Genomic DNA, 144,179 nt, shown 5'->3' with positions numbered 1-144,179 from the left:
TTCTCATTTAAGTTGCATGGCCACAAATTGGATACAAGTCCGATGTCGGTCCAGAGTCCATACTCTATCACTCTTTATAAACAGTCCATTACTTACTGGCTAAGGGTTTAAGATTTTTGTTTTCTAATAGTGCCACAAAGTAGAGGGAGTTTTGAACATAATGCATTTGAATACATTCGTCTTGAGACAGATATGCTAAAATTTATTTTATTGAAAAATACTGGATTATATTAACAATTTTAAAATGTTATTTTATTTAGTGTTGTTTGAATAGTTCCAAATGTTTTATTAGTTTTTTTTGTTATATTAACATGTGCAGTTGGTTTCTATGGTGTATTGGTGTAAAAACCTGAGGGCAAATTTAGAATTATAATTATTAATTAGAATTCAACATCTTTTATTCAACATGTCTTTACATGTTGCTTGGAATTTGTATTACTGCCAAGCATCATGGTTTCTCACCATGTAAAAAGCAGCAAATTATCTGCAGGCTTCACCCAGCCAATGTTCATCTACCTTTTGAGTGCCATTGTGTTTCATCATATTACCACAGTCTATAGGTGCTGGTTAGTTTGGGACCAGACGGAAATAGTGAATAATATCCAAGTCATATTCATTTTGAATTTATAACGAAGTTCTAACATTGCAGTGATGAATATGAACTTAAAAGCCGTCATTGCATATTATGGCCCTGTTTAATTCTTCAACAAAAGGCTAATTGTTCCTGTTGTATATCATTTGCCTGCATGCGGTATGTCATCTTGCAGTGCAGTCACACCTCAGACTTTGCTACCATGGCAACAGTGTGTAGCTTCTTGAAATGTAGTACATGACTTTCATAGTCCTGCCTGATGGTTGACACTGACACTTAGACACTGAAAATTTGGGAATTTGCATTAAATGACACCATTAGTGTTTGCTAACATTTTGTCTTTATTTTTGCATGTAATGAATGCAGTGATGAACAATTTTATCAATGGCTTAATATAGAATATTGTACAATGTCCATGTGATAGCAGGATAAAGCATTTTGGAGTTTAGTGTATAGTGCATATGCACATGTTGCAAATGATGGTGTGCTCTACTAGAGTGGCACGTGAATATACGTTGTGAAGGCTAAATAGTGGTTTTTAACTTTTTGATTTTATTAAAGCTCTTATGAATTTAACCCATCTGTCAGATGATAAAAAGGTGACAAATCATGGTTATTGTAATACATGTACTTTTACTGAAGAAGGAATTTACATGTAAACAAAGCTTGGATTTTGTTTAGATCTAGTGCTTTGTTGAAGGTTGCAATGGTGCAAGAGTCTAAAAGCTGATACTGCATTACCTAGGGTGCCGATGATTGATTAGATGATGGATTAGATAATTATCTTCTGTTTTAAAACTATTAGTCAGTTTTGGTATTCTTACCATGATTACTTGTGAAGTTTGGGGAATTTGCTTCAGAATTTATAGACAAGTTTTAAATTCTTTAAAAACCAGGCTGTGGCCATTTTAGAATGGCATTTTATTTACATATCAAAGAATTAAGTCCCTTTTTAAAAAGCTGTTTTGTAATGAATGCAGTTATCAATTCTGATATGATTAAAGTAGTAGTTATCATGGGTGTTTACTCTTCAAATTTAAAAAAAACTCAGGTTGCGCCTTGTACTCTTCAATTACAAAGATAAGATTGCCTTTGCCTTATAGTTAAACCCCAATGGGTTCTCAAAGAAATGGCACCTATCCTTACGGCATGAGACAGCAGAAAACTACTCATTTATTTAGTCATGTTTTGTGTCCTGAATAATGGGGCTAAAATTGATGAAACATCATGTCGAATACCAAACCCAATGATCTAAGCAATCAATTAATTATAAACCTTTGCTAAATCAGGGCTAGTTAGATAAAATGATCTATTCCTTTTTCCTTGTTCTCTTTCTTATATTTTGCTATCTAGAATAAGATTGTTTCGAAGGATTCCGACATTGCAACATCTGTGAACCTTCTTTTTAGATGTCATTGGGTTTGACTGGATTTTTGTGAAATTGATGAAGTGGGGAAAGTCTTGCTTTTTCTCATACTAGCAACACTGCTGAAAATTGTGATGACCAGCACACCTATATAAACTCGTTGGACATTCTGTTCTGAAATCATGGGCATTATGTGGCTGTAACAGCCTCCACTCGCTGGAAAGGCTTTCCACAAGATTTTGGAGTATGTTTGTGAAATGTTTTGAGTAAACGAGCAATTGTTGGGTTGGACCCTGATGCTGAACAACAAGGCCTAGATCGTAATAGATGTTTCACCACATCCCAGAGATGTTCAGTAGGGTTGAGGTTGGGTATCTGTGCAGGCTACTTGAGTTCATTCATACAGTATTTGTCAAACCATGTCTTTATGGACCTCGCTTTGCACACATGATGAAGGGTTGGAGCACAAAGGACCCATTGAAGGGGTGAAGCACAGGTGTGTTCTCACTGAAGGGGAAGGTAGTCTGTTGACAGAGACCACCACCCCCTGAAGGAGAGAGGGTGATGTGACGGGGATCGTCACTTCAGGCAGGTGAAACAGGTGCTTTGGTCTGGTGATCAGGGCACATGTTTATCGCCTGTAGGATCAGGGTTTCAGACCTGGGTGGGGTTGCAGGGTGGGAAAGCATTTATGCAGAAGCCTAGATAAATTGTAAGCATCAGGAGAGGATTACAGTGCTGTTCACCCATGGCAAAGAATTTGTGAGTTCTGCTTGGCAGATTAAGATGATGATTTTTTTTTTTCCTTCCCCCCCTTCCCTAGAGATACTTGGATCATCCAATTATCCAAGTATGGCCAGAGCAGGTATCAAATTCCTCTGTTAAGGGGCCATGATGGTGCTGCCCACTATGAAATTTAGCTCCTTGGTAGTGAAATTATAAACCTATAGCCTAAAAATCTAGAATTCGACTCATGAGAATAGTCCAGTGTTTTCGCTCTCCAACATTTCTTTATAATGAGCTCCCATGAGTTTTTCATGATGTGTTAGCATAGTTAGCTGCAAGGAAGTTTGATGCAGTTTGAACCAGCATTACATATATTTCTCTGAAGATGGGTCACCCAACGAAATACTTTGTTTAGCTCTCTTAAACGCGTTAGATTTAGCTACTTGCTTTGTCACTCACAGTTCAATGCATTATAGAAATCACTTTACATATTCTACCTGTCCAAGAGGAATGTGGCTAATTCCGAGTCCAACTTCATCCCCTTCATGTGTGATAATTCTTTCCATTTTGATCGAGCACTTGGCGCATGCGCGCATACACACACACACAGACACACACACACATGTGTGAAATATTCATTTATTTATTATTGAGATTCTGTTTTGGAATTTTTCAAACAGGCTTTCTGAAGCACCTAATGCACATGTGCCAGTGCCATTGCTAAGATAAGAATAATAATTTTTTGTGTTCTACCTGTTTTACAGTGCATTTGAATTGGTAAGAAAAAGTGGAAAATCGACTAATAGACCTTTTTAAGTGGCCCACGGATTTTTTTTCTCAGAGTAATTGTTCCCTCCTGTGATCCAAAATGGCCGTTAATGGTTGTCACTATTAAGGAAACAGAGCTATGATCAATACTGAAGTTTTATAATGGCCCTGCATGTTTCACTCGTTCTTTGATTAAATGGTACGTTTGGCCCAGGTAGAAATATGAATCCCTCGCACCCATTCACACCCCAGCAAGCAAGCAAGCAAGCAAGCAAGCAAACAAATAGATAAATAAAATTTTGTTCCCTCTGTTTACTTACCTAAACCCTATCAATAACACATTCTTTCTCTAGAATTGTTTCTATGTACGCCCCAGTAGAGTCCACTCTCCTCCACGTTTTTCAGCTCTTCTATTTCATCTGCCCTTTCTCTCTCTTGTTCCTTCTCTCTCCCTCATTCAGTGTGACCAAGACCAGTGCATTCAGAGCACCAAATTCGTTTTGCAGGCTGCTGCCACTCCCTTGCTGCAAAGTGAGCCCACAGCCGTGGCAGCCGAGTCCTCTGTCCCAGGCCGGACCACACTGGGAGGTCCCTGCACGTTGCTTCCTCTAGGCCAACCCACTCCACCAACCTCCACACCCAACTTGAGCTGTGAGCCAGAGATGCTGAGCCAGCCCGCACCAGAAGCCCACCATCATTTCCTCACACCCGAGGAGGCCCCCTCACCCCCCGGCATGCTGCCCTGTGGTAGCCCCCTGGGCCAGAGCCACACCATGCCTTTCTACAACCCTGCCAGCCAGGACTCGCTGCATGAGGACTCAGTAAGAGGCCTGGTCAAGCTAAGCTCAGTTTGAATGGACTCATGAGCTTTTATCATCGTCCGTCCCTCATTCATCCCTTTAATCTGTGCCAAGACCCTGGCAGCTCCTCACCATACCAACCTCCTCTCAGTGATATGGAAATCTTCAAATCTTGGGTCACAGGCCTCAGATTAGGGCCAGAACTGAATCCCATCCAGACTGCAATCTGTCCAACCTCTTAGTCACCAGGGAGCTGCCAAACTCAAAGAAAATCTCTTTGCTCCTCTTGTCTGGATGCACAACCTAATGCTCTGAATGCTGGGTAGCTATCAAAATAAAGGGCTGTTACCAGCCTGTGTGCATCTTCCCAATTAAGAGATGGTGTTACAGTTCCTCCTGAAAAGCTGCTTTACATGTGGATTGGTCTTTGTTTTGGTTTCATTTTTTCTTTTTTGTAAATTGGATGCCTGGTGATTTGAGAATGGACAGTATTTTGACTTTCATATTGATTGATTTTTAAAAAAAAAATTTTTTCTGACAGTTGATAATCTGAGTTACTGTCATCATGTTGCATATCAGTTATTTTTTACATAAAGAAAGGAATATGGTTTTGTGTTGTGCCATATTGTTTTTTCCTCATTAAATTAGTATATTTACTGTGGATATTAATAAATTCCCAGAGTTTTTATGGGATTCTGGAACAGATGTTCATGCAGCATGTTCATGCAAATCCATGGATTAAATCACTTTGGTGTCGTATGCTGCAAAGTTATCTCCTCCTGGCATAACTGCGGTGTTATCTTGTAATTATTACCTATGGTTGTTATCCACCAACAAGACCTATAATACTGTGTCATGAAAAGATTCACTGCCCAATAAAAACTCAAATTCACACAAGCACTAGTGGCTAGCACTTGTATACATGGGGATCTTTCGGGATTTGATTGACTACACTGAAACAAGTGGTTGCGTTCATTCACTTTGGCATTTTAGTTATTTACTTTGCAAAAATCAGATCTTAAAGTAAGTGTTCAATAATGTGTCCATATGCCAGAACGTCTTTTTGAAATGACAGAATGTTTGTGGGGATTGTAGTTGAAATCATCAATTTTAATATTTTCATCCAGATAAGATTAATTATATAGACATTACTGGTATGTTATTCACTTATGAAGAACAATGTTTGAAATTCTAGAATCAATAGGTTACACTTAAAAATATTCCCTTTTTCTGTAAATGATTTAAAGGCACATCAAGTAATTGAATGGTTATTTAATGATTCTTCCCCCTCCCATAGATATCTACCACCATCTGGTGGCAGTATGGATGTGGTGCATACGAAACAAGGTCATTGTATCTAAATGTGTTGATCCAGCATAGAGGCATATTTGGTAAAACTGCAGTCTTCATGATTCGGAACACCTATGTGCAATAAACTTGAACTGGTGGTCAGTGTTTTGACCAATTAAACAGGTCTTACAGGCAACCTAGAAATCATCTTAACCCTATATTATCTTTTAATGTGGAAGTGTGGTAGTTTCTGAATGATGGAAGTAATGTTATCTTATGAAGTCTAGGTCTATTTTGGCCCTGACAGGAAAACAGAATCGGAATGAAGATGTGGATAAACTGCACAATGGTTCAGAATTTGGTAAGCCTTTTAAATAATAATACATTTCATTAAAAAAGCCCACATTGATTACATGCTTTATGTATAAAGAACATTACATAACAGTAACACTAACAGTCCATTTGCACCCTTTCAGCTGTATTTCCATATATAGTTCAGCAGTACCATTTCCACCAAAAAGAAATGCTTTTTTTTTAACAACTTGGGAATCACAACAAATATTGGTCATCCATATAAAAAATGTTGACTAGCTCAGGTTTTCATACTGCCTAACATATTTTTATTTTACTGTACCTAGTTGTAAAAAGTGCTTTTATTTGTAGCAAATCCAGGTGTTATTTTAAATTACTACAGTTTCTGTAAATCTACAGGTTCTGTAAATGCTTACTACTTAATTCTCCCCGCAACACCACCATTCTTACATATAAGGCAGGAAAGGTACTTTTCTGCAAACACTATGTAGTGAAGTACATACTGTTGCAACATTACTATTGTCTCATTTTTATAAACTCAGCCCTTTTTCCCCATTAGCTATATAAAGGAAATATGGGCACTACTTGTCTAGGATATAGATGTATTATTACAGTTATTAAACAAGGAAGGCTGAAGTCAGAATGTTCCGTTGGTGGTTACACAATCACCATAGTTTAATGTCCTGTAATTCCAGGTCTCCCATGACCTCCAGCTGGTTAATAGATGTCAGATCCTGCACTCTGTGCCTATAGTCTAGCAGATGGGCTCCATTTACAGCGATTTTAAACTGATGAGATTGACACAGGATGATTATCTGAGGGGACAGAAAGTAGCATTTGTATCAATACATCACTGATGTCAGCCCAATCCAGAGGAACAGCCTCTCTTTAAGCAAAACAATGTGCCTGCATGCATTCACAGCTGTGTGTGTAAATGTTATTACACCCGCCATGGGAAAGTCTGCCAGAATGAGTTCCCAAGGTCCCATCTCCAGTGAGAAGTAAATGTCTAATACTTAGTCACAACAAATTAACCATGGCTCATTTTATTTCTTTGTGCTTGTTCCTCGTCTTTGCAAGTTTCACTAGTTGATGCAGCAGTGTGGACTTGTATTGTGGAATAAGGAAAAAGTGAATTCTTTGGAATGACCTGGATTTCTGCATTGATTATTAATAAAAATGTGATCTGGTCAAAGTCACAATTATAGACAAGTGCAATCTAACTAAACTATGAAAACTAAACTAATATTACACTGAGTTGTACTGTTGATGATTTTTTTTTTTTTTTTTTTTTTTTTTTTTTTTTTTTAAAACTGAGCACATGGTGTAAACATCCAGGTAATTCCAAAGGGTTCACTTACTTTTTCTTGCAACTATAGCTTGGGCTACACTTGTTTCCTTCAAGACATAAGCTTTTTCTTTATGAACAACCTTTAAACAGAGGTAGATGGGGACATCAAATTGACCTAAGTGAGCCCACAACAGATTTAACCACATGACATGGATAACCATGCTGAACAGATGCTGAACAGTACAGCATGCCTGCGAATGAGACAAATGAAATCATGCAGTTTCTACCCTTTTACAGTTGTATTCCTCCCTGCTCCTAACCACATGCAAGACTGTCACAGCTGCTCGTTTGCCCTGACTGTGGGACCAGCCTATGTACCGCAATACATTAGAACTGTACTTCACATGTGGCTTGACGCTTGGAAGACACACGCGAGTTGCCCCATTGTTGAACTCTATAAGACAACCGTACCTCAAAGTATTTCCCAGACGCAAAGGGGAAGCACGGAAGCTCCAGCTCCTCTGGACCCCATGACTGGCTCAAGAAAGAGTTGCGGATGATCACGCCTGACTTGATCCGTGCGTTGAGGTGCAGGGCAATGTTTTCTGACTGGCTGCATCTCAGGTTTACTGTGAAACTAGGAGGAAAAAAGTGAACCTTCCCTAATGATATGAATTTCGTATTCAGTATTTAAAGCAACATGCGACCTTACTGTATTAACTTACCTGTGAGGAAATAAGCTTACATGACCCTTGATTGTGATGTGCTGTCCAGGACTGACTCCTTTAAGTATACTGCCTTTGTAGGGTATACTCTTGGGATGGGTAGGGATAAAAGCATGTAAAATGGTAGTCATTCTGGGCTCTGAAGAAAAATTCATTTAGATAGCATTAGTAGGCTATAATACTTAAGGGTGAAAACTTACCAAATCGCCTGATTCTGAAAATATTGCCTGTGAAGAGATTGTGGCATTTTATAGGTAACTTCCCAACTGACCCTTACCTTAAAATCAATAACTGACCAGCAAAAAGGAATAAAGCTTACTGAGTTAGGGACATAGCCGATGGCATGTATTTGGACTTTTCCTGATATGGAGAATGTGTTGACTCTCTCTAGAGGGATTCTGTGTTTATACTCCAGTACATGTGCACCATTTACTGCCACCTGGAGGAGCAACAGAACAATGTCTAGGAATCGAGTCACACAGTTTAAGATTTTACTAGCATTGAATGATTTTTAGATTAATATTTCTGATAAGCATTTTGACTAGGAAACTTTAGGAAAGTAGAAAACAGTATCATTGTAACATCGCAAAAACAGGATCAGATTCACCATCAGCATGATCATATGTATAAAACCGCATCCAACGCAGAGACATTTTGTGACTACAGGCCCAAACACATGCTGGATCATGTTAAACCCCAGTTATGTCTAAGCTTTACTGATGTCTTCTATAATAACATCAGACACCTTTACCAAGAACCTGGGGCCGTTACTCTTACCTTGAAGATGTTTTCCTGGACTAGTATGATCGTCTCAAATGATGCTCCTTGTTTGAAGGGCATCTCCTCAAGCTTTTCCTCTTTACCCCAGCTCCCTCGCTGTAATGAGTTGCAAATGATGCACGGAGAGGTCCTGAAGCGGGGGTTAAAGTGAAATGCCACGTCGGCCCGTGGCTTTGTGCTGCTGCCACAGGTGAGGTCAAACTGGAACCTGTGAAAGGAAACCGATTAACGCACTGACAGGCCTGCTCAATTATACTGCTGCATGCTATGGACAAAAATGTGTTAGTTTATATGGCTACATGTTGCATTTGTAATAAGCCGGCATATTAAATCACTACAGCTAACCTTTGAATTATATTTTCCCCAAATGTATTTACATTTGTTGGAATGTAAATACATTTGGTGAAAATGTAGGAGTTTGGGTTTACAGCCCAAAATGCAAAGGTGTGTGTTTTGTAAAGGGCATATGGAATCCCACAGCAATATCAATATTTGTAAAGGCCAAGAAAGAGGTGATCAACAAACAGTATATCGTGTAGTCTACAGCATTACTAACTACAGTCATTTGATTACTGTGCACAAGCTATGATGGTTTCTATTGAAAATGCGTTAGAAATTCAACTTAAACGTAATGATTGTGGTACCTGTCGGACTCATTGAGAACACAGCCCTGAATAACAACCATCTCTCCCGGATGAAGCCCCCCTGGTATCATTCCCGTGAATGGAACTTCCTGTAATGGATGATAAACCATTGGATTTTCATGTTAGCGATGTGGCCTAAATAACAGCGCAGTACGGAATACCTGTAACAAACCTTCTATCGGTAGCCTAACGTGGTATATTTTAACCCGACTGTTCGCGATGTGGTTACCTTAAATTCGTAAGTAGTAGTCTTCGTTCAAGCAACATTCGTTATTATAAATATTACACGGAGCACATGGGAAACGCTTAACAGAATCCCGCAGGACGTTCATCTGATTTAACTTGAACGGATGCCTATAGTATAGTGTAGAAAGAGCTGGAATGCAGGTTGTGAAGGGACCAACACTCGGCGATTACTTACCGGATTAAAAATCGTCTGTTTCGCATTTGCTACGGACATTGGAAACCCTGGATAATGCGTAACGGAGAAGTTGGTTTGTCGATGTGCAATGTTTACAAATATTTGGCCTGCGCAGAACGCTTATTTTTTTCCCATTGGATAGTAATCGCCACCCGCCTTTAAAACGAGTGACGCGCCAGTGGGTGTTGAATGAATGAGATCGGATTATAGGACAATATATGGCACCTTTGCTGCAGTTGCTCTTTCTACGACTCCATTCCAATCCGAACACTCAGCATAGGCGGTTCGTGTATGCATGGTAGGTATGAAATAAATATGATAACTCCCATTTCACTTGTAGATTTATATGCATAGCACTGAATGTTCAAACGCACCTTGAGGTCAAAAGTACTACAGAATCTTACCGTGTTTTATTGCAATGGTGAAAATAAAAGATAGCCAATCATAAGGGTATTTAACTTCTATATTCTAGGAAACCAAATGAAACACTGACACAAATATCAACACAGCAATTTTTATTTACTGTAATGCTTTGTAAAATAAGACTTTCAACAAAATCTATTCTTTACAAGTAATCTGGATACAATACTCAAATTTTGTCACAAAAAAAATCACAATTTATTTATTTTTTTTACAGAAAGCAGACTTTAAGTAGTCTTTAAGATCATCATTTGTCAAAAGCGCTGTTCATTACTTTTACTGAAACGCCCCTAGTCTACCCACTACAATCCATAAATGCTCGCCAAAGCCGGACAGTAAATTAGTATTATTATCTTTGACAGGTACATCAAAGGCTGAATTTATCCCAGTATCCCCTTACCCTCCCTCTAGCCCCTCATCAATCTCTCACAAATACAATAAAATGAATTTTTGCATTATGCCCTTTCATACATTTCTCCATCTACGGTCTGTCCAATAGATGGAGACTCTTAGTGGTGTGCTTTCAGTTCTCGTAAGACAAAAGATTGTATTGTATTATTGTTTACTTGTATTATTATTACTGTGCATTCATATGCACTGTTGATGCAGACAGAGACGTTCCGGCAGTGCGAAGGATTTTTTTATGGTTTCAACTTATACCAATAAAGCAGAAGCTGGACAAAAATAAATGCGAGCTAGTTAAATTCACAAATCAATGGTCACACTAAGTAGGGAACGTTTAACCAGCTTTATCCCTTCTAACCATTTCAACTTAAGGCATGTGGTTGTGGATTAAAAGACAGCAGAGCACATTTGTGCACGCTAAATAGGCTCAGCATAGTTTGGTGAAGTCCTTGCCCAAACACACCTGATTCAGCCTGTGCTTGAGCACACAGAGCACCAAACTGATTTGCTTGATTCCAAGCAAGACTAAAGACTGTAATAGTGAATCGCAAAACAGTACAAATCAATTAAAGCTTTATATTCCATGTACAGTTATGTATGTTTCCTGCTATATCTTTTAATAATTGCCACCAAGTGACAAAATAAAACATCACTCTTTTTGGTGAAAATTTGAGAGTCCTTAACGAAGAGTAATATTTAGAGGAACAAATCAACATAGGAACATGACTTCTCTGATGAACACTTGGCAAATAAAGTCCTGACACTGAATAGGTTCAGAAAATTGTTCTATAAAATTTTGAGCAGCAGGAATTTGCTGCATCTTCTGCTATGGCTTGATTTTGCTGCAAGGCTTTGGAAGCAGAAGCTGCAGTATGGAAGCAGCAAATGAAAGAGCAAAGTACCAGAGAAATAAGACAAAGCAAAGCAAAGAAAAAAGTGTTATTTGGATTGTAAATATTACTTTAAGCAGTCTTTTTAATGACATGGATAAAGTAACGAGGAACGTCTTCCTGCCCAGATGTATAATGCTTAAAATCTCCAAAAACGTGCTGCTCACATTTTCCAAAGAATGCTCCCTTCAGAAGCTCCTTGAAGCTCTGCAGCCGGTGAGGATAATACGACAAGCGGAATTTACTACAAAGCAAACACAGGGGGGTAGATGAGGAATCAACACCTGTGAATCACACAAGACTGCCACATAAATGACAAATCACATGCTAAGCAATCAGCCTCTAGCAGCCTAAGATGAAATAGTAACGTAATAAAAATTGTGAAAATATATCATGGATGAAAGAAAACCAACAGTAGCAAACCCAGCCATACGTTGGCTAGGCATTTATTCTTCATATTCACATCAATATTGTAATTTCATAAGATGTTCTTGTAATCTTTGCTTTATTGAAAGTTTTCTGCGTTTTATCTCCTTCCTGTCTGAATACAGCACCTTGTCTCGGGTGGGGTTTGTACACCCTGAGGGATCTCCAGGGAGTAGTCAAGCGTGACCATATGGGGCTTATTGTTGACCCAAAGCACTGATGTGGAGATGTCTTGTTTCAAGTCACTCTGCAATACAGACACCAGTCAGATGTCTCAAACAGGAACAGCGTGTATTATTATCTACATTACATACTAATGCTATTTAGCTGGATTCCACAAGTAAAAGTACTAAAGTTGTCTGTTAGCTTTTGGTAATTTCAGATTCCAGTAAAAATACAAGACATGGGATTGACATGCCAATCTTTGACAAACGACTGCCTATTTTGTAATCATCATCTCTGTGCACTTATTATTTTTCTTGTACATATTACTGTCATTTTTTTCAATGTTATCTATATGGAAATATACACTGTTAATGTGCACACCTGTTGAAATTCAGATTTATATATAGATCTCTTGCTCATTTAGCAACCTGACATACTTTGCTGGAATGTCTTTCACTTTGGGTGACTTTATGGCAAGTTATTGTACAAATCTTTCATGAACTTTGCACTTTGTTGTTCTGTCCAAACAAACTGACTGGACAAACATTTTCCATTTGGAAAACATTTAAACATCTCGGCAAAAACAAAATTTAGCTCTAGGAAATACCAAAAAATATATAATTTTTTGTATAATGCCTCTTTTTATATTTTTCCATGTACAATCTGTCCAACAGATGGAGACTGAGAACTTTATTTGATTCTCTATGCCATAATATGCTCAAACCTGTCATAATCTTACAACTTCATAGAATGTTTTCTGTTTAGCTTCTGCACATTTAAACGAATGAACACTGTCAAAAGAAGTAAATAGTCTGTTATTAGTTCACCAGTTATCTTAGACATGTGTGGCTGCTTCTTTGTTGACAAAACATTAGAAAAATCTCTGTGCACTTATTACTTACTTGTTCTTATTACAACCACTTTGTTCAGTGTTATCTATTGTAATGCGGAGTGATCACAAGGCGGATGCGTATGCTGAGCAGAGCGAGACTTATTAGGGGAAAATCCAAAATTGGGGTCATTAGAACAGTCCAGGGTCAAATTACCAACACGAAGAGTTCTAGGATACATGATAAACAAAAAAAACAAACACACGAAAACAGAAAAGGGAAACAGGATACAGCGAATAACACAACTGACACGAGCAGAGACTTGGACTAACCGAGGCTTGGATAACAACTACGAATAGCAAACATGACAGAGACCACAAGACTGAACAAACACAGGGTGTATATACATGTAATGAGAATTAAACAAGAGGCAGGTGTTACAGATGTTACAGCGAAAAACAAAACAAGGACCGTAACAGAACAGCTAAAATGAAACAATGACACGACAGAGGGAAACCATGGAGACAGGACACTAGCAGGGGCCAATCGTGACATCTATTAGGAAATATGCAGTTAATGCGGAAACCTGATAATATATTGCTGTTGTAGCAGCAATTGGCTATTTGTCTATCTGCTTGCCTGCTGTTGCTATGGCAGCAATGAAAATAGGACATTTAAGGAGAACAATCTTATCTACATTCTCACAACTTTACACTCCAGTAGAATGAATGTTTTATGGTTTAAACATCTATTTTTATTATTTACTGTAAAACAGGAAGTACATTGTTAACCTCAGCTGATAGTCTGTTGTTATAAGGTTACGAAAACTAGAAAGCTTGAAAGGAAAAAAAAAACCTCTAGAAACTATTAATGCAACCGGGCATGCAGTTCAGATACTTCCGTGGTCACTTGCTCAACTTTATGAAGCTGATTCCCTCAAACAGAAAGCTGTTATTACTTATGTAGCATTTGTGTGCACTGTATTTTTGGGAGCAAATAACCATGAATTCACATCAGCAGGATGTCATGAATGCACTGAAAGTGGAGATGACCACAGGTGAGAAAACAAAAAATCTGAATCATGGATTACTATGTAAGAGAGGTGTCCTTGTTACTTATTTACTCTGTTATTTATATTACTATGTACTGTTAACTTTATGAACATTGCGAGTAAGCTTTTGACAAAATAGTGGTACTTTAAAAGTGTTACTTTTTTTAGAAAAATAAACATTTACCCTACCTGATAATAAATGTTCTTCCCTTGGGGAGCAAGGCCAGTCTCCAGCATGTAGTCATAGTTACGGTGATCAATAATCATGATTCCGCCAGGCTTCACCATGCTGGCAATGTTCTGGAGAGCCAGCTTCTGATCACTCTGGTCTCCTATGAGATAATTACTCAGTCAAGCAACTGAACTGAACTGAAACATTAATGAGCTGAATATTCTTACCTTTAAAGTCTGGTAAATGAGCGAATGAGTTTCCTAGACAGATAACTGCATCAAATCCGTCTCCCTGCTTTTGAATATCGTCTGGTAGAGTAAGCCAGTTAGCCTCTTCAATTACTGCAAGGAAAAGATTACAGCAGTGTACTTGGGGACCCTGAGGCAGTGTTTGCAATACTCTGTTCTTTTGCCACCAGGAGCCCTTTTCTAATTATTTTAAGTGGGAGCAACCCATTTTGCTCTCTGTTTTTGTGCTCAGCTTATGTCATACACATTTGTTTTGTTTGTTTGTATGCGTTGACCAATCGGGTCAGGGTATTGATCTGTTATAATCATGACTCCACAAATCAGATTGTGCACATGCTGGAGGCATGTCCCCACAAGTTATCTCTATTGAATTTTAGAGCCTCTTCGTACCCCATTGGTCAAAAGCTGGCTCCTTCCTCCTTTCCCATCTCTCTTTGAGAGCATACTTCAGCATCTTGTCACTGGCATCCACACTAACAACCTTGAAACCTTCCTCCAGCAACATAATAGAATCCACTCTGGAAAGAAAAAAAAAAAAAAGTCACGGGTAAACAACACCATAATCCATGTGATTTCCCAAAGTCACGGGTCAATTCACATCTGACATTTCAAACCACTGCCCTATAGAGACAAGGAAGACATGCCTCATGAATCTTTTCTATACTAGCACTCAGATCTTCCACTGCCTGTCTGTACATCGGTTGCTGTCTTCAAAAACAGAGTGAAGCCCAGCCTCCAAGATGCCCTTGACCCCTACCCACTTCAATGCTCTTGATAAATCCTACACATTTTAACGTATACATAGATAGAAAAACCTGCATTTCCAAAAACTGACTGACCTGAAAAATTAACAAAGTGGACAATATATTGTTTAACACAGTTAATCAGTTGAACCCTAAACTTTACACTAATAACAATTGTGATTAACAGATAATGATATAGATTCCGCATAGAAAGCTACAGGAAGTGATGAATACAGATTTCAGTTTCAGCACCTTTAAATGATGATGATGGTGTTGTGATGCACTCAACCTTTAAACATGCTTAGGTAAGCCTGATGATAAATTATCATTTGGTACCCAAAACCTTATGCAACAAATGGATCTGGCTTTATGCAACAAAAAAAACAAACAAAAAAAACAAAACAGATTTTGTAGTATCCACATGAGTGAAGAGTGTAACTAAGTGACTGGATTCATGGATTTTCATGGATTATGCTGAATGTGCATTCTGTGAGTCATAAAACAACTCCGTTATGCAAGTGAACTGGAATTCAAGGCTATTATTAGGTTAGGTTAGTGTGTCTGTGTTTGGTAGAGGGGGTGTAACCTTTGGGGTTGGGCAAAAGAAAGCCTTTAGTAGATGTATAACACTACTGCAGCGCTGCCGTCTCTCCTTACACCTACTGTTCCATTTTACCAGGCAAGAGAAAGCATATACCTTCCCTAGATAAAACTAGGTCTAAGATAGGTCCGTTATACCAGTAGGGGCTTTTTGATTTTCAAAACCTTCCTGCTTCACTCTTTTATTTTTCGTTCAGTCAGTGAAGAACCACTGAAAGAAACTAGGACAGGCAGACTGATCTTTCCCCAGCTAAACATTTCTAGTGCTGGGTGAATAATCCCATCTTTGCCAAGACACAGAAAATGGGACAGCTAATGTGTAACCTTGGAGCTGTTCTCTGTAGCCTGAATAGCCACTTTAATAGAAACACCTTCACTTAAAGTCTATATCCCATCTGTTGCCATGCACTATGTGTATTATGCATCCTGTAGTCCATCAGTCAGTTTGACTGCTGCTGCTGACTAGATTGTTTTGGGTGGTGGTACACGCACAACCCAGAGTGACAGTGACACATGTTAAAAACCTCAGCAGTACTGCTACTCAAACACAACCCTACACAGGAACCTTACACAGGATGATACGAAGTGATGGCAAAGGATTTTTTTGTAGTTGGTGTCAAAACATGCATTGGATGCAAATTAATAAATAAAGAGTGTATTCTCAGAAAGATGGATGCCATAAGTCCAAGGTGAGAATTGTTCAATAACGATGTCTTAATTTTCTTCCTATTGGATAGTCATGATTCAGTAAAGTGATAAATCCCAGAACTTTCCTCAGAATCAGGCATTTTGTCCTATGCAAAATAAATACCCGTTTCTTGTGTGTTTTATATAGTGAATCCAAATGTTTCTAGGATGAATCCATCACCCTTATGTTTTGTTGTGTTGCAGTATACTTACATATGTATAGTTTAGAAAGTGGAGCAAACTATTGCTGGACACTGAAGAGGGATGTTCCTAAAATTAAATATAAGCTAAAATCATACACCTGTACATTTTATGAGTACATTTGTACATATCTGGTGTTTAATAACAGCCTTATTTATGAATAATGTGAAGTTTTAAGTTTAATTGTTTTGGCACTTGGCAACCAACAAATATTTTCAGCAAAAAAAGCAGCTCAAATAGTACCTTAGATATTTAATGGTTGTAGGATCACTGACGGGCAGTGTTAAGACTTCTGACAGGAAATAACTCATGCTTGTTAATTGAGTACCCTGATTTCAACAGTCAAATCCTACTGCTTTTACTTTATGACTCACTCTACCCTTTTTTAAACATGTAGTTCATGTGTACTTGCCAACCTGATTGCTGTATCCATCCATTCATCCACCTATCTATGTGCCTATATAATTTGTGGGTAAAATAAATGAACAGGGAGTTCTCTTAATTCTGTTTACTCAGAGATGGCCAAATGTTTCGTTACTGCCATGCAGATTTTTAACTGACGCTGGGTGTTGTCACCTAAAAAATATTAATTTAACTGATTAACCCTTTTAAAGATTACAGCAGCCCTTAACAGGGCATCACAGTCATCACAGAGTATAAAACAGCAGGTAAACCAAAATTACTGGGCTGTACTACATTATCTGGCTATACTTATTGAGTAGGAAGGGACTCTTGTCATCAGCATGGCCTTAACTGTCATTGTCAGTAAATCATTCATTCTAGCTTGTCATTTCCATCAAATGTCTACGTTAAGATCAAGGGTCTGTGTGACGCAACACCTTCCTACAAAACACGTCTAAATGCAGAATCAACGGCAGCTGCGTTTCAAAATAACTTATCAAACACATCCGTGTAGTTAAATGGACTTCGACTTCAACTTCCAGATAAACAGTTAAACAAAACCGAAGTGCGTTTCGTCTCCGTGAGCATGCGCCATACCCTGTGCCGCAGGCTACATCCAGGACCCTTTGACAACCGTGCTGCTTCAGCAAAGACACCACCCAACTTTTGTATTCCTCCGTCCTACTCCTTGTGTCTCCAATGTAAAGTTGCCACACTTTTGCTGCTTTACCGTCGGCGTACTGGTCAGGAAGACCGACTGCAGCGACGCCGAGAGAACGCGTACGGTAAACGCTGTCGACCATTCTGCACAAGCAAGTGCTTTTCGAGTCTTACTGAACAAAGGTGTGGCTACGGCTGGCGTGGCACTGATGTACGAACTGGTGTACGCGACTAGTTTGTGTCCGAGGAATTTTGGTTGCACGTATCTGTTGTCCTTTGTTGTATTTATACTTGCGAACGCAACATCGAAACGAAAACTTTCAACCAATCAAATGCGACTGTTCCATCACGCCTACGTTTTTACCGGTCAATGCCAAATGGGGGGGACGTTTACCGAGGGCGCGCGTGTCGAAGTAACCAGTCTTCCTCTGCGTTTCGTCATATTTCTTTTGGAAGCAGCACGATTGGTGCCACGCGCACTGTGCCGGTAAAAGAACGGATTTCGCTGTCACAAATGAATTTTAAATAAATTATGCATGTGCATTTTTACACTACCAACAGCGCAGTCACATTAATGAAACCTGTAGAACTCTTTATTTATTTATTTATTTTTGGAGGTGTTGGCCTGCATGGTTGGCTGAGTCAAAGTGACTTGGCAAGTTTCATTCTGACTAGAATAATAAATGGTAAACTCTATTTCCAGCACATGGTAGTGCTGTTGGCATGGGCATGCTACTTCATATTAAATTTCAATAAGTTTTCTCTCAAGTCCTGAGCAGAAACAATATAATGATGGATTTTTTTAACCTTAGTTTAAAGACCTTATCGCACCTTATCTAAAAGTACTGTGTTGATGTTTTGTCCACTTTTCTTTGGAAATCTGCACATGCACAGACATACAAAAACAGTGCTTTGTCCTTGACTCTCGATCCTCCCCAGTAATCTTTTTAATCATTCAGTGCTGCTCAACCCATAATCTCCATATGACCTCACTAACCCCAGCAGGAGCAGAATTTTTCTGACACAAAATCTTCCAAAAAATGTAAAAGAAAAAAGTGATGGGATTGCAGAACACTAAAACTACACCTCTTGCTTTGAAACTGGTGCCTTTGAGTTCAAACCTTTTTATAAAACAGAGATTATATAACAGATAAATCAGACCTCTGTCCTAAAATATCTCCTGTGCCCAAAATGTGTTATATTATGAACTCCTGGCATGAACTCCTTTTCAACCGCATTTATATAAGTTAAAGCTCCTGATTTAAGGGTTTTCCATCTGCCAGTTTTGCACACTGCATGAATGACAAATAAAATAAATAGATAGATAAATAAATAAATTAATTAATAGATGCCCTGATGACAATCTAGTCTGTTGGTAATGGCAATGCCCCACCTCATTCTACATACAAAGGGAAAACCAAACATTTCATTTGTACTTCACAGCTTCCAATATTTAGCCACGTCTTACAAGTCATGGGAAATTTGTTTATGATTTGTTTAGGAAGCTGCTCCTGACTTTGGGGGGGTGGGGGTGGGGGGGTGTCAGGTGTTGAGCTGTCCTCATGCTAGCCTAGACAGCAGCTGTATGATACTGCTTCTGACCTTGTGGGGGTTGGGATGTTCTCCATTCTAGCTTAGACAGCAGCTGGCTCCAGGCGGAGCACTCCCAGACAGGTCAGATAGTGTTAACCTTCATCCTCCTTTCCTAACCAGAGTAGTGTCAGTTGATGTGTTTATGTATTCAGTGGCGATTCTAGTCTGTTGTGGCCCTTGGCAAAAATTCACAGGGCTACCTTAAGGAATTCAGGCCTCACACTGTCAATGCAAACTTTGCACATTGCCACTGCTGTAGGTTAATGTTTGTTAGCCCTCGGGGGCCCCCTCACTCGCCTGAGGCCCCAAGGAGTTGCCTGCTTTGCCCGTTGGCAAGCAGTGCCTCTATGTATTGTGAGGGTGGAAAAGTGTTAAGTCTTATCTCTCAACTAAGCTAAAATATGACAACACATTCAAAGGCAAGCATGGTTTTCTAATCTTGGTGTGTCAATGAAAAACACATTCTGAGTGAAGATTTAAAAATGGTGGTATTTTTTATGCTTGAAGACCTGGCAACCATTATTTGATTAAACTTTGAAACAAGGAAGAGGTGTTTGCACATCTAAAATGATAAACTTGGCAAATTAACTTGTATATCGATAATTGAAACTTTTTTCAGTATAAACCCTGAAAATTTTCATTAGTAGAATATCTTGACGCTGTCATTTGGGAATGCAACTTTTGTTGAAAAAGATTAATGAGAAGGTCATAGAGGTTGTGTTTGTTCTGCATGTTCAGACTACTACATAAAGGCTGAAAACTAAAGGTAAGGTTATCTGTACACTGCTCATTTGTGTTGTGCATGATTTCTTGATCATAAAAGGAAATTGCTAAAAAAAAAAAATCTGAATTTTTCAGTAAGCCACATAATAGTTGCTACTTTGAAATGCAAAACAAAAGTCTTGTGTTTCCGATCATGTTCACATCTCACTAGAGAAGAGTGAAGCTTCTAAATTCTTATTGGATTTTGCAACTGAAGATCAGATGAACATAGATTATTGAACACTGACTGCAATTGGAAAATCTAAGAAACATTTGGTGTTTGAGATATTATTTTACCTTATATCCAAATGCAGTGAATGCATTTAAATATCGATGTCTACAATGACATGTTTAGTGTATATGCATTTTATTTATGCCTACTAGCATCCAAGGGTAGATGCCAGTGTTACTAGCAAAGTGTAAAATAAATAGCATAAAAGGCAGGAAATGTAACATCTAGTTAAAATAATCTACAGATTTATTATGTCTTATTATACTAGTCTTTTTAACAAACAACGGTGGTATATCTTTATTGAACAACTGGTTTAACAACCAAGCTCACGTGTAGAATAATACTCTATGATAATGACATCTTAAGATAGGAGGGTAATTTAATTATAAGATAGGAGTGTTCCAACCAGACAGGTCCTACTAAATTCACAAAGTTCAGTTTTTACAATTGTATTTGGGAGCCTGATATTTTATATTTGAATCTGAATTCATATCCTCTAGATGAAAAACTGTAAAAAATAAAATAAAATTAAAAAAGCATATGATTTATTTACATGTTTTGTCAGTGTTAATTTAGCCATTTTTAAAATTAATTCATTCACTGATTCATTTATTCATTAAATATTCCATTTTCAGTATTGCTGCTACAAACTTCAACATTTCCCAGAAGTTCTATGAATGACCTCAAGATGGCAATATACCACAGTGGAAACATCTCACATTAGAACTTGAGATCTTGTTATTAGATTACCTGTTCTCATTTCAGTGTCCATGCACTGGGGCCAAACAAAGTGCCTCATCCTCCTATGATCTTCAGAGAGTAACACAATTTGGAGATTAAATATTTTAACTCTCAAAGGCCCCTTCCTTTTCACAGTTTCCATAATTCCCACAATAATCCTAACTGAATATGTAATGTTAGACTATATTTAGATCACTCTGTTCACTCTGAAGGGATATATTCACATAGTCCACACAACATTCTAACATTCAGATGATCCTATACGCTGCATTAATGCTCGAAACACCTCCAGTCTCAAATGTGCCTGGATTCTCGGATGCCACATTCACTCTTTCCCTGTAACCATCTCCACTGCGTACTCCTCTGTGTACAAATGTACAACGCTAACATTTGCACATAATTGTGTCCTATACAATTGAACAACATGAACAAAAGGTTCTTTCACTTTTTTAAACATCAGTTACTATGTTTACTTTGTCTTAGCTGTGATAGGAGTGAAAGGTCAAAAGTCAGATGAACTCTATGTCCTTCCACCTCACACAATGCCCATATGCCATGAGAGTTACCGCTTCTACCATTGTTCTGGCCTCCCTCGTAAACATTGCCGTGGCCAGATGCCAGCACTCCCAACCAGGGGTGTCCAACAGTTTCTGCTCTGGGATGCCAGCCTCTCCGAACTCAGGAAACAATTAGTGTCACAGAGGGACTTGCTGGTCGAGCCCAGCACATGCTCTCCTGTGATGTAGAGGGAAGAGGGAAGTAGTGATGTGGAAGACTCGGCTGTGTTCCCCTCTTCCCGTCTCACTGTGTGGGGAAGGATGCTTGGGGCCAGGTGGCATCTCCATGTGCCAAGGTGGATGTTTTTAAACGTTGCCTTGTAGAGAGACTAAAGTAATACCCTCAGAGTTAAAAAAAACAAAACACAAAAACAAAACCTAACTTCCAATTGAGGTGCTCTGCTTTGTGCCTGTTTGCTTGCTAATGCATATGATGGAAGGCTGAGTCCTTGGTGTATTGCAGTTGTATGGTACAGTACAAGTGCCTGCATGCAGCATTTAGGTTGACTTTGCACTGCAAAGTATAAGGACAACCTTCACTTTGTTTGACACTGGAGATAAAAGATTGTTGTGCAAATGCAGGTGAGATTCAAATGTTCTATTAGTCACCATGTAAAGCAGCAGCATTCAGCAGCTATGTCTGGGTCACATAAATCTGTAAGTATTCATGCTTCTATTGAAATTCTCAAGGAACCCTGTTTAATTTAGATTTACAAATATGCAGTTTATTTATACATTAAGTGATGCATGTGGTATAATCGAATCTCTACTTGATAAAGAATCACTGAGTTGTTCATTGTAATCATTCCACCCCTTTTTTCCTTCAGATATCTACCATCAAGCAGTTCTGAGGATGCACTGCTAATAATGGACAGAATGTAATAAGTAAGCTATAACAAGTCAGAAAATTACCACAAAATAATTCATTTCATTTCAGGTTACAAGGGGTTTGGAGTTGCAAGGTCTCTTCTTCTCTGAAGCATTCACTTTTAACAAAGGATCGGAAATTGTGCTGTGGATCAAAACACTGTTGAGTGTGAGCAGACCTTTTCTTCGTATCATAGACCGTGTCCAACAACTTATGAAATTATGTAAGAGCGGGGAAAAAAGTATTGATGTGTGAGGTAGCTCATAAAGACTAACTCTCCAAAGGCCTGGTTTAAAAACCTTTGATTATTGAAGCCTAAGACTGAAACAAGGTCTGCAGGTTCAATTTTGTGTAGGTCTTTTTTGGTTATTTCTTTGGAAGATGTACTTATGCCTACAGGCAGGATGACTAGGATTTCACAGTGGCCATACAACGCCATTTTGATCAGATCAGTCATGAGGTCATTTATGTGCTCAATTAAAACAGTAGTTCTTGGAATCCCACTAAGGGGTTGGGCAATCGTGGTTTTATGTAGCCTGTATTGTGTGCCATATGTGAATATGATATGCATATGAATGAGGGTCTCATGTGCACACAAATATGAGAAAGTTTGACTTTTCCAGTGTCTACATGTACTTCAACAAATTCTCCCCTTTCAGTATAAATTGGACAGCTCTAATCTTGAATAAAGATTACATAAGCTTTATCCTCACCAATCACACAGTTGATGACTTATGCTTTTTGCATCTTTTAAACTACAACTAATTTTCTGCTTGAATGATCTCTTTGAGACTGAGCAATGTAGAGAGCATAAGAAAACCTGTGAATGAAACCTAACCTGCAAGAGATGATTAGGTTTGTAAATAATGAGCCTAATGCTCATTAGAATATTAGGAACACGCCCAGACTCAAGATGGCTCTGATTAACAAATACATCTGGTATTTATTTGTTTTTTTCTTTTCTTTTTTTTTAACACATTTTTTTTTAAATAGATTTTTTTAAAACAATGATGTTACTCTTGATGGGAAATTCATTAGAGGAACAATTCTCACTTATTTTCTGTAGCTTTACCCTCACTGCATGTAGATGGGGGAAACTGTTAGTTCCAGTCTGAGGACCAGCTGGTTGTGTCAGCATTTCTGCTTCTGAAGCAGCTTCTGCAATCCACAGCTTTTTTGCCTATTCTTTAAGAGTGATATACACACCACGCCCAAATTCAGTGTTACAGAGAGGTAATGAAATATGAATATATTACTTCCATTTATAATACTTCCATTTCCAAAGAAGAATGCCACTCTAGTGTTAAGCAAAACTTTTGATTCCATGATCAACTTTTAAAATGGACGTTATGGCATATACCATAGCTGTATAAAAGGGCAAACTATAAACATCCACTCTCTATGTAGTGAGCTACCTCATATCTCACACATCAACATCCCACATTTACATACATAGGTTGTTTGACCCAGCCCAGGGTATGAAGAAAAGGTCTGTAAGCACTCAACAATGTTTAGATCCAGATAGCTCAGAGAGGAAGAGTTTAATTACCTGTTAATTCCAGATCCTTAGTTAAAACAAAACACCAGAGAACCACACACAACTCCAAAACCATCTCTTAAATACATCTTTTGTCGTGCATTTGCCCACTTAATTGATCATTTGTATTGTTGTCACTTGCAGTGCTTTGGAAAAATAGTATTGCTTTTTATACTCCATTGTGATTTTGTATCCATCTAAATATATTACTTTATTTTTATTTGAACATGAACCACAAAAAACATCACTTCTCTGACCTTTTGCCACAGTTGCAGGTCTGAAGAGCTGTATCATAAACTTGCTTCTTTGTAAAGGGAGTGTTAGTTTTTAATTGTGGAAAGCATGGTGAACAGACCTTGTAAATATCATGTGACACCTTTCCGCCTTTGCCCATGAAAAGGTGAGTTATTCAACGCTGACGCAAGGGCCCGGGAAAGTGCAGGCAGGGGCCAGCACCAAGTTTTCAGTTGAGCACATTCAGACAATGTGCCTAGTCAGCCTACAGGCCTCACACTGTACTGCTGGTATGCAGGCTCTAATCTCAGTCCTGCCGGTGGGACAGGATCCAGTCAATTTAGTGATAAATGTTTGAGGCTCAAAAATACTTCTGTGCCACCTGTGGATTGTAGTGGTAGAGCTCCAAATCAGGGTCGAGTGGGTAAAGAGGTACATTAATGCAGTTATCCACATTTTTGGAGTATCTGAATAGACATTTCTTTACTCCCAGTTTGCAATATTTCCCTTCTGTGAAAGTTATGGTTCCTTTTATATTTTATTAAATACAGATTTTTCAACCTGGAATACATGCTATATGTGTCACAGGACCCATTCTGTATTCCAATGTCACAGAAAAGTGAAACCATGCTCTCCTGTTCTACCGGTCCACAACCATGTAGGTAACAAAAATGTGAAAAGATGACAGGTTTACTGCACCATTGTGTACCTGAAACTACTGGTAATTATAGATGAGAAAAACAGGCTGAATAAATAAATTACAAGAGCACTTCTGGCTTTTAAAACTTTCTTTAAACGATTGTTTATTGTTGTCAAACAAAAAAATAAACGCACTTAAAAAAATCACCTGCAACAAGATCACCAAATCCAATAGTTGTCAAAGTGACGAAGGAAAAGTATAAACCCTCTATGTAGGTCCAACCTTCCTGAGACATGAAAACGAATGGGGGAATAACCAAATGAACTAGTACACCCCACAGTAGAAAGATTGCTGTACAGGTGAACTGTGCCTTCCGCTGGTGGGTGGGAGAGCTTGAGATACAAATTAAAATGGGGTTCAAGTAAACCTTTTTGCAAAAATAAGACACTGATGTAACTTTTAAACTAGGTCTTGATGTTTCAAATCAATCTGCCAACATACAGATTTAAAGTTGTTTTTTTTAACCAATATATTAAAAAGTAATACTTCATAAAATCAGTATAGGAAGTGGCTGCTGCTCATCAGTGACAGACCCCTTTTGGTAAGATATTGTCCAAGATGTTTTGCTCTTCCACCAAAAATTTCCCAAGTTCACTGATCCACGTCAGGCAAAGTGGTACACCAAACAGTCCATAAAAAATGCAAAAAACCCTTCCTGATGATGTCTTGGGAGCAATATTGCCATAACCTAATGAAAGAAATAGAAATCACGGACAATTAATCGCTCCAAGCTACTAAAGGCACGGCGTCCATAATCTGATTTCTTTGTTTTCAGTCAATTTAGTGATAAATGTTTGAGGCTCAAAAATACTTCTGTGCCACCTGTGGTAGAGCTCTGTGCCACCTGTGGTAGTGGTAGAGCTCCAAATCAGGGTCGAGTGGGTAAAGAGGTACATTAATGCAGTTATCCACATTTTTGGAGTATCTGAATAGACATTTCTTTACTCCCAGTTTGCAATATTTCCCTTCTGTGAAAGTTATGGTTCCTTTTATATTTTATTAAATACAGATTTTTCAACCTGGAATACATGCTATATGTGTCACAGGACCCATTCTGTATGCCAATGTCACAGAAAAGTGAAACCATGCTCTCCTGTTCTACCGGTCCACAACCATGTAGGTAACAAAAATGTGACAAGATGACAGGTTTACTGCACCGTTGTGTACCTGAAACTACTGGTAATTATAGATGAGGGAGGCTTTTTCATTTGTGTTTTTTTCTCAAGGTAAACGTTGCAATTATTGTTTCATTTTGAATTTTAAGTAACACTGACCAAATAGAATTTTGTCATATCTTTATTTTAACGTGAAAATGACATTTTATATACATTTTACCATAAAAACTCATCATTTTAAAATATTCTGGAGTGTGCTTGAAATGGCCAACATATTACAAACAGGATAAGAACAACCAGAAATGTTCGATTGTTTACATTTCCTTCACAACTCACAGCAGTACCTTAGCCACAAAAACAATGCAAAGCCCAGCAGCGTCTTTACAAAATGATCCGGATTAGGGATACAAACAAATAATCCTATTAAGTCAAACTGCATCTGACTTCTCACTCTTTGTGTGGTGACTGACAGTTCAAATGTTAAATCAAAGGTAAAACTAACAGTAATTTATCCTTGAGAGTTACAAGGATGTAATCTGAATCATTTCCATTTATGTTGTCTAAAAAACCCTTAAGCTATCATTTATCCCAATCAGATTAGGGTAATGGAAAGCTCACAGAGAAAGTGATACAATTATAAGACAGTGCTAAAGGCACTTGGAAAGAGTCTCTGAATGCCAACATGTTGCAAACAGCACTCTAACACTTTGGGAAGACAAACTACATAATGGACATAAAGTAAGGCAAATGTGTCATATCACTGAGTATGGGATATTAATGTGGCAGTTCTCATTTGGCATGCTTTATTCTGCTGAAGTGCTGGAAAGGTTCTGGTCTGTGATTTAGAGGATTAAAATATATTTTGCACATTTCAACAAAACCAAAAATGTCTACAAAATGTGCAACAACAACCAAAAAAAAAAAAACTAACCAACCAATCAATCATGAACTGACCTCTGTAAAATTCCTGTCTGAGACCTGACATCAAGGAAGCATGTGTTAACCCTGGTCTGTTTATGGCTACTCATGTCACTTAGAGCACAAAAAGTAAACAGAGGCTGCAAGGCTGTGTCCTGACTAGTGGGGCCTACTTTTGGGCAGTTGTCCAGTGTTTACATGCCAAAAACACTGGCTCTTGAGCAAGACAGCGTCTTCATCGACTCTCTGGGTGACCAGTCATTTGGCAACTTTAAATGGTTCTATTTTTGTTCAGGATGTTTTCAAGCACTTCAAGGAACAATTACACTTGACACAATTAGAAAGTCAAAAGAAAGTTAATATTACACAATCCAAAAAGCAAAGGCGGGATCTCAATAGGTGTAGACAAATGCGCATTTCCTGAGTTCTCTTGGAATGACACTGGATTTTAGGTGAATGGATTTAATTTCAATTCAATTTCCATGGATAACAGATTGTTACAGGGCTTTGGCATACAAACTTCATTCCATTTTTAGGAGGTGAATAACTGTGTCCTGATTTTATCACAGTACAATACCCTGACAGAAATTTTACGATTGTTCCATAAGATTAGAAAGCATAAAGAAATCTACAGTAAGATAGAGAATTAGAATGCAGGAGATTTGCAGATGTGCAGAGTGCAATTAATCCAATACAGGAAACTCACTCAGGAAGCTGTTTTCCATACACAGGGGCTGCCCAGTGTCTTGACGCAAGAGGCTAGTGTGAGAACAAACACAAAAAACATGCGCACACAGAGGGAATTTCAAGGAGGATATGCACATTTTGTCTCACGCATACTAGGAGGTGCAGGATCAAGAGTGGAATGAGTCAAAAATATTACACTTTTAAGTGCTTCTAAATTTAAGACTGCAAAGAGATAAAAAAGTTATCTTCAAAAACTGGGCAACAACTGGCAGCATTTAATGCCACAATATTTTAATACATAATAGGAAATATTTGTTGAGAGAACAAAATATAATGCTGAAATATCCCTTGTATCAAAAATATTTCACTTTGAACTTAAATCAGATTTTGGTTCTTGTAGGTCAACATGTAAGACACATGTCTAGATTAAGAAAGCAAATATTTTCCCCATCTATTAAAAACAAATATCAATTTAATGTAGAATAAGGCAACATTTCGCAAAACCTTTATTAAATCCCAAGTCTTGCACTGGAAGACCTTACCAAGACCTTATATACCAAAAACATGATGCAGTGGATGGAGGACACTTAACCAATTTGAGTGTTAAACCATCCATCAAGTATTTTATGGCTCAGATTCTATCAGAGCAGTGCAAGGTGCTGTCTACAATAGGACTACTTACTGAGTGCACCAGTAAGATCTGCTTTATACAGTGATTTAGTAATTAAAGTTGTTCATAGTGGCTACTTGAAAAGGTTTTAGATGTGGCTGACCTTGCATACCATAGAGAAAGCATGTGGAGTCTTGGCCTTCATACTGTCCATGCTGTTGTGTGATAATGGGTGGTAGTGGTGGTGATGAATTAGGGAGATTAGGTAGGGGGAGATGGGTAATGCCCATATAAATGGTTAAAACCATTTATGCAGATAGAACTTTTGCATTCATTATGTCAAAAACACCAATGTGGTGAATAAATCTGAGAACCAGGAGTAATTCTCAACAGAATCACCTATCCTTATTTCTCACATAATATAAATCAGGTTGCAGTGGACCATGGACCCATTACAACTGATTCTGCAGTACATATTTTGCAGGCTGTTTGAATTTCATTTGATCTAATAAATATAACCCAAAAATTAGAAATAAACCACCTACAAAACCTACATATCTTAGCAACTGTCAAGAAGTCTTAGAAAGAAGACTTCTGAAAAAAATCCTATTTCTACTGGTCCATAGAGTCTTTACAAGTGTATTGAACTGTTGACTTCATTTTGGTCATGTCATTTGGGGTAGTTTGGAGTATGGCAGCTGTTGTTCCAACATTTTTGCTTGGCATAATACTGACTAAAATGCATTTCACAGATTCTGGGTGTTGTCTTCCTTGGAGTACTCCTCTACCAGCTGCTCATAGGAGTGACGGTGTTCTGACCTGTCTGTGAACACTGATCCCTCTGATTCAGAAGACTGCTCCTCCTTGGAATCAGTTTCTGATTCACCATTTTCATCTGACGTTGAGAGCTTGGGCTTGGCAACTTCATCCTCCCCTTCTAAATTGTTGTTTAGCAGGTTTTCCTCATCAATGAAGGTGATGTTGGCATTTGGAAAGATAAGGGGTTGATACTCTTTGGAGTCCCACATGTGATGGCTACTGCTGCAGCCTCCAGGCTCAAGGATTCCCTGCTCCTCATCTGCTTCTTTATCCAACTGATTTTCATACATCCTCTCCAGATCAGCATCGAGGTCGCCATCACCCTGCATCTCATTGAGGAGAGGCCCCCCCTCTTGCCCAAGCAGGTAGCTCTTGGACTTGGAGAAGGCCACAGTGACTCGATCGCTGAAGCTGTAACGGCGCTTGTGCCGAGGCGAGCGCTCTAGGTTGAGGATCGCATTTCCGTTAACAGTGGCAGCGTCGCTGCAGCTCTTGGAGCGGTTGTTACTGGCAACCCTAGTGGCACATGGACCATCACCTTCCTTCTTGGCACCGATCTGTTTGATGAGGTCATTGTAGCCCTCCTGCCTCTTGGAAAGAAAGCTGAAGATGTTGACATCATTTGTGGCAGACGGCAGGGGCAGGGTTTTGTGCCTATCTTTGCAGTTCTGTAGCTCGTCCAGTGACAGCTTTCGACGTTTTCTCCGTTTCTTCAGAGCCTTGTGGGCCTCAATGACCATACGCACTTTCCAATTGAAAAACAGGGATAGCCAGGCCAAGCCAAGGTATATCCACACCTCCACAAAGTAGCGGTAGAGCGTAGGGTAGTCTGCATTTGGGTCAACACCTAGAAACATAGATGTAAAGAGTGTGTCAAAAGAGCTACAGTGGAGTTTCATAATCCACTCTTCAGGGGCCCTTAGGCAGTCCACATTTTTGCTTTCTGCCAGCTCCCAGCACAAGTGTGCCAGGTATTCAGTGTTTGTGGTTGCTTGGTTCAGGTATGTTGAACCATCTAAGGGACCCAGAGTGCTGAAAAACTTTAGGATATGTCAATACTAGAAACAAGCGTTAATGTATGGGCTTATCATGCCAAACGACAGGTGCATAAGCATATAATTCTTTAAAAGATTTGACTGAGTAAATTGGAACCTTTGTATTCATGCAAAGATTAGTACAGTAACTTTAATCTTATGTAAACACCAAGAAGCATTACATAAAATAAGTCCATTTTCTTTCTCAGAATAAGAAGTGTGCAAACCTATTGAAAATGCTATAGAAAAAAAAAACAGGCTGAATAAATAAATTACAAGAGCAGTTCTGGCTTTTAAAACTTTCTTTAAACGATTGTTTATTGTTGTCAAACAAACAAAATAAACACACTTAAAAAAATCACCTGCAACAAGATCACCAAATCCAATAGTTGTCAAAGTGACGAAGGAAAAGTATAAACCCTCTATGTAGGTCCAACCTTCCTGAGACATGAAAACGAATGGGGGAATAACCAAATGAACTAGTACACCCCACAGTAGAAAGATTGCTGTACAGGTGAACTGTGCCTTCCGCTGGTGGGTGGGAGAGATTGAGATACAAATTAAAATGGGGTTCAAGTAAACCTTTTTGCAAAAATAAGACACTGACGTAACTTTTAAACTAGGTCTTGATGTTTCAAATCAATCTGCCAACATACAGATTTAAAGTTGTTTTTTTTTTTAACCAATATATTAAAAAGTAATACTTCATAAAATCAGTATAGGAAGTGGCTGCTGCTTACCAGTGACAGACCCCTTTTGGTAAGATATTGTCCAAGATGTTTTGCTCTTCCACCAAAAAATTTCCCAAGTTCACTGATCCACGTCAGGCAAAGTGGTACACCGAACAGTCCATAAAAAATGCAAAAAACCCTTCCTGATGATGTCTTGGGAGCAATATTGCCATAACCTAATGAAAGAAATAGAAAGCATGGACAGTTAATTGCTCCAAGCTACTAAAGCCACGGCGTCCATAATCTGATTTCTTTGTTTTTGCAATAGTTTGCTGTCTGCTGTCTCGATGGTCTCTGCTGATCCTGTCTTATAGAAACAATAATCGCTTTTTAGCTTCATGTTTCATTTTCACGCAGACATTCATCTTATCAGAGAAGAATACTTATTCACATGCTAGAGATGCTCACAAAATGGCAAGCAATACAACTGAGAGTGTGACCTGCTGACATGAACTTTTAAACAGGTCATTAACAAATGATTACCAAACAGAATCTTTAGTTCTTCAGGGAATAAATAAAGCCAACTACTTCCTGAGCTCTTTGATTAGTTAAGATAATCAGTCTCCACTGTTTACTCCCAAACAATAAACAGATTTGTCTGATTCGCACTGTGAAAGCAAGGAGCCGGGCTTTTACCTATGGTTGTAATAACGGTAGCAGCAAAAATGACAGCATTTGGCCAGTTCCAGTTGTTAAAGGTTTTGTTTCCTGTAATGGTGACACCTTGTCCTGCAGCCTCAGACACCACCTAAAAAAGGATAAAAAGTTGATTTTTCTCTTTAAAAAGTGATTTTAAGAGATACATCACAGACACGCGCGCGCGCACACACACACACACACACTTTTGAGACGAGAAATCAGGATTTTGTTGTGTCTCAGGCCAGAACCTCTACCACATCCTTCCTGTGCGCCACTGACCTTATCAGCATGTCCCTGATGAGGACTGCATTGCCAAACAGCCCACTCAGGGACATGAGTGGACCATCCCTCACCTGAAGGGCTTTTGGCAACCACTCTGAGCCCAGAGCACGCAAAGCCATCACAGAGATGCGCCAGAGTGGACCTTAATGTGTCCCTGAACAGCTATTCTGCACTTGTGTAATCAGAGATGAAAGGAACAGCTGGGCTTTGCTCATGGCAATGATTCAAAGCTCCTTCCATCTTAAGAAAATAAACACATCATTTAGAGCAGCTGACTATTTTTATTTCAAATGGACAAATATAGACTATGAAAAAGTTTTGATCAACTTAAATGCAACTCTGTACATGATGTGTATACTGTATAATGACAGTAAATTCACAACATGCAATAACAGAAGAGAGGTGGGATTTTTAAGAAATCCCATAGATCTGATGCCGCTTGATCTTCTAGTACTTTGTCTTGTTTATGTCAGGTGAAAGAATATTACTTAAAGAGCATAACACTAAAATTCAGAGGAGGAGCAGAGATATTTGGCTCTGGTGTCTGCAAAAATAACTGGCGAATTAAAATCAGAGTAAAGACAGTGGGAATAAAAAACGTCACAAAAATTCTTAAGAAATATCTGATGCATAATTTTGGAGTTCCTCTGTAATAAGGTCCTGCAAAATAATCTGTTTCTACCGAAGCTCTTAAACATATAATCAATCGCAGCTTTGAAGTACAATATTTTTCTCTCCTAAATGGCAACTATTTCTGCTTAAAACTACAACAGATTAAAGTGTAAAGAGGTAATGCACTGTCTGCCACAAAATCAAAAACATTCCATCAGTTGATCATTTTGCAGGAAGGCAGCACAATTTCTTAGGCCTAGTAAATCAACAGCTGCATCCTCTGTCAGCGTCAGCATACTGACTGATGAGTTATGACATGCTGTCCCTGGTCTCCCCATTAAAGACCTTTGCTACGTCAAGGGTCTTTGAAGCCTACTGTTTATTCCATCTGCAAAAGTCATTAGCATCAGACAGCAAGCTTTTACAAGGGTCAGCATTTGGTGTGGTGAGGGAACATTTGAAAGATAACTCATTCTGAATTAAAACTCTAAAAAAGAGAAACAGTTACAAGTCTAGAAAAAGTGAGTTCATAGAAAGAAAAAGTAAAGTTCCATTTGATTAGGCCATGCTGGAAACCAAAAGCACATTTGATAGACTTAAAATTATAGGACTGTTTCCTCCTTCTGAGAATGAATAAGTAAAGCGTATCAGGAGGTTTTGCAATCTAATCTGGTACTGCCACATTCTGCTAATTTCACACCATCTGTGACTCAAGAGTCATAGCTAAACTTACAGAAGCGAGTACAAATTGAAAGGGAATAGAACTGTATGCAAGATTTGGTCACAATGCACATGTGCAAATCCAAATCACCTTGAACTAACCACACTGCTCATTGAATCCATCCAAAGATCATGCCAAAAATGTGCTTAGGTTTGTGTGCTCTAAGAGCAGCTACATGGAAAGCTAGTAAGTTTTGGCTACTCAGATTGCTTATCTAAACCTTTGTCATGTGAAATTATGTCTTGGTTTAGTATAGTAATAATTTACCTTCATTACTTGAGCTAAAAGATGCATGCAGAGGATTTATTTTTAAAACACTTCAGCTTAAACTGTCTTTGCAACAATAACTATCACTAAAGTAGCTTCAGTGGGTAAGTCTGGCAGAACTTAGCACAAATTCCAAGATTTATTACAGTAGCACAATATCTTGCCATGCAATAATGTCATCACCTTAACCTTTAATAGTCTAATTACTGAATCTCAACAAATAACTAAAATATTTATTTATATCAGTTACAATCATAACACAATTTAAGGTCATATTAAATTATATTTAATTACATTACATGTATAACAGTATTATGGCTTACACAATAGCATTTGCTCAGAAAGTGGGCCATTTATCAATCAACTGACAAAATTGAAGATGCTCAAAACAATGTACTACATCCTCACACACACAGTCTGTGGAGGGTCATCAGCAGGTCCCCTTTGGCTCATCTGGGTTCATAGAGTGTCTAATTATGCTATGTGTAAAAGGTGATTGTGAGATCAACAGGAACAGACATGCTCTGATAGGATGTGAATGATGAAAAGGATTCTTGTGATGAATTTTAGGGAGTTCTCAAATGAGATGACCAGATCGTGGTGTGGGAAGGTATCAACAGGACCAAGCGACAGCTCTGTCTTACTGGGATTCAGTTATAGATGATGGGCAGTCATCATGTCCTGATTCATATATATTCATATATATAAAACTCATTTAGCACATTAATTCTGGGGAGGGGGGAACTTTTGCTTTAATTTTAAATGAACTTTTTAGCTTGCTTTTTTTTTTAACTATTCTGATGTTTTGATATTTGTTTCACAATTCAAAATGTCAAAATCAATTTGGAAATTCAGATATAAACCTTTTCAAAGTTTTCTGCTATCAAAAGCTATTGATTGCAACCACTAAATATTGTATATGTCAGCTATCTTTATAAGTCCCCGAATGGCTCTCTGGAATATCCAACATTCCATAACTTTTCAGTAATACATTATTTTAATAAATAAATCAAATAAATAGATGCCTAAATGTCTGATGAGCAGAGAAATAAAATATTGGCAATGCTTAATCTGCCCACAATAGCGAAAACTGAACAGTATAATGTAATGGAGGGAGATCACTATGCCTCCACAGCTTTCCAAAGCCTCCAATGCCACAAAAATCAGATGCGCTCTTGCACATTGGCTGCATGCAATGCATGCAACAGGCAGTGTCATAGAGCTGGACGGGGCCCAGAACCAGCCTCCTCCTACTCAGAACCAGCCTCCTCCTACTCAGAACCAGCCTCCTCCTACTCAGAACCAGCCTCCTCCTACTCAGAACCAGCCTCCTCCTCCTCCTGCTCCTGCTCCTCCACATCCACCCTGAGATATAACGCACAGTCCAAGGCAGCCTTTCTTCAGAATGGGAAGTTCAATGGCCCAAGAGAAGAGTAATGATTTAGTCTAACTTGGTATCATGACAAACAGTATGGCCTTAGACACTGTTTGGTCTGTGAAAGGTCATGGCAATGTGAATGGTAAAGCTAACACTGTGCAAAGCCAATCAGTTCTCAGTGTCTCAAGGCTGGCTGCATGAAAAATAAAAAGAGAGAGACACTATTAGTTGTTGAGTTGTGACTGGACACAGTATAAAACTTCAAGTGAATGAAATGAAAATCTACAGATCCTTGACACAGGGAAGAACGTGACCCCACAACATTATTTTAAATGAGTAGCTTAATGTACAACTCGCTGTGGAGTACAATAGATTTGTAGTTCTTTCCTTCAAAACATAGCCTTCCATGAAGTTAGTCCTGATCTTCACCAGCATTTGAAAAGCCAAAGCAAACTTGCAAAGAGAGAAGTGCACATTCACAGGCAAGCTGTAAGCCCGGTGCAGCCCTGATAAACAGTATGTGGCAAAACCACAATGACAAACTCCAACTGTTATCAGCCAGCTGACTCTTTGGCAGAGGGATCTATACTGCGGGTAGTTTTCCATTACTGAGTATGGGGAGAGCATAAGGTGTCTAGATGCTTAGACCTGCTGTCAAATAATAGATCCAGTTTCAATAGTTACAATTAACCAACACATTTCAACTGCAGAAAGAACAACAGGGAATCCCACCTCAACGAGCCAGGCCTTAACATTGTTTAATTGATAGTCATGTGATGACTTCTGTGTTGTATTGGGGTCTGTAAGTGTAAAGCTAATTTGACACAGACTAAAGATAGACATTGTTTTTCACATTTCTGATTTGATCACAAATGAAGTTGTAAACACATACATAAATCCTACAAGGACTTCTTTTTCATCTGTGCCTTCTCACTCTTGCACTCACACACTCACACTCACTTAAAGCATAGCGTTTCTCTACCATCATGGTTCATGGTTGGATGCTATCCTGCCATTATGGATGTGAGAACTAGAGCCTCTGACTCAGCCAAAAAAAAAGCTGACAATGCAAAAGCACCCTTCAACTTTTCAGAAAGGAAACCATCAAAATCATACGATCTGCCAAGTTTGCTTAATGCAGACTCAGATTTCAAGCACATTACTAATATTAATCAAATGACAATTACTAAGACATATAATTAAAATTTCTCATAATGAGATTTACCCAAAGTTACTATAACCAAAATTACTTTCATCACTCTGAGCTGCTAGACTTTATTGCAGACTACCCACCTCTCAAGCAGTGGGCATAAAAGAGATAAGCTCAAGATAAAGTTCAAGGTCTTGATTATGAAAACTGGAAATATATTGGTTAGCAGCAGCTTCTGGCATACATAAAAATTTAAGACGACCAACCAACTGCCCTGGGCAATATAGAAATGCATTCCAACTAACACCTTGCTTTGTTTCTAGGGATATCATTCAACTACATCATGTTTGTGGTTTACAGTGCTAAGGAGTGGTGATGCACATTCTGAGTCACCAAGATCTCATCCAAGGAGATTAGTGCAAAGGGCTACTTCAATACTCGTAATGACCACACAAACATGTTGTGAAGGAAAGCCATCAAGTGAGCAAGAGCACAATACAAAGGTTACCTGAACAGTAAGAACCGTGCCAATTACAAAATTACTGGAACTGGTTACAAAGGTTACAAAAACTGTTTCAGTCAATCAGGTTCACTGCTTATGTCCTCATAAAGGGCATCATAGCTATGCAAAGTTAATACTCGACAAGTTTCAAAGACAGGAATTCAGACATGTAGAGCATCCATGGCTAGATAACTAGCTAACCTAGCTAATCTATAACTACAGTCTGTAGGTATGTCCTAACCTTCCAGACTACTGAAAATTCAGACTGGTTTATGTGAAGTCGGTCCACTCTACCATGGATACCATGCCATGCACAGTGGGGTGGTGTTGTTGACACCAGCGTAGAGGCTTCCACCATAGCTCATTTCGAGTTATGCTTGGGCTGCTTGAGGATGCAGTGTATATTAGTCCATGGCAGAAAAGTGATAGTAAGCATTTTCTTTTTTCCATTTCAGTGAAGACAAGGTGCATTGTCAGCTGCACACACCACAGGGCTATCTTGATAAGATATGGGCCACTAGTGCCCATTCATGGGCAGTGAGTTTTTGTCCTTTTTAAATTCTACTTCTAATGGGTCACAAACGGAATGACCTCTTTCTGTGTGACTGCACATTCTTGTATGAGAAGTGCAGTATTCCAAAACATGAGTAATTTGTTAGATTTACAATAATAATTTGCCCCTGAAGGCAGTGCAGTGTTGCCATCAGGTTAATTATTTACTCACCATTTCCATGGAGACCAGGTGTTAATGTTACTGAATTAATGTAAAACAATGCCCAGCCTACAGTGGAATTAGGTCTCACTTCAGCAAAGCAGTGTCAACTATAAAGAGCCACAATAAATATGAGTCAGAGTTTTAAAAAGGAGTGAACTAACAAAAGCCAAAGCTGGGTACTTCATAAATCATAAAGCCACAAACATTATCAGAAACTGTCAGAAACCTGAAAAAAAAATTAAACTGGATCTGTATTCATGTAGGAATTCAGTTAAAAAAAACAGTCTACAATCATTTTTGCCATTTTGTAATAACCACACGGTTAATATTCTTTGTGACAAATAGTCTTTTTTGGGGAAGTGCTGCTTTTGGTAAAAGTTTGTTTTTATGCTGTCCTGATTTTTTAAGACTCTTAGCCCAAGCCTCTTGCAGTGAGCACACAAAGCCCAAACTCAAGCCCTCAACCCAAGGCCTCTCCAGGCCCCCTGGCCCACTCCCCTCCTCACGCCCAGCGTTCACTTCCAAGCCAAATCCAGCAGCAATGAACTGCAACGGAAGAGAATAAAGAAACATGAGGGGGGAGGGGAATTGGCCGCTGCTTTGAGTATTAACCCCACCCCATGCCGTTGGTTACTCTGGGGGAGAGCTTCATTCACAGGAGTGTGGGGCTTCATGAATTATGCACATGCTCCTGGGGGTGAGGGGGAGCTAAGAGGGGAAGGCAGTGCCCTTCAGTCATCTCTGTTTAAAAATATTTAGATACGTTTGATAATGGTTATCATTATATTGCAAAAACGTACAGTGAAAAGCAGTTGTCTCCTTTGGTGTAGAACTGCCACATTCATTTGAGTGTGTACCTCTGATACAGGAAATCCTACCCTCTCAAAAATAAAGACCAAAAGAATGAAGGGTTTCAAGTGTAGAGAATGGGGATAATTCCAAATCAAAGTCAAATCAACTGAACAGAGGATATCCTACCAGCTACTACCATTTAGCTCTCAGAACCCCGGCATTTATTTGAACATGATCTGATCAGGTACTGTATAATTTTTAGGAAAACATTAAATAGCTCTGAACCAAGTCCATTGTAAAACAAACAATTTTCATTGTTTTCAGTTGTTAGTTACAGGACCAGACAATGTAAAACAATGGTAATTCTTAGTGATATGACAGAGAAACCTGAAGTACTTGAAATATTTATCTGTTTTATAGAGTTTCAGCAAAGTTTCAGTCAAAGGTACTGTTCAAGCACTTTTGTGAGAGGGTGAAACTGCTTTGTGTGCTTAGTGTTTTTAAATCTGTCTATATATATATCCTCATTCAAGCAGATCTATCAGATAGTTAATCAGTTATAATTTTACAATGCACATCTTGAGGCATTCAATCGATAACCAAAGGAGCAAACCACAGGGAATGGAAGAGCAAGCGCAAACAATACAACTATTCAAGTCTTATGGGGGACAGTAACCCATTATGACACTGAGCCCACAGCATAAGGCAAAAAAAACCCCACAAGGAGTCTATGCAGAACACATGCACTGCATTACATTACAATGGTATGTGCAATTCTACTAATCTCATAAAACATAGATGCAGGTCTAGAGCTGTACTTGTGGTAGTTCCAAGTCTCCAGTAGCTATTTAGTGGTATAAGTCGTTAAATTGTTGAAAAACATATTTAGAATAATTTGCAGGTGTGAAAATAACAGCTTTTCTTAGGGTTCCTTGCTGGCATCAATACGTGTTTACAATGTTTCTTGTTTTGATAACATAATGGTTTTGGATACCTGTGCCAATTACAAAACATACCAACACACCTGTTCAAAACATCTGTTAGGAGGTGCTACTCACTGGCAGTCTAACTATTGGAGGTGTGTTTTAGTGAAGACAAATAGGAATAAGGGCTCCAAGTGTCATCTCTTAACACTGAATCAACCATTCTGACAATCAGCTACGTTCATTTTTTGCTTCATAGGTGCCTCTGATGCAGTGGATTTTTGTTAAATGTAGAACTTTTACATTAACGTGCTGAAAATTCTGCCTGCTCACATCAAGTCATGTCCAATACCAAAAAAGCTCAGTCCTCTTCAAGCGTTTACAGATGTGACATCACACCGTGTGACGAAAACATATAATTGGAACACTTCATAGAGTTGCTTTCAACGACAAAGCCTAACTGAAGTGGTTAGCCCTACCTCCAAGATCTTGTCCAAGTCATCTTTTTTAAGGCACGGGTAGTCTTTCAATATTCTCTCCTTCTTATCATTATATTCATTCACTGCCAACTTCCAATTCGGTTCCTCAAGCACTTGGAATATTGCTGCCCCAATGGACAGGTAGAAAATAATAGCCGAAGTCAGTAGGGGACCCTTATCCACCATAATTAAGCGCAGTGCCTCGGAAACACGGGAAAGCAACCCTCACTTCTTTCAGTTTTTAAAGTACGCGCTGGTCCATTCATCAGTTGCTTTATTGCCCGCCAAATACCTTTTCTTCCCCAAAGATTCTTGGAATATTTTCGGATTCGTTTTATATCGACACACGCCCCAGACAGGTTCCTAAAACTGGATGTCAGAGCCAATACATTTTCCGTAAACGCAGATTCAGAACAAACAACCCTCTGAAGTTTTCGCAGTTTAAAGTAATTCCTCAAGTCTCTCGGATAACTCTTTGCCCACGTGCGTGACTGGTATGCCAGCGCCTCGCGTGCGCTTCTGGTTAAAGTAGCACCTTCCCAAGCCCGCGAGGGCGTGGAATCAGCCCGAGATCCGCCCATGAGCTTTGTCGTCTCGCGCCTTCAATCCGTCACTCTCCTGCAACAGCGAAGAGTCGACTTGCAGGTGCACTCTGCGTCAGGCGTCATTGAATTGTTTGCGCCTGATTAGTCCGGTGTCGTACGATGTGGGTGTTTCACTGTGCTTTTTAATTTTTCACAACGGTTCTAAACTGTAATCTCCTTAGCGTTTAGGAAATTGGGAACGAGAGGAAATGCGTGAACATTTTCCTACGAGGAAAATAGGTTATGTTTTCAATATTATGAGAATAGTATATCTTGTTTTCAGAAACAGAGAACAAACACCGTCAACGATGTAAAAAAGGAAAAAGAGCACAATTTCTTAAACAGCCTTTCTATCTTAACGATGAATCTATCCAGACACTGGTTGTTCATTTGTTTGAGCAGGAACTGATAACTGATGTTACTTTATTCATCTGCGCCTATGAACAAAAGCATGAACGCTGACTGGATGCAGGTGGTTCTTGCCACTCACTTACATAGGAAGCAGCAATGAATAGACTTAGAGCCTTGAATGGGTGGAGTGTGTGTGGTTAAGGGTTAGGGTTTAGAGTTACCGCTAGGGTTAGGTGTAGGCTTATCATTTTGCTGTAGTAATATGCAACTCAGAGGAAATTTCCCACAAAGACAGTAATACAATAATGTGTGTGCACACTCTTAATTCCCTTTTATCTTCAAACAGTACCAGTGTGTGCCAGCTTTGGTGTTCAGGAAACTATAATATAATATAATACATATGGTACAATAATATACTATGGTACTATAATAACAGATATTCCTGTAATTTGTCATTTTAAACCCACTGATTAGACTTGCAAGACACATGTCTCAGCATGTCTGAACTTACACAAAAGCATGGGTGTGTCAAAATTAACATTTTCATTTTTCATACCATTCTCCCTAAGCACATTTGCCTAACTAGTTACCTTGCTAAATGCGGAAACATTGTGAAGTGTGAGTCATGAAAACATCACAGTTCTTTCACATTCCTGAAAGTTTTTAAACTCAGACAATGCATTTCTTGTTTTCTTTTGCTTGGTCCAAATCACTAAGAACAGTGCTCTCTTTTTAGGATACCTCTCACTAACATTCTGTAGTCTGTAATCCATTCAGATAATAGTACTTGGACTTTTGGCACCTTACCAGCTGAACCGACAGCTGGTTCAGACCAAGCATCATGACAGGGAAAGCCTGTCATCATTAGGTATGCTGACAGTTTAGTTTAGACAGTTTAACTTTTGCATTGTACTTATTGTGTGCATGAGTGTAAAATGGCACACATAAGTGAGAAAGAAGGGGCCCCTAAGCCATGACACTAGCCCTAGACAGTGCAGTTAGTTCACTTCATGCCTTTGCTAACAGTAGGACTGGAAAGCCCAGATCTTCAGTGCCTGCAAATCCACTGGTGTGCAAGGAGCAGCGAGCCCTACACACTTCTTACTTTCCCCACTCTGGATGTGAGGCCCCTGAGTGCTCTGCCTTGTAGAGGTAAATTACCAGACAGCCACCATGGATGGCTATTAAGAGGGGGAAAAAATAGAAAAGACAGAACCAAGGTCCCAGAGGCCTTCATTATCTCTCGCAAAGTCTACATTAGTGTGTTCTGTCACATTTTGTAACTGCAGTCATTCATGTTGGCTATCATAAACCGTGCTTGGCTGCTGGAGAGCTTGCCATACATCATATTTCAGCTGTTTTTCCTTAACAAATACTTTTTTCATCAGCATTTCTCCTTACTCATGTGGTAGTAGGGTAAACTTCCAAATAATTATATGAAATTCAATTGTAATTAAATTGGAAATGATCAGATTTGCAAGCAGGTTTGACTAGGAAGACAGTTCTATTCAGATTGCTGCCAGTGGGTTAAGCATACAACCAGCTAACTGGAGAACAGGCTAGGGTTAGGGTGAGGGTTACAGTTAGGGTTAGACTTAGGGTTATCAGTGAGCCAAATATTAGACTGTTAAACATTCAATAGATTAGTGAATCAACCTTTCTCTTGCAATTCCACAAAGTTACATATTTTTAAATTTTCAAAACATATCTACTGACATTGCATTCCCATAACCAACCTGCAAATATCATTGGAACATGTTATAAAAGCGATTATTTGATAAATTAATGAACAAAGGAACCTTTAAAATATTACATTGGAAGATGCCTGGTTTAGACTTGGTATAGAAATCAGAATCAGAATCAGGCTTTATTGGCCAAGTATGGTCACACATATAAGGAATTTGTTCTTGGTTATAATAGCTCACCCTGCACAAGTTGCTTGTACGCAGTAAAACAAGAGACATTTCCACCACACTCACAACACACACGTACACTCACACACATACACACACAGGCATACTTGTAAACATTACATGTGCATCAATTGTTTAGAGTGCTGAGTTCAGAGGTTGGGGGATGCAGCTGTAGAATGAAAAGTAAAATAAATAAAATGTGGGGGGTTTATATGCATATATCAAATACTCCAATTATGGGAGTGTGTACCTCTCGAAGCAAAACATTGTACCCTCTCAACTAATGACCAAAGGAAATGTGTGCTCACATGAAGAAAAATTTGTATCATTACATATCAAATCAGCTACAGAGAGGAAGCTTCAACGCTGGATATCTTGGAGTCCATGCAATATTCAAAATTGTACCAAAGGTCTGTCTGCCTACCATAAATCAATTAAAACTAAAAATGCAATAATTTCAATATTTTCACCACAAGTTTAACTATTCCCTATATAGTATATATGACTTGAACATATAGAATTGTATTTATTTATTATATTTTAATGTCATTATTTATTATAAATAATGTATATATATATATATATATATATATATATAATTATTTATCTATTAACACTATTTATTTATGAATATTGGTATCATTTTCTTGTAGAATCCCTTTCCAGTAATGATCCCTGCCTTCACATCACTTTCCAAATCTATTAATTATAGCTCATCAGATCCAATGTTTTCTGTGCCTTACAGAACAGCATCCTAAGGGGGAGAAAGCTATGTAATATCAATCAGCACAGTTATTTTCATTGAGGTACTCTTTGATTGCCTAGACCCTATCTTGATTCCCAGAAATGTTTCAGAGAAAAGAAAGGTGTGCATGTTTGTACTGTTTGTACAATACAGGTTGTATATGAGATTTGGTCACACTTATGTTTCTTTGAATTAATTACTTGATTTGCCTGAAGTACACTGAACTGAACACGGCCTTTGTTTTTATGAAGATAAGGACATCGTATAATAATGTAATTAAAACAAATTTAAAGCATAATTTAAAAATTAGAGTTTAATTAGCTGTCACAACTGGGTTGCTTTTAAATAAAAAACTAAACTAAATCATGATACATAGATATCTTGAGAAATATAATCACATTTAACTGGTAATTAATTAATCACCAATTCATAGTTTTGTTTTGTTTTTCAGTTGATACATTTTAATCCGGGAAATTTTAATCCAGGAAATCACCAATATACGATGATCTAAGATGTGTGAAAGCCTTTGACTGAAAGGGTGCTGAGATAGGCTTTGTTATCTGCTACTGCACAGATGCCGAATGAGGTTTTACTGAAGACTTTCCCATGGAAACCTATACTGAGAATCTCTCTCATTAAGAGGGGAGTGTACTGGGCTTCACTGACACAAAAAACCACAGTAACCCACACCGGTTTAAACTGTGTATTCACTGTGAAGAAAGAGAGAGAGTGAGTGTGTGTGTGAGGGAGGGAGGGAGGGGAGAAGCCAGTGAGAAAGGAGAGTGAATGATTGAGTTCACAGTGTCCTTGATTGTTAAAGATCTTCTTTAACTGTTGCCCTCACTAAAAATCATGAATTTTACATTCACAAAGAAGGTGGCACACACTCTTTGGACATAGCCTGTGTTCCTGCTAAAAACTAGCAATGCACATGAACCTGTGAGGGAAAAGCCAGTGTAGTCAAACCACGTGAAACTATAATCAAAGTAATTTAATCAAAGGACATGTATTTCATTTCCATTTTTATGGTACATTCTTTTTTCCAGTTTAATATCCAGTAAGATTTATGGCAGAACTACTGAATGATTGTATTCTGGCTGAGTAACTTTGAGTGTTGCATAAGTTGCTGGACATTTGTGGGCATGTTGTTACTGGGACTGTCTGCATGCTTTATGTGATAGTATTCCTAAGCAACAGGGCTTTTTATGTTTCACTGTGAGCTCCTATCAGCCAAAGCAGCCACTTTAGCACATTATTATCTCTTATACCATCACTCAAATAAAAGATGACCTTTTGACCTTATGCCACATTAGCATTTCTACTGGTTTCAACAAGAAGGGTCAAGCTCAGGTTGACCAAAGTGGAAAGAAGAAGAAGAAGAAGAAGAAGAAGAAGAAGAAGAAGAAGAAGAAGAAGAAGAAGAAGAAGAAGAAGAAAACAATGTTCAAATATTTTATGAAGCTTTCGTAGCCTGTAGCAGCCTTATTGTTTGGATGTTTAAAAATGATATCATCATGATAAATGAATTACTACAAGACATTTGTCAATATACTGTCTGTTTCAAAAGATTTCTGTCCCCCTGAGTCCCACTCTTCTCCCAGTATCTACTCAGTATGGCCAGGATTAAGAAGAGAAGGGGGAGAGAGAGGCTGTTTTCTTTGCTGTGTTTTACACACATGAGCGCTTGAGGGAACCATGCAAGTTGAGACACGTGCATACGCTAATATATCCAGTTATCAAACGATTGGAAATCACATTGGAAATCCTCTTCCCATTTGGGATGCACCAATGCAAAACAGACAGCTATGGAATATTTTATACGATTACTATTCACAAGTGGCAAACTGACTCAAGGAACAAAACATAAGCTGTCTAACTATAGCTGTTCTCTTTGAGGCATGCCTTGCTTAAGGCATCCATGTAGCTAAGTGCAGCTTCCATAAACATGTATAGGCCACTCGATAAAGTCATTTATGATCATAATTTATATGAGGAATAGAATTAAAACTAGGATGAATGCTTATTTTCAAGGTAAACAGTAAGGTAATGTAAAGCAATATGTAGTAGTGAAATATTCCTTTTTTTACATTTATCTAGATTGTGTAGCAGTTATTAAGTACTTTTTTTTTTTAAATGTTAACTTATTATTCTGCTAACCCAGTTTAGCTAGTTACAACCAGTAGGTGTAGTTACAGGCAGGGTTGTAAAGTAATGAGTTACAAATACTCCATATCCATAAACTTATTTATTTATTTTTTTACAGTAATAGCCCTTTTAAAATCAGTTTGGAATTTATTTGAATACATCTTAAGTAAAATAATGTTATTTTTACAGAGGAACATTACTTCTAATAATGTTACTTCTACATTTTTTTCAGCTAGTCAGCAACAATTTTTAACACATTTTTTGTTTGATAAGAGTTACAGCAATTAAAGTGTTAGGAATGTTCCTGTACCTTAAGAATGGTTTTTAAAAGTCAAATACATGAGCTAGTACATTTTTTCAGAGAGGTACTTTTTTTTACTCATACTTAAGCAAATATTAGTGGAGGTGCCTTGTACACTTTTTTTCGAAGTAACAGTGCTTCTACTTGAGTTGGCCCTTGCAATACCTTTTTCTCACGCGATTACAGGTCATCCTGACTTTGCGAGTAATCTAAATGCATTGTGATAAGTGACTAAAATTGAAAGTTAGTTACACAAAGGCACAATGCTGATGCGGCATTGTTTTCACTTCTCTACATACTGAGTTCACTGGCACAGGGTTCAACTCTGCCAGCTGTGCATGTTGTGACGCTTACACTCTTGCCTCACTTGTTCTGTCACGCACGACATTAGTCTCATAAATATGACAGAGGTCACCTTACCACCAATCAGAGGGAGCTTTTGACCTACCTATCCCCCAACCACAAAACTGATTACTGACCCAGTTCAGAATGCTGTGATAATAATATCATATTCATTTATTTTCCCTTCGACCTTGCATAAATGTTCTGGCATGCATTTCAAGCACTTGTACCCTCTGAGTCACTATGTAAATAAAATGATTCAGTGCACAAACATTTAAAAAAGAGAGTTGATTTATTTCGTGCCTGCAGAGACTAATCATGATCTGTCCAAACATTCAGATTTTTTTTTTTTTTTTTTTTTTTTTTGTGGATAGGTGTTCGGGGGTTGTTGTGTAAGTATACAGAGTAAATTCCTTCAAATGTATTTATTTATTTGCATTTTTTTTTTTTTGGGGGGGGGGGAGAGGTGTTTATTGTCACATTGTAACATTATTTCCAGGAGGCCTGCTGATGTTGTCCTCCCTTCTACTAGCAATGTTCTGCAGTTCTATATAAATGATTATGGTCTACTATGTACAATATTACAATTGTAATTCTAATATTTATACATATGTTTATAAAATATTTAAAAATATGTCTTGTATAAATATTACAACCTGTCATTGATTTTCTGTGCATTTCATCACAAGACATTAAAACATGTGCACATGATCATATTAGTCTCCTGATATTCACTGTTGCCATTTTTATAACTATTTGTTGGTTAAAATAACATACATTAATCTGAGAATTTACAAATATCTTACATTTACAACCTTAAAACTAACATCAATACATGTTTAATTCTTGATATTAAAAAACCTCACAAATGATTGAAATATGGAAGAAAAAAAGGAGCTGAACTAAGCTGGCAGGGCATTCCAGAGACCTGTTTGCACATGCAAATTTTTACAAGGTTGAATCTATGTACATCCTGCCAATTTTCTCTTAGGGAGACTGTGCCAGTAAGAGCCAGGTTGAGTCTGTCTGGGTGAGCAGCACAAGAGAGAGTAAAGTATCTATATAGTAAAACTGAATGTATTCCAGCATTTTACTGAGCACCAGACTTTGTGTCACATGTCTCGGAACAGTGAGAATAGGCTAAGTTCAGAGCAAATGTGAGAAAACACAGAAGAACTCTTATTTAAGAGTTTAATTTCATTATAGCACACTCAAATCTCTCTCTCTCTCTTTTCCCCTCATTCTCCCTCTCACACACACACTTGTTGCTCACGGTAAGAGGTCTGGAAGCTGTGTCTTATGACACAAATTACCAGTGAGCTAAACAGACAGTCTTTTTCCTCCTGAACATTTTACTGCTGAAATAGGGCACGGTAGACGGTATTTCATTCATCTTTCATTATAAAGCTATAGACAAACTTTGTGACATTTGTGGCCAGGTTTTAAACTAAAACTGAGATGACTGTGACCTCTTGGCTCATGGATTTTGTTACATTGGGTTATTCTATCTACTAGCAAATAACAATTAGCAAAAGAACAATTCATAAAAATATAATAAAATTTTTGTTCTATTTGGGCTACTTAAATGTAAACAGATATGCAGGTATTCAAATATGAAAAATGTCCAATATGTCCTCCTCTGATAAACAGTACAGTTTGAACCTCAGTCAAGACTTTTAATGGGATATCAAGTAGAATAAGGGCCAAATGTCAATCTCAGTTGTTTAGCCCATTGTCTGACACATTTCCCAGGAGCATCAGTAGCATGGGTTTGGTACCTGAAAGCCTGACCAGTGTAAGCCGCAGACTTGCCTGAGGAGGGAGCAGATTTGTAATAGAGTCAGTCATCCACTCCACCTCCCCTAAAGGGGCTGAGAATGGTTTTTAGAGAGGGATCATACCCACAATTTTCACACTACACATATGGTGTCCCTCTGTTCAAGCAGGTTCTTTTGCCTGTTGGCAGGACACAGAAAACTCTCTCTCTCTCTCTCTCTCGCTCTCTCTCTCTCACGCACACACACACACACACACACACGCACGCACACACACACAAACACAGATACAGAGAGAAAATAATATTTTTCTGCACTTCTAGCTTATAAGCAACAATATGTGGAAAGCTTTTGTGGATTTATTACAAAAAAACATAGATTGCCTTACATACTCACATACACAGAGATGTAGAGAGTAAGAAACAGATAGACAAACACAGAGATAGAGAAACAGTCTAGTTTGGAACAATGTTTTCTCATTGGTTAAGGAAAGGGTAAGTACATGTGAAAGGTAAACACAGTTAGGACTGACCCACACAGGAGTATCATATGATAGTTTAAAGTGTGTAAGTGTGTGTTCATGCGTGTGTGTGTGTGAGAGAAGAGAGAGAAGCCCAATCATAGTAAAAGAAAGATTTGATGAATTTCAGTTCATAAGATTGATTCTAGAACAGACTCTATAAAACTGCAAATGCAATATATCACTTTGTTACTTCATAAATATATAGGATTAAGAATGTTGTTTAATTTTGATATCAAAACTATGCTATGAGATGAACTTTAATGAACCTACACCAGGGTCAGTACCACAACCCACTATAGTGATGTCATAATGTTGAAGCTACAGTGCCACCATGTTGCTCTACCTGTATAAATAACCATAGATAATACAAGAATAACAACAGTAATAAACATTGGCTCTGTTTAAAATAGCCTACTACGCTGTAATATTTTCAAATGTTTGAAATTCTCTGTGATGAATCATGTTAAATCTTGTATTGCAAGTACCTCTGCTACAAGTAGAAGCAGCAGCGATGAACAACCATGTGAGAATGTGAGAGAAAACACTGGCAGACTGACCTTCACCATTGCTATTTATGTACACAATAACTCTGATTACATGCATCTTATGTGTATGACTTACAAAATGCTGAAATTAATAGCTGGATAGTAATGCTTTAAAACTGTGGATCTTAAATTTGTCAGTACCATTTGGGAAAGCATGTGTTGTGTGTGTGTGTGTGTGTGTGTGTGTGTGTGTGAAAGAGAGAGAGAGAGAGAGAGAGAGAGAGAGAGAGAGAGAGAGAGAGAGCAATGCTCTCAATGAAAAGATTCGTTGTTGTTTAAGAAAGATCAAATGAGAGAAAGATCATTTCCCTGTGCTATTTGGCCTCTTCAGTGCACTGTCCTCTTGTGAACTGTCACTGTGTACTGTTCTCATTGTGTGTATAAGCATACAAAATTCAACAGTAAGCCACACTCCCTTCAAACAAATATGTGAGAGTCAGGATGTAGCCTCCTAGCTCCTGTCCTTTATTGACCTATGCATTCATGCACCAAATGATTGGGAAGGAAACTATAAGGAAAATAAGAATTTTAAAAAATACAATATAAATAACACCAATAGAGCTAAAGCATGTTCATTAATTTGAATCAGTACAAGCTGACTGAAGAATACTATTGAGTACAAAAGTCTACTGCTTATGAAACCTTTGTGCTACCCACTTAACATTACATTGTAAAAATAAATATTTCAAGGCTATGCATACTGCAAATTACAAGTGATAAAAATATAAAAGGTATATATATAAAAGGTTTTACTCCTTATATAGTTTAACATGAGTAGAGACAAAAAAATATATAGGCTTAGCATTTTAACACAAATAAGATTAAAGTATTAACTACATAACAAACATAAACTAAAAAATGAATCTAGGATCTGTACAATATCCTTAATCACTTACAGATGATGTTTTCGATGGCATAAACAATACGATTGCAGGAGATTGATTTTTACGTATGAAAGTGTGGGTGCTGGATTATTGAACTGAACTACTTCCTGCTTTGCAAAAGCTGCCAAACTAAAAGTCCTCAGCAGGGGTACTATTTTTCATAAACTAAGGAGAGAACACTCCCCACCTGGTATCTGTGAAGATGCCATGTTCAATTATACTGAGATTAATGTTCAGTCCTCCCTTCTCATGTGGTGGATGACCTCAGATACAGGTCCAAAGAACTTCTTGCATGTACCTCTTTTGGTTACCTTAAATTCGACCTTTCCATGTTGGCTTGGGAAGGCCCTGTTGACTAATGGCATTGGCCAGTCATTTCTTGCTGTTTGGTCATCTTTCATCAGCACAAGGTCCCCTACTTCAATGTTTGGTATTGGCACCAGCCATTTACGACACACTTGCAGGGTGTGTGGGTATTCTTGCTACCAATGGTTCCAAAACTGGTTTGCCAGGCTGTGAACTTGGCACCACTGTTGTTTGTACAGATTTCTTCATGTAAATTTCCCAGGTGGAGATTGAACATTAGCTTTCTGGGTGAGTAACATTGCTGGGTGTAAGTACCAATACGTCTGCCATCAGCATGCATAGGACTTCATGGGTGATACTGGAGTACTCAGAGCATATTAGCATAGAATCCAAGATTCTGAGTGCAATGCCAAACAATCATTCCCAAATGCCTCTGAAGTGTGAGGAGTGTGGTGGATTGAAAATCCAAATGCAGCCATAAATGTTGACATATCTCTGAACTGTTGACTCGTTTGCTAAGATTTGCAGGCTCATTGCAGGCTCTGTTGACTCATTTGCCACAAGCTCATTGAAGGCAGTTCGGAATGGAACTGCTTAGCTGGACCACGAATTGCAAAATATCTCCTTATTTCGTTAATGCAACTAGAGGTGTCTATTCACTCGATGACCTTACTGTGAACTGTGTGAATGGTCATACAAGTAAAAAGAACCATCCAGCACTTGGTGAAACATGCAGTAATGGTCCAAGGGCCAAAAACATTCAGGCCAGTGTCCATGAATGGCAGCAACATGGTCAGTCGCTCTGCAGGCAGATCGGACAGCTTCTGTGTCTCTGTTCTGCCATGAAATAACACACAAATGCAGAAGACTGTTGATGCATCTTTTACCACCAATCAGCCAAAATCCAGCAGCACGAATGGTGCCTTGTGTGACTGTTTGGCCTTGACGCTCCACTTTTTCATTATAGTGGTACATAAGTTGTGTAGAAACATGGTGCTTTCCAAGTAGGATGAGGGGATTTTCCTCACCCATCTCCAGTTCTGATCATTTCAACCTGCCCCCTACTCTGATTAGATTCATTTCATCCAAGACAGGACTGAGCTGTGCAATTGGACTTTTCTTTGATACAGGGGCCCCTTGACAGAGCGTGTTGTACTTTTCATAAAAGGCTGTTCTCTGTACATTCCAGATAATAACACTGGTGGCCTGTAACAAATCTCTAGCTGTGTGCGGTCTAGAACATTGATGCCACCCAGTGCAGTCAGATAGTTTGGAGTAGAACTTCATTTCATTGCACTTGATCAACGTTGGGAACATCAGTCTGACTCCACCATTTGCTACTTCAATCTGATAACCAGAAGCTCTCCTGCCTGAAGCCTCTGCCGTCCCAGCACATGTCCTTAGCCTGTAAGAAAATGCACTGGTGCAGATGCTGAATAGGTCGAAAAACTCTGACATGGCTAAAGATCTGTTGCTCTGGTCGTCGAGCATGGCATACATTTTGATGGCATGTTCAGGATTCCCTTTTGGGTAGATTTTGACAAGGCATATTTTTCGAGCAGGAGTTTGCTGAGAGCCCTTTGCCATAGAGCTTAGTGCACAGAGAGCACAGCAGGTGGTGATGAAGGATGTACCTCTTCCTCCCCGTCATGCTCTGATAAGGGGTCGATTGTTTTTAATGCCCATTGAGGTAGACCAGGATGAAGGGCTGTATTGTGACTGTTTCTGTCACACTTATCACGTTTCAGAATGGTTTTACAGCTGTGGGCATTGTGTGAAACAGACGCGTAACACTTGAAGCATATTCCTTTTTCCTTTAAGTAAGCTTTTCTTCCTTCTTCCGATAGTTTTTGATCTAAAGCCATAACACTTTCTCATTGGGTGTGGTTTGTTGTGAAAGGGGCAGTGTTTAGCTGGATCATCTTTAAAAGCGTTGCTTGTATTTGGATCTACAGTTGGAGAAGTATCAGTTTGTGCACAGACACTGGCATCCTGTATCTGATGTGTCTAGGTGGAGATTTTTCACCCTGAGAATTGCTGTTTGGATTGAAGCTTGGATCGTTTCTCATTTTGGCTTGATGACAGACAAATTGAGTTAAAAAGGAGAAAGGTGGATAGGAAACATTATACTCCTCCTTAAATTTGCACCTTGAGAGATCCATTTTTCCTGTAAACTATAGGGAACTTTCTCCACTATACACCCCACGTCACGTGCAGAGACCAAGTAGGCCAAGCCAGGTAAGTAGCCGTCTTCTTTTGCAGAGAGTAATGCCATCAAGAGATCTATGAGTTCTCTCAGCTTTAGGCAATCTTTACTTTAAAGCCTTGGGAAGTTGTCAGATTTCTTAAAGAGATCACTTTCGATGAGTGGAGAACTGTAGCACACATAATCTAGGATCTGTACAATATGCTTAATCACTTACAGATGATGCTTTCGATGGCATAAACAATAAGATTGCAGGAGATTGATTTTTACGTATGAAAGTGTGCGTGCTGGATTATTGAACTGAACTACTTCTTGCTTTGCAGGGAAGACATCATAGATAACAAGCATTACACAGTACCGTTTTCTCAAATAACTCTCTCCAGTCATCCAGCTAGTGATTCCACACACCCTCTCACTCTTGTATGCACACTGCACACACACACACACACACACACACACACACACACACACACACACACACACACACACACACACACAGTATATTAGTCCAATAGCCTTAAAAATAGCCTACAAATAGCCTTATATATACATACATACATACAGACCCCCCACCACCACCACCACTACCACACGTACACACACACACACACACACATTTTGCAATTAAAAATTGTGGTGAAGTACACAAGGTTTTAGAGAAACAGGATGTTTTGGACAGAAGTTCTTCATCAGCAGCTAATGGACATTGCATTAATGATGCATGTGTTTACAAAGAACTGATCTATAATCGCGGAAATTTAGAACCCCGTGGAATTAATGTTATGATTTAAACATCTGCTTTTTTCGAATATAAACTTTTTCCACCTCCTAGAACGTGAAAAGCACTTTGCTTGCACAACTGATGAAGGACCTCTGTCTGAAACTTCCTGTTTCTCTGGAAAGTTCACTACAATTTTGAATTGTTTACTACAGTACACTGCAGTTACCTGGAATCTTCTTCAGATTTATTTAAGGGATTTCCTTTGAGGAACAGAGCCTCAGTGTAGATCATAAATCAGTGATTCATCCACCACACAGCGAGTCTGAATACACATCAGAACATCTGAACATGTCACTGCCAGTTCTACAAAGTCTTTCAAACTGATCTAGTGTTAGCAAAGTAAAAAAAACAAAACAAAACAAAAAAAAAGACTTTGGTGTCGAAACAAAGGTTAGCATATACATCCATATAGGCATTAAGTAGAACGTAAATATAATTGATGTTTATGCCCCCTAGTGGATAATGTTGGGTGGTTGCTCATATATAACATTGGTTAATCTGGTGCTGAAGATCACACTGAATCCATACTCTTAGACAGATCTGTTTAAAGGGGTCTGTATTAATAGAAGAGCTTTTATGGTCATTTGAAAATGTTACTGGGATGAAACTAAAACATAGCTGAACCACAGTGAGGGTTAAGCAAATGTGCTGCCTAGCAGTCCAGAGAGGGTCACCCCTTTCTTTCATTACAGGTAGGGGTAAGTGCAGTTAGTACAGTGGAAACACAGGAAGAGAAAGAAAAGTGGGTTTGAATAAAACAGAATTTAAAAAAAACCTAAAGGATACTTTACTTTCGATTTGTTCCATAGTAATATACTTCATGAAAATTTGTAGTCAATAATTTTTCAGAACTAAAAAAACATTTTGTTGATAAATGGTACTTTAATTAATGGTGTTATGTAACAGTGTAATTAATGTTATTGTCTTCTCTACCAAGACTGTAATCTGTGGGATGTGAAATAAGACACTGATAAACGTTTATTAAAATCTAATACACAGTATATCTGGTCTGTGTGATTGGATTTAAAAAAAAATGTTTCAGGTGATTAACTGAGATTAACTGAGCACACAGCATTAAGGGTATGAACTGAACATTCACAGATGTATAACCAGATCTATTCCAATCTTAATGCTCAGCTTCCTTCTGCCTCCCGCTGTTGTGAATGGTCCGTTTCATCATGGTTCTTTCTTCCTGATTTATGATAAGCATTAATCCTCTCCAGCAGATCAATGGCATGATTGATTAGCAAAGCCAGCCAGGCCAGGCCAAAAAATATCCAGACTCCCAAGATACACCCATACCAGTCTGGGTATTCCTTATCTTGGTTAGAATCTGAAAGGCAAAATGCATTGAAAACAAAAAATAGTACTGATGTTAATCAGCAATCAGATTGTGATGTTATCATAATATGATTATTGAAATGGTGAACAGTTAATTTCTTTAGAACACATTGCAAAATCTATTGTCTGTAAGCATAATTCAACTCTTAACATGCAGTGTCTGTGTGTGTGTGTGTGTGTGTGTGTGTGTGTGTGTTTATATATGTGCCGATTTCAGTCACCTGCTACATAGTCTCCAAAGCCTATTGTACTGAGGGTGATGAAGCAGTAATAGATGGCCTGTGAGTATGTCCAACCTTCGTATTCTTGGAACAGTAGCATGGGAACCACGAAATAGAGGACTGATGAGATGAGGAAGGATGTGACATGGAGGCACACAATCATACATTTCTGTGGGATAATTAAGGACAATAGTTACACATCCAGTGTCTGAGTGCTGTGTGCTAAACATAGCATTACAGTGTGAATGCCTTAGGAATGAAGGCATAAGCTGAAGTTCTCCATGTATTCTGTTTAAAGTGCTCATTCATCTGTTCACATTTATTGATTTATTGTCACTGTATAAAATTGAATGTTGCATGTTTAGGAATCAGGATCTTTAACCTGGTGGTTGGTCTTTTTTGCGATGATATTGCAGAACTTTCTCTCGACTGCCAGCATATACTTGCCCACTCTGTTCAGAACCACCACATTAAGTGGGATTCCAACAACGGCAAAGACAACGCAGAAGATCTGTCCAAGCGTCGTCCTGGGGCTTATATTGCCGTAGCCTGTAGGGACCAGAATACTTTCTCAGAGCTTCTGTGTGTATGACCAGACTAGAATGAAAACATGGAGTGGGAAATGTGGCCCAAGAAAACATTATGGCTATATAATTAAACCTGTAATGAATTTCATAGTTAAATACAGCAATCAAATCATCAAATCAACAAGCATGTTCAGTTCTTACCAATGGTCGTAACAACAGTGGCTGCAAACACAGCAGAGCTTGTGAATTTCCAGAAGCCTCCAGATGTATGATTCCCCTTTAGACTTAACCCATCCTTAGATGCAGATAGGATCAACTTGAAAACAGTAATGAGCAACACCATGTGGGTCTCCAGCACATAGATAATAATACTACAAAATACTTAACATTACTATAAAATACTTAACAATAATACAAAAATGCTTTTCAAACAGCATAACCATAACAGTGTACCAGCAAAGCCAAGAGACAAGTGCTTTAAATATTCTGCAAAATATCACCCTTTGCCATCACCATTATTTACATGCTACCAGTCACTGAAGATTACACAAAGATCTTGTGTAATTGCACTGTTATCATATACACACACTGGTATACAAACCGTGGCCAGGATCTGGTGACTTTCAGATAAAGCTGACATAAAATATAATGGTAATTAAATTAACAACAACTGATTCCATTCTCTGATGCCACATTTGCTTTGCAAAGTTTTTCATATAACATTAGCAGCTTCTGTCATATGAATCACTGAAGATCTTGTGCAGATTGGCATAGACCACATTAAAATTGGCTTCAAAATACACAAACATATGTAACAGCCATTTGTCACATAAATACACAATTTGGGCTTGGTCAAACCTAATGATGCCTCCTGATATGATAAAATAAATAAAACACAGAGTACCAAAGGTCTTAATGAACATTTCTATTCTCATAGGGAGAATCTCATACAGTTACTTTTTGAGTCCAGAGAAATAAAATAATGGAAAAAACACCCACAACAGAGTCTGTTCTCCGAGAATCCAAACATTTTCCTCAAGCTAAGGCCATCGTTAGTTCTTTATTGAGTCAGCTGTTCTATCCTTACAGGTGTGTATTCTTTCTCTCTCTCACCCCTTTTTATCTGTTTCTCTCACCTCTGCCAGTTCTTCCAGGCTGTTTTGATCCAGACACTGATATTTCTGGAGCAGGATACTTCTCTCTTCTTTGAGGAGAGCAATTTGGCTCTCCATCTGATCCCCCTCCAGCTTCCAAAAAATGACTCCTCCGATGAGCACGTATGCCATGTACACCACTCCAAGTAACACGACAGAGAGGAGTTTGCCCACAGACTGCCTTGTGCAAATCTTTTCATTATGGATGGAGACCATAGTGTCCCCGGTATCCTTACCCCCTAGTGTACCTGCTTGTGCCTATCCCAGAGTACAGAGCTGTTTGAGGTCTGGGTGTTTGTGTGACAGGCAAATCAATCTGCGCAAGCAAGGTCTCCTATTCTGAGATCTTAAAGGCCTCCCATGCAAATGGAGGGTTAAAGAGTCACACAAGGAGACAGAGTAGGAACGATTTGCGAAGAGCATATAGCAAATGTTTTTGTTATTTTGTTGTACTCTTGTAATGATTTTCAAAACTCTTCACAATTAATATTTAGCGCACTCAGGTAGATAGATAGATTTTCTTGTGACCAAACAATTTAATAGCAAATTATATTTTAGTTATATTTAAATACATAAAGCCTTTCAGAATACATATGTAAATAAAACACTGGAGAAATTTAGGTTATTAAGCATTTTAACAGTGAGGATTTCAGACCTGTGTGACAAAACAGTAATTGTTGAGCTCTGCTGTGATAGAAACACCATATGGGTCTCCAGCACATCTCAGGAACAGTTAATCATTCTGATGTGTTTGTTTTATGCCTCATAGCTCAATCCACTGCTTATATCAAAACTCTACAATTAAGTGCATGCAGCATGCATGCTCACATGTATTCATGCATGTGCACTCACTTGCATGTGCACATGCACACACCCATGTGTGCACAAAGACTTTACTGAATAAAGCCCATGTGGAACAGCTTGATTTAAAAGCTTGGAGGGGGGTGGGACTAGGATGCCAGTCCACACTGTTGAGCCTTCTTGAGGTGTCACAGATGAAGGGAGATACCTACCTGATGACCCCTTAGAAGAGCTCGTGATGTTGTGGTTGCAGATATGAAGTGGGCTGGGCCCTATGTGAAGCTCTAATGGATTGACACAGGATATTTGACATCTTATCTTGTGTATAATTACAATGTTAAGAAGCACAGGATTTTTAACATTACTCAAATCTCAGTTTTATCACTGCAATATTCAGGATAAAATTAAATGATATCTTTAAACTTAAAATGCTGGACCATGGTTTATGAAAAACATCTAGATAAAATACAGTAATACTTTTCCCCACAACTGAATATTTTTAAAAGGACTCCATGTTCTATTCAAATATTGATAAAATATAAATACATACTTATATAGGATGTAACTTGAGCTATGTAACAAACAAAAAGAAAATGCAAATAACGTGACTCATAAGGAATACGAGCTCATTAATGCAAATGCATAATGCACCCGTGACAGACTGCACACACGTCTTATGAATCTATATCCCCATAACCCAGACGTAGCTCTCAGCCATACTTTGGTTCACTAAGACTTTTAGTTTGGTGTCTATTTTGAATGGCCTTGGTTTTATACAAGAAGGATTATCACAATTTATAAATGTTAAAATTTTGCCTGGTATTCTTAAACTATTGCCCACTGTGTCAGAATCTTTAAACCATACTTTGTACCCTCTGTAAATGTGCACTCAGAAACGCGGAGGCTGTGTCATTTTTGTTATGTGATAGTCACTTGACATAGCCTGAATTAACATGTTTCAGCTTTATCGTAGCATTAGCACCAATCCTCAAGCCTGTGCTTGACAAACCAACAAGGATACAAAGACAATAGATGTAAATTGAACAAAACAGTCTACAACATTTGAGCAATGTTGAGTCTTGACATGTGACAGCTTGGAACATAATGTACACTGTACATAATGTACCACTCCTACAGTGGTCTGTGTACTGACATAGAAAAGACACACTTACAACAGTACCCTGTTTACAATACCCCATTTCCTGACAACACTTCACAGGACTCAGCATTCTGGTTAAAAAAAGGCTCTTCCCCTTTAAGTTCTCTGGTCACTGACCCTGCGACTCAGCCCCTCCTCCTGCTTCCGGGCTGAAGGCTTTCCCTCCTCTCCAGCCCTAACTGGGGCCTGCTGGAGACCAAGGAAATGCTCCATCATCCTTGCACCCATGTTGAGAAGAAGAGCAAGCCAAGCCAGGGCCAAGATGATCCACACTGCTGCCAGACTGCGGTAGATAGAGACGTGGTGCTTGTCCTGGCTATTACCTGATACAAAGCAGAAAATCACAACTTTATATGTACACTGGAAGATACTTACATACTTAGATACTTCCTGGTAGATACTTGCATAAAGAGTCCATAAAGTCTATGTGTCATATGTTCAAAATTCAAAATTGTAGTGAAGTACACAAGGTTTCTAGAGAAACAGGACTTAGCTCTGGAAACTCAGTGTACTTCACTACAATTTTGAATACATCTCTTAATACAGTACATTGCAGTTACTCACCTGGAATCTTCTTCTGATTTATATATTTAGTAGAACCAAATAACTGCAGTAGTGTACTTAAAGATGTGAAGGTAATAAAAATTTCATTGAAGTACACAAAGTTTCCAAAAAGACAGGATGTTTTGGACAGAGGTCCTTCATATGATGTATAAGCAAAGTGCTTCAGCTGATCAAAGGCCACTATCAGAAACATCCTGTTATTATGTATCTTTGAAAACCTTGTTTACTACGCTAAAATTTACATCCACACAAACTATATATATATATATAGGCACACCCATAGACTGCCTTTGCTTGGACACCACAAAACAAATGACACTCACCAACCACATAGTCCCCAAATCCAATGGTGCTGAGCGTGATGAAGGCATAGTAGAAGCCCTCTCCATATGACCAGCCCTCCACATGACTGAAGACGACCGGGGGGAACACGAGGAACAGCACACTGCCCATGAGCAGGAGCAGGACCACGGCCAGCACCTCCACACACTGCTATGCTTACAACACCCACAAGTCCGAAAAATGAGCTCATTCAAGGTCTTTACCATAACATTTTTTAGAAATTCAGCGTTTACACACACTTCTCCTAATAATAACTTGTGCCTATTGAAACAATTTGTAGTTCTGGTATTTATTGACCATTTGTAGTCCTGTTTTTTTTTTTCAGATCTGAACTAACTTTCCATGTACTAGAGTTCAAGTGTATTGACTAAACAGGCACTAGAACAGTTGACTATGTCTGAATAGCATGAGAAAGAATCACACCACTACCTTGTAAGGCACCACTGAGACCATGCTGTGTTCCAGACGTCCCAGGTGGAGGGTAAGGCACTTGCTTAGCTGGTTGAGAAATGCCAGGTTGAGGGGTATGCCACAAAGGGCGTAAAACACACAGAACACCTGCCCAGAGAATGTGGTGGGGGAAAGGTTTCCATAGCCTTTTGGGGAAGTACATAAATCTCATCATTTACATAAAATCAGATGCATGCATGTCTGATCTAAATGCAAAAACTGTCATGTTTTTACATGTTTCATCTCATACTAAGAGCTAAGCAGTAACTTGATGAAAAAATAACAGACATCATACAATCTGATTAAATAAAATTGACAAATAGATTTTTAAAAATGCTGTGAACATGTAACCTGCCTATAGTGGTAACTACTGTCCCTGCAAAGAAGAAAGAACTGCCAAAATCCCAGTTACTAGGGTTAGTTGAATTTCCTGAAGGGTTCACCCCACTTTCCCAGGCATCTAAAATCACCTGCAGCAAAATGGGAATATCCAGTAAGGCAATGATACCACACAAACTCATGACGCTTCTATCACTGACAATAGAAATATACTAAAAACAGTAACCAATCATACACATAAGCACAGAATACTACAGTGACCTTTACAAACTTCTCCAAGGCTGGTCCATCCAGACAGCTGTAGTTGGCCAGGAAGGAGAGCTTTTCCATCTGAAAGTAGTTGCGGTTGTTGCTCTCCGCCTCCTTCTCCAGCAGCTGGAAAACAGTGGCTCCCAGCAGCAGATAGGTGAACTGGGACAGGGCAAGTAGCATGGTCAAGCTAAACCTCCCACCCGTGACCTGGAGCTGAGCCATGTATGCCCACATGCGTGAGAGCGCAGGTCTAGGGATCACGCTGTTGACCTGGCTCCTCCTGAGGACGACACTGGTGGGCAGGACTAAATCTACCAAGGGGTTTATTATGAATTTTTGCCTGATAGTCCTTAAATCATGTTGGTGAAAGAAATTCTTTCAGTTAGAGCATAGTATAGACTATCAATGTCAAGCTGGAATGTCTACATGACTCACATTTGCTGGTGAATATAAGAAGAATGAAAAAAAAAAAAACCCTCAATGGCAAAGGGTGAATAATAAGGGAAACTTTACCTTTCAAATGAACAGGATGCTGTGTTCATCATAATCAGCAGCCGACCTGTTAAATGTCTCAACTTTCAGTGGAAAACATCCAGAATAAGGTGGAAGAGAAGCATCTGGGTGTGAGGAGATTTTTAATCATCCTCATTGGACAGAGAGTTTACACGGATGTTTGACAGAGCGGGGGGTTCCTATGACAACACATAAGTCCAGGAGCTGTCTCCCACAGACTCATTTATCAGTACTAAAAAAGCACAAGTATTACCATGTCAGCAGAACATTGGTTAATGTTTCATCTGATGGTTGCAGCTTGCTCGAGCACACAGAATTTAGAGGATGAGCAATTAATCACCCTCCGCTGGTGTTATTCCTCTTAGGTGAATGCCACACTAACCATTTGTACTTCAGGTGGAGGCTCTGGCAGCATAGATCCTAGGATGTAGGTTCATGAACCTCATGGTGCTAGAGGTAGTGCAGTTTTTGTCCAGAAGACAATTCGTTCAAAGCAACTTATGATTATGAGTGAGTACAACTTGAGCAATTGAGAGTTAAGGGCCTTGCTCAGGGGCCCAATAGTGGCACCTTGGCAATGGTGGGGTTTGAACCAGCAACCTGCTGATTACCTTAACCATTAAGCTGCCATATATATATATATATATATATATATATATATATATATATATATATATATAATATATATATATATATATATATATAGTAGAGAGAGAGAGAGAGAGAGAGAGAGAGAGAGAGAGAGAGAGAGAGAGAGAGAGAGACAGAGAGACAGACAGACAGACAGACAGACACACACACACACAGAGAAAAACTGGTACACCGGTACCAGTAGACAGGAATGTAGGACTGCAGAAATGTGACTCCATAGACTCCATAACCTTGCTGAAATATTCTGAAGACAATGAGCACCATACTTCTGAACTGCAGAACACTCCACAATTCTGTTGTATTCCAAGGGGCAGGATATCTGTGTTCCGTAGTGCATTACATGGCATCCCAGATGTGTCATATAACACTGAGATCTTGTTAAGATCTGGTGAACTCAGCTGAGTTTGGCATCTCTAGACATGTGCGGTGGCGTATTCCTGTTGGAAGAGGCCGAACCCATCAGAACGAATATAGGACATCAATGGATGTAACTCGTCAGAAATGAGGCACACATATCATTCACCTGTCAGAGATGTTTGTAGACGTACCAGGGATCCCATGGAATGCCGGTTAAACCAACCCCATACCATTATGGAGCCACTACCAACCTCTATAGTCCCCTGCTGACATGCGACATCCATGGCTTCATGGGGTTTTCTCCACACACAGATCCTTTCATCTGCCCAAAACAGCTGGGCAGACTCGTCAGACCAAGCTACTCATTTCCAGTCATAAATTGTGCAGTGGTAGTGTTGCAGAGCCCAGGCGAGGTGCATAGTTCTGTGTCCTGCAATCATCACACCATCTTTTTATGGTCATACTGTTGTTGTAAGTTTGAGGTTTTGCCACGGTACAATCCAAAATATTTGTGAAAGTTGTTATAGCTGTAAAGGGGGATCAACTCCATATTAATGCCTATGGATTTAAAATGTCATAACACCTCCTGTAGGTGTAATGTGTTCCTTCGTCCATATTATATATGATATATAAAGTGTGTGTGTGTGTTTGTGTGTGTGTGTGTGTGTGTGTGTGTGTGTGTGTGTGTGTGTGTGTGTATATATATATATAGTGACGTTTGTGTGATGTGCTTTGCCCTCATTAATTATCTGATTCTGGCAATTTCAATGGACACAACAGCCAAACCATTAAGTCTCTTGTGCCTTCTGAAATAAGCATCTTGTTTAATTCAGCCAACTGCTCACATTTTCTTTTTTGCTCTGCTTTTGTGCTTGATTTTACTTAGCATCTTCACACATACCACCAGTACACCACAGAATATATAAAAAGTCAAAGCTTCCTCTAATATTAATCTAAATGTTTACAATAGATTATCTATTTGGATTTCAATAAATATATAGCATATTTAGCTAACACGCTAGTGGGCAAATAAGAATTTTCCCTAGTTCTATTAATGTATGACATGTATATATTATATTACACATTAATACATATTTTTATATATTTTGATGGAATTACTTTCATATTTTATGATTTTAGAGTTTATCATATATGAAATTGATCATATATGAAAGATCGGTTTAAGAACCATTTGTCCTTTTGTCTATCATGGATCAGACACCTAATAACTGGGGCATAAATAAACATCAGGGTGTGTAAAGCAGTGTATGGTTATGCTGACTGGTGAGGGACATTATTAAAGGAATCATTTGTGAATTATAGATGTGCAGTATAAGCCGGGATGAAAAAATCCTAACTGGATTTGTAGGGGGCTGAACCCACCCCAGTCCAACAATGTAAATAATTTAACATTAAAATGATAACTGTGAAGGAAAGGACAGACCAGAAAAGCATAAAGAATGAGCTCGTAGCTATATCTTCTCTAAAATCCTTTCAAAGCTATTAAAACTTGTAAGACTGTGAGGAAACTGATGAGATGTATGGAAAGAGAATCAAATGTAACGAATCAATAATAATAATGTTCAATAATATGAGTAATGATTGCTTGGAGCAAGCCTGCAAAGACCAAACTCATAGTGTGAGTTTGAGGAGAGTGCTCTCAAATGCAAATTCCTTTATAGCTACTTATTCTGTCAAACAAATCTATTCTAAGAAATGCAAAACACTTTTTGTAAAACAATTGCGATAGTCAAAACTCCTTTTCTCAAAATGTGATACATTACAAATGGACAGAGTTTTAGGAAATTAGGAGAATCATATTTTCTTCATAATGATACAATGTCAATTATTTCAAAGGCAGCAGCTGTAACAATATTGGGTTGCCCATTAAAATGGAAACATCTGGGCTTGTCAGGCGGTAGCTTCCATTCAAGTACACCTTTTGTGGGAGGAGCTTTGGCACGGCTCAGTGGCTTCTTGTTGACATTTGAAGAAAAATGCTGGGTGGTTGGAAAATGTTACCTGCATCTGTTATTGGCACAGGAGAACAAATCCATCTGATGGGCAGTTTTATAATGGAACAATTATAAAACAATAATGAAAGTGTTGATCATATTTTACCGGAATTACTTTCACACAGAGCAGACAAAAAAATCAATAATTCACAATGTCGGGAAAAGATAAAACAAATAAAATACATGATTTGATCCCCCAGGTAAACAGGTCTAGATCTTGGCAGGGTGACAGACACCTGATCCAGTTAGCGTTCTATGATAGCTTGTAAAAACATTTACTCAGGTTGGATAAGTGCCTGCACCAGTGATTTATGCTGCTGCTAGGCTACTTTCTTTAGCCGGGACATCGAGCACCTCATTTCCAGAAGGTTCTCTTCTGTTAGATAACACTGAAGCTAAGGGCAGATTATTATTGCCAAAAATGCCAAAATATTGTACAAAATACATAAAATGGTACTTGTCTCTGTGTATATACTTTTTTTCATTTTGATCATGTAGCTCACCAAGTAATTTATCTTTAATTCAGACTCAAAGCAACTTCATTGAGCTGGGATTATCGCTTGTCCTCATTTGATAAATTGTCTGTTAAATCCATTTGTTAGACAATGAAGCCCCAGGATTTTACCCCTTGTGTACATTTTGTTTTTCTACAGTCCAGAGAGCCACTCTCGAAGCCTTTATTTTGGTCCCACTCCTGAAGGAAAACAAATGAGTAAATTTCAACCATTTACTACACGCAGTACCAAATTGTACTGTAAATGAAAACATTAAGGGAAGAGTAAATAACTAAAATGAAAGATGACTTTTATGTAAAAGCACAGTTAATTAAATATGCAAAAATTACACAGACATTGTTTACAACATGGCAGGATGCATCAGCTTGCCTCATCACAGCTGCAGACTGTACAGACTGCTTCGTGATGTGAATGCTTCTGCTTTGTTAAATCACACAAGAAACAGAACCCAACTCCTGGTGCCAGCAGGCAAATGACTGATGTTTACGCAGAGAAGCTCTCTAATTTGGATCTGATGCGCAGTGATCGTCAAAGCATAGCTGAATAACTGGCACAGGTCACTGAGTGAGTGCATTAGAGGGGTCAGGTTAGACAGTCAGTAAGAGGTGCAAAGAGTTCACAGTGCAGTGTCTCAGGAAGTGATTCCTAAACTAAACACACTCGACCACCACCACTGCTCAAACATAAAATGGCCATGCCAGCATTTCAGTGTTTCAAACACCATCTGTTCGTTCGTTCGTTTTCGTTTTCTCTCTCTCTCTCTCTCTCTCTCTCTCTCTCTCTCTCTCTCTCCTCTCTCTCTCTCTCTCTCTCTCCTCTCTCTCTCTCTCACACACACACACACACACACACACTTACTTAAACAGAGCAGCATGTTGTACACACAGTTCTAGTATACTCAGTGGACATGAGATAACCTGTTTGCCATGACAGGCTAAGTCTGAAAGAACATAGCGTAAAGAGTCCATGGGTGCTTTCTAAAACCGAGCGATCGTGAGAGTGATTCAAATTACTGAAGTTGTTTTTAATAGCTTATTTAGGCATTAACGTCAACCGCACCTCTAAATACTCAATGATGTTAACCGCAGCTCTTCGGCATGGTTGCGGTGCGCAAACTACTTGCTTTGACATGTTATAGACACTAGAGGGGGGTATTCGTACAATTGTAAAAATCCTTTCCTACCATTCGGTTGTGCTTAGTGAACGCTACAGTTCACCTAGCCGGGTCTAATGCTCTTATTTTAAACGCCCACAATTAACAATGTACAATAACAACAGCTACACCCACACTCGACAAAAACAACAACACATGCGATCGTGGGACCATTTATTCGTTTGTTTTACTCAGCAGTCAAGTTACGTGAACCTAGTTCATATCTGTGTATCCTTGATACCGCCCCCACTGTTTCCTTTTATACACACACACACACACACACACACACACACACACACACACACACACACACACACACACACACACACGGGACCAATGACCAGCCGTGACCCTGGTTCGTGGTCTATATGAGGATCGCTGATTGGCTGTTTATAACAGCGGGATTCCTCCGTGGCTTGTATACTCGTCGTAAATTGGCAGCATGGTAGCTAGCTCTACGTGTTTTTTTGCAAGTCTTACAAAACGCTGCAAACTTAAGAAACCATTTATTCTTCCATGAGCACCATATTAAAATCCATTTTAGATTTGAATTTACAAAGATGAGTTACGCTTTAGCCGTCCGCAAAATGCAATTTAGATTCAGTTAGACTAGTACTTTGGAACGATTTTGCCTAAACTGTTCATTTGTGACTAATAATTTATAGTCTACATCGTATTGTTTAGTGTGACTCTAGTAACGTCATACGATCAAATGTAATGTTTCATAAATGTGTTTCTAACCCTTTCATTTCAGTGGGGAAACGTAAAACACCCATTCTGGATGCTAAACAGCACGTTTGTGCAAGACGAGACAAGAGTATACTAGAGAGCAGATTCTTAAATGCTATTAAAGGTAGGCCAGCGTCTCCCTAGTGTCCTAATGTTACTGAAGCATTATGAATAAGCAAAAGCTACAGTTTTGTACCTTGTACTTTTTTCCTCACTCGAATATCTTTGTATTCCCATGCAGGATATGGAGTGTTTGCTACCGCACTTATCGAGGAGGGAAGTTTCATTGCCGAATACAGAGGCGCTCTGCGAGATGCAGGGAAATGTGTTCCCGATGCGTATTCCTACTACTTTATATATAACGACACTCGGTATTGGTAGGTATGGTTCGGTTCGCTATTTATTTCAAAAAGGCTGTTAACTACCTAGTAGGCTGGGTAGGCTGGTTTATACCTGTAGGCTGGTTTATACCACAGACCAGCATTCGAATTTGGTAGCAGTGTTTGTGTGCATAGCGTCATGTATGACCGTGGCGTTTTTACTGCAGTGTCGATGCGTCCGTGGATGACGGTTCTCTTGGACGGCTTATCAATGACGACAGTAATCCTAACTCAAAGATGAAAGTCATCCCTGTCAATGACGTGCCGCATCTTTGCTTATTTGCGCTCCGTGACATCCAGCCAGGCGAAGAGATAACTTTTTTTTCTGTTTGCAGTGGTTGTGTATGGGAGGCCCTGCTCAGTTTGATAATGGCAAAGAGGTAACTACCTGCTTTATCATGTGAATTTCAGTCAGTGTACTGATATGAAGTTGTCAGCCTTACAGTGTACATGCATCGTATTACATTGTAACATTTTGATTGTTTTCCCCTTGTGAGCGAGGGGTAACGAAGTGTGAGGAGCAGTCATCACATTCAGAAACTACGGACCAAGTAAGAATCCAATGTGCCTTGTTCTCAATGCAAAATTGTACAATAATTCTGTGGAAACCTTATGCATCTTTCCAGCCTTATGTTTTTATAATACGTTCTTACAACAAACAACCCATCCAATGTGGGTGACAGAGTTAAAGCTAAGATTATTTGATATTTTCCCTACCATAGATGATATATATCTTTGGTTTTGTACATATTTCTTTCATTGCTTCAGCAAGAGCAAAAACCTTTTGATCTACCTTCTGATATATATTTCAGTTAAATTTGCCAAAAAATACATCAGTGTAGATGAATAAAATTTTGCAAAAATGTCTAAAAAATCTGAAGTAATGAAATAATGATTTGATCAAACTATACAAAGTGTGTTTCTTACTTCATTTACAATTCTATATTTCATAATTGATTACTTACACAGTATCTATGTCTACAATCTCATAATATGTATACGTCTCATAATAACTAAACCTCTGTTATTTTGAAGAGGGCTTGTGAGGAGAAACGGACATCTTGTAGTGGGGAATCTCCTCTAATAAAATAACGCAGCAAGAATGACTTGTTAATTACCAATCACAGCTTCACTTTTCCAAATGGACTGGCCACATTCTTACACATACTCTTGCTGTTTTACTGATGGTACAGACTGTCCTGTTGGAGAACACTTGTATTAATAAGTACTGAGTAGCAGAGAAAGCTGTAAGTGTCTGATAACTGGCAAGCTGACTTGTGTGAATTTGGGAAGAAGTGACTTGATTAAGTGTGCTCTTATTATAGCCCAGCTGTGAGGATGAACAGAGGGTATGCGATATTCGGCTGCCTCAGATAACAGGTCAAATGCAGATACCGATGACAAGTTACATTCGTTTATAATGCCATTCATATGAGCAGTATAAGAAAATATAAGCAACCCCTCAATGGTTGTAGTTAGTATACTGTTGTGGAATTTTGAACAAACAGCAAGTCAGACGTGATTAAGAGAGTAATTTAATAAGAAAAAGAATAAAATAAATGTTTGGCTCGCCTCAGGTAGGGAGCCCTGAGTATACAAAACCGTGACTAGTTATACTACTCCTGTGCTGTCTTTAACCAATCATCTTTTCTTAAGCAGCTCTTCTTCCCTTTGTTGCTGTGGCTATAAGCCAATCAGCTCTTGGCTTGGTTTTTCCCACAAACCAACCCAAACTGACTCCAAACTGTATGGGTTGTGTGTCAAGTTGACCTTGGTGTTAACAGTTCCTGATACATGTTCAACTTAATCAGCAACAGGCGGATACAAATGTGCAGACAGCATTATTAATTTGAGAACAAAAGGATCAGTGTGATTTTATATGAATCACATAATGCATAGTTTCGTAACATTTTCCATCACATTTCCCCCCTTATACAATCATTTGTTAATTATCAGAGAATACAGTGTGCAGGTACAGGGTGTTATCCTCATCCAGGTCCTCTTTAGTGACCTGAATAAGTTGGTATCTGGTATCCATATTCATGCGAATAGTACTAAGCATACATTGACATAACAAAGGTCCACAACATATAATCAAGGCAAGTAGTAAAATGGATGGGAGAATCATAATTACAATACTTTTCCACATTGAGAATAGAGATCCCTGTTTCCAGTCCCAAGGTCTCACTCCGGCTTCTTCAGCACGAAGTTGGTCAGCAATCTTACTCATGTGTTCCAAGGCCATGGAGATATTACCTCCAGGTGCATCATTGGGCGGTATGTACGTGCAACAATGGTCGCCTATCATTGAACACACTCCCCCCTCCTTAGCGAGGAGCATGTCCAAGGCCATGCGGTTTTGTGTCGTCAGTAGTACTTGGAATGGTCCTCTCCACCTGGGTTGGCTCCACCGCTTCCTCCTGAAGTCTTTTATCAGCACCCAATCGCCTGGCTGATGCGTGTGGAGGGGATTGCCCGTCACCTCAGGAAGGACTGCCTTCACCTGCTTAGACACATGGGAAAGAGATTTGTGCAGAGAGACACAATACAAAAGTGATTCATTGATCAGGTTAGTATCCCAATCGGGCGGTCTTATCCCCGTGTTGGGAGGCCGTCCAAACACTATCTCAAAAGCTGATAAGCCTGTTCGTGCCTGCGGCCTGGTTCGACATTGCCACAGGACGAGGGGAAGGCATTTTACCCAATTCATGCCTGTTTCCTGCATTAATTTAGCTAGACCCCCTTTAATGGTACCGTTTGCCCGTTCTACTGCCCCTGCACTAGCTGGGTGATAACTGCAGTGTTTTCTCATATCCACCCCTAGGTATTTAGTCAGAGCCTTTAGTCCTTCATGTACAAAGGGTGTCCCGTTGTCACTAGACACCCATTGTGGCAAACCCCACCGGGGAATAATTTCTCTCAGTAGTGCTTTTGCTACTGCATCACTATCTTGTTTGCCTGTTGGGAAGGCCTCCACCCACTTACTGAACATGCAAGCATGTACCTCTTCCCTTCGGCCGGTGTTAGTTCTACAAAATCTATTTGCCAATGTTGAAATGGCTCACTGGGCGGCGGGTGTCCGGCGGGTGCGTGTTTGGTATGATTGTCTCTGTGTGGCGTATTTTGTGCACAGAATTTTGGGTGTGTGTGTTTATTCCTGGTACATACCAATGTCTTGTTATGCTCTCCACTATCTCCCCTTTGCTCATGTGACTTCTCCCATGAGCAATCTCAATTAGTCCTTTCATATAAGAAGTGGGGAGACATGGTTTGTTCATTTCTGGGTGTACCCATATTCCTCCTATTTGTTTACATCCCCCTTTTTTCCATTTTGCGTAGCCTTGTGGAGTGGCTTGTTTTTGTATGTCTTTGGTAGTTATTCTGGTTTCAGTGTCTGTTTGTGCCATTTGTGGTTTGAGCGGTGTGAGTTGAGCTACTTTATCCGCATAGGCATTCCCTTTTGACACAGTGTCATCTGCCTTTGTGTGTGCAGCGCACTTTATGATTGCTACTTCCTTTGGTAGTTGGATTGCTTCCAACAGCTCTGCTACTAGGTGGTGGTTCTTTATCTTTGCTCCTGAGCTGGTGAGAAAGTTACGATGTTTCCAGATGGCCCCTCAAGCTCTGCATAAGATGGTATAAATGTTCTACAATAGGAACACATGCCTAAGAAGGACAGCAGTTGTTTTTTCGTCGTGGGTCTTGGTATAGTCAAAATAGCATTCACTCTATCTTTAGTCAGCATGCGCGTTTGTTCAGTAATGTCATGTCCTAAAAAAAAATGCACTTGCTGCTTACAAAACTGTAATTTGGATTTGGATGCCTTATGGCCTTCCCCTGCTAAATGATGTAGCAGTGCCACTGTGGCTTGTTTACACGCTTCTCGTGTTTTCCCACAAATCAAAAGATCATCAACGTATTGCAGCAAGGCTGTTCCTTCAGGGAGCTCCAAAGCTTCTAGGCTTCGGTGTAAGGCGGCATTGTAAATGGTTGGTGATTCACAATACCCCTGACACAACCTCGTGAATGTGTATGGCTTTCCTTCAAAAGTGAAAGCAAACCAAAATTGGCTATCCTTGTGCACAGGTACACTAAAGAAAGCGTTGGCCAAATCAACTACACTGAACCACTTGCTATCTGGTGGGATCTGAGAGAGAATGGTGTGCGGGTTTGGAACTTCTGGGGCTCTAGGGTGTACTGCCGCGTTGACAGCCTGCAAATCCTGCACAAATCTCCATTCATCTCTCCCTGGTTTCTTAACTGGGAAGATTGGAGTACGTACCGGTGAATCTGGGCATGGCACGATTACTCCTGCTTGTTTTAATGATTGGAACACAGGCCTAATACCCTCCACTGCCTCTGGTTTTAGAGGGTATTGGTGCTGGTGTGGTCTATAATCAGATTTTGGGGTGATGTGGACAGGCTCACATCCTTTTATTAAGCCCACATTTTTTTCCCCTGTGCCTATAACCCTGCAGGAACTGTTTTCAGTTCCTCTTCCTCTGAGAGGGTAACAGAGGCTGCCATAATTACCATGTTTGGACTCACGAGCTCGACCCCCCCTTTTACAGTTTAACCTATACGGGGCTGGCGTTTTCCAAACTTCTATGCTCGGGCTGTACATAATTTCACACTGGGGTTCTTTTATCCAATCAGTTGCACTCAACACGCGTTTTGTCCATAACCTTACTCTCTGCCAGTCTGGGTCAGCACATGAGGCGCTGCATGTGAGACCGAATATAAAGATTTTTGTTTAGCTGAGAGCTGCACCACTCCTGCAGCCCACTCGCAATCCCATGCTATAGCTGTGATAATCAAAGTGTCACTGCCCCTAAGTCAAATTTCTGTTCAAAATCAACATCAGATCCCTCATGGACCTTCATTGTACTGTGAATAGAGTCACTTTGTTTAACTGTCAGCTCACCGGGTAGCGTTTTAGTAACTTCAGTCATAAAATGTGTTTAGTACTTTCCCCAGCAGTGCACTGCAATTCATACACGTACAAAGGGACTCCTGCCTCTAGCTGGACTCCCTGTGTAGGTGTTTCCTACATAACAATAACCCCTCTGGGTTGCTGCTAATTGTGCAGCCAAGTTTACACATTTAATCTCTAGCTAACAAATTAATTGGACAGGTTTCTGACACCAAAAAGCTGTGTTTGAATTGGCTGTTTCCTAAACTACATTGGAGAGGCTCGGACATCCTTTCATCAATGGGATGACCTCCCACTCCAATTACTGTTATCCCATATCCTGGTCTCATTCTACATTCTATTAAACCTTCTTTTAACACCAAGTGGGTGGCACCACTGTCAACCAAAAACAACATTTTTTCCCTCTACGTTCACAATCACCTCGGGGAGGCCCCTTTACCCCTTACTAATCTGCTGTAATAGTTGGTAATTTAAATTTGTTACTTCCCTTTTGTCGTCTTCTCTCAGTGGTCCGTCGCCGTCCTGCCTCTCCACCGCCCGTCAGTCTAGCTTGACTTCCTTAATTGTAGGATCAAAATCACCGAAATCTTCTTCGTTCTCCCCCTCAGGACAGTCTCTTGCAAAGTGTCCAAACTTCCCACAATTGTAGCAGTCTTTCCCTTCAGGCCCCTTTCCTCGGCCTCTTCCTCTCCCTCGTCCACGTCCTCTGCCACGTCCACGACCTCTTCCTCTGTCCCCTACTGTCTGGAGCATGGTCAGCATCGCCTGATGAGTGGTGTCAGCGCGCTGGCACTCCCGTCTAGTGTCCTTCTTACCCAGGATGGTTTCATGATGCTTGGCGTGTTCTTCAATAGTCGACAAAGGGGCTCTACTATAGCCTATGCAGTTTTTTCTAATGAGGTCACTAATGTCCTTTTTCATGTTCATAAGGAAGCTGTTTCTCAAATGAGCTTCCCATGCCCCTACTTCTCCGGGGCCCGCTGCACGTTGTGCTGGTGCATCAATTCCACAGTGATTTTCCATCACAATACCAAAAGCTCATTTATAATAAGCGTACAATCAGGAGCACCCAAAATGTTTGTGCATTCCTGATTTTACTGCTTTATTATAAATAAGCACATATAGTAATATGCTTACACAGTTGCCTAAAACCATCCTAATCTTTACTACTATTATAGATGGGTTGTGAAATGGAGGAACCATCATGCAGTGCTAAAGGTCATCAAAGTCAGTCATCTGAACAAGTAAGACATCCGTAATGACATAAAAATGTCTCAAACACATTTGATGATGAACACAACACACTATTAATGGTTTTGTAATGTTTTGTGCTTTGGTATCAGTGTCTCTGAGAGATATGACACAGAATATTTCATCTCAAAATCTGACATGAATATTGTTGATATTGTTTGCAAGTGAAATAACACCATGCATGTCTTAAAATGAATTCCGTTACAGGTGGAGAAAAGTGACATTATTGTAAGAAGGTCTCCAAGGGAAGCAATACTGGTTTAAATATGTAATTACAAAATATTTGGCTTGATTGAATCTGTCACTGTATTGCAGTGGAACTGTCAGGAACTGCAGAGAATGTATGAGAATATCCCAACATTATTTTGTTTCAGATATGCTTTGAGCATGAGACAATGGTCTGTGAAAAGGCCCCTGTGCTTGGGCAGGAATGGCTTTTATGTATTTTTGTATTTCCAGCACTTTCCAGCATTTCTTCTTAAAGCCTTTGCTTTGTTTCCAGTTTGTCATAGTGATATCATCATTTTTAGAGTGTAAATATGGTGCTGCATTACCCCATGGCTAATTTTTGCTAAGAACAGAACAGCCACAAGTTAGGATCAAAAATAAGTTTATAGCAGCACCAACGTAACACCAGTTCAGTGATTGGCAAATGAAAATTGCACTTATGCTTAGAAGTCTGCTGGAAGGTAAACCATTATTTAACGGACTCGTTTTAGATGCACTCCAAGTATGTGAGGTTCTTTTCTGCTTGTAGCTCCCTCTTAAACTATCAAATGGAAGCATTTGGAAAAGTTAGAAAATTAGTCATAATGAAAAACTAATTTGTGTTAAGGGCTCTCATAAGAGTGCTACCAAATGGGAAGCACTTTTGAGTGCGCTTCTGTCTATGCTCACACTTTGTGAAGTGCCTTGCCGCACATCTTAATTTCTTTTAAATGTAGAACCCTGGGGATGAAGAGATAACATCTCATAATAAAGACCCATCTGAATCTCAGCCAGCTAATCAGTTCTGATCTCAGTGACATCTGTCATCTTATTTTTGTATGTTTATTCTAGAAAAGGCATTCTAACCAAAATGAATGTCAGTGATCAATCTTTTGTTACCATAGTGACATTTATCTGTTGGTTCTAAATGCATTAGCTTGTTTATTGTATTGCAGATGACATGTGAAATAGAACAGGTGGAGGGTGAGAAAGAGGCCCTTAACAGTCAGGCTGCAGAACAGGCTCAGGTATGTGTTACCCACTTTAATACAAACGACACTGAAATAACCCCAAAACTTAATAACATTTAGGCTACGTGAATTACACTGCACTAACATCAGACCTGCAGTTGAGGACTTTAATGTAACCTATGGAAATGGATGTATACATTTTCTTAGCTAAAAGGTTTGAGAGAGATTCAGGACATTGTTTACGGATTTGTTATAAAATTGGTTTCTTTTAGAATTTGTCATAACCACAGTCTAGCTTTGATCATCTTGGTGGATGTTTCATGCCACCAAGCTCTTGTCTGAATTAGTTTACATGAAGTTTACACTTGCCTTTTTGGAGATAAACTTTGTTGCATATATTCACCATTTAGGTTTTTTTTTTTTTTTTTTTTGCCACTAAGATCTTTTTCTGTACTATATAGTGTTTCCATTTTTGTCAATTTACAGCTGGAGATGCAGAAGGAGACGGGCATGGGAGTGGAGCCATGTGTGGAAGAAGAGTGTCTCACAGAAGCTGCTGAACAGGTAGCATTTTAAATATATGGTCTGTCATTTGAAAAGCTTTTGTAAGTGCTCAAGTCTCAAGCAGGTCCTGGGATTTGTTTTTGGCCACAATTCAGTTGTGCTTCTGGGTCCAACATGTCCCAGGAAACAGGTTTAACGTGTTTATATGAAAGTACCTTTTTTTCTGCTCTACACTCTATTTTTTGCAGCAATGAATATGGTATATCAATGTACTGCACTCAATCTACCATCACCACTGCTCACCTTTTGGTACTTTGGTACTGCATTCTTTACCAGGCTGTTTAAGGAATACTTTCTCAGCTTTTGATTATTCTACCTACAGTTAAGAGAAGTGGGAGAGTAAGATTTTGTGTGTTTTGAAATCCTAAATGAACTGTTCTACAGCAGGTGATAATCAGCAGGCATGTAATGACTGCTTACCTACTAAGGCAAACAGTTTGAGGCCCCTGAAATGTTTGATTTAAGACTGCATGCTTTATTTTATTCACTGTAAATACTTATTTTATCACTATTGCAGAAAATGTATGAAGAGGGGAAGAATATGTGTGAGAATGAATCACCTCAAATGCAGACAGCCAAACAGGTATTAACTATACATTGTTCTTTCTTACCCTTAGCTAAGGAATATTTCCAGACAGACATTAAAACTGATCCTAGAATATAAAAAGTGTCTTATGTAAATTTATATGGAATTAGTAGTGCAGTGTATTTGGAATTTTCCCTCAGACACAGATTAAGTCTAAACCGTGCATAATCTGGCCTATATATTTATGACCAGTAGATTCAAGGGGAAAAGTAAGATATGACAGCCTGAAGGGGGCGCACATGGACAGCAACTTAATAATGGTGTTACCCGTGCAGATGGCTCGGGAAGAGGCGCAGCACACACGCTCATCTCAGACTAACAGGGCCAAGGAGGTATGTCATTTCTCATCCTCATCCATGCAGTGTTAAGCACCCAGAGCCTAACAAGAACCGATGATTGATGTTTTAGTATTGCTCTGCTGAGTGACAGTAATGAGGCTGGATACATAACTGAATAAACCCATAATTGTTACTCAGGACTGTTTGAACTGTTTGATTGAAACATCAAACATCACCAAACAAAATTGCTTATTATTATTTTGATCAGTGAAACTCATCAATGCTTCTATGTTCCACATGATGTATGATATATTTACCAGAATACTTACTTTTTTTTTTTTTTTTTTTTTTTTTTTTTTTTTTTTTTTTTTAAGTCATCTCTAGCTGAGCAGGATGTATGTGATATCGAGCTGGAAAGTAATGAAGGTGTCTCATCAGATGAGGAATTTGTACCTGAATCTGACCCAGAGTCAGATAGTGATTTTGATGCAGAGAAGCCAGTGGCTAAAGCTTCAGACACATCAAAGGATGTGGAGGAAGAGATTATGCCGCCAAATCAGAAAAATCATTTAGTCACACAGGCTGCAAAAGAGAACTTCTGCTTTGTGTGTGGTAAGGCTTCCTCAAAAATAGCAAGACATTTAAAAGTGCACAGAAAAGACAACTTTGAAATTGACAGTGCTTTTAAACTTCGGAAGTCATCAAAAGAAAGGAAACGAATCTTAGAAGTACTAAGGAACAGAGGCAATTACCAGCATAACGCCAAAGTCTGTAGGAATCGTTCTGGCTTGATCAAGGTTAATCGAACACCAAGAGAGAAGTTTGAATACTACATGTACTGTAAAGGGCTATATATGCGGAAGGAACTCTGGAGACATGTAAGACGCTGCACATCTAACCCTGAGAGAGATGCGGTAAAAGGCGCAAAGGCCAGAGTTTTGGGTCTGGCAGCTATGGCCCAGTGCCCTCACCTGCAGCATGTTTCAGATGATGTGAAGAAAATACTTTGTGATATGCATCAGGATGAAGTTGCACAGGGTGTCAGAAATGATGAGTATGTACTGGGCCTAGCGCAATATGTTATAGACAAAAAGAGCAACAGCAAAGAAAGGCATGAGTTTGTTGGACATTCCCTTAGATGTATTGGAAAGTTTTTGAACATCTTGCACAAGAAAACCTCGATAAGGAACCTAGCTGAGGCTATAAAGCCAAGCAGATTTCCAGAGGTTACTGAAGCAGTGAAAGAACTTGCTGAGTATAACATGGAAACAAATTCCTTTGCAATACCAAGCCTTGCACGCAGTGTTGGATTGACTCTGAGGAAATTTTGCATCTTGACTGCAGAGAAAGCATTTGCAGTTAAAGACAAAACACTAATAGAATCAACTGGTAGATTTTTTACACTTTTTGATGATGCACGGTCACAGTTTGCTTTAGGGGCCAAAAAACCCCACCCAGCTTTCATCAAGCCTCCCTTACTCCCTTTTGTCAAGGATGTCAGGTTATTTCATTGCTACCTTGAAAAGGAAATGCAATGTACAGTGCAAGAACTGAGAGAGAAACCAAGTGCTCAAAGCTATGCCAACCTTTCTAAAGTGATGCTAGCCCAGATTTTGATGTTTAACCGCAGACTTGGGGAAATCTCTAATTTGACCATCAAAGTTTTCCAGGAGAGAGACAAGGAACAGGTCTCTGACACCTCTGATGAACTCACAGAATTTGAGAAGGAGTTGTTTAAAGATCACTGCAAACTTCATGTTATGCAGAAAATAGGAAGCCAAGCAACAATCATACTAACTCCAGACATGGTCAGTGCACTGATGCTCTTGATTGAGAAAAGAAAGCAATGCGGCGTCTATGATGGCAACAGATTTGTTTTTGGCCGCATCAAAGGCTTTGGGTACTACAGGGGAGAAAACGCTCTAAGGATCTGTGCCAATGAATGTTGTGCAATGAATCCCGACCAGCTGATATCTACTGAGTTCAGCAAACACATCGCTACACTCACCCAAGTCCTCAGCCTGAAGAACCATGAGCTAGGGATACTAGCAAAGTTCATTGGCTATGATATAAGTGCCCGTAAGGAGTACTACAGGCAGCCTGAGGCCACTGCTCGTTTGGCCAAAATCTGCAAGCTCATTTTGGCTATTGAGAAGGGGAGCACTTCTGACCTGCTTGGAGAGTCTCTAGATGACGTTGTACTATCAGGTTTGTTCCTCTTCTCATTTCAAAGGAAGATGGCTTATAATAATACAAGCCAGATAACTACTATACAGAAGGATTTTTATTATTTAACTTATTTACCTTCATTTTAACATTTACATTTTGTAGGTTAATAAAGAGACTATTTAAATGTCTGTACTATATTTCAGATGAGATTAACGAGAGTGACACTGAAGCAGAAGATTTTGAAGATGAAGGTAAGGATGTTTTATCCTGTATCTTAATCATACAGAACATGGTTGCACTCACCTTCCTGAAACCGACTGTTATGGTAGGCAGATTGGGAACATAAACTTTTTTAACTTTTAGTTTTTGTCACTTTTAATAACAATTGAACAACTAGTTCAGACCATGTTCAGTCTGGTTTATTTTATGCTGGATGACATTTTTAATGATTGCATCATATTTTTGATGACATTTGATACATGGCTGAAACAACTAATCAAAGACAGTGATTAAAAAAAAATTTGTTAGCAATGAGTTTCTTTACTGCTCAGCTTGGTCACATGAATTGTAACACAAATGTATGCATGAAAACAGTCCCAGCATTTTCAAAGCAGAATTTCTTCTATTGTTTTGTGTCCCACATGTACAATGGCGCAACAACATTCACACATTTAGAGGTGCTCAAATACATTTATAACGATGTACTGCTGCTGTGTTACTCACCCTCAGCATAAACAGTAGATTCATAATGTACTAGTTTTCCTGCAAAAACGTTATTTTAGAACAGCACAAAGCTAGACTTCACAATGCACTACATAATACATCACTGATTCTTGAGACTTGGGACACATGTCCAGCCATTGTAACTGCTATCAGGTTTGATAATTAACATATTTAGAATTGTACATGTTATTACCCCACGTCCAGAATTACCTCCTCACAGTGAAATACCCATCAAACACAACTACCCTACAGCTAATTACCCCTCAACCAAAATTAACCCTCACAGCAAATGTCTTTCAATGACAACTACCTCCATCAGCATGAGAATTTTCTATCACAGTTACCCTCACGTGTACATAACTTCTCAACCTCAACTATCCCAAAGCCAGTTGCCCTTCAATCAAAATACCCCTTCCCAGCCAAATGCCCTTCAACAACTGATGGCTCTCTGTTGACCTTTGAGAAGAGTGATGATCTTGGCAAAATTTACATATTTATCTATAACATGCCTTTCAGTCTTGAATTGTTTAAAAAAATAACATCTTCACAATTATTTTTGTTTTAATGCTGATTGATTAAAAAACTGAAATGACTACAAACTGAGGCTTTTGTCACCACAGTCAGACATGTAGCTTCCGTCAGATGGACATTTTGTTTATTTTTTTGACATTTCATATTTTTCAAGGAATTGTAGGTCATAAGTAACTATATAAGTTGTCTTCTCACAAGTTTGTTTTTAATTCTTAAAAACATCCCGATTCCTGTTAAAATCAAAGTAAAATTTGGATTGTACAATTAAAAAAAAAAAAACCCCACAAAGTTTTATAATAATTATATATGTGTATCGAAGGTAACTTACTGGGCCTTACTGAGCCCCATTGTTGATGAAAATTTGGGGTTAGTATACTTCTTAAGTCTAGCATAATGTACGTGAATTTGTGTTTTTGGTGTCTGACAGTGTTGATAAAATTAGTAGCAGTGAGCTAATGGGCACATTTTGATAAACTCACAACTTTTTTTTTTAATTATTATTATTTGTATCTCCATGGCTTAGTATTTTTTAAACGTATAGATGGCATGTAATTGATTCAATCATGAAGTAAATTTTTTCAATGTTGCCATGGTGTTTTGTCCCACTTGTCAAGAATTGGTGATCTTAAAAAGGAGCATCCTATCTAAAAGCCATAAGAAGGATTCTGGATCTACAGCCAAAGAAGGGGTTGAAGGTATGTAATAGTAATAGTAGTAGTAGTAGTAGTAGTAGTAGTAGTAGTAGTAGTAGTAGTAGTAGTAGTAGTAGTAGTAGTGGTAGTGGTAGTGGTAGTGGTAGTAGTGGTAGCGGTAGCAGTAGCAGTAGCAATAGTAGTAGATTTATATAGTGCCTTTCACAAACTCAAGGACATTTTACAGATTTAGATTTTATTTTATAAAGACAAGTAAACACTTGTCATAGCTGTCAGCCACTCAGTAAAACAAGATTTACATTTTGAGGAGATCACACAAAAATTGGTTTTGTTTTACTTTGTTTCCTCAATTTACTTTAATCTTTTGGTTCATCCATTGCCTTCACCCTCTTAAGAGAGCAATAAGCAGGTGGCAGAAGAGTGGGAGGTATTGGAACAGCCCAAGAGGCTTCGTAAAAGAAAACCATGGACAAGGGAGGAGAGTATGGCTGTAGTGAAGCACTTCAAAAATCACATATACTATGGAAAACTAGCTAGGGTGAGAGAATGTCAACGTTGCCAGGTGCTGGAGCATCCTGCACTAGACGGCAGAACTACGCAGAACATCAGAGACTTTGTAAGGAACATGGGGAAAAGTTACAAGAAGAGAATGGAGGCCAGAACACACATTGGCACTTGTCCTGTAGCAATCAAGCTAATCAAGCACATGGATCCACCAATTCAGGCATCAAGTCCAAACAGCGTTCCATCCCCTCAAAAAGTAAACTCACCATCTAGTGGGCTTTCCCCCAAGGTGACAGCTGTACAACCTCCTGAAGCAGCAACCTCCTCAAATGTGGAATAACTACTGGTAAATGCAATACCTGCTAGTGTGTTGTCCCCGTAATTGCTAATATGACTGATTCCAATTAAGTACGGCAACAGCTCAGCTCACTAACTCTAGCAGGAGATGTCTCTTCAAGCAGGAGATTCTATAGGCACGTCAACCTTCAACCTCAGACAGCAAATCAACTGAGCAATAGTTTATTTCCACTTTGAACAGCAACCCTACCAAGCTCTGATGTACTGTCTCACTATTCATCTCTTCCAACCACTTCTAATCTACTAAATATTTACCAAGCAAACTTAAAATCCCCTCAAGCAGATAGCATACTAGGCCCAAACAGCAAACCTAACCAACTCCTAATGTAAAATCTTCTTAGATGTCTAGCCTAATAGACACCAGTGCAGTACCAGATCAAACAAAATACTCAAACAGCAATCGTTACCTTATGAAAACTAACATAATACCACCTGAAATGTCAAACCTACTGAGCACTAGTGTACTGTGATGTCAAGTAGCACAGTTATACAAATTCAATCAGCAGATTCCTAATGTATTATGTCCTAACACAGCAAACATAAAATATGCAAGTGTACTATTACAGTCCAGCACCTTCCAAATCCAGTGAAATGCCTCTTCAAATGTGATCTCGAACAACTTCTTTCATACTCTCCACACTACCGTAACTACACCTTTAGACTGGAAGACTAATATGTGCAAATGTAGCTCCCCTTCAAGATGTAAACCTAAGCAACGCTAGCAGACCAATGCTAAAGCTGCAGTGTACTAATCCCAAAAACAGGAACCTCCTCCAGTTACTGTCCAGTGTACCATTTTGTAAAGCAAAAGACCCAAGCAATAGCATTGTAATTACAGAGGCTGCAAAAGTGGCTTGTTCAGGTATAATGCATTGTGCCCTGCTACTCCCTCAAACTGATCTGGTGTGCTACCCTCTCAATTCCCCTAAACACAGTGAGAACTAGTGTGCCAAAGTGAAGCTTTGTTATACTCTAGAACACAAGAATAATGATTTATTAAGTTTAACTAATCCTTGGAGTTTATATGATTAATAATTGGGCCAAGATGTATTTTCTGGAAACTCTTTATGCAGTATGTTGAAGTTCATGGGTTTGTTTGCATAATAAAGAACCACAGTAAACCTGTTTTTAAATGTGAAACAATCTTCACACTTTGCCTCTCTTCTGGCCTGCATGTATTGATGATGATATACCTGTCCTGGTGAGCAGGCTTTGTCTGGCCCTTATGAAAGCCAGTATATCTGCATCAGTCTGGTGGTCTCCGGTCAGTGGAATAGATGTGGAAGACATGGTAGTAGATGACAAGGCTCTGAAAGGTATATGTAACATATAATACGGTATGCCGTAATGTAAAGCATGGTGCCAATACTACCTGATTACACTAATGGCTTCATTTTCTTAACATAAATAAAGAAGTTGAAGTAGTGGATGCATTAAAAACAAAACAAAACAAAAAAAACCCACACCCGGCCTTGAGGAACTTTGGCTCTGAGTAAAGGTTTGCGTCTATGATGTTAAAAATAAGTTAAAAATTCTCTAGTCTGAATGTTCTTTAAATTATATTTAGTTTACTATTCATTCATGTTCACAGAGTGATTAGAGTCTACTACTGGTATTTTGTTTGTTCCTGAAGCAATAGTGAACACTGATCCACTGACATGCTGCTGCTTCATGCAACAAAATAACAGAACTTTTATTAGGATCTTTTGTCATGGAATATACTGCATACAGATAATGAAAAAAGCCTATACGCAGGTTATGTGCATCTTCATATTTGTTTACCTGAGATCTCTGGCAGGTGCTGTAGATAGGTCCCTCTGTTTTATGTCTTGCATGTCAATGATATGATCATGTGAATAGGCATTTCTAAAAAAGACAGCGGATGTTATCATATAAAATCACTGGTTCAGCTTTCATTTTCACCCCTTTGTTCCTATCGCACAACCTGTTTAAAATGTGAAGAGCTATTTAACAGTTCAATGCAGATCAAAGGACAAAGTAGCTCAGTCTTAGTTCTCAGCAGTCTCTGTTCTTAACTCATCCTGTTACTTTATTCTACCCCAAGAGCAAGATAATATATTTGATCTATGTAGGGACTGACAATTGAAATTGGGGTCATTTGGAATAAGCAGCTAAAAGAAACAGCCTTGCGTTCAGACTGGGCATAAATGTTTAAACTGGGCAGTTGTCAGCTTCAGTGCTGGGAAACCTTGACATTTCTGCACTCTATAGTGCAGCCGAGGTTTTAAGAGAAATTATCTGGTTTCAATCTGTTTGATCCAATGAAAGAAACATGGGGAAATAAAGAACTGAAAATGTAAATACTAATTTTACCAATACCAATTCCATCTCTAGTGCTGCCAGGTGCCTATATTTTACAAGAAAGATTGAATATGACCTAATTTTGTCAGTGTTAAGATGGGCAAACACTGCGGTTTTGAGGCTTTGGTTGTAGGTAGCTAAATTTAAGGATTAAGATGAATTTTTGGAGCTTTGGCTCTACACGACTGACCATTCATCTCTGCAGTTAGAGTTAACACCAGAGAACAAGATTTCTAAAATCACATAATATATGCCCAGCTCTATCAGTGTTAGAAACAGAGTGTCTTTGGTTCCTTCTTTTTATGATGAGCTCAAGAATAACTGTTACATTTAGTCACAGTCCTTCTAATGTCTTTATTGTGAAGAAGTATCAACAGAATCAGATTCTTGTACAAAATAGGGTAACACCAAGGTGATAGTTTGCCCACAAACTGGAAACAACATTGAAGTTGTGGGTTGAGAATGGTCTTTGACTCAAACATATCACCATGGGTTCAGGTGCTCAGGACCACTGACAAAAGACCTTTAAAAAGTTGGAAGATGGCTAACACGAATATTGCCTGTCAGCAGATGGACTACTATCTACAACTGTATATCTGTAAAATGTACCCATATTATCCCAAGCAGAAAATTGGGATTTCAAGGGTTGTTTTACAAAAACATTTGACTTGTTTTAGTCTTTGTGCATATACATAAAAATATGTACTGTATATACATATATAGGGAATAGCCAGTCTCACCTTGTTGAGGCAATGCAGAGAGAGTTTTCTTGCCTATCACTCGATTTTGCTCTCTCCGATCCCTCATCCTGCTTCTGTAAAACATACAGCTCACATGAAGATCAGATTTTTAAAAACTAAGTATTTTTTGTACTAATCATAACCATTGAATAAAGTAGGGTGGAGAGGATGCTTAATTTAAAGGTGACATTAGAATGGAAAACTATGTACCTTGGCATAGTTGAAGAGAGAGTTCAGCACATGAAACTAATACTTTGTCACCTCCTTCAGTTGAAAATCTCAAAAATGTAAACATGGTTGTAAAAGGTACTAATTCCAAAAATCTTGAACTGTTACTAACAGTCTTGACGACTGTTTAATATATATGCACCCAAAATTTGCATACACCAGCCCATGTTGTAGCCCTGGCAATATTAACATGGACCTACACCGCCAATACTTTGAGTTCTGTAGGTATAGAGATGGAGTGCATTCAGGCCATATCCATGCCCCATCTAGATTCTAGGTATCTAGCTATGTTAGCAGGCTTGCTTTAGGTTAGCTCGATGGCTAACTTATAAAGTAGGCTACTTTGGTTAATGTTTGTAGAAACTAACTAAATGATTTATTTGGCCCACCTATTGATTATACCCACCTATTATTCACTTTTAAATAAAGCTTCTGAAAAGTGCATGTGGAGAAAACTATTGTAATCAGTGTCTGTCATGAACAACTTTGGTGGTTATTGACAACTTTTGGTAGTTATTGACAAGTTCATACCTATGCATTTGATTTAGATTAATACAAAACAAGAAGGGTATTGATAATGATGCTAATATACAGCCTAAAAGTCGGCTCTAGACATGTTGTCCACAATGTTAGGCTAACATTAGCTATACAGATGACAGTATTGACTAGCTTAACCTACCAGGTGATTTGGTTAGTTAAGTCAAACTTTGAAACTTTTAGTTGGCTTGACAAAGTCCATTGTAACAGCATGAAAACTATGGCAATGTTAAGTGAAAATCAGTAAATAATAATAATAATTAAAAAAAGTAGTTCCCAGTTGTTCTACCTGAACATTAATGGGGTTAGATTTTCCTGTGTGTGTGTGTGTGTCTCTCTCACACACACACACACACACACACACACACACACACACACACACACACACACACACACAGGAAAATCTATAGAGCTGAAGGAGTTATAAAATCAGTGGGTTCCTATGGGAGAATGGAGGAATGTAAAAGGATGAATAAAGAGTGAGTGAAGCAAAATAACAATGTTTAGTGATGGAGCAGATTTACTATATATATAGTAATTTTGATGGTTATAGCATATTAAACAGGACCTACAGGACAGAAAAATTAATTATTAAAGATGAAAAATGATAAATTATGGATGAAAAAGTGATAGAGGTAGGAAAAGAGGTTTCTAAAATAAAGATTTCTATCACTCATCTGATCATGCACAGCAAGTTTGGTGCATTTATTTTTGAAATTTGACAAAATGGGAGCAGTTTGGAAAAATTGTCTCATGAAAGTCTGCGAAAAAGTGGTCGTATGGAGGGATGAAAAAAACCTACAACCAGCTCTGTCGGGTATTGCACGAAGGTTTCCAGAAACATTGGTATTTCTAGCTATAAAACTATATGAAATTGCATTTGAATTTTTGCGGTGGAAGAAGAATAATAAGAAGAAATAAGAAAACAGCAAGTTGGCTTTGTCTAGCCAGCTTAATAAGTGACAGCTGGCCACTCTGTCATTTTCCACACTGAATTTGAAATAGAAAAGGGATACTGAGAGAGGCCAGACACATTTGTTTTTTCTATATAACTTACATGGCCATTTCTTTGAGCGGAAGAGTACTGAAAGAGACTGATGCTGACATTTTATGTTAAAGCTGCTAAAAGACTTGGTGTCCCACAATTTCCCATTCACTCCCTTTTGATTAAACTTCTCGGAATGTTTTCCCTCAGATACGAAATACGTTTTCTCTATTGTCAGTAATAAACGATGACAGCAGACGTTCCTATTGAACAGGATCTCGGACACGTTTTGTTAGTTTGCTCTGCACATTTCATTCCAGACAGTTTCTCAAATCTTAAATATCGAGAAGGCTTCAGAGTTTCACACTAAACAGAGGGACAGTTTCGACATTACTGGCATCGCAACCTGTAAGTAGCTAGGTAACGTTAGCTACTAGCGAACTATCATTGTGAATCCATTTGTCGGGCACTATTTATAGTTCAAAAAGGCATAACTCAGAACCTAACTATCTAACGCTAGGCTAGCTAGCTCGATTGCTTAGAAATATCCACTCTATATCTTGCTAATTCGCTCCTTGTAGCTGTTAACTTCACCACGAAAGTGGAAATAATAGTCATTTGACATCTAGTTACCCTTTTGAGGGAAGTTTTGTTTGAGCCTTGAAATATCTTCCAATGCAGGCTCAAACGTTAGCTAGGTAATAGCTTGCAAGCGCAGGATAACAGCATCACCCCTTAGCTAGCGATTGATTTTATTGATTCTGTGCAGGGTTGCCATCTTAAGTGGCCAACGAAAAACTGGCCAATTTGGTGGGAAATTACCTAATCTGATAACTGATTCTGTGTGCACCACCATGTCTTTCCATAAACCAGCCAATCAGACCAGGGCTCTTCACTTATTAGTGAGCCCACCAAAAAGGGTTGTAAAAAATAAATCCCTGCTTTAGGGTTGTAAATGTGTGTGTGTGTGTGTGTGTGTGTGTGTGTGTGTGTGTGTGTGTAAAACTGCATCTGGTCATTTTTTACCCTGACTAAAATCGCATACCTTCTATATAGACCTCAGAAAATAATTTTAAAATACTGAAGAAATGCTTTCAAGGGCACTTTTTACAGCCTCAACAGCTGCCTGGTTTTAGGATGGTTTAGTGTCCTGGCACACAGCATGTTACAGTACATGTTTCTAACATTGTAGTCTTTTCACTAAGTTGTGGTAGCATGTGTGTAGTTGCTTTATTGCTTTGTTATTGTTGCTTCAGAGCGGGTCTCATCAGTGGGGGTGTCAGGGTGTTAAAATTATAAATAACAATTTTTAGTGGTAACAGAACAGCATTATATACCATTCTAATATACCATTCTAAAATGGCTGTGTTACATTTACTGCAAATTGAAACGACTGCAGTCTTGCTTTGCACAGCCATTTAAGCCCATCCCAAAGCTGCTCAATAAGGCTGAGATCTAGGGACTGTGCAGCCCAGTAAAGCATTGAAAATTTGCTGTCATGTTCCTGGAACCATTTAATGGCATATGCCTTGTGACATGGTGCATTATAAGTCCTGGAAGTGTTCATCCAAGCATCAGTATATGAATGGGCATGGGCATGGGCAGCTATGAAGTAATAAAATTGGTTCGCAATGATGTTCAAAAACACAGTGCCATCCATTTGTTCTTCAGTGGGTATTAGGGTCCCAGTTGTGCTAGGAAAACATTCTCAAAACCATCATACTGTCATCGCTGGTTCATAGTATTGACACCAAACATGATGGATCCATGGACTTATGCTGTTTCTGCCAAATTCTGATCATTTTATGATGCAAAACCAACTTGGACCAGGAACATTTTTCCTACTCCTCAATGGTCCAATTTTCATTTTCATGTGCCCACCGAAGCACATTCTTATTCTGTACTGACAACTTCTGAACATGATTTTGGTGCATTCTAAGGTGCATTCTAAGGTGACATCCTGTAAACCATAGCAGAATGTGATTTGCCTGGTTGTGGCCCATCTGCTTGCACAGTTCTTGCCTGTCCTCTTGACCACTCTGATCCAAACTTTTTTCAACCATAAGATTGTCAGTCAGGGGTAGTTATTATTATTGTTTTATTTTTTTGGCTTTTGCACTGTACATGGTTGTTTGTAAAAAGCCCAGGAGGGCAGCTGTTTGGGAGATGCCAGACCTAGCATAACTCCAACCTCATTCAAATTTAATATGGTCACTTGTTTTCCCATTCCAATTCTCAGCTGAAGAGTAACTGTAGTATGTGGTATAAATCAAGGAGACCAGTGCGTCTATCATCAGTCACATAATATATTACTTGTTTGGGTTTTGTACATAATAAACTGGCAACTCAGTGTAGCGGTACTCTGATGCTGTTGCTGACATTTCCATATTGAAATACTGTTTATTCACTAGAACCAGACTTGATTATCCCTCTGTAATAAATAAACTCAGAACAGAACATGCAAAGTCAATGGGCAAGACAAGCCATTTTCTCTGGAAGTGATCAGGGAAGGATTTGTGGACAGAGCAATACTGTACATCTGCTCTTGTGTCTGGACACTAGATCCATGTTACCTATTGACAAGATCAAAAAGGAACATTGCCATTATAGTCTGTTGGTCATATGTTGCAGCAAAACATTAAAAATGTGGCCAACATTGGACCTAAGAGATGCTTATGCAGCATCAGGTTTCAGGAGATGCTGAGTAGCAGATTATTGTATCTTTCATGGGTCTGTGAGCCAGATTCAACTTCATGTCATTCAATACATATACGTTCTGTTTTGCAATTTAAATCATAGTAAGAGCTATGGAACCTGTAGTCTTGTGGCCTCCTGGCTCCACCAGTCCTGAAAATCCCTCTTAAGCTTGATCTTTGACCTTTGAAGCAGGTGCTGTAAATGTTCAATCTCCGTCTTCAAGCCTTTTAAACGTCCAAAAGTGCTCTTATAACTATTAAAAAAAGGATCGTAAACAAAGTTAATTGTATTACATAAATGGCAAATTGTGATGTTTGCCATTTGTGTAATTAAATACAACTTGAGGACTAATTAGACCATATCACAAGTGTTAAAGGAATAAATACACACTTTTTCTTCTCTTCTTCAATCTGGCTGCGAAGAGTCTCTTCTACAGTGTCTGATTGTGGATTTGGCTGACTCTCCATTACACCTGAAGCAGAAGAAATACTTTGTGTCCAAACTAGAATGTATTACCACAATCAACAAATGTTATTAACCTGTAAACATACTGAACAAACTTAGTTCTCACACGATCCAGTATTACATGGTGACTTGAATCACACAATATGTGCACAGATGCTCTACTTGGGCTGAATGGTGTGCTTTGTTTTGTCCATCCTCTAACTCTCCTTTCATGGGTCTGGTTTTTGCCCTGGTCAGTGGTACAGAAGGGACATTTCTCTCTTTGTAGTTTTCAGAGCACCTTGAGCCAAGACACTGAATTTGCTCACATGACGCCACTAAGAAACCCCACATCTTTCACTGAGTGGCTGAGGCCACACACAACTCCCCAGAATTCAATCCATTTTAGGCACAACAGAACCAAAATACTGTAGTCTTTCACAAACACTCCACACAATTGCTGTAGATAAGACACTCATCTTAGGACAACACACCCATTCGCCTTGAATTCAAAGGCTTCTGTATACAGAATGGCTATATTCAGGCCTCCTGGTATGTTTCAATACATGCTTCCTCATAATAAAAAGCAGGCTCCTCTGAAGTTCTTCTTTGATGCAGTGAAAAGACATGCCACTGGCAGTGTAGGTTATGTTTGTAAACTTAAAGCAGCCCTTTCCAAACATGTTTATTGAGAAGAAGATTAAAGGTCATACCACCCACTCTTGTCAGTACTCTGTGTAGATCTAGATGCATGTGTATATTATTGCATTGTAAAAGACTGAAGGGTAAACTACATTGGCTGACCTAGTGTTCTGACAGGACACAGGTTAGACAGGAAAATGAAGCACTGATGAGATGTCTCCTACCCTGTGCTGCCATTTGCATCCTTCTCATCTGCAACTGCTTCTTCAGCTCATCTGAGGAATAGCACACAGAAACAATCATAGGAAGATTGAGAGAGAACAGGGTTATTTTATTTAACAAAGGTTTGCTAAGTAACATTTAAGTAACACTAGCGAGACTATCCACTGGCCCATTATAGGACTTTGCTATGAAACAGTGACAGCTTACTAGCAAGGCTGGTGATGGAACCTCGGGTAAGAGACTGTGTATGTTTCACATAAACACAGACGCCACACTGGGCCCCAGACACATCTATTATGCCTGCCACACTGCAAAGACCTAGCAATTTATAGCAGCTATAGAAAAACATACATATCTGCTGCGTGACTTTACCAGAGCATTTACAATGGAAGACACTGAAAAATGTAGATTTAGTATAGAGTGCTCAAACTGTTGATATGCCAGATTAAACACTTTGACAATTTTAATAAAACATGTGGTTCCGAGCTTGGGGATTGGTAAAGTCTGCAGAGGGGCTGTCACTTTCTTTTGAACGCAGTGCTATATTTAAAGTGGACAGGTAATTCCTCGCTTCGGCATGCTTGTTAGCATTTTGGCTTTTCGACTATATACATGTACTACTATGGTTTACTTTTCAGTGGCACCTACTCATCAAAAACTGATTGAACATGAGGATTTTGATTAACTTTATTTGCCACGACCGGTAGTGGTACAATTGCTGCAGCCTGAGCAGAATTAGTCATAAAAGAGCAATTACAGGAGCGTGTGAAGGACAGCCATGCCTGGCCCTCCAACAGCAACGAATGGATTTGCTGGATGATTTGAAACGGTCAGGGGAAAGGGGGTGGTGGAAGAATGAAAAGATGGTGGGGAGTAAAGAAGAACATCAGAGATGGTCCCTGGTGACCCGAGGAGCAAATGTCCGTCACAAGTAGTCGCCTTGCTGTCTGTGGTCCTCCCTTACTTGTCCCAAAGGATGTACAAAAGGTGAAATATTGCATGACATGTGGGATTCTGATAATAGGCAGCACTTCTGGTGACCCATTTCTGTCTGCGGTAAAGTAATATCCATGGCAAGATATGCTGGATCAGGTTCTTCTGAGGCACATGCCATGTTCCGAATATCCAAGCGGACAGATGCCAAACAAAAAAGACATTTCCCATTTCAAAGTGCTTCTGTTGCACAAACATTTTTCATCCTTGGGGGGTGGAATCCCTCAGCCAACAAGACACTCACTACTACAAGTCACTGCTACTGAAGAAGTGACCATATATCATTGTTTCATCTGGGTTTGTGTAATGGCTCCTTCACACTGTTTGGGTGCTGTTGATGAGGGAGCCACATGGTAAGAAGTCCACTAAATAGACAGTGCTGACAGCCTGCACAGCTAGAGATGGGATAACGCTCAGTAAAAAGAATTTCTGCTAAAGAACACGTAAACAGTCATGTGATAACATGCACATGCCCACTGAAGGCACTGTAGGAGATAGATATCAGAAAAAGTGATCACATCCAGCCTTACACCCTGGCCTGCCAAGCCAGTTGCTTGTGTTAACGGAAAACAGGATGGTGACAACACCCATGCCACAATCAAGTAGCACTGATCCAGTCACCTGAGTAAACCCTGTGTGATCAGCATAGGCTCAGCCATAACTAATCCTCATATAGTAACAGGACTAAAAAACACTTAGCAATACCACTGAGTGGTTTGACCCTTGCCTGACCTGCCTATCCTGACAGAATGAGAAAGCACATGGGCCAAATGAAAGCCTGGAGAAGAACCAACATAGCACACAGAAAGTTACTAGCATGGCTTGCAGTGCCATTTCAGTGGTACCTGTAGGATTCTTCCCATTGAAAAGGTGAAGCTGAGGACTAAGCTTGATATGATGATGAGCAAAGCAAAGAAAGATCCAAAAGATATTACAAAAAACCTCTTGGTTTAATCAAGAACAAAGAAAGTGCCAAAGTAAATTAGGATCATACTTCAAATTTTCTTGAGGCTTCTGCATTTAAATAATAAAAAGAAACAGTGGTAGTTAGGATTATAATGGCACTATGGACTATGTTTGGAATCTGTTCTGATCTCATGCAGTCCATGGAGTGTGGTACAAGTATAATCAGACTTTTGTCTTCCATTTACATTCCCCAAACACCAATTTGGTAAAGCCAGATTCACAGAAATCTACAGTTTATGTGTGTGCCCCAAGTCTGACAAGAGTTTACAGCAGGTACAGTTGCTTTTCTTCAGCAGTACAGCCTAGGCCATTGCTATATTATGTGGATTAATTCCATATGCATGTATGTGTCACATGATGTTTCCATGTGTGAATGTCTGGTTTCCATCAAAGAGCCATGACAGTTAATCTGAGATTCCTGTGGGCTGGAGCTTATATTAAACCAGGAGCATAAATTGAGCATGGTCAGAGTTTCCTTATTTTTGGATTACTTGTACTGGAGATTTTTAGACTCACCAAGATATTCATTTTCTGTTGGCTAAAATATACTATTTAAACTTTTAACTTTATAATAAATTAAACAGCTGAATAAATGTTTTACTCAAACAGCTGAATAAATGTTTTACCATTTACTCATAAATGGTCCATCCACTTGTGTCCAGGCCATCTTCACTTAAGACCTGGATGACCAAACAGGTGTAAGTATTATGATAAAGGCTTTATTTAGCATCTAAATGGGGTATTTACTGGTATAGGAAAAGTATTTGTTTACTTCCTGTATGTATTCTGGATTTTTGCTGTTGCTTCACCTTCACAAAATGGACAGATTCCCATGTGCACTCTTTTCAAGAAGAGGAGGACTATTCTCACTTGATAAACAGTACAGTTCAGTTTTGTCTGAATTACCCCTTCCACTCTGTTTTTAGTCAATGGATATTCTAAAAAAAATGTAAAAAAGCTTCAAGTTTAGCCAGGCTTAGCCTCTTCAGGGAGAGTAAAAGAGATCCTCCACTGTCCTCCACTGACTTATTTTCTATCAACTATCTCTGGTTTCCTGGTGTGTACAGTACGTGGAAGCAAGGCTGTGGTGGCAGTAAGTGCTGATTTGATGAGCACATGATTCATCATTAATTGGACACACGTGAGCAGAGAGGCGCCGCCTCACCCACAAATATGCTCCTCAGACTCTCTTTGCCGCAGTCACCCAAATTCATGAAAACACGACAGAAACCACCAGTGTCTGAATTGTTGGGACAGAGACCGACATCATCCCTTCATGATTCTTTGGCAGTAATGTGAATGCGCTAACACAGGTCACAGAATATTACAGAGAATGCACTTAAGAAGCGGTCTGACAGACATTCTCTGAAAGTGTTGGTGTGTGTGACAGAATAATAATATATTCAAGCTACCATTCTTACATGCTGTTGACAACGTTCATGCAATAGACAAATTCTAATACAAAACCACAATGATAGTCCAGGAGCACATTTAGATATGTGTTCAAAGCTTGGTGTTTGAGCGACTAACAGTAAACACAAGGCTGTAATAGTTATGCAAGAACAAAGAGCCTCTACAAAGTATATCCATGTCCCACGGAGGTGTTTAAAGCTATTCGCAATGGACAAAAAAACAACAACAACAACAAAAAAAACCAGAACTATACTGAACCAAGGAAATTGTTGAGGTCAGAGATGGTCCAATACATGCAGCTCTAACATGCTGATGGTGTTCATCCAGATTCATCTGTGTGCTGGTCCACAGATCCAGGAGCGTGGGCAACAACTACAGGCTAGAGAAAGTGGCTGTTGCAGGGAATGGAGGGTGAAAGAGGATAGCAGATGCTGTGTGTGGGACAGGACTACATAAATCCTAACACATCTGGAAAGACTATTGGGGACCATGGTCGCTCTTCAACAACTCTTAATACAACTTCTAATCCAGCCGACCACATACATCACAGACCCTTCCCACTAACATGTTCATCCATGTGTAATTAGGGGAAGGTGGTGAGAGAGGGGTTCAAGTACACTTTGTCCAGCAGGAGAGGGCTCTGAACTGAAATCCTGGCCAAGAACAACAGTTTACTGGCAGGCTCATATCCTATTGGCCACAGAAGCTGGATGTTGGACATCCAGTGATGGGAAACTCCAACTAACACACTCAGTGTAATGAATGCCCAAAGACGCGCATCATAAGTACTGTGGTTTAGGTTCTACAGGTGCTTGTAATGGACATCTTTGTGGGAAATCAGGGAATCCCTTGATTGTTAAAAAACTCCAACTGGCCAAATACCTGGTGATTCTCTTCCTTCTGATTGTTTAGTGATAAATCTGATGAAAACGAACATCTGCTGTTTTTGAAACATAAATCTCCATCTCTCAGAGTGACCAGCACCTTTAATTTTCTTGTGCAGTTATTTCCTGATGATTAGGGAGATTAGAAGTACAATGAAAATACTGGGTCTCATGGGTGGTACCACCAAAGCAGAACAACAAAGTGTCAGCGCTTCTGAAGTGTTAAGATTTGATGATGGTGCCTGGCTTGGCTCACCGGTCGAATGCCACTGAAAACCACATGTGTGACTCTTTTGGACAAGACAAGTCCAAGTTATGCTCAGAGGTGAGACGTTCCATTTCATCTGAATCTGATCCGGAGCACAGGCAAACACTTAGAGGGGTGTGGGGGCGGGGGGGTGTGTGGGTGCAGCAGGGATGACACACATAAACAGTATGTAGTGGGTATTTGGTAAGCAGGATAAGAATTATGCTGCTGAGGGAGACTTGGCATACTTGTGGGTTTTTGTTTTGTTTTGGTTTTTTTAGCAGATGAAGTAAGTGCAGGTCTTAGTTTTTAACATGTAGCTCATTTAACTGAGCTACTGAATGCTAGTGATTGGTAGCAAGACAATAAAGATATTAGATATTTAAATGAGCTATGAGAAAGGATCACTGTTGTCTGTTGCACTATTGTTTTTATGTTGCACCATGGTCCTGGAGGTACATTGTCTCGTTTTTGTTGTGTACTTGTATATAGCTGAAATGACAATGAAACCTCTTGAACTTGAACTTGAACTGTTTGCTCAGAGGCCTGGTGAAAGGTGATGGCCTCCGACAGGAGATCTCCTTGATGTACAGACATGTAACTCAAACTCCACTCTGCTGACTCTTCTCCATCATCAGTCCTGTTGGCACAGCCTATGTGATGCTGTAGGGTTTAACAGAGGGGCTCACAAATCCATGCACTAAAAGGCCAAGCAAAAGTTTGAACACTTTTCTAAACATCTCACTTGGTGTGATTTCATAATCTCCTGATTTAGTTGATTGTAGTTTATTCATCTTAAAAATTTAATTTGCTGATTTGTTTAAATTTTTTGCCTAAAAGTTCAGTTGATCAATTTTATAATAACGTATGCGAACAGTATTTATTTGGCTGGACAATGGCAGTCCCCATGCTGACATTACTGTATTTCAGCAGTCTTAGATGGAGCTAATACTTTCAGATGTTATGAAGAAAAATCACAGCGAGGTTGGAAGCTTCCATCACGCTAACATCAGCAGATGCTTTAGTGTGCTGTCAAAACGATCCAGTACAGGCTACAGAAACCAGCCACAGCAGTAACCTTGTGACGTCCCCCTGTCGTTCCTGGCGTCTACCGGCTGTGAGAATGGTGCCAGGCCCCAGCCGCCTGCAGTCTGGCGACGAGAACCTACCTGCTGGAGAGATTCAGCGGGAGCAATGGAAAAGCACAGAGGTGTGTGTGTGTGTGTGTGTGTGTTTTGGGGGTGCAGGATACAAGGAAGGTAGCTCGTAAAGCAGCATCTCCAAGCCTGTAAAACGCCGGCAGAACGGAAGAGGCAGGCGGAGAGCTGAGCTTGCTTCCAGGATCTCCTGGGTCTCAGAGCAAGGCTGGAATGTGCTGAGTGACAGTGCTTTGCTCGAGGGAGGATGGGTCCCGGTGAGAGGCCAATCATTTAAGTGAAACAGGCTGTTAGCCAGTAGTGTGTTTTCATATTAGCAACAGAGCAGAGACAGCATGGGGCAATCTCTGGACTGTTCTCGATCAAGGTAATGGTGGTAATGATGGTAATACTCTTGGCAGTCAGTTTTATATGTTCACAGCTCTAGAGTGTGAGCTGTTGGTAAGTATGGCCTATTATCCTGTTAGTAACTGGGTGGCTGGAGGGAGTGGTGGTAAACTAAATGACTTACTGACTCTGTTCCTGGCCTGGTTAACCTGCTCCCCCAGTGCCTTGGCCTCTGCAAACCTGTGAAGAAATATGAAGCATCTACATGAAAAAATTCTGTATATACTTTCACAGGATTACATTTTATCTGTAGTGCACAATGAAACCGACCTCTGTTTCAGTATGGCCTTGTTGTCCTCAAGAGTTAGACGGTCCCCATGATCATTCCTAAATATTTCAAATGCCTCCTGTTGCTCAATAGATAGCTCTGGTCCTGAAGAGGAAGCAGAACAGAAGTCTTTGATGTGTGATCATGTTACCAGTTAACAACATCTCACAATGTTAGATGGCTCTGGTGGTAATGCATACCACAAAGAACATCATTATCCAAAACAAGCCCTGTGTCTGATGTGGCAAACTGGGGAAAAAAGAGAGGTTGCATTGCATGTGATTCGATAAGAGAACAGAACAGACCTTGGGGTAAGCACTGATATTGATCAGGCCAAAGACTATTTTCCTAAGACCAGAAAGATGTCACCTTGGCCTACTGAATTTCATGTTTTCAGCAACCTTGATAACACTCAAATGAATACACATCCACATTGTTGGATCCCAGTCCACATGGCTGGCTTGCCTTCTCACAAGTATTTATATAAAGATCTGACTTCAGCCAACCACTCACATTATAGAGAGAAATAATGAGAAAACATGATCTGCAGGAGACTGAAATGAGGATTTTCGTCCTTCACAATAGGATGTTTATGTGACACAGCGCATCTTGGATTGGATCCATTCCCCATTTCAAGATGTTCTTTGTTAAAATGTTTGTTCAAGAGACATCTTCCTCTTGAGAGGTGCTGGATGCTGTCAGGGTCAGCATGAAGCTTTCAAAATCCTTCAGAGTATAAGTAGTCAGCACAGACACTGGGCCTTTGTGCATACCCTTCCGGGAGGGAGGGTGGGGTGTTTGTGGGGACAAGCCAAGACAACTGAGAGTTATAAAAGATCTCAAGTGCAAAGCACAGACTCTCGTTCTGACAGGTCAAGTGAGTAGCCAAGTAGATGCTCGCCAAAGCAGGAAATGGTGTTTTAGAACTTTGGATGAGACATTTTAACCACACGGCACAATAAAAGAATCCCGACTAAACAAGCAAAAATAAATTACAGAGCAAACATCTCCTACAGTTTTAAATGAAGTTTAAATTTCATTAAGTCTCATAAGTTGTGTAGCATTATAAAAGTGTGGACCTCTGGGACACATGTAATTCAGGCAATGTGCACCAGGCCATGTAATAGCAGAAAACAGAGCGAGAGATGGTGATCCCTGCAGCAGATCGAGCACAGGCTGACTGTGTTACAGGTCATTTACACTGACATTGTTACAAGCAATCTACAGTAGCTTTGTGTTTCACATCACTTTGTATACATTTAACCTCCTGCAGCTCTGGGCCTAAATTCTGTTCATGATAAATATACAAGCAAGAACATTAATCAATTATCACATACACTAAGCATGGGAGAAAAAAAAAAGCTGAAAGAGGTTTTTATGGAGAGAGTTCATGTAAAATCTGATGCGTCATCCACCTAATCTTAGAAATAATTCCTAATTTTTTGACTCATACTATTTTTTAGGAATTTGCGATCATCAGATTGTTGGAATTATACAAAATCAGTACTGCTTGGTTTTTCAACAGTGGTTGAAAAAGTACTTCAGCTATGTTAAAAATGTTAAGAATGTTAGGAATGCATTACAGTGTATTTCAGTACAAGTGCAGTAATACAGATTTTCTGTCCCAGAAAGCTAACCTGTGTCCTGGGCTTAATGTGCACTCTTGAGTAAGTAAAATGACATTAGGTCATTTTTTTTTTTTTTTTATTTACTTACTTACTTACACCATCTACATCTACCAATATGTTAACCCCAATGGATTGAAGGAATTCTTTGAAGGAAACATCAAAAATGGGCAAACTCTGAGCAGCAAATAAAATAAATAAATAAAATGAAAACAAGCACACCTGCTTATACTCTAATTTCTACACACTGATTTATATCACATGGGTGATTTAAATGTTGTAAATAGGCAATTTCATGTAATTAACTAAACACAGGAAAAACCACAGGACTCTCCATTTGTGAACATTGTAACACTCCAAATTCAGCCATTCTGCTAATAAGTCTAACAGATGCAAATGATAAGAGGAATTCAGGAATAAAAGATGACTATCTACTATTTTGCAACCATACTATCTGCAAAGTAGAGGCAAGTTGGTCTTTTTCCGAGTTTGACGTGCATTTGACAAGCTGGATGTGCATATGAGCCAATATCTGAATTCAAATGACAACCTTTCAAATGGTTATGCGTATGTGATGAACTGACAAAATAATCTTTAAGATTGGTTCAGTTGTTTCTCTAAAGCCAACCCTAAGCTTAACCCTACAATACATGAAAACAAGCTATTATACAATCTCATTGGTTATATGTCATAATGAAACCTTTTAAGCCTTTGTTGCAACTGGTTTTAATATACTCAATCAAAAATATTTCTATATTCTTTTGAGTGCCTATTCAATAGAAACCCTTAAAGTAATAACATTTGATGAGTTCTAGGAATAATATTAAGACATACAGTAATGTGACATTGATATCACAATGGCAGATATTAATCAAAAGTTTGTATTCTCACTGATAAATCTGTGATGCTTTTTAGCAGTTTGAGATCATAAACACTAGACATTAATCTTTTGGGGTGCATGACCACAGCCTATTTATAACCCATGTTTCTTAAAAGTCTGACAGTAACTGTGCTCCAAAAGGTCAATATGACAGCATGACAACACAGACCCATACCATATGGGACAGTAATGCAGTTCATGCATATGATTTCATATGGATATAAATAATGTGAAATAAAATGCATGCATATTATTTGTCTTGCACCATACTGTGATTGTGTATCTAGCCCTAAATATTATAAGTAGTATATAGCAGTGAAGTGGATTAATTGAAGAGCTTTCAGACATAAATACGAGACATCGTTATCAGAGACAAAGACAAGTAGCTTGTCTGGCTCTACTACTCTGTCCTATATATTACAAATTCCTGTATTTCCTCATGGTGGCAAATGGCATCTCTTATCAAGGCAGAAAATGCTAAAAGGGGTGCTTAGCATATGAATGTGATCCATTAATCACATGTGTCCTTATGATTCATTGTAGTATTATTTAATCTAAGGACAGATAATCTGCCCACATAATGCATTACAATATTTACTTAAAAGACAGTTAATTTTATTCCATTGTGATTAAGGCATATGAAAGCCTGCTGAACGTACATTACCCCTTAAAAGCAGAGCAGTATTTAACATAAATCACACAGCAAAATGTGAATTTGAAACCACCATGCAGCTTTTTCTGTGCCCCATTATTCTCAGTAACACTGATTTTCGCATTTGGGGCTTTGTTATATATTACAGACACATTTCTCTAAATATACACACTTCACAACTTCATCTGACAAACAATTCAGAAATGAAGCTATGAATCAGCTCCTAGTAAAAGCAGGTATTTATTTGCAGTTAGATGATCATTTTACTATGGTAAACTGCCTGGTGAAAAATTGTGCTGTGTCTGGTATGTATAACCTTATCTAAAAGACAGTTTACCCACTATTGAAGCCTAATAGAAATGTTTCAGGTTAACTGTGGGATTTCTGGCATTGTTTAGTCATTTGTTCCAGTTCTGCCTTCGGCAAGAAAACTGAAGACAATTGTAATGAGAATTCTTCTACCTTGTTTATAGGCTGTGCTTTTTTCCTACAGCAAAAAGTCTGTCACATGATTTCAATTAGATAGGGTTTACTGGGACCAAAAATAAGTCCATGTGAGATTAATTGTCCGGCATTTTGGAATTTAGTTTTTTTTATTTATTTTTTTTTATTATTATTTTTGGAATACCCTGATTAAAACCAGGAAACGTCCTCCTGAAATGAGTCTTGCAAGAGCCAACCACAACAAAACTCCCCAACAGTCATGCAAAGGAAACAGGCACAGGCATTTCAGAAATTTCTTCACAAGCAATATGACATCACACTTTAAATGTTCTAGAGGAGATTGTGGGGTTATGACTATATTTTTAATCTGAAGTGCCAAGTTAGAATTTCTCAGTGCTCTGTCAACATAAACTGAGATGCCAATTAGTTGAGTAATCTGAGAGCTAAAGAAGGCTGCAGCATGTGTAATATGTAAAGATGTTTTTAATCAGAAACACGTCCAAATAGCAGATCATGCTTCCACAGTTTTACAGGCCTTGTTGGCGTCAGTGCCAGAGGAAAAGCAGGAGACATGAGTGAAGGCCCTCAGTGCAGGGCTGTGGCTGACCCGATGGCATCCCCACCTCACTGTGCTCATCAGTGTTACGAGATGCCTCATTACCCTGTAAACCCCTTCTGAGAGGCAAACCATGACAGTTAAGTCCCCTGATTCGGCATGCTCTGCTACATCTGTATTATCTTGAGACCACTTTATAGGAGCCCTGTGGGGCCCTAGGAACAGTCTTAGTATCGTCCTTCAAACAAGTAGATCCAAACTAACTGTGGACATGTATAAGGCTGCAGCAATAAATTGTTTTAGTAATGGAGTATATTATTGATTACTCACTCGATTAATCGGATGAAATACTTTTGCTTTATTAAAGAGCAATAGTAAAAATACAAAAGTGACTATAAGACAGGTCTCAAAAATTAAAAACTAATTGGTTTTTATTTTAGAAAAATAAACATTGTTATTGCTAATATTGCGTACAGTATTAAAACTGCGTACAGAAATGCACAAAATTAAGTGCCATATTACATTCTGGGTTTTAAATAAAACATTTTATGGAATCCAAAAAATATTAATAATAATGTAATATTATTTTTAAAAGGTATCCATGACATTTTTCACGTGGCCTATTTATTTTTCACGTGTTTTTCAAGATATGCGCGAAACGTTCGTTAACCATTATTTTTGAAGAGCCTGGTGTAGCGATGTTAAGTACTTGTTGATATGAATGGCAAACACAAACTAGTAACATGAACACAAACACACATGAGACCCTAAACCAGGTAAAACTAAGTAATTTACCATTTGCTGCTTTCCCTAACCTTTACAGTGCACTCAGTGGGCCTCAACATTTGTGTGAAAGCGAAAGAGTTATTGAAAACTAGCTAGATTTGTCAGAACACAGAGCGGTTTGTTACCTCCCCGGTGTTCAAAAAATGACTCCCTAACAGGATATTTGTTAATTCGTTCAATTCATTAATTTGTTCGTTTGCAGAGATCCAAAAATGTAAAATTCCACGTCTCTGCCAATAAACATGACGGGAAATCGCTCCGGTACAGTTAGTTACATTACCAGCTAACGTTCCGGAAAATAGCGGCATGACTGCGTGACGTCCATAATGGTAATATCCTTAACGTCCTTGGTATTAATAGAAACTTTAATAAAAGTTGCCTTTGGCTTCATATTCTTCATATTATCATCCCGCCCTTCTACGGCAGTAATACAATATAACCTCGCTTTAATGATGTTTTCGTATGCTCCCACATTTTTGTTGTTTAGCAAGCCAAGAATTTAGCTACTGAGTCTTTATTCAGCTTGATGATTCACACATTTCGCGAAAAGCATGCTTGGGGGTCTGGATGTAATTATATGGATTAAAATAAACTTTGACGCAAAGAATTTGCATCAGTGATTTTTAGTAATGGAGTTACTCGAGGAATCGTTTTAGCCTTAGACATGTATCGTTATATTCTTTTTCTTTTCACTTTTGAAATCCTGTAGAACATTGGCAGTCTGTCAGTCTTAATCATTTAAAGTCATCAAACATCCATTCCAGTATCTGTTGGAATAATATACATAACGTCCCCATAGTGAAACACTAGCACTAAACTCTCTTTACAACTCAGCAATACCACAATTTTAATAAATATCATAGCTAGGCCTACCATACTTTAAATTTTTCATTGTACCCAAAATATAATAAGAACCACTGTATTGGGCCTTTCAGTGTGTGGGTAGTCAATAAATCCATGTTATGACTGCATGTGATTATGAGCAGACTTTAATGGCACAACCACAGGAGGTGGCATGCGGGATATATCACTCTGTGGTCTAGGGTAGCTGGAGGCATGCACAGTCACACCAGTGAAGTTTAAACACGGAACAGCACTTATATATATGTGGTGTGTGTGTGTGTGTGTGTGTGTGTGTGTGTGTATGTATGTATATATATATATATATATATACACACACACACACACACACACACACACACACACACACACACACAGTATGCTCACGGGTTTTGTTTGGGTTAGTCATGTCTCTTGTAGCGCCACTCCTATAAAATCAAATGCACTGTTGCTTGTCTTTGCAAGCCAATAATGTAGCAAGCTTCTCTGCAGTTTTTCTTTAAGAATAAATTGAAATGTCATTCACAAAATGTACACTATTCATAGTAAAACCTGTGTTCTGTGCTGTTTTCACCTAATTATCATCACTTTCATTCACATGATAAGTTTTACCTCTTGATATCTTCTGAGCTGAGCATTCCCACTAGAATGTTTTGCAAGTAATCAAAGGAAACACACATTCCATCCCACAGCTGCTCCATGTGTGATTCAAGCTTTTGACTAGATTGATGCAAAGCCCTTCTGGATAACATCAGGCCCATCTGATCTGTTAAACACTGCGTGTGAAACAGACAGAGGCCTTGCAGCACTGGAGCACTGCAACAGACCAGATCCCCTGCCGTTGTTTGAGACAAACCTCTAGAACATTCCAGAAGCTTTGGGACTTTGTTACAAGTGGCAAGGGAATTTATTTATTTTTCTTCTGTTCTGGTTCCTGGTCCATCATTTTGAGATATTAGTAATGATATTTTAATTTCTTAGCACTTTATGCACTTAAGAGCAGACAGTGTTGAAAAGAACATAATGGACCCATTAAAATGTCAATTTTTAAAAGAACTGAGTAAGAATGTTCATGCACCAGGCATTCTTCTGATAAATTTTTGAATCTATTACCCAAATAATCCAGATTAATTGAACACAGTCTAATATATTCTAAGATACAGAGCAATGAGTTAGAATGAGTTAGGCAGTTAGAATGGCAAATCTGGAATTAAAACTTGCAAAAAAAAAAACAACAACAACAAATAACAATTTAGTGTAGTTCAAAATGCTCACATTTTATAAATATTTTATTTAACTGTAGATAGAGCTACCCTATGAGTGAAAAAGATGAGTGATGTCTTTGAGGATCTGTAGGGTACATTACCAAAAACTAGCTAAAAATTATTTTATCCAAGGGAATATTCATAATTGCAACTCCTCATAAATCCAGGTATAGGGTAGGTAATGACACAAGGCAGTTCCAACAAAACAAAACCTTTATATCTCTTGTGTAAAAAAACATGCATTGCATTATAAGCATGCAGCTACATTTAAAGGTGTCTAGGAGAAATGTGCATGGAGTCTATTTAGGGTAAACTCATTTTCCAAAATGACAGCGTAGCAGAAGCAGCTGGCAGAAACCCTGGAGGCGTCCAGGGATCGTGCCTCGCCAGACTCGGCAGTATGGCAGCAATTACGCTTGCTCACTCTCATGATTTCAAGGCATTTAAGTGGAATGAATGGCAGGGCAAAGCCTTCTTAGTGTCATTGCACCTTTGATCCCTGTGAAGGTCACTTGTGAATCGCTTCTGTCTCAAAAACTATGATAAGAATTTATTTATTTTTTGTCAACAACACGATTTGAGGACAACCTTTTTAACACAAATATGATACAAATATTGTACATATTGTACATGATCAATAATCTCTTGAACATAGGGTCTTTTAAAGGTCTTTAAAATAATGCTGCACATCTGATATAATTCATATTCAATGTATCATAATGTAATATCACTGTACTGTTGTACTCATTGGTGCTGTTGTCCACCTCTCATCTAGGCTATGTATTTGATTATAGACTTTATTGTATGTATCCTGGTGAAATGAGACATTATGTACTAACCATTTGATTAAATCCACTTGTGCCAAAATAAATCTTCCCTTCCAAATGTTAGAACAAACATATGGATTGTATATACACCCATATGATTCAAATTCATGTCAGAATTGTCACATGAGAAACTATTAGAGCAGTCAAAATGTAGCCCTGTACATAACAAAATCTCTGGTGTTAAATTAACACCAATTCAACACTGGCATTTTTGCTGTGTAAAGCTACAAGAAGGATCATATACTGCAGGAAGGGTGCGAGCCTTCATAACGCAGATGTCCTCTCTAACCTACAAGGAGTGCGTACTTTAGCACACCGGACACCAACAAACCCCCTATGACCTTCACGTCATACTTGGTACGTTTAACATCAGGTGTACCATTTCCTGGTAGGAGCCACATCATGCAAACATCCATGATTTGCTGTGAGGAGAAGTGTCTTTGGAAAGGCTTGCCTAGAAGTGGCTGTGCTCCAGAACAGCTCTGTATGGTTCTGAAAGATCCAAGCCTTGGCATGCAAGTAGGGTTCTGTGTGGTTTGCACCATTTCAGATTCCTTTGCCTTATTCTCTAAGCCTGACACTTTTTTAAGAGCTACACAAATGCCGATGTCCTAGTTTAGTGGACAACAAGTCAAACAAGTTATACACTCAGTATTTCATTGGGTTCAAATGAGGCTATGCTCTCGGACACTGCTGCAAACAGCCACGGGCGATGCAGCGGTGTTTACAGTTGGCCACATTTGACTCACTACAATTTATGATTGCATGTGTTGGCGAAAACTAGCAAGAAATATTTCTGAGACATGCCAGAGAAAACCTGGTCAGCAACATTCAACAGTAATTCACCAAATCTACATTCAAAACCAGGCTCCTGTCAAAAAACATTTACAGTGCAACCCAATCCTAATTCATGGTGTGTGTCATAAGGTTGTGTACACAGAAGCAGAAAGCTTTGAGTAAAAAGAAAAAATGTAAATACTTGAGCAAATAAATGTACAGCTGCATGGTCCTGTGAACCTCAGTATTAGCTGCACTGCAATGGACAACAGCTGAAATGCTGTTTTGGAGTTTCCACATAGTGCATACTATTCAGACCTGCTGTGTTACAAGGATGTGATAGATCACCTGAATTCAAATGAGCACAACCAGCTCATAAATTCCCCTCACACACGTGATGGCACAAGGGTCTAGTACAGTTTTTCCATGAGAAATATGAGACAAACGGGGAACACACATCAGCAGCTCCTGATGCATACACACACATACACACACACACACACACACACACACACACACACACACATATATATCATTTATTCACCGTTTTATAAACACAGCTCTCCAGGACTGTCCATTAGCCTGCTGTATAAGGAAGCTTGAAGAGTGACTGATTCTCTCCTAACTAGAGCTGGACGCCATCCAAACATGTGTTTGTTTTTTAACTGTCTCCTCTTTCTGAACCTTACTCGCAATTACCCTCACTGGTCCTATTACTGAGCAGGGCATCATTAGCCAAAAATGTCCAGTGAGGGGTGGCTGGACCAGGCCCTGTGGTGGGGCAGACAGAAGCAAGCGGCTCAGCTGATGAGCTGCTGGCTCGCAATGCTTCCCCAAAGCCATGATCACAGTAATTATCAGAGCTCAGGTTTATCATCATCTCTAAGTCCTTACAAAACCATGCTGAGATGAGGAGAGCCAAACACGTGGTGGTTGATGGTGAGGGCTCTGCCTCTCTCTCTCTCTCTCTCTCTCTCTCTCTCTCTCTCTCTCTCTCTCTCTCTCTCTCTCTCTCTCATGCGCACAGATTCTCTTTCTTGCTCTCTCTCTCTCGATTGTATTTTCACTTTCTCCTTTTATGAAGTACAGGGAAATCTACGGTTTTGTCCTGTTACTCACAGCTCTTGTTAGACATATAAGAATGACCCTGTCTGGTGAACGTAGTGTGTCAGATTTCTCAGCTAAAGTCCTTGGGCCAAAGTATTTATCATAGTAGATCAACACACTGATGGGAGGGGGCCAGTGGCAGAAGAACTCCAAAGATTCATATAACCTTACTGTGCTCACTCTAGAAGCGTCCATCATACAATATAATAACCTTGAATTAATTTGTGTTCATCAATTCTTTCCAAAATAGCAATACCATCAGCAAAACGCCATTACACTTACAGCACACTCTGAATGCTACATGCTTCCCTTTGAAGAAGATTCTGATCATATGCTTTTTTCCTTGGAACCTCCTTTGAAAGCTACTTTGTACTCTAAACTGAGGTTCATGACCACTAACCTGTGAAATTTCCACTTCATTTAATGCTTCATTATAATCATGGAACTTTACGAAGAGAAATGGATGAGCTGAGTTATTGAAGGAACATTTAGAAAATCACTCTGGCCCCCAAAGAACAGATTGTGGAAGCATATTATATTTATAATAATTATAACAATTATAAAACAATAATAATCATAACGTCAGTGAGGTCAAGCAAAGAAACTTATAACACCCTCCCAAGTGTGTAATTAGTCCTTTGGGCCAAGTATAGTCATTTGGAGGGCATTTGTGTCATTCAAACTTGATGATGTAAATGATGATGATGTAAAGTACAGAAAATTGGTTCATGTATGTTTTGGTCACTTACCACTTTGCCTGATCATTAGTTGATGAGCATGTGTGTAGTCTGAACTTTCACTCTTCAACCTCTTCTCATCATGAATACTGGTGGATGACTGTCGTGTGCTGTGGCATGTGAGATCTCCCCTGGAGAAGTTTGCAAATTGAGCACTGACTTCTTGAACCTTCCTCTTTTCTTTCTTCAGCATGTTGACCAGTATACCTGATATCTTTGCGTTAAGATTGGTGCCTTTAAAACTTGAACATGCTTATATGGAACAGATTTTGTAATACTAAGATATCATAGACAATCTTACACTGAACCTTCTGAGTGATTAAGGCCTCTGCATCAAAGAACAGGAACACAGAAAGAAAGCATTGTAGCTAGAGCCAAGAGGCAAGTTTTTTTCATATTTAAAACAGAGAGATATTTAATCATAGTTCTTATAGGAACTGCTGGTTGTTTTATGGCTGTTACATTCCTTTCTTATTTTACCATGTGGGACACACAGACATCTAGTTTAGTTTCCCTAAAATGAAGCTGGTCAGCACAGACAAACTCATATTTCCCAGTAATTCCCCATGTCTGAAAGATGTTTTGGCTTGCCACATTAAGATAAAGAGCTGAATATTTTTAGGGCAGCAAAACTTTTCAGATCTCTTCAGTGGAGACCAGATCCTGGGGCAAGAGAAAATTACATTTTTTTTTCCCTAGCCACTTAACTCACCAGATGTTTCTAAGTCAAATATTTTGGAAGAGGTTTGTCTAACTAAGAAGACAAAGAAATAATTTAAATGAAATAACCAGATTTTGGTTACCCTTCTGGAAACTAACTACTATAGTTTGGTGTTACTTACATTGGGGAATAGGCATCTTTTCCTTGAATTATTTCTTTAACTCCTCCTTTGTCAATCCTTTGTCAACCTTAGCACTACTACATGGCGAGGCTCTCTATGCCCGTTCTGTTAAACTGGTTCATTAGCTTGGCATTACTCTTAGTGGTGATGTGTGGTTCATTCACTTAACCTAATCATTGTCATTTACCATATGCACTAGCACTTGCAGGTAAGATCAGAGTAAAGGTGCCACTCTTTATGCTGACACACAGACTTGTCACATTCACTCATTTGCACCACATAACAATATCAATTCAATACTGTTACTTTAAATCCATTCGAAGTGTCAGTTAGTCCCTCCTGGCTTCCCTGTTCCAAGGTTTCCCTGTCTTGTGTTTTTGCTCCATGCCATAGTTTTGTTTTCTCCACCCCTCGTTTCGTTTTCCACACCTGTTCCTCGTTTCTAGTCTTGTTAAGTTCATGTAGTTAAACCCTGTCTTGTTCTCTTTGTCTTTGCTTTTCATTGAATGTCTGTTGGGCTGTGTTAGAAAGCGTGTCTGTTTTTCGAAGCCTGCGTTTGTTAGCTCGTGTGTTATCTTAGCCTTTTGTTTTTACTTACCTCTGTGTGTTATTTCCTAGTCTCTGTTGTAGCCTCCTTCCCGTTTGCCTACATGTGTTTGTTAGTTTATCATATATTCTACGGCTCTCCGTGTTGGTAATATGACCCTGGACTACTCTGACTACGACTCTGGATTTGCCCAATAAATCTCGCTCTTCTCCACACATGCGTCCGCCATCTTACCATTCACCATTACACGGAGCTTACTTCTCACCATTATATAGCAAAGCTTTTTGTTTAATGCCAAATATTAAAGTGTACTACCACTTATGCATAGTGAAGAACAGAAAACATTTCTCGTGTTTGGTACACTTTTACTTAATTCATAATGGTTTTACAGAATTGACCTTAATATGCCATTATAGGATCATAACTAATAGAACTAGCCTACAGAATGCTGTAAATTCTGGAATGTTTGTGAACTTAGCATAAAAAACTAAGACTGTCGGCACTCAGAAGCGACCATGGTCTGGAAAACGTGCAGATGCTTACAGTCTTGGAGAAAATGGAGCACGTGCACAACAGAAGAGAGCTGACTAAATCAAAAAATGTTAGTTTCTCAAAAACAGAACCTTAATATTTGCTTTTAATAAAAACAACCTACCAGAAATTCATATCTGCCACCTTGTAGTGCTGAAGGCCAGGTGGAGCTATGTCTTTGATAGCTTAGTACATTATATCCCTCCTGCAGAAGGGAAGCTGGTGATCTGAGTGTCTAAGCCCTGCCAGTATGTTTGAAATCTTCATGGAAACGAATGAATCTTACAGTCACACCAGGGACATGCAAGCGAATACTGCCACCCTGAAACATTCTACATATATTTTTAAAGGAAACAAAGAATTTTAAAGTTGTCTGGGTTTTCAAGTCATATGAAAACGTAATGTGTTTTTCATCTTAATGGCTTATTTGAGTTTCTAAAGTTTCTACATTTGTTTTCTTTCAGCGTGTTTAAACCACTTTTAGTGGCTGTAATGAGCCATGAATCATGTGACATAATCAGATGACCATGAAGGCACATACCAGTGTTATTATCATGTGGCTGGAGGAAAATCCCTGAATTGTCAATAACTAACATTTGTCAGAGGTTTGGTTAATGGAGAAAACTGATGCAGATCTTAACTTCAGTGATGCAGATCTTCGAATCGTCAAGTTACCTCCTTGCATCCAAAATACACAAATCTGAAATGTCAGCACGATCATCTGATGTTTACTTTGGAGATAGATTGGCACCAATAGATGATCAAGATGCTGTCTAAACTTTCCAGCATACTTATGCAGACATAACATCACATGACAACGTGGCTAAAACGTTAATTTCTCCCAACCCCCAGAAATGTGAAACTTCACTCTTAGACAAACACAATTATGGTTAACTAGATATAAAAACTCTCAACAGTAAAGGGACGTAATGTGACAATTTTATGTAACCCAGTTATTTACACATTAATCTTACCATGCTATATTTCATAATTCATGGTTTAAATTCATGAAACTGTTTCCTATATTACATTAATTATTCTCTTATGAAATACTGATATCTCATGCTACTCTTTCAGCTCATGCAAGAGGAGCAAGGTTTGGCCACTTTTACAGCTGCTGCACTGTCAGAAGAGGTCCCTTTCTGTGCTTCTTTATGTTGACATTTTTCAAAATATTTACTGTTGCCAGCTAGAACATATGGGAATCCAGTTAGTTTAGCACATTTTTCGTGTCATGCATTGCACTTTTACTAACTAAGGTGTAACTCCTCAAATGATCGAATGTGACAGGCAGTTTGGATGTTAATGGAGCATTTTATAGCTCTCTAAGGTAAATCACTATGTTAGTAAGAGGCGGGTGTTCTGCGCCTTTAGGTCCAGCATATGAAACAAGGGGGAAAACCACAGCATACACAATGCCACCAAGTAAACCCAGCAAAGGATACTGATCTCGTTGTCACGTTGGGTCAGTATGTCCTTCAGTTTCAGCAGGTCTCCCTGGGCTTCGCTGGCCTGCCTGTCAGCAAGGCCTGACGATGAGAGAGCACTGGCCTCAGCTGCGATGTTCTGAGCTTGCTGCTTCTGCTGCACCCTCTCCTGCAGAAAACAGTTTCAGTTCCCATTTTCCCATTAAAAATGAAACAGGTCAACTGGTACCCAAGAGATAACTTTATGCATATAATTGGAGAGGTTAATATACATATTGCACAATTTAATGGGTATACAGTTGTGTATACCAGATGCTCTGGCCGGACAGTGTTATTTTTTCTTGATAAACTTCTGAGTAAGAATTTTTAAACATGACACATTCTTCAGATGACTGGTATGTCAGAGCAAGTGTGTGCTATGCTTAGGCCATGTGCAGTATGAAGACTCCAAAGGGAAGCGTGCTGGGATACAGATAGAATACACAATGATTGTTAACACATGTCAAATTCCCCATGTCTGCACAATGAAGATGAGTCTAATCTTTTAGATTCTTTAAAAGAATTGAAAGAACTGTACAAAGCCATTGTGATAACTAGGCTTGGCTGTGACAGAGGATATATAAACTTAGATAATCTCAATTTAGACAGTCTCTTCTTAGTTTTTTTGTTAAGAGTGGAAACCACTTGGACAAAATATGACTTATCCTCATGCAGTGAAAGTAGACATATCTAATTTGGCCTTTGGAGGGGACATGGTGTGGTTGGGTAAACTCAGACCAGGGCCAGCTGTAGGGTTAATTAGAGTTTCAGTGGATGTGCAAACATACAGCGTTCCGCGAGCATCTTATATGTCGATTGATATTCCTGACTCAAAAAAGCTGCATGCGTTTGTTTGTTTGTGTGTGTGTGTGTGTGTGTGTGTGTGTGTCTGTCTGTCTTTCTGTGTGTGTAACAGGCAGAGAGAAAAAAGAACTGAATGTGAATAATAGGACAGTGAAGCTGTTAACTGTTTTTGAAGTTTTGAAGCTGCTGACTGGAGGAAGAGCAGCTCAGTTGCATGGTCTTAGGAGGGTGGAAATATGAAGCAGACAGCAGAGCACAAACACAAAGCAGAAAGTGTGAGAGAAGTAGCTAGAGACCGAGAACATGGCTATGAAGAGAAGAGAAACCTCTTATGGCCAAAATGCCCTGAAACATATCAGTTAGTGTCCATACCGTAGAGAATTACAGACACATACAGTAGCTACCTTAGAGTTGGAAGCACACCTTGTGCATGGTAGTCAAATTTGCTGACCAGGGTTAGGGTTAGCATTAGGGTTAGTGTCACGGAATGCTCACCTCCCGCGAGGCATGTGGTTTGGCTAGCCACGTGCAGTAGGAGGACCTTTGTTTGTGGCCACACCTGCACCTCGTTTGTTTGTGTGTATGTAAACCCAGATCAGGGAATGCAGTGTCGTTGGTCATTGTTACTGTAACTTGTCAGTGTGGTGTGTAAATGTTCAACGGTGATGTTAAACGTTATGTTCGTTCTTGTTACATGTATATGTGTTTATCATTCCTATTTAATGTTGCTCGTTTCTCGTTTGTATTTATCATGTGTGATTCTTGTGAGTGCCGTTAGTGTTCTATGTTAAATATTAATAAATGCACGTCCCAGACGTTGGAGTCTGTGCGTCCTGCCCCTCGCCCTGCTGCACTCGGGCCATGACACATTACAGAATTTTCACCTAAGTAAACAGAAGCTTTAGTGTTTCAAACCTTTAACCCCTAAATTCTAATTGGTTTAGTAAACAATATGTATCAGAATGTGGCTGTAATGGTGCTGTTGTGAAACCCTCAGCAAGTTCCTGTGTTTTCAGGCTCTATGGGACATTTGAACCTCACACTGGAAATTTTGTGGTGTTCATCACAGCAGCGTGTAAAGCAGATGTGAGAGCTGCCAAACAGGTGAACCTACACACAGCCGTGAGAGCTGCCAAACAGGTGAACCTACACACAGCCGTGAGAGCTGCCAAACAGGTGAACCTACACACAGCCGTGAGAGCTGCCAAACAGGTGAACCTACACACAGCCGTGAGAGCTGCCAAACAGGTGAACCTACACACAGCCGTCTTCACACTTAGTCATAGACAGAACTATCAGAAGAGGGAGCTGTGTATTCCTAATAGGTGCTTAGTGGATGACCAAAGCTTTAGTTCTTTAGTTCTTCAGCTCCTGTTGGTGCTGTAGACAAGCTCTAACACTTTGCATCTGAGCCTTTTATAAGGCATAAAACATGGGTCACATGGTACATACAGTTTCAGCTGCAGTTTAGTATCAAAAATGGCAACCAAGAGTCATCATATGACATTCAACAAATGTGGAATAGTGGAAAGTAAAAGTGGCAGCGGGACATCAATGGCAGTACATCCAGGACAGAAAGCATGACAAGACGGGCAGAGATAAGAAAGCTAGAGAGTAGGAGAGATGTACCTTTAGAAGTAAAAAGCAGTGATGGATCTTTCTCATATCAGGGCCTAGATCCAGAGTTGTGTCAGGGTCAGGGTCATCGAGGAAGAGCTTTACCTGCTCCTCTATTCTATGACACACACACACACAGACACACACAGACACACACACAGACACACACACACACACAGACAGTAACCAAACATTGTGACACAGCAACAATCTCATATCTTCTTTATATAGTTCTAATTTCAGAAAACACAAGCACATGCAAGAAGTGAATGCTTTGATGAGTGGTTTACCACCAAACTGGTAACTTCTGTTGTGGAATGTTTTCTGGCAGAAAGACTGTATTTGGTCTTTCACTGTCCATGAAGACATGCAATAGATCAGCTGTGTTTTAATCCAGTGCTGTGTTTGACTGTTTGAATCCAGCACTAAACTATTTACTTTAGCCCATTCGAGGGTTCCACTGAGTTGACCTGTTGATAAACTATCACAAGAAGACCCTCCAAAAATCAGCTCGCTGTGGCCGGTACAGGGCCACTGCAGTCAAAGGCTGGTGAGAGGCCAGACAGACAGCTAAAAGCACAGGCGAGGCAGCATGCCTTCCAGGTTTCCACTAAAGTATCCCTCATGTAAATATGAACAACGTTTACACAACAATGACTTAAACAAAAGCCGTGCTTGGATTTCAGGCCCCTGGAAGTCACTGAGTTCATTCAGCTGGAATCCGAATCCAATTCATCTTCATGTCTTCCTGTCTGGGGGTTTGAGTGGATGCTGTGTGATCCTGTGTCTGATCTTATGTCTGATTTACCAGGAAGTCCAAATATTAATAGAACATGAGGTATTCTATATTAATACCATCTCATATGCTTCAGCACTCCTGTTTATTCGACAGACAGAGAGAATCACCTCATAAATGGCAAGATCCACCATAAACATCATCTACACTGTCTGTTTCTGGCCCAGACAGCAGCATGTGAGGCAGGACCAGGAAGAGAGTTTAGCAGGCGCCGTGATGAGGAAGATGGGAGCCATCATCGGTGAGGAGAGAGGAAACAATAAACCAGCGGAGCAGCCACAGGTAAAGACATCAGAGAGCGTGAAAAGAGGTGAGGCAAGCATTTCTGAAGCCCACATGTTCCCTGACTGGTGCCAGCACTTCTACCAGTCCAAGGAGTAGGAAGAATGTAATGGGGAATAAAGGCTTTGGCAGGCCAAATCTAAGCACAAACTGTCCACTGTTTTTAAAAGTTAATGTGAGATATCGAATATTTAGTAAAGGATTCATAAAACTCTCATAAATAGCCAAAATGGAGCTCACTTTACTTAAAGGCTAAACAAAATATACATATCTGTTATTACATTGTCTCGAAACTGCATAAGGATTTATTTTTAAAAAACAAGCAAATGCAACTCATATGAGGCAACCAAATAAAATACGCTGAAATCTGTAATTACAAGGTAAAAATCATCAGTATCAAAAACTTCAATAAAATGTACCACAGCAGTTTTTCATGCCATTGTTACAACAGTACAGGAGACATTACAGAGCATTATTTTGAAGTCCTCACTTTTGTTAAATTTCATCAACAGCCTCACCTGGCAAGCTGTGTCATATATTATTATTCATATCATATCATAGTATTATCTCATCCTGATGTACCAAAATAAACTGAGCTGCAAAGTCAGTTGTCATAATGTGACATGTCATTTCACCCCATGAAGCCCCATGACACATCCTAATGTCATATAACATCCCTTGACCTAGTTGACAAAAAAACAAAATCATGTTTTATGACAGCTTATGCTTGTTGGAATAAGCATTTATGCATTTTTATGTATGATGTCATGAAGGGCTTATGTATCATGTTGCCTTCTACTCTTTCTTTCATAAAGTTCTTTAATTTAAAAGTGGCTATATTCTGACTACAGTCTACGTCACTTTCTGCTTACATCGCTCTCAACCTTTCCACTCTTTACTTATCACATTGCCTAGATGATTGCTGTTGGTAGTGTGTGAGAGCAGAGCCTACATTAAAGAGGTATAAAAACAGTATCATTATCATGATATATTGTTGATGGCCCAGAAACAACAGCACACATATCCCTAAGCCCTTTTATCTCTGTTCTCCATTAGTGCTAAATGCATGGGAAACGGCACAAGACCAGCTGAGCGCAGCCCCAGTTCCCGCTGACCTGGGATGACCATATCCAAGCACGCTGCTACTCCAGCCATTATACACACCACACTGCTGCTCACAAGCCTGCTGGACTGGCTTGTGAATCTGTCCTGTGCCTGTCCTGTGCCACAGTGGCTATTCTGATTTAACCCTGTTGGCTAAAAACAGGTTTGAGGGCCGCACCATTGAGAAAGCACTCTTTCGTACTGGCAGATAAGTAAATGAACTCTAATTAATTCTAATTCTAATGTCATATTAGAACATCAGCCCTTGTGCTGCTAAAAGGACAGTCAACCAGGCTGTCTAAAGGTTTGATTGATAAGGGGATTGGTGCACACCAGTCATTTATATGTAGAGATGAGAGAAGATTCTGATTTACTTTATAAAAATTGACATTATATAAAATGTTTATAAAAAACAGACAAAAAATATATATATTTTCCTGGATTATTTCAGTGTAAACACTATGTAAACTCTATATAACCTATTATGGACTTAGTAGAAAAAAATACAGAACAAGGTATACCACATGTTGCCTGGGGAAATGAAGGCAACTGGTATAACCTTGAAGATTTTTTTTGGCTTCAGCAGTTCAGCTAACAGTGTTGTTTCCTAAAAACAGTAGCAAGCAGCATTCCAGCAGTTTTTAACCAGCAATGGCATGAAGCCATGCAAAAATATCTGATAGGGATTGGGCTAAGAGAGGCTCGGGGTAGTGAGAGGCTTGGGCCATATGAACATGTGGTGTGAGGTGCAAATGATAATTACATACATACCTCTGGATCTCCTCTTGACTTAGCTCATCGGTCCTCTGCTCCCCTGTTACCATGGCCAGCTCCTCCTTCAGGCACTGGATCTCCTTCTTCAGTCGAACAATCAGCTGCAACAAGATGAGGAGCGTAACGCGATCAGTGATGGGGCAAAGATTTGTAGTGTTGCCCTTTCTACACCCACGATGAGGCCTGCCAGTTAATGTCAGTTAGTTTGTTTTTGCATCAGTGACCCAAAAGGTCTGTGTGCACCAGTGCTCTTATCACAAAATCACTATTAAAAACATCTGAAGGCAGCTGTGACTTGGAGGAAAAACAAAACAATTTGGATTAGAAAATAAATAGTGTCATTAAAAATAGCCAATAGGTGGAGCTTATCTTTATAAAATTATGTGCTTCCTCAGAAAATTATATTTAAATTTAAATAAGTTAAATGTTAAAGATTTACACACTTACATGCATTGACCCCACACATAAACTTCTTCAGAATAGTTTTGAGTAGTGAGTTTGCACATGTGTATCCCCTTATGGAACAAATGCATGGCCATTTTTTCACCTTACATTTTTGACTGAGACCTACTAATATTGATAAATATGTAACATTTTATGTCAGAGTCTAAATTCAGTATTATTTCTAAAACTGAATACTGTTTGAAACAGAAAACGATAAAATTCTCAAGCATGAACGCAAAGACAACAAGCACATAAAATGGACTTAACCAAAAGGGAGGAACCTAGACTATACCTAAAATGTGGCTGTACCAATATGCTGTGTTCATAAAAAATATATATTCTCTTAAATAAATCAAAACTAAATCAAAACATACTGTATGTTTTCTTAACAACGAAAACATATAAATACTTTCAAATCATCAGCAAAAAACACAAGACTTTAGACACAAACTACAAAACTGCTCTCTGAGGATCCGCAAAGTTGGCAGTGACTGATGGATTACCAGGGTCGAATGCTTACCCCACACTACTGCAATAGGGTAAAAAGAGTTCACTTGGAAAATAGCCGCACCCAGGTGCATACTCCATACTCAGGGGGACGCTAATCCTCACGTAGCCACCCAATCCAAACTGAAATCATGGGCGATAAGCTCAGCTCACAGGCAGTCCACTGAGGCCCAAAAGAAACACCTCACTACCGGTCCCAAGTGCGTCACCACTAGCATTCAGACAGATCTACACTGGAAGGGACTCAAAGGTCAGTTTAGGCACAGTCCCACCCCAGATAGTGTCTTGCCTGAATAGTTAGCACTGCAGGAGGATAAAGCAAAAGCCCCAATATCTTTGGCACTGGGATTTCCAAGCAAGGGTCAAAGGTCATGTGCCCAGACATCTGCTTCACTTTGATCACTAAGTGTCACAGCTGTGCTCTTATACTATCTTCTATGCTCTGCAGGCTGAACTTGACACTTTGTATGTGGTTAAGAGGTTAAACTGGGATAAGTCCTTGCAGATGGGTGAGGCAGAACATTATTATTATAAATGGAAGAGGAAAGGAGGTGTTCAGTTACCATATTTTCTTACATTTTTTTACATTCGTACATTTTCATACATTTTCTTAAATTTCATACATTTTTGAAAGATTATCTTTAAGCGCAGCTGGTCCTGAATGGCACCACTTCCCCCGACTGTGCTGCCCTGTGTAAGATGTCAGCCTACACACACAGCCAGACACAGGTGAACAGTGACGCAGATGGCTGTCGCTCAAGACGGAATGGAGAAATGCCAGTGAGACACACAACTGTGTGCTGGCATCCAGACAACGCCTGACACCAAGATGTCAGAGGTTAAAGGTCACCAACTGTCAGACTAAAGATTCTCAGTGACATACTGAAGACGAAGAAAAGACAGAATATGGAAGGCATATAGAAGTGGTCATTTAAATATAAATAAAATATGAATAAGTATGAACAATACTTCATGTGATTGCATAAAAACAATCTGGATAGTTCAGTCAGCATCAGGAAATATATGTCCCTGTCACCCAAATTCTGCTTACACAGTGGTGTGGTGTTCAGCAGCCTTTAGGACAGTTTTGCCATGACTATATCTTTTTATGGTTACGTCTGTGTGTGTTTGGTGCTTGACTTTGCCCAAACCTCAAACGCTGCCTCTCGCAATCCCGGCTGATGCAACCTAAGCAGCTGGCCAGGCCCACAGGCACCATGTTTTATTCTGGACTGTGAAACTGTGCAGGACCTGCTGTAGCAGCATGAACTCTGAGCATCTAAGAATAAGATGGTGACACAGAAGTACACACTGTGTACATCCAATCACATCAATATCTGGACATTTCCAGAAAGACTACGGCACACTCGTATTCCATGTTCTCCAGCTACAAGACAGCCCTAAACACTAGCAAGTTCTTTATTATGTTTGCTGTTTTTTTAAAGTTCTGTTATAGCTTTAATGAAAACCGATCTTATGTAATTAAAGAGCAAAGAAAGAAAATGTAAATAGCACTAAAGTCAGAGGTCATAGCATTTCTGATTTGAAATGTGAGAGCATTCAGTGTAATAATAATAATGGACTTACAATAAGCATATGTTCAAGACTCCTGGATTTTCACTGCTTGGTCAAGTTAAAGGTATGTGCTAATCGAATTGTTCTGGCATTTTGGTACTTTGAAGGCTTATGATCCCCCTCTGGAATGGACGGAGGAAGATCAGACAGTGTTTGGTAGACACTGACCCATGTTTTGAGATGTCAAGAAATGTAGTTTTATGGCTAGGAATCAGTCCTGGAAGTAGACCATGAAAAAATGCCTGTGTCCCATGTGTGTTTTCAGTTTCATGTATGAGGGGACCACAAATTGCTTACAGGTTAACAGAAACCTAAAGGCTATACAAACTGAAAGAAAGTTGACATTATTATTCACAAGGCATCTTAAGGTGGTCTGGTCTGGAAAGGCACAAGGTGGATACACCTACACAATGTGACATTTCATTTACATTATCAAATTGCATAGCCTCTTTTAAATTTTTTTTTAAAAAATTAAGCTGTTTTTAGCAGCTGGGGGAGCTGGGGGGTTAGTCACTCAGTCAAACAGTAGCAACAGGACATGAGCCATACCACCCTCTTTCAGGCAGACACCGGTTCAATTCACGGACGACCGCAGACTCTTAAAAATACCTCTCTGAGGTTTGAAATTAGGCAGCCAAGTTCTAAATGCCGACCAAGGAGAAAGACACCGAGTGGCGTAGCTCACAGAGGAGCTGATTAACAGGGCAAAGGTGCAAAGTTCAAATTGTAAGGGCCTAAAAAGCCGATATCCAGTTTCCTGCTGTACCCAAAAATCTATGAATCTCAACATGGAAACTTTTAGCAGGGTCCAAGCAGAGATGGGTAACGAGCGCAACCAGTCCTGAGCTGAAATACAGGGCCTAGTGATTGGGATTCTTCATTTTCCTACCTTAATGTCCCTGCTAAACGTTCCAGTGGAGAAGGTTCATTGGTTTCTCTCCAGTGAAAACAAATCAGAAGCATTTGCTTGTTGCAACGTGTTTACCTTCCCTCTCCATAGAGTCATCACTTAAAGTGAGCTGTCAAAATCAGGAGATGATGGATGCGATACAGTCAGTCTGGTAGAAGCTTACTGTAGCCCTCTACAGAACCAGGGTTAAAGATCAACATTGTGCTAATTTGTGGACCCGCACTCCAGTTCAAATCCATGAGCCAAGCAGTTTTGAAGTTAACCTCATGACTACACTCTTACAAGTGGTCTTACAAATGTCTAATTGTCCAAGGAGTACTATTCATTCCTTTACCAGCTGTTTTCCATTCAAACCAGTATCAAACACTGATTGCTCACAGCAGTCAATCTTTGCTAAATAAGTAGGTATGCCCGAGGTCTTCAGTTTGGGAAATAAATATCTGCCAGGGCATGAGATGCAACAACATAATCAAAGCATGTAAACCTTCTCAGAGGAATGCAAACATAATGCAAACAATTTAAATAGTTCAAAGACCTGTTCCCCATGTATACACAGAATGACAAGCAGCACCACTGATGACACAGCGGAATGTATATGACGTAAGAACAGGTGCCGGGATACTTTCAGACATTTAGTCAGTCCTCCGTTAGCCAATTTTTTTATTTTGAAAACCACAATATTTGATACTAGCATTTTAAGTAATTATTGAGCAAATTAAACAGTGACGGAAGAGGTAAAAGGGATAATGAGAGAAAAGTGCTTACAGATGTCAACACAGTGATACAGGAGGTGTGAGAACCACTGGAGAGACACATGGACACATATCAGAACAAAAGGACATGAGAGTGCATGAGCAAAAAAAGGGGGGGAAGAGTGACTGCAGTCCAGACTCACCAGGGCTGGGTCAAGCTCTTCATTGACGAGAGCCTCATTTTTAATCAGGGCCACCCTCTGGGCAAAGCGACAGGTAGAGATAGATTCCTGAGACAAAGCCAGATATGGCCATTTTTGAATGAGTTTTTCTGAGTCAGGATTACCATTCTGCAGTGTATCTAGTCCAAATAAGCACTTCAAACAGCAGTTCAGTTGCAAAATGGGGCAAAACCTTACATCAATGTTCGTCTTCTCGGATGACACGGTGGCGATCATGGTGGTCATACAGTTACCCCCCAAACTGTCCCTGAGCACAGAGGTCATCATAGAGTTCCGGTAGGGGATATGAGAGCGGTTCTTCTCTGACAGAGCCGTGATGACCTGAAATGAAACAGAAGGATTTATTATAACATGCTAAAAGTGGCAATATGGACCTTGGCACATCAAAATTGCCACCAACTTTGATTACCAGTCTCTATTTCAAATGAAACATACGATGCAATTTTCTCTCAAAATCCATCTCTGCTTAAAGAAATCACTAGGCTGTATGGCTGTTTACCTGTTCCAGGTAGTGCAGGGATAGGTTGATGTACTTTGCCTCAGTGAGGATCTGCCCCCCCACGCCTGACTTGCCCACTCTCTCCGAGCCGGCCAGGTCAACTAGGTGGAGCTTGGAGCGGTGCAGTGTGGCTGAGCCGGGCTCCCGGCCACACAGGTGAATGGTGAAGATGCAGTGAGAGCGGGTGGAGGCCTGATTCATGGGGGTCTGAAAGGCAGAGAAGCAAGATGAACAGAAGAGGGCTCCACTGGCCATGTGTTTATCAAGTGCGGTCGATGTGGTGGTTCTTTGTGCGTGCATGCTGTATATAAAACCAGTTAAGGCATGAGTACCTCCTTTAATTCAATAAGCTAATATCTGGCTTTTGTATTGGAGCAGTGAGGAAAGTCCAAACAGAAGTGAACACTGAAGAACAGTGAAGATGAGTAAACTTAACAGGGACTTTTCTGGGTCAAGAATATCAATTTTGTTTGTATGGGATTCCTTGTGTGTCCCCAAAACTTGCATTAAACGGTAGTCGTATGTGACTGATAACTGGTAAAAAAAAAAAAAAAAATTGTCATTTCAACGAGGTTCTTTTACCATTGCCAAAAATAGCTAGGTCAGATCAGGCCAAAACACAGACATAAGCATAGTCTTGGTCTGACTCATTGAGACACAGTTTTCAGTGGGCAAAAGATGAGAGACTGCATTGTAACCTAAAATGACATCAAAGCAAAGGGAAAGCCTGCAGCCAACACAGATAAAGACACACTGTACTTAGAGTTTGATGATGCACAGTCCCCTGCTGATACAGCACATGCTTGTCGACATGATCAGTGAGCTTTTCAACAAAGATCTCCACTTAGCTGCGGCCTTGTTGATGTGGTACCTGAGACTCTGTACTTCCTGTATCTGCTTAGTAAAACCAAGCACATGACTTATCCACTCTACTTATCCTTACTTATCCAAGCCATCTGTATGCAACATATATGGAAGATATTAAGGGCTAATACTCATTATTAGTTCTTCTGGGTGTCATTCAAACTACTTTTCCAAATTGATCCAAATACTAATCCAAATTAATGTTATTATTTGAGTAACTTGGTACTCAAGTAGGTTTGTTTAACTACTATTACTTTTTTCTTTGGAAGGTGAAATGTACACCCATCTCTGATCAAATTGTAAGTTGTTATTTTATTACTTTACTCTGATCGCTAACCAAAATCTGATTTTTATCCACATTTGCTAGGCTATATTCAATATAATGTACACTTACCAGCAACATTTTCAGAAACAGCTGCCTTGTACCTAGGATGTACTGGCACTTTAATAAGTAGACCTAACTTATAGGTACATTTTACAAGCGTACACTTGTACTATGTAGTCTATTAGTTATTATGCACAATTCGTCAGCCAGCCTCTCCTCTGTTTTTCACTTGTCGCATTCCCACCACAGGATCCCTTCAGTCCAGATATTATTTGGGTTGCAGCACAGTCCAGCCCAGTACTTTCTCAGAACAGCAATCAGATTGACATGGTAGTGGCCTAGTTGTGGGTGTTGACCTAGTTTACACAGCAGTGGTCATGGGGTTTTAACATGTGTCAGCGTCACCACTGGCTTTGAGTCTGCCACCTAAAAATAAGCAACCCACAGCGATCCTGGAGTAAACTGCCTATAGACTTTAACCTAGGAGGTATTCCTCCAAAAACATGTTTTTCTATGATAGTGGCTAGGGAATGTAAATATACTCCAGTTGATCTTACTCACAGCTAGCTACATGCTCAGCATATTTGTTTCATTGTGGCTATATAACCCTCAAACAGCTGAGCAGAAATGGACCACATCATAAAGAAAACAGCAGGCAGTTTGGGCTAACATGAAAACTAACTTGCTTTAATATTCTTTTTTTCTCTGGCTAATCTCATGAGGTTAAAAAGCAGAGGTTTGAAACTTGTTTACACTTACAAGTTTGACCCCTTGTCAGCCCCCACCATTCCAGGCCACACACCTCGAGCAGTGCCTGACTCAGCAAGAGCCCCAAAAACGCACAGAGGCCAGAGAACCGTGATTCACCCTCGTGCTGCGGCAACAGGGGGGACACGCCAGCTGCAGCTGTGCAGTGTGGTGGGCGGGTGGGGCAGGGGTGAGGGGGTTGCTCCATGTGATGATGCTCGTGGCTGGCCAGGTGGGAGAAGCAGAGAAAAGACTCAATTCAAGGGCTTTCGCTTCTTCTGGTAAAGCGAGGGAACCTGACCTGACCTGGATAGAATGCATAGTTGAGCCTTCAACACCCACGAGCTCATAGTTCTCCCTTTACAGGGAACGGGGTTGGATAGCGGGGTGGTGGGGGTATGGGGGTGGCTGTAAGGAACATCACTGGGCCTCAAGACAACGGTTCTGGAAATGAAAAGGCCTGAAGGAGTTTAGCAACAAAGTACACAGCTCACTGGAGTGAGATTAAAAGTCACATAAAAAATTATTTTTTTAGGTTTTCAGGACCTGCCAAATTGCATAATGCTTCCTTTCTGTTTGTTACTAAAGCAGTTAAATAGAAACAATCCCACAGGTTGAAATCATCGCAACATGGAGTTGCAATGTGTATTCTTAAAGGCTTTTCCAACACTATGCTTATAACCTCATGAGAGTACATCTGTTGAGTCTATTTGGAATTATTTGCTGAAAAACTTGACAAAATCTTAAATTAATTTCTTATCATGAAAGGTTCATGACTGTTTTAATTCAAGTTACATCAAAGACTTGTACAGCTTAATGAATGCTTCAAATACAAATCCTATGAATCATTCAAGTTTAATAAGTTAGCTTGGGTGTGTGTGTGTGTGAGGTTGTTTTGTCGTTTTACCCTTTACTTATCCATGGAGAATTTGATAAATAAGTAAGCTCTTCACCTCTGCAATCATGCGATTAGTGTCACCCAAGAAAAGGAGATTCAGGGCCTCTTCTTCATTGGCTGATGCTTGCAGTGACAGGTTCTTGAGGTGAATGTTCTGGTCAGGATCTTCCATTATTGTTACCTTACTTTTTAATAGCAAAACATAAAAATTGAAAACGTGTAGTCAAACACAAATTAGATGAAGTGCAATTCTAGTGTAGCAACCAACACTAGGCATAAAGATAGCAGAGTAAGTATTTACAGAGAACTGTGGGTAAAGCACATGGAGTTGAACCCACTTTTATAAACAGTTTAAGCAAACCACGGTTGAGCATCCTAACACTGCAGGGTGAGCAAATACTACACATGTGCTTTATCCATCAAGTGAGTGGCTTATAATGTGATAATGAACCAGCAAGCTTTTTCAAAACAAACAAATGAATTACTACCCCTTGGGGGCTTAGAAATGGATTGTACAGACACTGGAAGCTTGTATTAAACTTATGGCTTCACTGCAGTCCAACAGCTTTCTGAAAGATGTCCCATTGCTAACTGGGTGCATATATAATATAAGAGAATTAGGTTGGTTTATTAGTGAACCTTAAACCTCTGGAAAACTGGAATAGAAATGCTTACATATATAACCAAGATAAACATATCAACATTGGCTTGTGGGTGTTATAAAGTTATAAACTACTACCGTTCCTCAATTTGTGGAATAGGATTCTGTTAGTCATAGTGCACCCATCTAAATTGGAATATAAACTGTTGGCACCATGTTTTGGATGGCACAAAAGATAGAAAGGGAGAGAGAGCAAGAAGAGAGAGGAGAAAAAAGGCTACATGTAACAGTAGATTTCAAGTACCCTTTGCTCCTTGAAAGTTTAGCCTGTGTGGTCAGGAGTGGGCATTGTCTATTTTCAGCAGTGTGTAATTAGTGGTACTCGAGGCCATGAGTTGGATACCCAGTGAGAGAAGACAGCAAGACAATGAGTGTGATTTAAAATGAGGGAAAACAGAGGAGTGATGGCAACATGCAGTAATCAATCATCTTAACAACAAAAATGTTCATGTTTATTAACCAGTAAATCAAAGAGCTCGTTCCAAAGAGAACAGTGGAAAAATAGACTAGGAGAATAGAAGGTAAGAAAGAAGCAGCTTGGTCCAGAGAGAGCAGGAGGACTCAAAGGGGAAGGAGCAGCAGATAGATATATTCAGAAGCAGTTCACAGTGACGCACAGCCCACAGGCACGAGAAAGGGAAAAGTCCTGACCCACTCCTGTCACTTAAGCCGGTGATACTTATCTATATCAAAGTGATCATACAGAATGATTACTTATCATCTGGGACACTGCTCTGAAATCTATAGGCATGGCATATGTAAGCACCGTCCTAAAATGGGGTTTTCCTTTGATAAGGCAGTAAAACATTCAGTAGAACAATATTTATGTAACATGGATCTACACCTGCCACAAAATGTTACATTTGAAAGGGATGTATGTTTGTGTCATATGCAGTATTTCTGTTGACTGAAACAGAGAGGGATACTGACGGTAAATCCTCTAGATTGGACGCTTCGTGTCGGGGATCCAGAAGGTCATATCCCACCTCATTGTAAATCTCCAGGTAAGATATTTGCGTGGTATATACCATGCTACTGTCCTGTTAACAAGGATGGAACCATTTCAACAGTGACTACAACACACAGCACTGCGCCTGCAGAGCTGCTATTTGAGCCCATAACCAATTCAATTGGCATTAACTGGCATTTAGATCTAATGAAACACTCATGAGGGTGAGGAAAATGTTTGAATTTGTGTGAGAGAGAAGAGAAGTGCAGGTGACTCCTAACCTGAGTGAAGTGCTGGTACAGGTAGGACAGCGTTCGTGGAATGATGCCACGGTCGCTATAGCGCTCAGCACCGCCGGTGATGGTGAAGGTCTTTCCACTGCCAGTCTGCCCATACGCAAAAATGGTACCATTGTAGCCTGCTAAGACACTGATGAGAAGTATGCCACGTAACCAGGACTGCATTTTTATTTTACAGACATACTCTTCCTGAAGTGTGAAACTGAAAGAGCTAAAAGTTTTAATTCTCAAAAATGCCATGTCTTTTCCACAGTTTCCTGACAGCATCAAAGAAGACATGGCCATTAAACACTGGCCAATATCACTGACAGCATCAGTGATTCCAAGCCTTGACTCAATGAAACTTGACATTCCAAATTGCCCAGGGAAAGGGAAGGCTCCTGAGGCGGTCACGGCCATGGAGACAGACTGTAAGCAGAAGCCCCAAACGAGTCCGGATCGCTCGGAACACTTTCGGGTTTGGCTCCATGGCATGCATTCCGGGTGACATACAGGAAACCTGAACTGCACTTAACTTGACTGCTCTCCAGTGAAGAGTCAAAGAAATGACAAGCAGTCAGCCCTGTCCCCCACCCCTTCCTTAGACCTGACCACACCAGATAACTGCCTGCCACCATATTGACATCTGAGACCATTTCACATGATATGAGGAAAAAACAGACACAGTACCACTAAAATATTACACATTCAGATCTCTCATCAGTGAGTTTGTATGAGGGTGTAATGGTTACAGAATGGGCACTTGTGCTTAGTTCTGGATATAACTTGGTAGAGGCACTTATGGTGATTATGATGTTTTGCAGTGCTCCTGGAGGAGCTACACAGCAGACTTCCATCACTCTGGGCATTCATCCTGGAACCTCAATTACTGACAATCACAGGATCAACATGGACATTTGTGAAATAAGGACATTATTTCTAAAGGGAGAAGTATGACTTGACTGAATCATCACATTACTAGGTGAGGGCATAGAGAGGGCATAGATTAGAGCTCTATAGAGCTCTATATACATCAGTAAGACACTCTGAGACCTTGAGTAAAAACCCAGACCTCAAGAAAATAGTTATTTTTCATTCCCGCATCAAAGTAAGAACACACGTTCACTTAGGTTCTTTAGGCGAAAAATACTTTTAAAAGTGTTTTCTAATTAACTGCCTAATTAACCAATTGATTGATCGATTGATCATTTGATTTATTGATTATGGGGTAGCTTCAAGATGCACTGTTTAACAAAACCATTACAGCCATTTTCTGCACTACAATGATTAAAATACTCAGACAGATCAAAATATAGGATCAAATTATTAAGGAGATCTATGCAAAGGATATTACATTAATCTGCATGTGAATCACATCATGGGAATAACAGTAGGCCTAACATTTATTTTTAAATATGGTGGGCCTTTATCTAACATACTGTAGTTTTCATGAACGTTAATTCACAAAACATTTAATCAATCCCATAGAGGAAAACTCTGATTTTAGAGAATACAACCTTCCCTCAACCTTTCCACTTAGTCCTAGGACAAAAACTCTACTCCTATGGAACACAAGCTACAGAAATGGGGAAGAATCTATGGGGGTAGTGAAGTCTGGGCTGATCTCCTCAGCCTGCTATCACCGGGACTCTCACCAGGAAAAGTGGAAGGAAGATGATGATAACATCACTGTTATGAAAACCCCTTACATGATAATGGGTAAACTAGTTTAAAAAAAATATGTGACAACAAATGGACATCATTTGTCTCCTAAAATAACCCTGTATTTCATAGCCCTGATAATTCTTCTTTTCAAAAATGTACAGTGGAAAACATATAGTACAGTCAAATGCTTTACCAGAAACAAAAGGCTCATAAAGCTTTCTATCAGATTGAACTGATTTTATTATGTATGTTAACCCATGTTCTTGACTACATCCTTGCCAGAAACAAGACATTGTGCTCAAATGTAAAATTACTGTTTTTCAAAACAAGTCATGATTATTTCTAAAGTGACTAAGGATCTTTGTGACTGTACTGATGGAACTGGCAGTCATGAGCCATGCAGCGCCCCCTGGATTAAGCACAGTTTTACTGCAGAATTCAGTACAAGAAGAAGAACAGTAGAAATAGTTTGATTCCAGAGAGAAAAAAATGCCAGACACATGTGGAACATCCTGAGATGATTCAGAGAACCTGTCTTCATTTAGGAACCATTTATTAGTCAAGACAGGAATAGTCCAAGAAAGTCCAAAGTGTAATAAATAAACAGGAACGCACATGAGGAAGCAGAGGGAGCTGATTGACATTAAGGAACACCTGGTCATCACCTGACTCACCTATAAAACACTGAAGCAAGCTGGTGTAGGCCCTAAATAACCAAGAGAGGATTTTTGACTTTTTAGACTGTTACAGTGTTGAATTCTGAGAAGATTTCCTAGGATAGAGATGCCCCATTTCTCATGATGTAGGAGCACAGTTAAAGCAAAATAAAAATGATGAATACCATGCATCGGAAAATTATGACAAAGAAGTTAAATTAGCCAAACAGCTGGAGAACAAGGGAGCAAGAAAGGCAATAAGGAGGCAATTAGCTTGGGAACTGGTCTTCAGTCACAGGAAATGCCAAAAGAATGGCACTGCCCTGAACTCCCCTAGGGAGCAAGAGCTTACCGAGGACAATTATCAGACTGGGGGCAGTCTGCTACAGACACCCCTGCTTATCTCTCATTTTTATCTCTGTCTGTCACTCTCTCATTGCAGGCATTTCCAGCTGCCAAAGAGGGACAGGAATGAAGTCAAATGTTTTACTGCTAAATCAGTTCCAAACAAATAAAAACAAACAAACAATTGGCTTTTTTAAGTCAAAAGACCAAAAGGTTATGGGTTTATGGAAGCTTCACCCAACCCTCAAGTCACAAATGGCAATGGTCAACAAAAGCTCTGTGCAGTCACATTCCTTATGAAGCTTTAGTGTCTTTGAGTTCCCTTTTCCTGTCCCTCCCTTCTTAATGGAAATTTCCTCATGGATTTATAAATCCATGAACTCTATTTAGAAGAAAAAAGAAAGAAAGAAAAATAGTTCTGGTAAGATCGATGGGTGAGTCACTAAGAAGTCCATGCCATTCAGTCCCTATCCTGAGTCGTCATGGTAATTAAAGGTCTTACAACCCACATCAAGGGTGGGGCTTTAAGCACACTCCAAATTGAGATTATGAGTAATGCAAGAGAGATGTTCTTTTAATATAGTCTGAGAAGCAGCATTTATTCCTCAATGGCACGCTTGTCATGGTGCATTTGGTTGCTGGTAAAGAGGTTTGGGGTTTGGTGTTAGCAGAGTTGCTTTTTTGGCAAGGCTAACACAATTTAGGCAAACGATATTTAAGAGGAAAATCTGCATGGAAGAAAATGTTTTCACCAATATGCAGTTAGCACATCTGTTACAACACACAATTTGTGTTGGCAATCCCCCCAACACATTGGTCAGTTTCTGACCTTAGGATCACTGTTGGACATTTTTTGGTGATGGGCTACTATCAAACATCAGTAACAATGTCACATGTAAAAGCTACAGCAACAATGCTAAGCTTATATGGTCATAGCAGTGTTTCTGTTGAGTTGAGAATGGTTCCACACCCAAATAATGTTCACCCAGCAATGTAAATATAGTTCACTCATATACAATGTAAATATAGCGTATGGCATATGTAATTCATATAGGATTTTTACAGACCATTCACATTTGGTTAGCTTTCACATGCAAGGCACTGAATCAAAGTATAACAAAATTGGTTTATCATCAAATAATAGTGTAGTCTTAAGTATTTTTCCAAACTCAGATACTCTAAATTCAAAGTCTATTAATATGATGAAAAGAGTGAAATGCCGATGGTTGGCTGGTATGGCAACGCATGTGGTGCCAGTGCTCCATTTAGTGGTTAGAGGACGGGGACAGGCCAAGAATCACAGCTTTCCTTCATTAATGTTCATGTACCAACTCAGCTCACTGTGTGAGCCATGAAACCCATGTGGTCCAAGTTCAGGCCAGACACCATCACCATTCACAATCTCCTGCCCTATCCACATTACAGTTAGATAGACTGCAACACTCCATTTTTTAAAAAGCAGGTCATAGCCTGGATGAAAAAATGATTGCCCAGTGTGTAGATAATGAGAAAAAAAATGCTGAACTAAAACTGTGAATTCTGCAAATTACACTGCTCCTTTTAAATTTCATTGTTATCAAAGATGACATCGATACGTGAAGAAATGCTGTGAACTGATTCAAAAGCAGAAGTTGCAGCTGCAGTTTAATTGCAGAGATCCTGTTCTGGCTGATTGTACTCTGGGAGACAGCTAAATAACACTACATTTTCTCTAATAATCATTCAATTATTTCAGATTTTAGGTACAGATAAGTGTGGATTTATTGGATGCGCAGCACAGAAAATTCTTTCCACACTAATGCAAGGTGGTCACAAAATTCTTTATGTGAGGGATCATTTACACCAAAGCCCATTATTGCAAAGTAAATATATCTAAGGATAACAGGAAGGTCACTTAAGTGCTTCTACTTTATCACACTGATACTGCCTTCAGCATCAATAACATGAATCAAGCGTATAAAGAGTTTTATCACTATGTAGCCCAATAGATTTGGTGCATACTTTTGTATACAAAAGTAGTGTAGGCTATATGGTACACTAGTAGTGTATAGAATGCTTGTGAATACAGCAGTAGTGTGTTCAGTAGTAGAGAATACAGTAATAGGGTAAGCAGTACAGTAGTAGTGTGTACAGTAATGCAGTGTTAGAACTATATACAGTAGTAGTGGCAAGTGGCTGGAAAACCTTTGTGGTCTAGTTAAAATAGTTCTAAGATTAGCATGCAAACAAAGTACTGGCAGGAGGTTTAGCCTACCTAGACAAAGTGGTGATGGTTAACCGCACTAAGTACCTACACTATAGCACAAAATAGCAGCTTGGACTGCTACCTTGTTCTCTTTTTCTTAATGTCTCATCATCAACTAGTTACTCGCTCACTGAACTGTTTTGCGAGAAAGCCATATTTTAATTACACTCTCCTTAATTAATTAATTAATTAATTAATAACAAATATTTAATTTAATTGCAATGTACTTAACTGCCTCAATAAGACTATCCTACCAGCAAGCTGGAGTAGCCATAGAAACATTTCAAACAAAGTCAACAAAATGTCAGAGTAACTCTACATCATTTGTCATATTGCTGTTTAATGATGAAAATAACCAGAGAAGAAGTTATCATACTCACTTATCAGCTACAGGCTTTGCAATTGTCTCAAAGATCTCCTCTTGATTGGTTGCTTGATCAAAAACCTTTAGGAACCTACAAAGAAACAACAAAGCACATCTTCAGCTGTGTATTTTAGTTTAGCATTTTTTTACATCTAATTTGTTTTAATGCATTTTAAGCTATTTTGCATCCTTTTAATTCATTATTCATTTTATTATATAATTGTGTCTTTTAAATCAAGTTCTAATTAAATTAATCAGAACCCCTTTTTATTTGGTCTGGGTTTTCCGAAAACAACTTTTTACAGTTTAATTCCCCTGTTTGGTCACCTAGCTCTACATAAGTATTTTACTTTTACTCAGGCTTTTGCTAGCAAGCACAGAAGAGGAATGTTAATATCAAGTAATTCTGGAAAGGCCAAAGTGTCAAATTTGTGATGTGGATTAATATGTGGTTGATTAACTTACTCTTGCAAAACACCAGTGCCTATGTGCTGTATTTTGCAGCTCTTTAATTGACAACGCTGGCCCTCCCTTTAAAAATGGTGATACTATATGAAGTAGACTTGGGAATCAGCTCTTTATGCCACATATGTGCTATTTATTTCTTTCCCATGAGCAAAGAGGATTTGAGAAGACTACTACAGTCTTGTGGTTGGCAGGCTTTTCTCACTGTCCATTAATGACACCTTCAACCATGAATTTTAAATTGACACTGGCCACTGTGTGTGCATAAGAGTGTTCAGCTGAAACATTTGGCTTGCTCTATTAATCTAGTTCATGAATGTCGGGCCTAGATCACTGTAAAACAATAGCTAAATAGCAAGGCCTGGAATTTCTTCTTTTTTTGTTGTTGTTGTTTATTACTGATCCTAAATTCACAACATAAGTAATGTATGTATTTACAATGATGACCTGAATCACATATTTACATATGGTGATTAAAAAGTAAAGTGAGATATAGACTGTAAACTTTTGTATTTATTATGCATGTGCAAAAGAACAAAAGAAGGCTTATGTTCACCTGAATCTGTAACTCTCCCTCTTGTTATTGATGAATCCGTCTGCTAGATCCCTCGGAATTACGAATTCCAAGCTGCCTCCGCTGTGCTCCTCATTATCCACCGTGTATACCTGGAAAGAGAAGAACTTTGGAAGCCGCACTTTCACGCATCCTACAGATGAGAGGCCCTCTGTCTGCAGACCCTGTGCAGTGCATCTTGTGTTTGTCCTGCTACTACGAGCGACTCAGTTCGTGACATATTTAATAAACACCCGGTGGAGCACACCAAGAATAAAACGTATCTAGTCATGGTTTGAAACGAGATCTGCTGAAGATCAAGAGTAAAACGTATCTAGTCATGGTCTAGCCCAAGGCAGATTTTGTATGTAGGTTACCAGTAGCCTACCTGACTAGAGATCCCAGAGACGCTGTTGTTGCTGATGTAATTCCTAAAATATATTCTTCTTTTATAATCATCCTCCCTTTTATTTGACATAGATTCTATGACAATTAGCCTTTTTTAAATTTTATTATAAACAAAATATTCCAAGCGCAGAAAGCTCTAATAGCATTCAGCAGCGCTACAAACGCCCAACCCCCAGCTCCCCATCCCTGCCAATATCAGTCATAACACTTCATGACTGCTGCATGGTCTAAAGTTTTTAATGTAGGTAGACAGCAACGTTTAGGGGCAAGTTAGCAAGATAGCTAGCCACTGATCGTTATCCTACTTCGTTTATTGTTAGTAAAGAGTTTCGCGTAGTTAGTTAGCTACAAAGGCTACATCCAACCTTTTCCATGCCTCAATGTCTCCCTTCCCTGAACAACAGAACCTTGAGGTTTAGGCTGCTGCATGGACATGTAGAATTTCAAAGCACTCACCGCGGTGGGTTTCTTTGTCGGTTTAACACGGGCAAAGATCTGAATGGTCTGCCTGACCATTTTCACACGCAAGCGTTGCGGAATGTTTGTCAGGTTGCGATATGTTTTAAGTCAGTCAGACCCCTACCCTGCGAAGTAACTATCTATTGCGTCTCCTGTCCAACAAGGCATTTCCTATGTTTGTACTGGTTGCTAGGTGAGGAGGCGCAAGGAAAACGTGCCAGGTGATTGGTTTACATGTAACAGTAGTCTCTCCTATTGTAACGTCTACCCGTTGGACATGTTCAAAAACCGGTAACGCAGGTAAGAGATCTGACTGTGATGAAGTTACAAGTTTAACGTTACGTTGCGTTACATGTTAGTTTAGTTTTTGGGGTTGTTGGGTTTTTTTTTGTTTGTTTGTTTGTTTTGGTTTTTGGTTTTGTTTTGTTTTACAGTTAGCATGTATTGATATGCCTACATCTAAGACGAATTTTACCTAAACAAACCATGAGTTTTAACAGCTTTATTGCCTCATTGACTACAGGGCGATAGAAAAGAAAGCGTCGCAAGCAACAGCAGTAAAGGGCGGTGAGGACATCTTCATCCCATTTCGTCTAACTGAAACGTCCTGAATATGTTAACACTATTATATTTTCTGTGGTAGACTGTGTTAAATGTTAAACCCTCTAAAAACAAGAAAGCTCAAGCAAAGTAACAATCTCAACTCTAAGCATTTAGTTCACTCAGTACTTCTCTGATTTGGTTATGTTTACAGTATTAATGACAAGAGAATAAAAGAAACAAAAGGAAACTAGCTGCCTCACATCTGTGGAAAGAAATTGTTACCATAAAATGTAGCCCAAGTGTACACTTTTGTATGCAACAATAGTGTAATGAGTAGTTGTTGCAGGTGATTGCAAATCCTTTCTGGTCTGGTTGAAATGGCTGTAAATGTAAATATACTGAATGCATTGGAATGCATGAGGGACTAGCATGTCAACACTAGTTTATTTGAGTTGTGTTTTCTTTTGCTGCAAGGTTATCAGTACTGGGCAGTAATAGATTGATTAGCGAAACCCTTCTCCTTCTGGAGAACCAATCATATTTTATCCCTATTACAACACATCAATGTAGCCAGATGCTTTCTGTAGTACTCTGGATTGTGTTTTGCTTGCTAGAATGTTACTTGCATTCCAACAATAGCATGATGAGAAGCTACAGCTGGTTGCATGAGGAGCTGCTTTAGTTAAGATAATGGCAGTAAACACTGATCACCCTGCCCATGTGTTTATCATGCATATATGTATAATTGAGGTTGTTTTCAACTCAAGGTATTACTATTTCTTTCTTTCTTTCTTTCTTTCTTTCTTTCTCTCTCTCTCTCTCTCTCTCTCTCTCTCTCTCTCTCTCTCTCTCTCTCTCTCTCTCTCTCTCTCTCTCTCTCTCTCTCTCTCTCTCTCCATGTGTGCGTGTGCGTGTGTTGTAAAAGGCCCTTTAAGGTTTTGTTTCAGACTTTTCTCTATCTCATATAAAGCCTTAAAAACCTAAACTATATCATGGTGATTATACAACACATAAATGTTCATTGTTAATAACAAATAGTAAAAGATGGGCAGTGTTGTGGAGCACTGTGATGCAGCCATGATTAGATGTAAAGGTCAAGTTTTGTTCTATGGACAGGACAAAGTTAAGTCTTATATATTGGAACAAATAGATTAAGCTAATCAATAAAGACAAGTGCTGCTTTACTTAGTCTCCAGTAAGGTAATCAGTAAACATATAAGTGCAGTATTACTTGTTCTTATTTTGACATTTTCAAAAAAAAAAAAAAAAAAAGCTTTATTGCACTCCATGAATCATGCACTCTTGCAGCTTTCCAGCTGTGTGGCAGCATTGCAGTGTCTATATTATTCATGTGAGAGGATTTGCTGGGATTAGATTGCACTTATGTCTGATATGCCACTCCAGTGGAACAGAATGCTACTCCACATTCTCGGCCTCCTCCATGTTGCAATGCTCACAGTGAAAAATATCTGCCATGCAATTCAGTGACTGGAGTGCAAAGTTACACAGAGTCCATCCATGATGCAACACCATGAGTGCTGCACACAGCACAGAGAACAGAGCAATGAAAATTGTATTTATCTTCATATTTACCAACAAAACACATTTATTTTCTCAATACAGACACATTATTCCATGTTATAAGCCTGAGCAAATCAAGCAATTCACTGGTATATTGAGGGAAATAATAAACCAGGTTACTACAGGTTACTACAAAAAGCAAAAATATGTTCACTTGGGTCAAAAGGCAACTAAAAGTGCCAGTGGTGTTTATATCTTTTCTTTCCATGTGCTTTGTGATTCAGTGCTATGGAATGCCCAAGGTCTTCAAGGTTGTGCACTTTAAATGGAAATGACTGAACCAGGCAGATACAATCAGGCTTACATGTGAGACTTACTGGACTAGATAACAAGTGATACCATGTGACAGGACTTGTCACAATATGGGTGACAACATTCTGTTCAGTTGGTTTTCCCCCCTGTACTTCATGCTACCTCCATTAGGCTAAAGTTGTCATAACAGTTATCAGGTATCCAATCATATTGTTTTAGTTTATACCTGGGTGGGTCAAATGGTTTGAAGTCAGTTCAATAGTTATTTCATAAAGCAAGCACCTGGTGCCAGCATTTTACAGCACTATGTAGAGCTTATTCTAATGAACACAACACTACAAGTATAAAGCTGCTTTAAGGAAAAAAGTAATCAAGTAGAAGGCTCTTCTTTCTTTACCTGTTTCCTATCATGCATGTGGTTGAGACAAGAGGAAGCAGTTGTCTACTACAGAAACAGTAGTAGAAAACTGAAACAGGTTTCAGAAACAATTGACTGAAAACATCAAGTCCAGTAGTAATTTAAGTAATCTGAATTACTTTTCTATTTTCATTCAGTTGGAGAAAATTAATTTCCATAGAAACAATTCTTGTATTTCATGTATTCCTCACTTTATGAAAGAATATTATGTACATTACCCATGATATTTAAAGTCACTCACTTGTTAGTGTGATCATAATCAAAAGTGGGCTATGAGACTAACTTGTAAACTATAAGTACACTCTAGATAATGCCCAAAGAAGCAGTTAAAATGAACAAAGAGAACTCTGGCCTCTCAGGCAGTGACAGAGAAGAACAAACTCGTCTGTTCAGCTCTCTTTGCCAAGTTCTGCATGCAGTGCTCCTGGTTATGGACAGCCAAAGGAGCAGGTATACTAAGAGTCTGATTAACTGCAGAGTAACTGATTAAAAGCCCTGAGTGAATTTGACGCTGTTAATGTTGCAATCAGATCTATGGCCGAATGTGGCATTTTTGTTTAGAACTGTTACTGGCACTGCATACGTTGATTCTTGCTGCTGTAGCATGATGGAAAACTTTGAACCACATACAGTAATCTGCATTAATAAGCAAAGAGAGAGAGCAAAACAGTACAGTACAGTAGGCCAGCATACAGACAATAAAGCATACAAACAAATATTATATTAGATAAAGGAAATACTTCAGACATGATTTCTTTATCTTTTTTTTTTTTTTGGAATTATGTTATGTACCTTTACATGCAAGGCCTTTACCAGTAAAGCATATCTATTGTATATCTTCACTGAAGACAAATGAAATTCTCTGAAGTACTAGTCTAATCAATCCAGCATGACTCTGAGCTGGCCTCCGCCACACCCCACCAGAGAAAGAGCTGAACCTATTGCGCTGTGCTATAAACATTATTCTATTAAAGAGTGGGAGAAAATGATTCCTTGGATACACACATTTTAGATGCATGACATTTGCTGCCCAAGTGGGTTTTTTTAGCAGTGGCCTGTCATTAATTCTTTAAGATGGTGTCCTCTCTTAAATTGCGGGTGGCCTGTGTCCTGGTGGTGACTTGCATGGACTGTCTCTTTCATCTAAACCATGATGACAGAGCTTTTCATGTGACGTATGCTGGAAATTGGTGATTGGGTCTATCCAAGCCGCAGCCTTCCCCTTAACCCATGTTCAAAGAAGGAAAACCCTGCTTTGTGTCCCAGTAAACAAAACAAGCAAGTAGAAGATGGGAGTCAGAACCATTGCTGTGAGCTTGAGCTGCATTACTGAGCAAGTAACGTCCTCTGCGCGGTTATGCTATTGTGGTATTTGAAAAGAGCGTGCAAAATGGATGGGCTTTGCTGAGGATTAGACTCAGGGTGTGGGATCAGTGCTTTCTCCTTCCACTAGGGTTATGAGAGAGAGAGAGAGAGAGAGAGAGAGAGAGAGAGAGAGAGAGAGAGAGAGAGAGAGAGAGAGAGAGAGAGAGAGAGAGAGAGAGAGAGAGAGAGAGAGAGAGAGAGAGAGAGAGAGAGAGAGAGAGAGAGAGAGGAACTATATTCACTCTTACTGAAAGATCCAGTTTAGTTGTGAACTAGTGTGAATATGTGGGAATCCACATACACTCATTTTGTGATCGTGTCTGGTAGCATCTCATTATGTCAATTATGATGTGAATTAATAAAAACACACATTAGAGAGCACCCAGTTAATGACGTGACATCTCTCTGTTTTTGGCAAGTGGGGAAAAGTAAAGCACATGCAAGCTGAGAGACTAAAATAAGCAATACTGGAAAGACTGGATAGATGGGCAATACTAGGCAGACAACTAATTTTACCAAAACAAAGTCCTTTGTAACTGTAATTCCAATGTTTATATAATACATGACTGACAAACTCCCTCTTGGTAACTTGCCAGAGTGAAATTTTCAGCATTTTATATTTCATCATTTTAAAGAGCTCTTGGGTGTTTTAATGGTATTTTGATATCAACTTATGGAATTATATCCAAAGCAATCTATGACATGTGCACCAAAAGCATGGCCAAAACTTTGTGATGCATACCATTTCCTTATATAGACATGCTTTACTGAAGGACTTCTGGGTTCTGCAGTGTAATGAACATCATATCAGGCCCTCCCATGCAGAGGGCTCAGTCTCTCTCATGTTCATTCCCAATAATGCAATGAAAAACACCTGTACAAATACTTCTCTGTCTGCCTTGTATTCTGCTTTTTGTGTTTTGTTGCAGATAGCTCTCCAACTGTATTAGCTTTAAATTACTGATTCAGTGCTCAGTAGAAGAATTTCTAACACTGCACACATAGTCAAAAGACTAGCTTGAAAGGAAAAAGACTGAGAGTATTTTGCCTGGTCTGATTCATGACTATGGTCACAAACCTTGCCTAGACAGTCATCACCAAGCATTTGTTCTTTGGTAAAATTAGTTTTTAAAACATCTGCTTTGGCCACATGTTCTCAGTCTTGTGATGGAGAACTGAAGCACTCAGGGCCAGAGGTTTGAGTTTAAAAAGGAAACGCTCCAGAATATGATATGCAGCGAACGCCTTTTATATCTGTGGGCTTTGGAGGGAGTGGGACCGTTTCACCCAGCAGCCCAGCTGCCAGTCTGATGCTAGCAGTGTCCGATTTAGAAAGGCAGGGCGGGGATGGATGGCACTCCCCCTGGCACCCAGCTGTAGCGGGTGGCTTTGGAAAGCAGGCTTGAGTCAGGAGTCTAAAGGGCCTGGAGCACACAGCCCAGTGTTAACCACCCTAACTGCTGGGTATAAATAGAGTTGCTTTGGTTTGCAAGCCCACAGTCAGTGGTGTCTCTTGCTCTCCCTTTCTCTCTCTGTCTCTCTCTATCTATCTCTCTCTCTCTGCCCTCAGAATGAAAGATGAAGAGGAGAAATATAGTGGGAAACAGACAGGGCTGTACAGAGTGAAGTGGATTTTAAAAATAAGAGGTACGGTGAGGTGAAAGGAATAATATAAGTCCATCAAAATTTACCAAAATCATCAAAATAGATGAAGGATCAAAAATATTTTTTTGTAAAAACATCAAAGTATAACTTCAACAAATTAAAGAAATACATTTCTTAAAATGGTCTAGCCAGACACAATTTAAACTTTTGCATATTCTCTTTTAATTGCTGCCTGCACAGGGTTTTCGGTGGGGCAAGACAGCTCTGTCATGTGTTATACCCTTCACACAACTTTTTAAGCACTCGTGTGAAACACCTACAAAGCTTAAACTTAGAAGCATTACACTAAATGAAATGCTTCTGAATCTGAAAGGCCCACACAAGCACAACAAAAGTGAAATGAACTGTGAATTACCTGTATTTTCAAAGGGAAATGAAAGTAAGATTAGTCTAAATAAAGATTCAAAATGTGCTCCCAGGGCCAGCTTTAGAGCTTGCATGTCGTACCAAAGCCATTGGATTTTCCTTGACATTTAGTATGATGTATAGTGCTTCTAAGGGAACCATTAATCTCAAATTCTATAATATTTCTTGACTTTTTGGATTTATGAAATACTGTGTCAGCAGAAATCACACTGTTCAACATGCAGCATGTGATCCCAGCGGTGAAGAGGACAACAGGGATCTTGAGCAGGGGTGTCCAGCTCTGGTCCTGAGCAGCCCAGATTGCTGACACCTAATACACCTGTTATTTAATTGTTCCAAAGGAAAAACATCAAACTATCATGGTCTCTCATATATATATATATATATATATATATGTTCCAACTAACGAACTATGACTAACTCAAACAGGAAAACAACACTATGTTACTTACTAACACAACAAACAGCAACACTAAGTCTCATGGTAATGTTCCACACAACGAAGCGAGTATAACATCAGGTCAAACACCAACAACCAACAACAACAAAACAAGGGTTTAAATATGTGTGCTAACAATGAACATAACTATAGACAGGTGCGACAGGACCAATGAACACAGTAGACCTAGCTTATCAGGCCATGGCCTCCAGACCAACACCAAATGGCGACGCCTGAGAACCCAGCGGACCGACATGGGCTAGCACGGACAGGACAGTGGGGAGGACGATGGGGACCAAGATGATAACAGACCCAGGGACAGGCACACTGATAGGAACTGGAACAAACACTAAGGGAAAGAAAGAGACTGGCACTGTAATCGTGATGGGGATGGGTACGGTAACCAGAATAGGTATACGAACAGAACCACACAAAGGATTTGGAAAGAGTCCAAGGAAGCTTCCAGTTCCCCTGTCATCAGCTGAGTCGAGGTCTGACAGGTCCAGGGTGGCGCACCCATCGCCAACTTGGGTGGTGATGGCGTCTCCATTTTTTAGGCAGACGAGCCAGGAAGCACACCAGATGATTTGTCTGTCTGTGTGCCTTAGGTGTGATGATGAAGCCTCTTTGAAGGTCACATGGGGCAGCCTGCTGGCTCTAGAGCAGTGTGTCTTGGGTGGAGCCTTAGGCGTCAGAGGCTGCTCGCTTTCGGAGTCTGCTGACCCGGTCTCTGAACCAGAGGAAGGACCATCATGGAGGCCCTACTCCACCTCCATTGATGGATTCCCAGAGTGGTTGGACTCTGTGTCCGACCTGAGGCTGACGTTATCATACTCCTCACTCATGCCGTATAACAACCAACAACCGACAACCAACATGCGATGACACACACACACAGATCTCGGATATTGTTCCTGGGATTTGCTGGAGCCATTCTCCTAGCGCTCTGATTACCATGGGAACCACTGTTGCCTTCACCTTCAACATCTCTTCTAGGCCTTCTTTCAGCCCTTGGTATTTCTGGAGCTGTTCCTGATGTTTCTTTTAGTTGAGATTACTACATCTATCACTACAGCTCTCTTCTGCTGTTTGTCCATCACTACTATATCCGATTGGTTACCATTTTTTCAGTCTGTATCTGGATGTCATTCTCCACCACCTTCTGGAGTGTACTTCACTTTGACCTTAGAAACTCCAACCCATACTAGGCACAGCTGTTTATGTATACTATGCCAGCCAATTGATTTTGTTGTTCCATGTACGCTCTTGCCTACTAGCATTTTGTTCCATGTACGCTCTGCCTGCTACTATCCTGCTGCTATATTCTTGATTGTCTCTGGGGCATCTTTGCACAGCCTGCATCTGTGGTGCTGTCTAGTGTAGTAGATCCCAGCCTCTATTGTATTCAGAGCGTGTTACTGTGCTGCCATAATTAGTGCCTACGTGCTGTTTTTATCTGAATTGTTGTTTGTCTTACTCTTGACATGCATGTCTTTGATGTATTTGTCTCATTTGTAGGAGATTAGCTGAGGACCCTTAAAAGGGTATACGGTCTCTGCATCATCTTGGACAATTCTGACGTGTTTAAGTATAATATAAGCCATACTTGTAGGATAAGTCAGCACTAAAAGAATTTTAGAAGTCTTAACAATAGTTTATAGGTCGGTGTATCCATTCTCTGAACAGTTAAAACACAAGCTGTTTCAGCCTTCCAGTGAGTGGTCATATCTTTGTCCTCACACTTGGTCCTTCTACCAAAGGCCCAGGAGTCTGAGGGTGCAACACAGGTTTGTTTGGGTTTTTTTGTTGCTATTCCTAGAACTGAGATTGATGTTGTCATTGCTGGGACCTATTGGAGCCACTTCTCCATCTTAGGAGTCACAGCCCCAAGTATTCCTATCACCACTGTGACAACCTTGATGTTAACCTTCCACATTCTCTCTATTTCTTCTTTCAGTTCCTAGTACTTTTCCAACTTCTCATATTCCTTTCTTTGGATGATCGCATCACTTAGGACTGCCACATGTATTACCACCACTCTTTTCTGCATCTTGTCCACTATCACAATGTCCATTATGGCTTTATATGTATGAGGTCCCAGAGAATCTTAGCCTTGCTTTTCACCACCACTGTCTGTGATTCACTCTCTATAATGCCAGCATCTTACATTCTGCTACCTGGTGCTGAATTGCCTGAGAGACTCCTTCGCACAGTCTGCATGTTGGGTTTTCTTTGGCATGCCAAACATCTGTTTAGATTGACCTAGTGATTAATGCTTGATGTTGTTCTGCCATGACTCTCTGCTATCCTTCAGTCCTGCGTTTTCCAGCTATTGGTATGTCGTATGTCTGCTATGTGTTGGTGGTATGTTCTATGAAGGGGATTATCCTGCCATGGCATCTGATGGATTATCTCCATCTATTTGAGGAACTCTCTTATCAGCTCATATTTTGTGTTTCCATTGCTTGGATGTATACATGGATGTTTAATGTCTCGCCTTGAACAGTAGACCTTACATTTTGTAAGCCCTTTCCATCCTCCTTCTGGTTTTCATATAGCACTGAGATGATGGATATTGGGTGGAGTGCCCCATGCCCATGCATTGTGAGGAGTTTGCTGCTCTTGGCAGCTTCCAGTTCTTGTCTTGGCCAACTTATTGTGCCTGCTGGGTATCTGATGACTGGCAGGGTATAGGTGTTTATGGCTTTGATCTTATTGTTCTCGTTCAACTGACTCTTGAGGACCTGTTTTACCCTACTGAGGTACTTGGATGTTGCTGTCCTTCTCATTTCTGTCTCATGGTTTACATGCAGGTGGATACTATAATAGTTTAGACAGCTGTCCTCCATGCATAACATTTGATCCCTACTAGTAATCCCTACAGGGTTTGATCCCCACTAGTAATCACTACAGATGCCAATCAGAGTTCTTGGGTTGATTGTTGAGGCACCAGGACAATTTGATGGTAAGTGGGCTACTGGAACAAACCATAGATGTGTGGACATGTTGTAGACATTTATTATCACTAAGACCATTGATGTAGGCTCCCCTGACTTATTGGCAAGCTATCATCAGACAGTATGCCAGCAGATATGAATGCATCAATAAGTACAATACCAAAAACCAGTATAACTGAAACAAACAAACTGGTATTTGCCACTGCAGTAGTCATGCTTGAGACCCTAGGCTACAAAATACAAGGTACATGAATTTTCTTCGAAAAAAGGACTGGAAACCAAAAATAAGGGCATGAAGGGCATGTAGATCAAAGATGGTGCCTTGCAGCAGAAGAAATACAATGCGTGGATCCTAAGTAAGGCTCGAGAGGCTTCTAAACAAAAGTTAACATCACTTCTATCCAGGCTGCAGAGATATATAAATGAAGCAGTAGTCAAAAACTTAAATGCTAACAGAACAAATGGACCAGCTGCTAACAACTGTCTCCCACCCGAGCTGGCTAACAGATGGCAGAACAGTACTGGTCATGAAGGTTCCCAACACAGGAAAAACACCATCCAACTACAGACCAGTAACCTGCCGCACCACAACATGGAGGTTTCTGTCAGGAATATTAGACACCATGCTGAATAAACATAAATGTATGTATGAGCATTGCTCAGAAGGGGATTGGTAACAACACCAGAGGCTCAAAGGACAATACACTGACTGATGGAACTGTACAGTAGGATTCCAAGACCAAACAGACCAATCCAAGCCTGGATTGACAAGAAAGTTTATGACTCAATGTCACAAACCTGGATACTTGAATGCCTAGCTCTGTATAAAGTCAATAAACCATAAGTGCCTTCATCCAGAATTCAAGGAACACTGAGGGACAACACTAGAAGCCAACTCAAAGACCATTGCCCAGTTCATCATAAAGTATAGTATATATCAAGTAGATGCACTGTCCCTACTGCTGTTTTGCATAGTTTTAAATCCCAGATCATCAATAAATAGAGACTATATTTTTTTACATCAATAAAATGGCTACATTTTCAGGAGTGGAACTACCATCAGCCAAACTGTGCATGGAACTGCACCTAGAACTGTACATGGATACATCAAGCTGTAGGCAAAGACAGAATGGGACAAATGACTCACTGATCCACCTAGCCAGGAGCTACAACAAGGATGTGGGAATGTCACTCGTACTGGAGAAGTGTGGTTGGCTGAGAGTAAAAAGAGGATCAAGAAGTGATAGTAAAAAGATATAAGGACAGCGGAAACTTCCACAAGTCCATATAACAGAACTGGAGGACAGCTATCCAAAATTATATATATATGACTGGTATCTACCACACCAGACAAGACCCTAGATGCAGGCTGTGCAAAGATACAATCCAGCACATAACAGTGGGACGCAAGTTGTTAGCAGGCAGGGTATACATGGAACGCCATAACCAATTGGCTGGCATAGTGTACAAAAACAACTGTGCTGGGTATGGGCTGGAAGTTTCAAGGTCTAAGTGGTATATACCCCCGAAGGTGCTGGAAAATGACCATGCTAAGATCCTGTAGTATTTCCAGATACAGACAGACAAGATGGTAATGACTAACCAACCGGTCATAGTAGTGGTGGACAAATAGCAGAAGAAGGCTGTAGTGATAGATGTGGCAGTCACAAGTGACAGTGACATCAGGAACAAGGAACACAAAAAGCTCAAGAAACACCAAGGGCTGAAGGAAGAGATAGAGAAGATGTGGGCGGTAAAGGCAATTATGATTCCCGAGGTAATCGGAACACTAGGGGCTATAACCACAAAACTGGGAGAATGTCTCAGATACCAGGTACAACATCCGAGATCTCAGTCAAGAAGAGTGCAATCCTGGGAACAGCTAAGATACCATGAAACTGAAGGGCAGGAGGGTGAGTGAGGAATATATATATATATATATATATATATATATATATATATATATATATATATATATATATATATATATATATATATAATGTGCATGTGTGTGTGTTAACATTGTTAGGCAGTGAAGTTTTTTATTAGCCCTTATTATCTCCAGGTTTACTATAACATAAAATGATACTGTTATTATTTTAAAACAGGTGCATCAGCCTGAAAAAATTTCATGAGGAGGCAATGCTCCAGTGTTCACTTTGAGTTTTAGGTCCAGTCTGTTATAAGTCCCCACAGCCTGAAATGATAAAAATGTTACAGTCCAGTCAAAACATTTTTGCTCAAGGGATTTTCCCTGAGAGTGAGATCCATCATCACTTGGTGATGATGAGATTCCTCATAACTTGGTCTCATATGCTATACATCCCTAGTGTAATACACAGACAGAAATGCTATTTATGCGACTGCTTGGTCTGTCCACACAAGAAGAAATGTTATTCTCAACTGTGTTGCTATATAATGTAAGTCACATCTATTTTGTCCTGAAAAATATGTCCCTTTACTCTTTTAAAAGTAGAGTTAATGCCTTGCGTTGGAATAAACGTACTCAGGATTAACCCAGCTACACTCTAGGTTGTTTGCAGTCTCCTCGATCATTTGTCACTTAGTATTACTTGCTGTGAATTTTTAGCCTACGCATCTTTTCACACTGTCACTTCACAAATGTGCTCCTTTGTGGTGTGTTGCCTTGCTGCGGGTATCAACTAGGGACTTCAGTGAAAACCTTTTGTGAGATGTCGGGGTGGGGTGGGGGGTTCTCATTAAAACAGGACCTAGAATTCCTAGTCTTCACTCAGTTGTCATGGATAACTATTGTCTGCTGTTGGGTAAGGTTTAGAAAACAGACATCCTCTACTCTACTAGAAGGCGTAGGACTGACATGCTGTGGCCCAGTTTGCGTAATCTTGAAAACACATTCTGTCTCATTCTCACTAATGGAAAAGCTTCTTATTTTTTTCTGTGCATGCCCCGTTGTGGTGGATTCCGTTGCAGACCATACAGCACTGGGACGTGACTATCTAATCATGCAGCATGTGCAATTCCCCAAAATCAACATGACTGTTAATGGTGAAGGTTCAGAACGTGAAGAAGAAAGAAAGGCTGGAATGGAAGTGAGGTAATGGCTCTGCAGTTTGAGGGACATTCCTTGACATTAAGTTAATTCCAGGATGATGGAGTAACCTTCTGGATTATGGCCTTGGAGTCGTTTGGGTTTAAATTGGGTAAATGCTCTTGGACAAAGACTCATGCTCCTGAAATGACATCATGTCATTAATCTTGTGGAATGACAGCTTTGACATGCCAGTGTCTTCTAAGTGTTAAGTGATATTTTTTGCATAAAGGGTACATTGATAGTTAGTATAACTCAGTCCCACTATGCTTACTGTATGAAGTAGGAAGTGGAAGATTTGTAAATATGCCATGCAAATCCCTGAAGTAACATTATTTCCTATTCCTATTACCCCCTTTCAGCTTCTAATGGTGACGTGAGATAATAAAACCACACATTTTTAATGTGACATGAAGTGGAACCAAATGTGTATGAGTCTGCCAAAATGTCATATATGAATCTGTTGTCTAGAAATAATGGTCAAACCCAATATTAAATGTGTTCATCTTTTAAGAGTGGAAATCTACAGTAGCAGTAATGCCTATTTCCCACGTGGATGGAGTGAATGAGGTTCTAT

General features: G+C 39.4%; 8 protein-coding genes and 2 long non-coding RNA genes across 21 annotated transcripts in view; 4 read left to right on the top strand and 6 right to left on the bottom strand.

Annotated features, from left to right (window-relative positions):
- Window positions 1-5,149, top strand: part of LOC113572138 (zinc finger DHHC-type palmitoyltransferase 14) — a 33,861-nt gene extending 28,712 nt beyond the window's left edge. For 2 of the 3 annotated variants that reach the window (XM_027001460.2, XM_027001462.2), the window contains exon 10: window positions 3,914-5,149. In XM_027001460.2, the coding sequence (XP_026857261.2) occupies window positions 3,914-4,306 (393 nt within the window). In that variant the 3' untranslated portion in view covers window positions 4,307-5,149. The remainder of the gene's footprint in view (window positions 1-3,913) is intronic. The other variant, XM_027001461.2, reaches the window with a different exon arrangement.
- A 798-nt stretch (window positions 5,150-5,947) lies between these two features.
- lgals8b (galectin 8b) lies at window positions 5,948-10,001 on the bottom strand. Of its 2 annotated transcripts, none has more exons than XM_027001471.2 (8): window positions 9,524-10,001; window positions 9,295-9,383; window positions 8,648-8,858; window positions 8,190-8,309; window positions 8,071-8,097; window positions 7,871-7,959; window positions 7,617-7,782; window positions 5,948-6,669 (listed from the first exon to the last, which is right to left on the bottom strand). In XM_027001471.2, exons 2-8 carry the CDS (start codon window positions 9,363-9,365, stop codon window positions 6,520-6,522), a joined length of 834 nt encoding a protein of 277 aa, XP_026857272.1. In that variant the 5' UTR covers window positions 9,366-9,383; window positions 9,524-10,001; the 3' UTR covers window positions 5,948-6,519. The 2 variants fall into 2 exon arrangements, with proteins under 2 accessions (XP_026857272.1, XP_026857271.1); XM_027001470.2 differs by having other exon boundaries at window positions 9,716-10,000.
- LOC113572148 lies at window positions 9,926-12,093 on the top strand. The gene is made up of 2 exons (XR_003410074.2): window positions 9,926-10,013; window positions 11,982-12,093. It is a non-coding gene; the product is annotated as an uncharacterized LOC113572148 (long non-coding RNA).
- Window positions 10,216-18,035, bottom strand: gnmt (glycine N-methyltransferase). The gene is made up of 6 exons (XM_027001472.2): window positions 17,553-18,035; window positions 14,713-14,840; window positions 14,302-14,415; window positions 14,092-14,234; window positions 11,985-12,103; window positions 10,216-11,674 (listed from the first exon to the last, which is right to left on the bottom strand). The coding sequence occupies exons 1-6, from the start codon at window positions 17,756-17,758 to the stop codon at window positions 11,503-11,505; spliced, it is 882 nt and encodes a 293-aa protein (XP_026857273.1). The 5' UTR covers window positions 17,759-18,035; the 3' UTR covers window positions 10,216-11,502.
- A 10,554-nt stretch (window positions 18,036-28,589) lies between these two features.
- Window positions 28,590-39,691, bottom strand: kcnk5a (potassium channel, subfamily K, member 5a). Its single transcript, XM_027001429.2, has 5 exons — window positions 39,214-39,691; window positions 31,390-31,501; window positions 30,763-30,929; window positions 30,385-30,553; window positions 28,590-29,835 (listed from the first exon to the last, which is right to left on the bottom strand). Exons 1-5 carry the CDS (start codon window positions 39,397-39,399, stop codon window positions 28,916-28,918), a joined length of 1,554 nt encoding a protein of 517 aa, XP_026857230.2. The 5' UTR covers window positions 39,400-39,691; the 3' UTR covers window positions 28,590-28,915.
- A 14,056-nt stretch (window positions 39,692-53,747) lies between these two features.
- Window positions 53,748-56,084, bottom strand: kcnk17 (potassium channel, subfamily K, member 17). Its single transcript, XM_027001466.2, has 5 exons — window positions 55,840-56,084; window positions 54,905-55,019; window positions 54,559-54,725; window positions 54,177-54,345; window positions 53,748-53,947 (listed from the first exon to the last, which is right to left on the bottom strand). The coding sequence occupies exons 1-5, from the start codon at window positions 56,071-56,073 to the stop codon at window positions 53,748-53,750; spliced, it is 885 nt and encodes a 294-aa protein (XP_026857267.2). The 5' UTR covers window positions 56,074-56,084.
- Window positions 56,085-56,093: 9 nt separating this feature from the next.
- On the bottom strand, window positions 56,094-59,986 carry LOC113572124 (potassium channel subfamily K member 16-like). 2 transcript variants are annotated; one of them, XM_027001431.2, is made up of 5 exons: window positions 59,774-59,986; window positions 59,529-59,643; window positions 59,153-59,319; window positions 58,705-58,873; window positions 56,094-58,140 (listed from the first exon to the last, which is right to left on the bottom strand). In XM_027001431.2, the coding sequence occupies exons 1-5, from the start codon at window positions 59,984-59,986 to the stop codon at window positions 57,914-57,916; spliced, it is 891 nt and encodes a 296-aa protein (XP_026857232.1). In that variant the 3' UTR covers window positions 56,094-57,913. The 2 variants fall into 2 exon arrangements, with proteins under 2 accessions (XP_026857232.1, XP_026857233.1); XM_027001432.2 differs by having other exon boundaries at window positions 57,939-58,140; window positions 58,705-58,878.
- Window positions 59,987-65,383: 5,397 nt separating this feature from the next.
- LOC113572144 lies at window positions 65,384-111,228 on the top strand. 4 transcript variants are annotated; one of them, XM_035532567.1, is made up of 14 exons: window positions 65,384-65,413; window positions 65,723-65,821; window positions 65,939-66,074; window positions 66,413-66,457; window positions 66,575-66,628; window positions 72,189-72,254; window positions 73,425-73,496; window positions 73,926-74,003; window positions 74,521-74,586; window positions 74,865-74,921; window positions 75,242-77,075; window positions 77,240-77,287; window positions 78,905-78,985; window positions 79,339-79,813. In XM_035532567.1, the coding sequence occupies exons 4-14, from the start codon at window positions 66,422-66,424 to the stop codon at window positions 79,785-79,787; spliced, it is 2,841 nt and encodes a 946-aa protein (XP_035388460.1). In that variant the 5' UTR covers window positions 65,384-65,413; window positions 65,723-65,821; window positions 65,939-66,074; window positions 66,413-66,421; the 3' UTR covers window positions 79,788-79,813. The 4 variants fall into 4 exon arrangements, with proteins under 4 accessions (XP_035388460.1, XP_035388463.1, XP_035388461.1 ...); XM_035532570.1 differs by lacking the exon at window positions 79,339-79,813 and adding an exon at window positions 110,639-111,228 and having other exon boundaries at window positions 65,410-65,821; XM_035532568.1 differs by lacking the exons at window positions 65,384-65,413; window positions 65,723-65,821; window positions 65,939-66,074; window positions 66,413-66,457; window positions 66,575-66,628 and adding an exon at window positions 68,565-68,646.
- Window positions 67,928-131,092, bottom strand: kif6 (kinesin family member 6). Of its 5 annotated transcripts, XM_035532572.1 has the most exons (22): window positions 130,468-130,606; window positions 130,083-130,192; window positions 129,078-129,152; window positions 123,790-123,937; window positions 123,490-123,599; window positions 121,954-122,083; window positions 119,065-119,271; window positions 118,743-118,886; window positions 118,527-118,613; window positions 114,193-114,296; window positions 111,252-111,357; window positions 108,798-108,948; window positions 105,445-105,639; window positions 94,939-95,041; window positions 94,793-94,848; window positions 88,624-88,674; window positions 87,704-87,785; window positions 87,431-87,566; window positions 82,867-82,940; window positions 81,587-81,670; window positions 80,998-81,113; window positions 67,928-68,580 (listed from the first exon to the last, which is right to left on the bottom strand). In XM_035532572.1, the coding sequence occupies exons 1-22, from the start codon at window positions 130,555-130,557 to the stop codon at window positions 68,561-68,563; spliced, it is 2,379 nt and encodes a 792-aa protein (XP_035388465.1). In that variant the 5' UTR covers window positions 130,558-130,606; the 3' UTR covers window positions 67,928-68,560. The 5 variants fall into 5 exon arrangements, with proteins under 5 accessions (XP_035388465.1, XP_026857258.2, XP_026857257.2 ...); XM_027001457.2 differs by lacking the exons at window positions 67,928-68,580; window positions 130,468-130,606 and adding an exon at window positions 130,944-131,092 and having other exon boundaries at window positions 80,927-81,113; XM_027001456.2 differs by lacking the exon at window positions 67,928-68,580 and having other exon boundaries at window positions 80,927-81,113.
- Window positions 111,370-114,046, top strand: LOC113572137. Its single transcript, XR_003410073.2, has 3 exons — window positions 111,370-112,077; window positions 112,203-112,317; window positions 113,374-114,046. It is a non-coding gene; the product is annotated as an uncharacterized LOC113572137 (long non-coding RNA).
- Window positions 131,093-144,179: the final 13,087 nt, after the last annotated feature.

The sequence above is a fragment of the Electrophorus electricus genome, chromosome 13, assembly GCF_013358815.1.
Source record: "Electrophorus electricus isolate fEleEle1 chromosome 13, fEleEle1.pri, whole genome shotgun sequence".
In the NCBI taxonomy this organism is placed as follows: Eukaryota; Metazoa; Chordata; class Actinopteri; order Gymnotiformes; family Gymnotidae; genus Electrophorus; species Electrophorus electricus.
This window is presented reverse-complemented; position numbering and strand designations above follow the sequence as displayed.

Coding starts and splice junctions, on each gene's coding strand:
- lgals8b (XM_027001470.2), bottom strand. CDS start 9,754: ATGTCCGTAGCAAATGCGAAACAGACGATTTTTAATCCG. Junction 8,098..8,189: donor TCGGCTATGTCCCTAACTCA/GTAAGCTTTATT, acceptor ATCTCTTCACAG/GCAATATTTTCAGAATCAGG. Junction 7,783..7,870: donor GTAAGCTTATTTCCTCACAG/GTAAGTTAATAC, acceptor TTTTCCTCCTAG/TTTCACAGTAAACCTGAGAT.
- gnmt (XM_027001472.2), bottom strand. CDS start 17,758: ATGGTCGACAGCGTTTACCGTACGCGTTCTCTCGGCGTCGCTGCAGTC. Junction 14,416..14,712: donor GCCAGCTTTTGACCAATGGG/GTACGAAGAGGC, acceptor TTTTCCTTGCAG/TAATTGAAGAGGCTAACTGG. Junction 12,104..14,091: donor GGAAGAACATTTATTATCAG/GTAGGGTAAATG, acceptor TCTGTATTGCAG/AGTGACTTGAAACAAGACAT.
- kcnk5a (XM_027001429.2), bottom strand. CDS start 39,399: ATGGTGGATAAGGGTCCCCTACTGACTTCGGCTATTATTTTCTACCTG. Junction 31,502..39,213: donor ACTTGGACAAGATCTTGGAG/GTAGGGCTAACC, acceptor ATCCTTTTTTAG/GTGGTGTCTGAGGCTGCAGG. Junction 30,930..31,389: donor TACCGTTATTACAACCATAG/GTAAAAGCCCGG, acceptor TTCTTTCATTAG/GTTATGGCAATATTGCTCCC.
- kcnk17 (XM_027001466.2), bottom strand. CDS start 56,073: ATGGTCTCCATCCATAATGAAAAGATTTGCACAAGGCAGTCTGTGGGC. Junction 54,346..54,558: donor CAAAAAAGACCAACCACCAG/GTTAAAGATCCT, acceptor ATTATCCCACAG/AAATGTATGATTGTGTGCCT. Junction 53,948..54,176: donor CTTTGGAGACTATGTAGCAG/GTGACTGAAATC, acceptor TTTGCCTTTCAG/ATTCTAACCAAGATAAGGAA.
- LOC113572124 (XM_027001431.2), bottom strand. CDS start 59,986: ATGGCTCAGCTCCAGGTCACGGGTGGGAGGTTTAGCTTGACCATGCTA. Junction 58,874..59,152: donor TCTCAGTGGTGCCTTACAAG/GTAGTGGTGTGA, acceptor TTGTAAGCATAG/CAGTGTGTGGAGGTGCTGGC. Junction 58,141..58,704: donor ATTTGGGGACTATGTGGTTG/GTGAGTGTCATT, acceptor GCTTTGTATCAG/GTAATAGCCAGGACAAGCAC.
- LOC113572144 (XM_035532567.1), top strand. CDS start 66,422: ATGGGAGGCCCTGCTCAGTTTGATAATGGCAAAGAG. Junction 74,004..74,520: donor TCACAGAAGCTGCTGAACAG/GTAGCATTTTAA, acceptor TCACTATTGCAG/AAAATGTATGAAGAGGGGAA. Junction 74,922..75,241: donor AGACTAACAGGGCCAAGGAG/GTATGTCATTTC, acceptor TTTTTTTTTAAG/TCATCTCTAGCTGAGCAGGA.
- kif6 (XM_027001456.2), bottom strand. CDS start 130,557: ATGTCAAATAAAAGGGAGGATGATTATAAAAGAAGAATATATTTTAGG. Junction 122,084..123,489: donor TCCAATCTAGAGGATTTACC/GTCAGTATCCCT, acceptor GCTATTAAAAAG/TAAGGTAACAATAATGGAAG. Junction 114,297..118,526: donor AAGAGCTTGACCCAGCCCTG/GTGAGTCTGGAC, acceptor ATCTTGTTGCAG/CTGATTGTTCGACTGAAGAA.